General features: G+C 49.2%; 1 protein-coding gene across 1 annotated transcript; it reads right to left on the bottom strand.

The window, feature by feature from the left end:
- Positions 1–51,498: 51,498 nt before the first annotated feature.
- LOC149461816 (EMILIN-1-like) lies at positions 51,499–140,388 on the bottom strand. The gene is made up of 8 exons (XM_089677621.1): positions 139,484–140,388; positions 121,351–121,476; positions 101,619–101,833; positions 70,113–72,281; positions 66,774–66,899; positions 62,353–62,370; positions 57,363–57,497; positions 51,499–52,279 (listed from the first exon to the last, which is right to left on the bottom strand). The coding sequence occupies exons 1-8, from the start codon at positions 139,672–139,674 to the stop codon at positions 51,948–51,950; spliced, it is 3,312 nt and encodes a 1,103-aa protein (XP_089533747.1). The 5' UTR covers positions 139,675–140,388; the 3' UTR covers positions 51,499–51,947.
- Positions 140,389–144,179: the final 3,791 nt, after the last annotated feature.

The raw sequence follows: 144,179 nt of genomic DNA, 5'->3' as shown, positions 1-144,179 counted from the left end.
CCGGAGGTCCCGTATATCCATCTGGCTGAGCAGGGATGTCTCCGTGAAAAAGATGGGGTCCCGGTTGGTGGTTTGGACTTTCTCCGCAATGAGGAAAGATCCCACTGCTGCCACCAATTGTGGCGGAACCGTTCCGCCTGGGCTTCCTCGTGCGGAGCAGTGCGTCTCACCCAATGGTCCTCATTTCCGGCAAGTCTTCCAGCATTCTCCCAAGGCAGGTATTATAGCCAAAAACACAAGTCAGAACTTCGTGTAGGGTGAAACTGACAATCTTTATTAAACACAGCTCAGTATATACAACTTCACCCCACCCCCACCAGACAGACTGGCACCAGGTTTTCCCCACCCACAACAAACCATACAATACAACAATACCTAGGAACTCTATAGAAGTGAAAGACTACAAGGTCAAATTTTCCTAAACAAACAGTGTAGAATGTCTGTGAAACATGTCCAGCTTTACAAAGGGGAGAAAAACCAGAACAGAAAGGGCAAAATGGTATCACAAAGGGACAATTCGTCACAATGACTATTTCATCACCCCCCTTGCCACAGACTTTGTACATAAGGAAGTCAGATGCTATCCCTACAAAATTGTGAGATTATTATTGGCGGGGAGGGACCGTAACGGGGTGTAAGGTTTTCCTTCATCTATCATATGGAGATCCTCTTGCTCCTGGTTCAGGAAGGTAGGTGTTCTGTTGTCTACAGCTTTGCTCATCAATTTCCTCACACATGGTATAACACAGCATACAACCAGGACCAGGAGAATCAGAATTATTAGTACAATTACCCCTATTTGGGCAAGTATCTTTTGCCACCCACTCATCCAACTGAAATATTGATCCCACAAGTCTGTGATCCCTGAATTCTTTTTCAACTCAACTGACAGGTCTTCTAATTTCTTTATAGTCAGAGTAACCTTACCATTCAGGCCAGTATTGTCAGGAATATATGTACAACATGTTCCGGTTCCTTCTATCATTTTACAGACACCTCCTTTTTCCCCTAAAATCATGTCCAGAGCCATCCTATTCTGGAATGTCATGTAGGATGTAGGGGCTAACTGGTCAACGATTCCTTGAAGGGCATCCCTGGTGTAATTCACAAACCTCTGTTGGTTGTAGTATATGTAATTTATCCAATCTACATTTTTATTAACAGTTATCATGGGAATCAGGGATTCAAAACCTGCTTTACTTGGTCTCTGGCTTTAAATTTATTAGGCACCCCCCTTGGGACTCCAATGGCATCTATATACACATGTGGGTCAAAACTGCCAGAAGGAGCTTTTCGTTTCCTCCTACGGCCAGGCGTTGGGTCAGGGGTATTTTCTGCTAGGATGTGGAGAGGCATAATGGCCTTTGCAAGAGCACACTCACCAGTCCAAATCCCTTCCAATCTGATTCTAATCTTTTGGTCCCCAGTAATCATCCATGACACATATGTATACCTGGTCACTACTATCGGAACATGCTCGTTGTGTCAAGATCATATAGATTACGGTCATAGCACCACATGGGATCTGTACTACAGAAATCAAAGGTGTAAATAGCTACATGAGTGTTGGATGAGTTGTACCAAAATATAGTGGTGTCACCTATTTCGGTGATATCCACCTGTTGAGCCTCTGTCAGACTCATTAGAAAAAGGATATACAACATAGTTGTCATGGTGTAGATGACTCCTTTCCCTCAGGGTTCGGGACTTTCTTGCAGTGGGAGGCGTGTATCCAAGTGTTCTTCCCGGTCACCTTGTCAGAAGTGGCTGTGGTCAGCATAACCTGGAATGGACCATCATATCTTGGCTCAAAGGAATGTTTCCTCATAAATGTCTTTACTAATACCCAATCTCCGGGTAATAGGCTGTGAGTTCCTGTATCTGACTCAGAATCTGGAATGGAGAAAACACTTGGACATGGATACGGGTTAATTCACGTAATAATACAGTCACATAATCAGTTAACACATCAGATTGTAATTGCAACTGTTGTGGAAAATAACAACCAAGTCTGGGGCTGAGCTAAACAAAATCTCATAAGGGGACAGGGCATGTTCTCCTCTTGGTGTGTATCTGACACTAAATAGGGCAATAGGCAGACTGTCTGGCCAACTCATGCCAGTCTCTTGGGCTACTTTTAGCATTCTTTCTACTTTCCCACTACTTTGGGGGTGATAGGGGGTATGGAACGCCAGAGTGACTCCTAATGTCGCCCATATTTCTTTGGTTACTGAAGCTGTGAAGGCGGGGCCCTGGTCACTCTCTATCACCTCTGGAAGCCCATATCTGCATACAACCTCAGTGGGGAGTTTCTTCACAGTGGTTTTAGCAGTCCTGTTAGTTACAGCAAAGTCCTCTGGCCAACTGGAAAACATGTCCAACACCACTAGGGCGTACTCAACCGCCCACTCTTTGGCATCTGGATATGATCAATTTGTATCCTTTGAAAAGGGTATAGGGGTTTGGCCAAGTGTTTCTGTGGTGTCTTCTCTGTGCGTCCCGGATTGCATTTTGCACAGATGGCACATGTTCTGCAAAAATTGTTCGTCAATGTGGTGATTCCAGGCGCTATATAGTACTTGTTGATAAAAGAGTTCATGAGGCTCTTTGACAGATGGGCTGCTCCGTGTGCCCACTGGACTACAGCTGGAAACATATTCTTGGGTAAACAAAGCCTCTTGTTGCACTCAAACAGACCGTCTTTGAGAATAGCTCCTCTCCATCTCCAGCTCTCTTTCTCTTCTGGACTTGCTGCTTCTTGGAGTTCCTTGAGGTAGCTTCTGTCCACAGGTAAGGTCTGTAAGGTGAATATTGGTTCCCACTCTCCGGTCACCTCTCCTTCCATTTCTGGTGGTCCTATGGCCGCTCGTTTTGCCGCCAAATCTGCCAGATTATTGTCTTTGGCTTCTCGGGAGTTTAATTTCCCATGAGCTTTTACCTTCAGAATAGCCACTTGAATGGGTAGAAGGAGTGCTTCCAGCAGTCGTCCAATGGCTGCTCCATGTCTTATGGACGTACCTGCCGCAGTCATAAATCCTCTTGCCTTCCATATGGGTCCAAAGTCATGGGCCATCCCAAAGGCATATCTGGAGTCTGTGTAGATATTGGCCCTTTTTCCTTCCATCATCTGGCATGCTGTTGTGAGTGCTTGAAGTTCAGCTCCCTGTGCAGATATTGCTGGCGATAGGGCTCTTGCCTGTAGGACTGTGTCTTCAGTAGTGACCGCAAATCCTGTATAATATTTGCCTCCTTCATCTGCATATCTGGAACCATCAACAAAGAAAGTAAAGTCTGGATCCTGCAGAGGTGTTTCACTCACTGTGGGGAGATGGAAGATTTCCATTTTCATCACTTCAAGACAATTATGAGGCTCAGTGGCTCCATCATCCTCTCCACTTTCTGCATTACCTTCATTACCCCCCTCAGCAATTAGGAGAGTGGCCGGATTCAGGGTTTGGCAACGTAGGAGAGTGACGTTATCAGGAAGTTGGAGGGAACACTGTAGTCCAAGATGCCTCACTGTGGACAAATGTTTAGGTTGGACTTGGTTTAAAATGGCAGCAATGGCATACGGTGCCAGAAGAACAAGTTCATGTCCCAGTACAATATCAGAGGTCTTATCCAGCAGAGCTGGAGCAGCAAAAACTGCACGCAGACACGAGGGTGCTCCTCTAGCCATTGGGTCCAAACGGCATTAGTAGTAGCCTACGGATCGTAGGCAGTCTCCGTGGGACTGGGCCAATACTCCTGTGCCATGGCCTTGGCGTTCAGACACGAACAGTTTGAAACAATTTCTCGTAGTCTGGTAGACCTAGGGCTGGGGCTGAAGAAAGTAAACATGTTAGAGCCAAAAAAAAAGTTGGAGTTGGCCTCTTCGGACAGATGGAAGGGCTCAGACTTGAGAGCATCGTAGAGTGGTTGCATAAACCAAGAAACATCAGGAATCCATGACCTGCATTAGGATATGAGGCCAAGAAATGCGTGGAGTGGCTTCTGGCCTAATGGCAGTGGCAAGTCCTGCATGGGCTTAACTCTTTCCTCCGTAAGATGCCTTGTTCCATGTGAGAGGCAGTGGCCGAAGAACACGACTGTTGTAGAGCACCATTACAACTTCGGTTTAGAAGCCTTACAGCCTTGGTGTGCCAAGTAACATAGTAAACTCTCTGAGGCTTCTTCAGCCGTGGGCAGGTCATCAGCACAGAGGAGAAAGTCATCCACATATTGAAGAAGGACCACTGCCGAATGTTCCTTTTGCCATGTGCCCAGTGTGGTGGTCATGGCTTTGGCAAACTGGCTCAGGGAATTTTGCGCCCCCTTGTGGCATAACTGCCCAGGTGTATTGCTGCCCCTCATGAATAAAAATGAAGAAGTATCTGCAGGGAGGATACAAGGGAGCGCTGAAGAATGCATTTGCCAGGTCCACCACGGTGAAATACTTTGCTGTTGGAGGTACCCCTGTGAGTAAAGTGTGGGGATTTGGAACGATGGGTGTCTCTAAGACAGTGGCTTCATTCACTGCTCGGAGGTCCTGTACCATCCTGTACTTCTCTGGTTCTCCTTGGGTGTCTTCTTTTTTTATCGGGAACAAAAGTGTATTACATGGAGAGGTAGAAGGTATGAGTGCACCATTTGCCACAAGGGACTTGACCTGCTTCGAAATGGCCTTGGATTGCGCTGGTTTCAGTGGGTACTGTGGTTTCCTGGGTAGGGGAGCTCCAGGCTTCAGTTCCACCATAATTGGGGGTACCTTTTAAACGTCCAATATCTTCGGGTCCTGTGGACCATAGACAACTTGGGATTCTGCTCAGCACATCCGGTGCCACGTAGAATGTACCATTGACTTGTAAGACCAGACACACTGGGTAGAGGCGGCTCACTCGAGGCGTTGGCCTTCCAGTTGTCTAATTTGGTGTACCAATATGGCCGCCTCCAGGAAGTGTACTGGGCTGGGCAGGAAGGGACAAAGCAGGTGCAGCAAGATGGCTGCCAACAGGAAGTGTACTGGGCTGGGCAGGAAGGGACAAAGCAGGTGCAGCAAGATGGCTGCCATCAGGAAGTGCACTGGGCTGGGCAGGACTGTTCCTGGGCTCCTTTGTTCTGGATTCTATCATTGTAGGGCGGTGGTTTTAGCACACTTCCATTTACAATTTTATGATACACATACATTATACAATCGCCATTTTATTGAATTTCTTCCAACCATCCTTCTTTATGCAACGCTTCTGCAGTTTTTTGTTTTTTTTTACCGAGCTTCTGTCACGTTCAGCAAACCTTTATCACATAAAATTCCTCTCTGTTCCTACAATGATTTATGCCAGTCCTGACCTTCAGCTTACAAACTTTTGCTACTTTAGATAACTTTTTAACTGCTTCACTTCCTTCTCTCCTCTTCACAATATGACATGCCAGTAATCCTTTTCAATATGTTTAACACATAAACAGTTTTTTGTTTCCTGTAGCAATACCTGTTCTGTCCACTGCTCTTTGTGGATAACTTTGGCTACATTATACCAAACTTCTTGCTGTCTTTAGCAAATATTTGTCAACTAAGACATCTTTCTTCTCTTGTTTTTTTTTCCTCTTCTCTCTGTGCAACCAGGTCACGTGCTAACATTCCTTTCTAGGGGTCTTATCAGAGTCTGACCCATCTCCTCCCCCCTCCTCTGTCCTTCCTAACAGAAATCCAAGACACTTCACAGGCTGCTGTCCAGACTTTCCTTAACCCTTAACAAACCCCAACCTTCTGTTATGAATGGCAAACATTAACTCACAGACACACATTTAGGACATAACATAGCAGTCTATCTCGGTGGGCTATGAGTACAGATCACTGAGTAACTCTTCCTAGCCCCAAACATGACTAAGGCACCCCGCTGCCACACTACCATGACGCGTACCCGACACCTCCTCTTGTGGTAAACACACAAGGTTACCACACCCAAGATAAATTATGTGTCAAAACCCTCAGTATATCCACTCCTCTTCCACCGCAAGACTGATACATAAAAACATACAACAGAGACCCAGGTAACAGATAAGCACATGCAGGTAAAAATGAAATAAACTCCGGGCAAGCAATGTTACCTGCCTTTAGTGACCTTTAGCAGCCGTACTAGGCACAGGAATGAATCAACAACAAAGACAGGATAAGCAATGGTAAGATAACAAAATATATCTTACCATGCTCCGAGAGGTGATCAATCTCCGTCCCGTCCAGTTTGACTGACACCTAACGCCCTTTCAGGTCGGCTGGCTGCAGGTTAATGACCCGGAGTCCCGGATTTCGGCATCAGCTGATTTAGTCAAGGACTAAATATGTCCGGTGCTTATCTGTTCCTGTCCTAATTTATGACACTAGCTTTGGAATGTGCGCACATTGGAAGAGACTCACGCTGACACACAAGTTCAGTCTATGAACACTTCTAGTTTATTATAATGAGAAGTGAACTTATATATGCAGAATGATGCGAGAGTCATGTGACAACAGCATAAGCATTATATTAGTCTTTGATTGGTCATTTCCACACGAAAACAATCTCCCTCATGGTATAGGTGTGATCTGCTTCCAGGCCTTATCTTTTAGGAAAACATTCTTTTGTCTTCCAAATCACACGGTGGGAGGGGGGCAGTATGTGTGAGCAGACATTTCTTAAGCAAGGATTTCTTATAGTACCACAAAGCCCAGCAGGCAGAAAATATTCACACAACATATGTATTAAAGTATAAAAGTAAATATTTATAAAACTTATAGAAATAGCGTATATATATATATATATTCAATAGGAAACGAAATAGGCATTTTACCAAATCCATCACAAGGTCATGCTGCCTTATGCTGCAGAGGAAATGCCCTTGAAATGGGTGTTCCAACAAGACAACCACCCCAAACACACCAGTAAACGGGCAACATCTTGGTTCCAGACCAACAAGATGGACGTTATTGAGTGGCCAGCCCAATCCCCGGATCTTCATCCAATAGAAAACTTGTGGGGTGACATCAAAAATGCCGTTTCTGAGGCCAAACCAAGAAATCGAGAAGAACTGTGGAAAGTGGTCCAATCATCCTGGGCTGGAATACCTGATCACAGGGGCCAGAAGTTGGGGGACTCCATGCAACACAGATGTACAGCAGTTCTCAGAAACAGTGCGACTACAACCAAATATTCATGAAGTCATTCAAAGGAAAGCAAAATCTTCAAACATTTCTCAGTTTATATAGTGAATGTTGGAGTTTGGAAAGAAGAATACAAACACGGCCATTTTTTTGAACCGTCTAATATTCACTTTTCTTCCATTTTTTTTAGAGGAACAACACAAATTTGATGTATTTTTCTTCATGTTGTGATTTGGAATAGAATGTGTCGTGTTCCCAATGCATTTGTGTGGATGGAAATAAAAGGATTAGAAGGATTTGCAGCTTTACTCACTTTTCTCATCACACGGATATTATTGTGAACACAAATGTATATATTTTGTTTAGCCAAATTAGTTCCCAAACATGGATGGAAAATCACATCTGCTGGAATGTTTCAGATGAATAAATCTATTTACATTGTTATTATTAATAAAATGATTATTTTTCTCCTTCCTAAGTAACAGAAAAGTTGTCCAAATATGAATGATTAACCTATTAAACTGGGGAGAAAAAAAACTAATATAAAAAGTTGTTATTCTAAAAATCTTCATCTACTTGTATATTAAAGTTATACCAGAAGAATTAGTCTATGGAGAAAACTAGGATTGACATCAAATCCACCGATTCCAACTCACCCATTGTGCTGGGCACACTTCTGACATTGGGGAACAAACACTTCCATTCACTGACACCTCCTTCATTCACCGACGCCTCATCCGTTCACCGACACCTTGTCCATTCACTGACACCTTGTTCATTCACCGACGCCTCATCCGTTCACCGACACCTTGTCCATTCACTGACACCTTGTTCATTCACCGACGCCTCATCCGTTCACCGACGCCTTGTTCATTCACTGACACCTTGTTCACACAAATTTTGTGTATTTTTTATTTTCATACAAATGGTACCAATTCCACTGGTTGTTTGTAACATGGGAACCTTCTTATCATCTGCCATAGCCCTCCCCCATCTTTCCCCATTCCACCCCCCAATAAGTACTGACCCCGGTCTGATCTGTCTACCCCGTTATAATTGAATTCTCCCTCCCCCTCCATCCTAGTTTATATAGTCCTCCAGCCTTCCCATAAACCCCTCCCCCAGCACAGCAGACCCCCTTCCATGTAGGTGCAAACCATCTCTAGTATATAGGCTGCACCCCAATGAGAAGTCAGCCCAGTGCTCTAGGTCAGGACTCCATTTTTATTCTTACCCTGCTATCAATGACCAACCCGGTCCCACACTTCATCCATGTCTTTGGAGGCCTCTGATCTCCTTATGAACTGTTCCTTCCATGATGAAGATCAGCCATGGAGTATATCTGAGGTGTATATCAGGGTGTGCTTCTTCCCCACATGAGAGCTGGGATGTCCAGCAACATTCATCTAGAAGACATTTCCTGCACTCAAGGCACTAATACACCTCCAGGGTTGTGTGGGACCCCTGATGTACAGGAAGACAGGACTTCAGTGAGGAACATTTCCCTCACTCAGGATAGGAATACGGCTTCTTCCCCGTATGAGATCTCTGATGTCTGGAAAGATCGGACTTCTGTGAAAAACATTTCCCACACACAGGACAGGAATATGGCTTCTCCCCCGTGTGAGATCTCTGATGTCTGTAAAGATGGGACTTATCTGAAAAACATTTCCCACACTCAGGACAGGAATACGGCTTCTCCCCCGTGTGAGATCTCTGATGTGTGTGCAGACTGGACTTATCTGAAAAACATTTCCCACACTCAGGGCAGGAATACGGCTTTTCCCCCGTGTGAGATCTCTGATGTCTGTAAAGATAGGACTTCTCTGAAAAACATTTCCCACACTCAGGACAGGAATACGGCTTTTCCCCCGTGTGAGATCTCTGATGTGTGTGCAGACTGGACTTATCTGAAAAACATTTCCCACACTCAGGACAGGAATACGGCTTTTCACCCGTGTGAGATCTCTGATGTTTGTAGAGACTGGATTTCACTGAAAAACATTTCCCACACTCAGGACAGTAATACGGCTTCTCCCCAGTGTGAGATCTCTGATGTTTGCGCAGACTGGACTTCTCTGAAAAACATTTCCCACACTCAGGACAGGAACATGGCTTCTCCCCCGTGTGAGATATCTGATGTCTGTAAAGATCGGACTTCTGTGAAAAACATTTCCCGCACTCAGGACAGGAATATGGCTTCTCCCCCGTGTGAGATCTCTGATGTCTGGAAACATGGGACTTGTCTGAAAAACATTTCCCACACTCAGGACAGGAATACGGCTTTTCCCCCGTGTGAGATCTCTGATGTGTGTACAGACAGGATTTATCTGAAAAACATTTCCCACACTCAGGGCAGGAATATGGCTTTTCCCCCGTGTGAGATCTCTGATGTGTATGCAGACTGGACTTTTCTGAAAAACATTTCCCACACTCAGGACAGGAATACGGCTTTTCCCCCGTGTGAGATCTCTGATGTTTGTAAAGACTGGATTTCAATGAAAAACATTTCCCACACTCAGGACAGGAATACGGCTTTTCCCCCGTGTGAGTTCTCTGATGTTTGGAAAGACTGGACTTATGTAAAAAACATTTCCCGCACTCAGGACAGGAATACGGCTTCTCCCCCGTGTGAGATCTCTGATGACTATGAAGATTGGACTTCAATGAAAAACATTTCCCGCACTCAGGACAGGAATACGGCTTCTCCCCTGTGTGAGATCTCTGATGTGTGTATAGTTTGGACTTCTTTGAAAAACCCTTCCCGCACTCAGTACAGGAGAACCTCTTCCCTGTTGGAAGGCCGGCCCGCTCCCGCACAGTCTGAGGTTCCTCAGGATACGAGGAATCCGATGGTCCATCTACACTGGGTGGTGCCGGATGGATATTGGAGGGAGCCGGGTTTTCTCCTGGACTATACTGTGTGATGTCCTCATCTTCTACTTTCCAGTCTGGAGACAAAGTGAGACAATCCTCGGAGGTTTTCCTCATCTCCCGGCCATGGACTAAAATACAAAGACAAAGAGGATTACTAGACAGGAGCGGATTGGTTCCCCCAAACCAGGACTCCGCCCACATCAGGCAAGATGGAGAACACAGCTCAGGAAAGTGACCAGGGGATTACAGGCTGATATCACCCAGTCCCCGCCCTACTCTGGACCAATCAGTGAGCAGTATGGGTGGAGGAATGGATTTAGTGTTCATGACCCACCTGTGCTGATCTCTGTAGGAGTGTCCTCCTCTATAAATGTCCCCGTTATTCCATCCTCCTCCATAGACTGCTGATCATCCCTCACATACGCCTCTTCTTCTTCTGCTTTCACCTCAAATTCTATATCGATTGGATCTCCACTCTAAATCAAGGAAATGAGAGAAAATATCATCTGTAAAATATAAGGTCACAGAAAAGAACTCCACACATTGTCTCCACAAGTCCATGTTCTAGATGCTCCATCCCACTGACCTTGCAATACTGAGGGATGGTGTGACCTTCCTGTGTGGAATCCCGGGAATACAGAGGACGGGGACATCTCTCTGGTGGGTTCCTGGTATTAGGTGGCTCCATCATATCCTTGTGTCCTTCTGAAAACTCCTCCATCACTCCATACTCCTCATCCTCCTCTTTATACTCTTCTTTAACATCAATATTCTCATCCCCGAGGATTCCACTCTGAAAGATATAATAAAACATTCATTGTAACAAACATGCTGTGTATAAATCACAACTACCAATAATTGTCATCATCTACCTGATGATGGTGAGGGATGGTGTGACCTTCCTGTGTGGAATCCCGGGAATACAGAGGACGGGGACATCTCTCTGGTGGGTTCCCATGACTGGATCCATCTGTAGGAAACACACACACTGACTGAATCCATTGTTTCTATGTGTTTATCAGATGATGGGGGATCTAGGTGGATCCTCCGTACTGCTCTCTCCTTTACAATAAAGTCTCCTCTTACCCGGTGATGTGAGGGGCGGCTGATTGTCCATCATGACGTCCTTGTAGAGATCCTGGTGTCCTTCTAAATATTGATGTGTATCATCATCTGCTGGAGATAAAAGACATCACAGTGACTATGGAGGGAGAGGATGGACATGACTATGGAGGAAGAGGACAGATATGACTATGGAGGAAGAGGATGGACAAGATTATGGAGGAAGAGGACGGACATGACGGGGGGTTACTGGGTGTAAATAGAACATCTTATTACCGTTTTATGACTGTAGTCTGTGTCTGGTCTGTTTGAGAATCATCCCCCCCATTCATGTAATCCTTATCAGTTCCTAATTGGGGTGGAGATGAGTGCTCATTTGGCCATCTCCCTATAAATTTAAATCAGCTGGTGGGAGGAGATCACTGATGGGGGGGCACAGTCACTGATGGGGGGAGATCACTGATGGGGGGGGCACAGGCACTGATGGGGGGCACAGTCACTGATGGGGGGAGATCACTGATGGGGGGAGATCACTGATGGGGAGGCACAGTCACTGATGGGAGGAGATCACTGATGGGGGAGCACAGTCACTGATGGGAGGAGATCACTGATGGGGGGGGCACAGTCACTGATGGGAGGAGATCACTGATGGGGGGGCACAGTCACTGATGGGAGGAGATCACTGATGGGGGGGCACAGTCACTGATGGGAGGAGATCACTGATGGGGGGGCACAGGCACTGATGGGGGTCACAGTCACTGATGGGGGGAGATCACTGATGGGGGGGCACAGTCACTGATGGGGTGCAGCTTTTCAGTGAGTGCTGCATTGAACTAAAGCAGGAGAACTCAAGCAGCAGGAAGATACAACAAGAAACTCTCCTGCATGCTGGACAGACTGCAAGCAAACACCCCGGGAAACATCTCCTACAAGTCTGAGTCCCACTCCGTGTACCTTTCATATGTCCCCTCTACTCCTCCTTCTCAGATTACTTTCCAAAAATCTCACTTCTTTACCCCTCTGCTCCACCCCAAAACTTGTACATCTCCCCCTCACTGCTACCATCTCCCTACTACTGCTCTCATCACCTCCTGCTGACCCAAACACCAGGACTGGAAGTCATGTGCGCTCGTGTACATCCCGCCCCATCTTACTATCCTCACCCTCCTTCTCCTAACCTCTGGGGGTATCTCCCCAAACCCTGGTCCTCCACTATCTCACCCCCTCACCAGGCACCCTCCTTCTTCTCCTTACCTCTGGAGATATCTCCCCAAACCCTGGTCCTCCACTATCTCACCCCCACACCAGGCACCCTCCTTCTCCTAACCTCTGGAGATATCTCCCCAAACCCTGGTCCACCACTATCTCACCCCCACACCAGGCACCCTCCTTCTCCTAACCTCTGGGGGTATCTCTCCAAACCCTGGTCCTCCACTGTCTCACCCCCACACCAGGCACCCTCCTTCTTCTCCTAACCTCTGGGGGTATCTCCCCAAACCCTGGTCCTCCACTATCTCACCCCCACACCAGGCATCCTCCTTCTTCTCCTAACCTCTGGGAATATCTCCCCAAACCCTGGTCCTCCACTATCTCACCCCCACACCAGGCATCCTCCTCCTAACCTCTGGGGATGTCTCCCCAAACCCTGGTCCTCCACTATCTCTCCCGCACACCAGGCACCCTCCTTCTCCTAACCTCTGGGGGTATCTCTCCAAACCCTGGTCCTCCACTATCTCACCCCCACACCAGGCACCCTCCTTCTTCTCCTAACCTCTGGGGATATCTCCCCAAACCCTGGTCCTCCACTATCTCACCCCCACACCAGGCACCCTCCTTCTTCTCCTAACCTCTGGGAATATCTCCCCAAACCCTGGTCCTCCACTATCTCACCCCCACACCAGGCACCCTCCTTCTCCTAACCTCTGGGGATATCTCCCCAAACCCTGGTCCTCCACTATCTCACCCCCTCACCAGATATCCTCTTTCTTCCATGGAATAGTCGCAATCCCCTCAATTTAATATCAGTCCCCCGTGCTCCCAAAAACCACCCTCCCTCTTTCATGTGCGTTCTGGAATGCCCGCTCTGTCTGTAATAATCTCACCTCTGTCCATGACCTTTTTGTCTCCGGCTCCCTTAACCTACTAGGAATTACTCTTCTTCCCAGACTCACTGCATCCGGCTGTTCTCTCCGATCTCTCTGAGGATTGCAGTGATCTATCGGCCTCCTGGACCCGTGTCCCGCTTTCTTGATGATTTCTCCTCCTGGACACCCTACTTTCTCTCCTCTGAACTACCCGCTATCATTCTCTGAGATTTTACCATCCCCATTAATGTCAACAACCCGGCTACATCCCAACTCTTCAACATAACCTCATCTTTTACATTAACACAATGGACGCCGTCCTCCGCTCACTCTGACGGACGCCGTCCTCCGCTCACTCTGACGGACGCCGTCCTCCGCTCACTCTGACGGACGCCGTCCTCCGCTCACTCTGACGGACGCCGTCCTCCGCTCACTCTGACGGACGCCGTCCTCCGCTCACTCTGACGGACGCCGTCCTCCGCTCACTCTGACGGACGCCGTCCTCCGCTCACTCTGACCGGCGCCGTCCTCCGCTCACTCTGACCGACGCCGTCCTCCGCTCAATCTGACCGACGCCGTCCTCCGCTCACTCTGACCGACGCCGTCCTCCGCTCACTCTGACCGACGCCGTCCTCCGCTCACTCTGACCGACGCCGTCCTCCGCTCACTCTGACCGACGCCGTCCTCCGCTCACTCTGACCGACGCCGTCCTCGGCTCACTCTGATGGATGTCCTCCACTCACTCTGACGGACGCCGTCCTCCACTCACTCTGACGGACGCCGTCCTCCACTCACTCTGACGGACGCCGTCCTCCACTCACTCTGACGGACGCCGTCCTCCACTCACTCTGACGGACGCCGTCCTCCACTCACTCTGACGGACGCCGTCCTCCACTCACTCTGACGGACGCCGTCCTCCACTCACTCTGACGGACGCCGTCCTCCACTCACTCTGACGGACGCCGTCCTCCACTCACTCTGACGGACGCCGTCCTCCACTCACTCTGACGGACGCCGTCCTCCGCTCACTCTGATGGGAATACATTAGACCTTGTTTTCTCCCATCTATGCTCCCTCACTCACATTTTCAATCTCTCCCTCTCTAACGGTGCCTTCCCCTCCCCTCTAAAGCATGCGCACATCACTCCCATACTTAACAAGCCCTCCCTGGACCCCACCAACCTGAACTACTTAAGACCCATCTCCCTGCTGCCATTTACCTATAAACTCCTAGAACGCTTAGTCTACAATCGCCTGAGCTCCTCCCACCTCACCGACAACAACCTTCTTCACCCTTCACAGTCTGGCTTTCACTCACTACACTCCACTGACACCGCCCTACTAAACCTCACTAATGATCTACTAACTGCTAAAACCAATGGCCACTACTCTGTACTCATCCCGACCGATGGCCACTACTCCGTACTCATCCCAACCAATGACCACTACTCCGTACTCATCCCAACCAATGGCCACTACTCCGTACTCATCCCAACCAATGGCCACCACTCCGTACTCATCCCGACCGATGGCCAATACTCCGTACTCATCCCAACCAATGACCACTACTCCGTACTCATCCCAACCAATGGCCACACTCCATACTCATCCCAACCAATGGCCACTACTCTGTACTGATCCCAACCAATGGCCACTACTCTGTACTCATCCCAAAGAATGGCCACTACTCCGTACTCATCCCAACCAATGGCCACTACTCCGTACTCCTCCCAACCAATGGCCACTACTCCGTACTCATCCCAACCAATGGCCACTACTCCGTACTCATCCCAACCAATGGCCACTACTCCGTACTCATCCCAACCAATGGCCGCTACTCCGTACTCATCTCAACCAATGGCCACTACTCAGTACTCATCCCAACCAATGGCCACTACTCCGTACTCATCCCAACCAATGGCCACTACTCCGTACTCATCCCAACCAATGGCCGCTACTCCGTACTCATCTCAACCAATGGCCACTACTCAGTACTCATCCCAACCAATGGCCACTACTCCATACTCATCCCAACCAATGGCCACTACTCCGTACTCATCCCAACCAATGGTCACTACTCCGTACTCATCCCAACCAATGGCCACTACTCCGTACTCATCCCAACCAATGGCCGCTACTCCGTACTCATCTCAACCAATGGCCACTACTCAGTACTCATCCCAACCAATGGCCACTACTCCATACTCATCCCAACCAATGGCCACTACTCCGTAGTCATCCCAACCAATGGCCACTACTCCGTACTCCTCCCAACCAATGGCCACTACTCCGTACTCCTCCCAACCAATGGCCACTACTCAGTACTCATCCCAACCAATGGTCACTACTCCGTACTCATCCCAACCAATGGCCACTACTCCGTACTCCTCCCAACCAATGGCCACTACTCCGTACTCCTCCCAACCAATGGCCACTACTCCGTACTCCTCCCAACCAATCGCCACTACTCCGTACTCATCCCAACCAATGGCCACTACTCCGTACTCATCCCAACCAATGACCACTACTCCGTACTCCTCCCAACCAATGACCACTACTCCGTACTCATTCCAACCAATGGCCACTACTCCGTACTCCTCCCAACCAATGGCCACTACTCCGTACTCATCCCAACCAATGGCCACTACTCCGTACTCATCCCAACCAATGGCCACTACTCCGTACTCCTCCCAACCAATGGCCACTACTCCGTACTCCTCCCAACCAATGGCCACTACTCCGTACTCCTCCCAACCAATGGCCACTACTCCGTACTCCTCCCAACCAATGGCCACTACTCCGTACTCATCCCAACCAATGGCCACTACTCCGTACTCCTCCCAACCAATGGCCACTACTCCGTACTCATCCCAACCAATGGCCACTACTCCGTACTCATCCCAACCAATGGCCACTACTCTATACTCATCCCAACCAATGGCCACTACTCCGTACTCATCCCAACCAATGGCCACTACTCCGTACTCATCCCAACCAATGGCCACTACTCCGTACTCATCCCAACCAATGGTCACTACTCCATACTCATCCCAACCAATGGCCACTACTCCGTACTCATCCCAACCAATGGTCACTACTCCGTACTCATCCCAACCAATGGTCACTACACCGTACTCATCCCAACCAATGGTCACTACTCCGTACTCATCCCAACCAATGGTCACTACTCCGTACTCATCCCAACCAATGGTCACTACACCGTACTCATCCCAACCAATGGTCACTACTCCGTACTCATCCCAACCAATGGTCACTACTCCGTACTCATCCCAACCAATGGCCACTACTCCGTACTCATCCCAACCAATGACCACTACTCCGTACTCCTCCCAACCAATGACCACTACTCCGTACTCATTCCAACCAATGGCCACTACTCCATACTCATCCCAACCAATGGTCACTACTCCATACTCATACCAACCAATGGCCACTACTCCATACTCATCCCAACCAATGGTCACTACTCCGTACTAATCCCAACCAATGGTCACTACTCCATACTCATACCAACCAATGGCCACTACTCCATACTCATCCCAACCAATGGTCACTACTCCGTACTAATCCCAACCAATGGCCACTACTCCGTACTAATCCCAACCAATGGTCACTACTCCGTACTCATCCCAACCAATGGCCACTACTCCGTACTAATCCCAACCAATGACCACTACTCCGTACTAATCCCAACCAATGGTCACTACTCCGTACTCATCCCAACCAATGGTCACTACTCCGTACTCATCCCAACCAATGGCCACTACTCCGTACTCATCCCAACCAATGGCCACTACTCCATACTCTTACTACTTGACCTCTCTGTGGCTTTTGATACTATTGACCATCCCCTCCTCCTCAAAAAACACCACTCTCTTGGCCTCAGAGACTCTGCTCTCTCCTGGTTCTCCTCCTACCTATTGCAGCGCTCCTTCAGTGTTACCTATAACCCCGCCTCCTCCTCTTCACTCCCTCTCTCTGTAGGGGTTTCTCAAGGCTCTGTCCTTGGACCCCTTCTCTTCTCCATCTACACCTCCTACCTTGGTCACTTGATAACCTCCCATGGCTTTAAGTACCATCTCTATGCTGATGACACACAAATCTATCTGTCTACCTCTCACCTCATCCCTTCGGTCTCCTCCTCACCTCGCCCCTTCAGTCTCCTCCTCACCTCGCCCCTTCAGTCTCCTCCTCACCTCGCCCCTTCAGTCTCCTCCTCACCTCGCCCCTTCAGTCTCCTCCTCACCTCGCCCCTTCAGTCTCCTCCTCACCTCTTCAGTCTCCTCCTCACCTCGCCCCTTCAGTCTCCTCCTCACCTCACCCCTTCAGTCTCCTCCTCACCTCACCCCTTCAGTCTCCTCCTCACCTCACCCCTTCAGTCTCCTCCCCTTCAGTCTCCTCCTCACCCCACCCCTTCAGTCTCCTCCTCACCTCACCCCTTCAGTCTCCTCCTCACCTCACCCCTTCAGTCTCCTCCTCACCTCGCCCCTTCAGTCTGCTCCTCACCTCACCCCTTCAGTCTTCTCCTCACCTCTTCAGTCTCCTCCTCACCTCGCCCCTTCAGTCTCCTCCTCACCTCACCCCTTCAGTCTCCTCCTCACCTCACCCCTTCAGTCTCCTCCTCACCTCACCCCTTCAGTCTCCTCCCCTTCAGTCTCCTCCTCACCCCACCCCTTCAGTCTCCTCCTCACCTCACCCCTTCAGTCTCCTCCTCACCTCACCCCTTCAGTCTCCTCCTCACCTCACCCCTTCAGTCTCCTCCTCACCTCACCCCTTCAGTCTCCTCCTCACCTCGCCCCTTCAGTCTGCTCCTCACCTCGCCCCTTCAGTCTGCTCCTCACCTCGCCCCTTCAGTCTGCTCCTCACCTCGCCCCTTCAGTCTCCTCCTCACCTCGCCCCTTCAGTCTCCTCCTCACCTCACCCCTTCAGTCTCCTCCTCACCTCACCCCTTTAGTCTCCTCCTCACCTCACCCCTTCAGTCTCCTCCTCAACTCACCCCTTCAGTCTCCTCCTCACCTCACCCCTTCAGTCTCCTCCTCACCTCTCCCCTTCAGTCTCCTCCTCACCTCACCCCTTCAGTCTCCTCCTCTCCCCTTCAGTCTCCTCCTCACCTCACCCCTTCAGTCTCCTCCTCACCCCTTCAGTCTCCTCTCGCATTACTAACTTACTAAGTGACATATCGGCATGGATGTCACTCCACTTCCTCAAACTCAATCTTTCCAAAACTGAGCTCTTAGTATTCCCTCCAGCCCGTGCCCCTCCCCTGACTTCTCCATCAAGATCAATAACACAACCATCAGTCCCTCCCCTCATGCCAGGGTACTAGGTGTCATGATATAAGGTCAGGTTCAGAGACCAGTTGCTATAGCAGTAAAAGGTTTACCTGAAACCAGCAGGATAGGTACACCAGCGGATCCCCCTGGGAATGACGCAGGCTCACCTGAGGTGCGGGGTCTAAGTATTAACCGGTCTTCCCCAGAGCTCCTAATGGTGGAGATGGATTGGGCTGCGTGTTAATACCGGGTCGCAGATCTCAGGATCCCCCCACCAGGGAATGAGCAGACTGGGAACCAATAGCGGATCAACTGGTTAGGGATCAGATGAAAGCAGAGTCAGTACAAGCCAAGGGTCGGTCACAAATGGTAGCAGATCAATCGTAGTACGTTAGGATGAGACGAAATCGTGGTCAGGAACAAGCCAAAGGTCAGTAGCGGAGGTGTAGACAGCAGCAGGAACAGTAAGCGGGATATTGGCAGGGAAGGCACAATAATCTGGCAAGGAGGAAGTCCAAGGACATGGCTTTTATAAGGAAGTTCATGGGAGGAGCAAGGAGTTCAAGGTTCAAGAGTAATCAAGGCACAAGGCAGGATTATCCAAGAATTGTCAAGGGAGCTGTCCAGCGTTCCAGATAGCTCAGTGAGAAGAGACATTGCCTCCCACTGCAGAAGGACCAGTTTCAATCCCCGACTCTGACACTAGGTGTAATCTTAGACTCCCATCTGTCCTTTCACCCCCAAATCCAATCACTGTCCTAATCTTGTAGACTTCACCTCCACAACATCTCCAAGATACGCCCGTTCCTAACCTCGGAAACCACTAAGCAACTTATTCACTCCCTTGTTATATCTCACCTTGACTATTGTAACTCCCTCCTCATTGGCCGACCTCATCACAGGCTATCCCCTCTTCAGTCTATCATGAATGCTGCTGCCAGACTCATCCACCTTACTAACCATTCTGTATCTGCCACCCCTCTCTGCCAATCCCTCCACTGGCCTCCAATCAGTGTCCTCCACCCCTCTCTGCCAATCCCTCCACTGGCCTCCATTCAGTGTCCTCCACCCCTCTCTGCCAATCCCTCCACTGGCCTCCATTCAGTGTCCTCCACCCCTCTCTGCCAATCCCTCCACTGGCCTCCACTCAGTGTCCTCCACCCCTCTCTGCCAATCCCTCCACTGGCCTCCACTCAGTGTCCTCCACCCCTCTCTGCCAATCCCTCCACTGGCCTCCATTCAGTGTCCTCCACCCCTCTCTGCCAATCCCTCCACTGGCCTCCATTCAGTGTCCTCCACCCCTCTCTGCCAATCCCTCCATTGGCTTCCACTCAGTGTCCTCCACCCCCCTCTGCCAATCCCTCCACTGGCCTTCACTCAGTGTCCTCCACCCCCCTCTGCCAATCCCTCCACTGGCCTCCATTCAGTGTCCTCCACCCCTCTCTGCCAATCCCTCCACTGGCCTCCACTCAGCGTCCTCCAACCCCCTCTGCCAATCCCTCCACTGGCCTCCATTCAGTGTCCTCCACCCCTCTCTGCCAATCCCTCCACTGGCCTCCATTCAGTGTCCTCCACCCCTCTCTGCCAATCCCTCCACTGGCCTCCATTCAGTGTCCTCCACCCATCTCTGCCAATCCCTCCACTGGCCTCCACTCAGCATCCTCCACCCCCCTCTGCCAATCCCTCCACTGGCCTCCAATCAGTGTCCTCTACCCCTCTCTGCCAATGCCTCCATTCAGTGTCCTCCACCCCTCTCTGCCAATCCCTCCACTGGCCTCCACTCAGCGTCCTCCACCCCCCTCTGCCAATCCCTCCACTGGCCTCCATTCAGTGTCCTCAATCCCTCCACTGGCCTCCATTCAGTGTCCTCCACCCCTCTCTGCCAATCCCTCCACTGGCCTCCATTCAGTGTCCTCCACCCCTCTCTGCCAATCCCTCCACTGGCCTCCACTCAGTGTCCTCCACCCCTCTCTGCCAATCCCTCCACTGGTCTCCACTCAGTGTCCTCCACCCCTCTCTGCCAATCCCTCCACTGGCCTCCATTCAGTGTCCTCCACCCCTCTCTGCCAATCCCTCCACTGGCCTCCATTCAGTGTCCTCCACCCCTCTCTGCCAATCCCTCCACTGGCCTCCACTCAGCGTCCTCCACCCCTCTCTGCCAATCCCTCCACTGGCCTCCAATCAGTGTCCTCCACCCCTCTCTGCCAATCCCTCCACTGGCCTCCACTCAGCGTCCTCCACCCCCCTCTGCCAATCCCTCCACTGGCCTCCATTCAGTGTCCTCAATCCCTCCACTGGCCTCCATTCAGTGTCCTCCACCCCTCTCTGCCAATCCCTCCACTGGCCTCCATTCAGTGTCCTCCACCCCTCTCTGCCAATCCCTCCACTGGCCTCCACTCAGTGTCCTCCACCCCTCTCTGCCAATCCCTCCACTGGCTTCCCGTTGCCCAACGGATACAATTTAAAACATTAACAATAACATATAAAGTCATTTATAACTCCGCCCCAAATTACATCACCGATCTTGTCTCCAAATATCACCCAAACCGTCCTCTCTGCTCCTCGCAAGACCTCCTACTCTCTAGCTCCCTTGTCTCCTCCTCCCATGCTCATCTTCAGGACTTCTCCAGAGCTTCCCCCATCCTCTGAAACTCTCTACCCCAATTTATCAGACTATCGCCTACTCTGCTCACTTTTAGGTGATCTCTGAAAACCGATCTCTTCAGGGAAGCCTATCCTGCCCTCAGCTAATACTGGAATCCTCTACTCTTCCAACCAGTCCATCCCCCACAGTTACTACCTTTTATACCACTAGCTCCTCCCTCCTAGATTGTCAGCTCCCAGGATCAGGCCCTCCCTCCTAGATTGTAAGCTCCCAGGATCAGCCCCTCCCTCCTAGATTGTAAGCTCCCAGGATCAGCCCCTCCCTCCTAGATTGTAAGCTCCCAGGATCAGCCCCTCCCTCTTAGATTGTAAGCTCCCAGGATCAGCCCCTCCCTCTTAGATTGTAAGCTCCCAGGATCAGCCCCTCCCTCTTAGATTGTAAGCTCCCAGGATCAGCCCCTCCCTCTTAGATTGTAAGCTCCCAGGATCAGCCCCTCCCTCTTAGATTGTAAGCTCCCAGGATCAGCCCCTCCCTCTTAGAGTGTAAGCTCCCAGGATCAGCCCTCCCTCTTAGATTGTAAGCTCCCAGGATCAGCCCCTCCCTCTTAGATTGTCAGCTCCCAGGATCAGGGCCCTCCCTCTTAGATTGTAAGCTCCCAGGATCAGCCCCTCCCTCTTAGATTGTAAGCTCCCAGGATCAGCCCCTCCCTCCTAGATTGTAAGCTCCCAGGATCAGCCCCTCCCTCTTAGATTGTAAGCTCCCAGGATCAGCCCCTCCCTCTTAGATTGTAAGCTCCCAGGATCAGGGCCCTCCCTCTTAGATTGTAAGCTCCCAGGATCAGCCCCTCCCTCCTAGATTGTAAACTCCCAGGATCAGCCCCTCCCTCTTAGATTGTAAGCTCCCAGGATCAGGCCCTCCCTCTTAGATTGTAAGCTCCCAGGATCAGCCCCTCCCTCTTAGATTGTAAGCTCCCAGGATCTGGGCCCTCCCTCTTAGATTGTAAGCTCCCAGGATCAGCCCCTCCCTCCTAGATTGTAAGCTCCCAGGATCAGCCCCTCCCTCCTAGATTGTAAGCTCCCAGGATCAGGGCCCTCCCTCTTAGATTGTAAGCTCCCAGGATCAGCCCCTCCCTCCTAGATTGTAAGCTCCCAGGATCAGCCCCTCCCTCTTAGATTGTAAGCTCCCAGGATCAGCCCCTCCCTCTTAGATTGTAAGCTCCCAGGATCAGGGCCCTCCCTCTTAGATTGTAAGCTCCCAGGATCAGCCCCTCCCTCCTAGATTGTAAGCTCCCAGGATCAGCCCCTCCCTCTTAGATTGTAAGCTCCCAGGATCAGCCCCTCCCTCCTAGATTGTAAGCTCCCAGGATCTGGGCCCTCCCTCTTAGATTGTAAGCTCCCAGGATCAGCCCCTCCCTCTTAGATTGTAAGCTCCCAGGATCTGGGCCCTCCCTCTTAGATTGTAAGCTCCCAGGATCAGCCCCTCCCTCCTAGATTGTAAGCTCCCAGGATCAGGGCCCTCCTACCCCTCTTGTATTGTTGCTGTATTGTCTCCTGTTATATTGTACAGCGCTGAGGACACTGTTGGCGCCATAAATCCTGTATAATAATAATTACCTCCTCTACTGTCACGTCCACCAACGTCTCCGATCTCCTTCAGACCAAAGGGAACGTCTTATCTTTATTCCAGATCACTTCCTGTCTGTTCCTGACATCACTTCCTGTCTGTTCCTGACATCACTTCCTGTCTGTTCCTGACATCCCTTCCTGTCTGTTCCTGACATCACTTCCTGTCTGTACATGACATCACTTCCTGTCTGTCCTGTCCTTATTCCATAGAGAAGTCCTGTCTGGTTAGTAGAAATGAGATCACCATCTTGTGGAGTTCAGAGGAACTGCAGCCCCGAGAAATGTCCCCTAATACCCATTCCTGTATTGTATTACATTACAGAGATATCAGGGAAGTTCCAAAATAACTACAAAAAAAGTAAGAAACAATAAACCTAACTCTTATGCAACCAACTGTTTAAAAAAGATATTTTACTGCAGCTGGAAAAGTCTTAAAGACACAGAACACAAGATAAAAACAAAGGTATACATAATAAAACAGAAACCTCCAAAATCAGAAACACTACCCAGAATGTCCCGTCCTTCATATCAGAGAGAGACAGACTACCCAGAGTGTCCCATCCTTCATATCAGAGAGAGAGAGACTACCCAGAATGTCCCGTCCTTCATATCAGAGAGAGACAGACTACCCAGAATGTCCCGTCCTTCATATCAGAGAGAGACAGACTACCCAGAATGTCCCGTCCTTCATATCAGAGAGAGAGAGACTACCCAGAATGTCCCGTCCTTCATATCAGAGAGAGAGAGACTACCCAGAATGTCCCGTCCTTCATATCAGAGAGAGAGACAGACTACCCAGAGTGTCCCATCCTTCATATCAGAGAGAGAGAGACTACCCAGAATGTCCCGTCCTTCATATCAGAGAGAGAGACAGACTACCCAGAATGTCCCGTCCTTCATATCAGAGAGAGAGACTACCCAGAATGTCCCATCCTTCATATCAGAGAGAGACAGACTACCCAGATAGTCCCATCCTTCATATCAGAGAGAGAGACAGACTACCCAGAATGTCCCGTCCTTCATATCACAGAGAGAGACAGACTACCCAGAATGTCCCGTCCTTCATATCAGAGAGAGACAGACTACCCAGAATGTCCCGTCCTTCATATCAGAGAGAGACAGACTACCCAGAATGTCCCGTCCTTCATATCAGAGAGACAGACTACCCAGAATGTTCCGTCCTTCATATCAGAGAGAGACAGACTACACAGAATGTCCCGTCCTTCATATCAGAGAGAGAGACAGACTACCCAGAATGTCCCGTCCTTCCTATCAGAGAGAGACAGACTACCCAGAATGTCCCATCCTTCATATCAGAGACCGAGACAGACTACCCAGAATGTCCCGTCCTTCATATCAGAGAGAGACAGACTACCCAGAATGTCCCGTCCTTCATATCAGAGAGAGACAGACAACCCAGAATGTCCCGTCCTTCATATCAGAGAGAGACAGACTACCCGGAATGTCCCGTCCTTCAAATCAGAGAGAGAGACAGACTACCCGGAATGTCCCGTTCTTCATATCAGAGAGAGAGACAGACTACCCAGAATGTCCCGTCCTTCATATCAGAGAGAGACAGACTACCCAGAATGTCCCGTCCTTCATATCAGAGAGAGACAGACTACCCAGAATGTCCCGTCCTTCATATCAGAGAGAGACAGACTACCCAGAATGTCCCGTCCTTCATATCAGAGAGAGACAGACGACCCAGAATGTCCCGTCCTTCATATCAGAGAGAGACAGACGACCCAGAATGTCCCGTCCTTCATATCAGAGAGAGACAGACTACCCAGAATGTCCCGTCCTTCATATCAGAGAGAGACAGACTACCCAGAATGTCCCGTCCTTCATATCAGAGAGACAGACTACCCAGAATGTTCCGTCCTTCCTATCAGAGAGAGACAGACTACCCAGAATGTCCCGTCCTTCCTATCAGAGAGAGACAGACTACACAGAATGTCCCATCCTTCATATCAGAGAGAGACAGACAACCCAGAATGTCCGGTCCTTCAAATCAGAGAGAGAGACAGACTACCCAGAATGTCCCGTTCTTCATATCAGAGAGAGAGACAGACTACCCAGAATGTCCCGTCCTTCATATCAGAGAGAGACAGACTACCCAGAATGTCCCGTCCTTCATATCAGAGAGAGAGAGACAACCCAGAATGTCCGGTCCTTCAAATCAGAGAGAGAGACAGACTACCCAGAATGTCCCGTTCTTCATATCAGAGAGAGAGACAGACTACCCAGAATGTTCCGTCCTTCATATCAGAGAGAGACAGACTACCCAGAATGTCCCGTCCTTCCTATCAGAGAGAGACAGACTACCCAGAATGTCCCATCCTTCATATCAGAGAGAGACAGACAACCCAGAATGTCCGGTCCTTCAAATCAGAGAGAGAGACAGACTACCCAGAATGTCCCGTTCTTCATATCAGAGAGAGAGACAGACTACCCAGAATGTCCCGTCCTTCATATCAGAGAGAGACAGACTACCCAGAATGTCCCGTCCTTCATATCAGAGAGAGAGACAGACTACCCAGAATGTCCCATCCTTCCTATCAGAGAGAGACAGACAACCCAGAATGTCCCGTCCTTCATATCAGAGAGAGACAGACTACCCAGAATGTCCCGTCCTTCATGTCAGAGAGAGACAGACTACCCAGAATGTCCCGTCCTTCATGTCAGAGAGAGACAGACTACCCAGAATGTCCCGTCCTTCATATCAGAGAGAGACAGACTACCCAGAATGTCCCGTCCTTCATATTAGAGAGAGAGACAGACTACCCAGAATGTCCCGTCCTTCATATCAGAGAGAGACAGACTACCCAGAATGTCCCGTCCTTCATATCAGAGAGAGACAGACTACCCAGAATGTCCCGTCCTTCATATCAGAGAGAGACAGACTACCCAGAATGTCCCGTCCTTCATATCACAGAGAGAGACAGACTACCCAGAATGTCCCGTCCTTCATATCAGAGAGAGAGACAGACTACCCAGAATGTCCCGTCCTTCATATCAGAGAGAGACAGACTACCCAGAATGTCCCGTCCTTCATATCACAGAGAGAGACAGACTACCCAGAATGTCCCGTCCTTCATATCAGAGAGAGACAGACTACCCAGAATGTCCCATCCTTCATATCAGAGAGAGACAGACAACCCAGAATGTCCGGTCCTTCAAATCAGAGAGAGAGACAGACTACCTAGAATGTCCCGTTCTTCATATCAGAGAGAGAGACAGACTACCCAGAATGTCCCGTCCTTCATATCAGAGAGAGACAGACTACCCAGAATGTCCCGTCCTTCATATCAGAGAGAGACAGACTACCCAGAATGTCCCGTCCTTCATATCAGAGAGAGACAGACTACCCAGAATGTCCCGTCCTTCATATCAGAGAGAGAGACAGACTACCCAGAATGTCCCATCCTTCCTATCAGAGAGAGACAGACAACCCAGAATGTCCCGTCCTTCATATCAGAGAGAGAGACAGACTACCCAGAATGTCCCGTCCTTCATATCAGAGAGAGACAGACTACCCAGAATGTCCCGTCCTTCATATCAGAGAGAGACAGACGACCCAGAATGTCCCGTCCTTCATATCAGAGAGAGACAGACGACCCAGAATGTCCCATCCTTCATATCAGAGAGAGACAGACTACCCAGAATGTCCCGTCCTTCATATCAGAGAGAGACAGACTACCCAGAATGTCCCGTCCTTCATATCAGAGAGACAGACTACCCAGAATGTTCCGTCCTTCCTATCAGAGAGAGACAGACTACCCAGAATGTCCCGTCCTTCCTATCAGAGAGAGACAGACTACCCAGAATGTCCCATCCTTCATATCAGAGAGAGATAGACAACCCAGAATGTCCGGTCCTTCAAATCAGAGAGAGAGACAGACTACCCAGAATGTCCCGTTCTTCATATCAGAGAGAGAGACAGACTACCCAGAATGTCCCGTCCTTCATATCAGAGAGAGACAGACTACCCAGAATGTCCCGTCCTTCATATCAGAGAGAGAGACAGACTACCCAGAATGTCCCATCCTTCCTATCAGAGAGAGACAGACAACCCAGAATGTCCCGTCCTTCATATCAGAGAGAGACAGACTACCCAGAATGTCCCGTCCTTCATATCAGAGAGAGACAGACTACCCAGAATGTCCCGTCCTTCATGTCAGAGAGAGACAGACTACCCAGAATGTCCCGTCCTTCATGTCAGAGAGAGACAGACTACCCAGAATGTCCCGTCCTTCATATCAGAGAGAGACAGACTACCCAGAATGTCCCGTCCTTCATATTAGAGAGAGAGACAGACTACCCAGAATGTCCCGTCCTTCATATCAGAGAGAGACAGACTACCCAGAATGTCCCGTCCTTCATATCAGAGAGAGACAGACTACCCAGAATGTCCCGTCCTTCATATCAGAGAGAGACAGACTACCCAGAATGTCCCGTCCTTCATATCAGAGAGAGACAGACTACCCAGAATGTCCCGTCCTTCATATCAGAGAGAGACAGACTACCCAGAATGTCCCGTCCTTCATATCAGAGAGACAGACTACCCAGAATGTCCCGTCCTTCATATCAGAGAGAGACAGACTACCCAGAATGTCCCGTCCTTCATATCAGAGAGAGACAGACTACCCAGAATGTCCCGTCCTTCATATCAGAGAGAGACAGACGACCCAGAATGTCCCGTCCTTCATATCAGAGAGAGACAGACGACCCAGAATGTCCCGTCCTTCATATCAGAGGGAGACAGACGACCCAGAATGTCCCGTCCTTCATATCAGAGAGAGAGACTACCCAGAATGTCCCATCCTTCATATCAGAGAGAGACAGACTACCCAGAATGTCCCATCCTTCCTATCAGAGAGAGACAGACTACCCAGAATGTCCCGTCCTTCATATCAGAGAGAGAGACAGACTACCCAGAATGTGCCGTCCTTCATATCAGAGAGAGAGACAGACTACCCAGAATGTCCCGTCCTTCATATCAGAGAGAGACAGACTACCCAGAATGTCCCGTCCTTCATATCAGAGAGAGAGACTACCCAGAATGTCCCGTCCTTCATATCAGAGAGAGACAGACTACCCAGAATGTCCCGTCCTTCATATCAGAGAGAGACAGACTACCCAGAATGTCCCGTCCTCCATATCAGAGAGAGACAGACTACCCAGAATGTCCCGTCCTTCATATCAGAGAGAGACAGACTACCCAGAATGTCCCGTCCTTCATATCAGAGAGAGACAGACTACCCAGAATGTCCCGTCCTTCATATCAGAGAGAGAGACAGACTACCCAGAATGTCCCGTCCTTCATATCAGAGAGAGACAGACTACCCAGAATGTCCCGTCCTTCATATCAGAGAGAGAGACAGACTACCCAGAATGTCCCATCCTTCATATCAGAGACAGACAGACTACCCAGAATGTCCCGTCCTTCATATCAGAGAGAGACAGACTACCCAGAATGTCCCGTCCTTCATATCAGAGAGAGAGAGACTACCCAGAATGTCCCGTCCTTCATATCAGAGAGAGAGACAGACTACCCAGAATGTCCCGTCCTTCCTATCAGAGAGAGAGACAGACTACCCAGAATGTCCCGTCCTTCCTATCAGAGAGAGAGACAGACTACCCAGAATGTCCCGTCCTTCATATCAGAGAGAGACAGACTACCCAGAATGTCCCGTCCTTCATATCAGAGAGAGAGAGACTACCCAGAATGTCCCGTCCTTCATATCAGAGAGAGAGACAGACTACCCAGAATGTCCCATCCTTCATATCAGAGACAGACAGACTACCCAGAATGTCCCGTCCTTCATATCAGAGAGAGAGAGACTACCCAGAATGTCCCGTCCTTCATATCAGAGAGAGAGACAGACTACCCAGAATGTCCCGTCCTTCATATCAGAGAGAGAGACAGACTACCCAGAATGTCCCGTCCTTCCTATCAGAGAGAGAGACAGACTACCCAGAATGTCCCGTCCTTCATATCAGAGAGAGACAGACGACCCAGAATGTCACATCCTTCATATCAGAGAGAGAGACAGACTACCCAGAATGTCCCGTCCTTCATATCAGAGAGAGACAGACTACCCAGAATGTCCCGTCCTTCATATCAGAGAGAGACAGACTACCCAGAATGTCCCGTCCTTCATATCAGAGAGAGACAGACTACCCAGAATGTCCCGTCCTTCATATCAGAGAGAGAGACAGACTACCCAGAATGTCCCGTCCTTCATATCAGGGAGAGAGACAGACTACCCAGAATGTCCCGTCCTTCATATCAGAGAGAGACAGACTACCCAGAATGTCCCGTCCTTCATATCAGAGAGAGAGACAGACTACCCAGAATGTCCCATCCTTCATATCAGAGACAGACAGACTACCCAGAATGTCCCGTCCTTCATATCAGAGACCCAGACAGACTACCCAGAATGTCCCGTCCTTCATATCAGAGAGAGACAGACTACCCAGAATGTCCCGTCCTTCATATCAGAGAGACAGACGACCCAGAATGTCCCATCCTTCATATCAGAGAGAGAGACAGACTACCCAGAATGTCCCGTCCTTCATATCAGAGAGAGACAGACTACCCAGAATGTCCCGTCCTTCATATCAGAGAGGGACAGACTACCCAGAATGTACCGTCCTTCATATCAGAGAGAGAGACAGACTACCCAGAATGTCCCGTCCTTCATATCAGAGAGAGACAGACTACCCAGAATGTCCCGTCCTTCATATCAGAGAGACAGACGACCCAGAATGTCCCGTCCTTCATACCAGAGAGAGAGACAGACTACCCAGAATGTCCCGTCCTTCATATCAGAGAGAGAGACAGACAGACTACCCAGAATGCCCCGTCCTTCATATCAGAGAGAGACAGACTACCCAGAATGTCCCGTCCTTCATATCAGAGAGAGAGACAGACTACCCAGAATGTCCCGTCCTTCATATCAGAGAGAGACAGACTACCCAGAATGTCCCGTCGTTCATATCAGAGAGAGACAGACTACCCAGAATGTCCCGTCCTCCATATCAGAGAGAGACAGACTACCCAGAATGTCCCGTCCTTCATATCAGAGAGAGACAGACTACCCAGAATGTCCCGTCCTTCATATCAGAGAGAGACAGACTACCCAGAATGTCCCGTCCTTCATATCAGAGAGAGAGACAGACTACCCAGAATGTCCCGTCCTTCATATCAGGGAGAGAGACAGACTACCCAGAATGTCCCGTCCTTCATATCAGAGAGAGACAGACTACCCAGAATGTCCCGTCCTTCATATCAGAGAGAGAGACAGACTACCCAGAATGTCCCATCCTTCATATCAGAGACAGACAGACTACCCAGAATGTCCCGTCCTTCATATCAGAGAGAGACAGACTACCCAGAATGTCCCGTCCTTCATATCAGAGAGAGAGAGACTACCCAGAATGTCCCGTCCTTCATATCAGAGAGAGAGACAGACTACCCAGAATGTCCCGTCCTTCCTATCAGAGAGAGACAGACAACCCAGAATGTCCCGTCCTTCATATCAGAGAGAGAGACAGACTACCCAGAATGTCCCATCCTTCATATCAGAGAGAGACAGACGACCCAGAATGTCACATCCTTCATATCAGAGAGAGAGACAGACTACCCAGAATGTCCCGTCCTTCATATCAGAGAGAGACAGACTACCCAGAATGTCCCGTCCTTCATATCAGAGAGAGACAGACTACCCAGAATGTCCCGTCCTTCATATCAGAAAGAGACAGACTACCCAGAATGTCCCGTCCTTCATATCAGAGAGAGAGACAGACTACCCAGAATGTCCCGTCCTTCATATCAGGGAGAGAGACAGACTACCCAGAATGTCCCGTCCTTCATATCAGAGAGAGACAGACTACCCAGAATGTCCCGTCCTTCATATCAGAGAGAGAGACAGACTACCCAGAATGTCCCATCCTTCATATCAGAGACAGACAGACTACCCAGAATGTCCCGTCCTTCATATCAGAGACCCAGACAGACTACCCAGAATGTCCCGTCCTTCATATCAGAGAGAGACAGACTACCCAGAATGTCCCGTCCTTCATATCAGAGAGACAGACGACCCAGAATGTCCCATCCTTCATATCAGAGAGAGAGACAGACTACCCAGAATGTCCCGTCCTTCATATCAGAGAGGGACAGACTACCCAGAATGTCCCGTCCTTCATATCAGAGAGAGAGACAGACTACCCAGAATGTCCCGTCCTTCATATCAGAGAGAGACAGACTACCCAGAATGTCCCGTCCTTCATATCAGAGAGACAGACGACCCAGAATGTCCCATCCTTCATATCAGAGAGAGAGACAGACTACCCAGAATGTCCCGTCCTTCATATCAGAGAGGGACAGACTACCCAGAATGTCCCGTCCTTCATATCAGAGAGAGAGACAGACTACCCAGAATGTCCCGTCCTTCATATCAGAGAGAGACAGACTACCCAGAATGTTCCGTCCTTCATATCAGAGAGAGACAGATTACCCAGAATGTCCCGTCCTTCATATCAGAGAGAGACAGACTACCCAGAATGTCCCGTCCTTCATATCAGAGAGAGACAGACTACCCAGAATGTCCCGTCCTTCATATCAGAGAGAGAGACAGACTACCCAGAATGTCCCATCCTTCATATCAGAGAGACAGACTACCCAGAATGTCCCGTCCTTCATATCAGAGAGAGACAGACTACCCAGAAAGTCCCGTCCTTCATATCAGAGACAGACAGACTACCCAGAATGTTCCGTCCTTCATATCAGAGACAGACAGACTACCTATAATGTCCCGTCCTTCATATCAGAGAGAGAGACAGACTATCCAGAATGTCCCGTCCTTCATATCAGAGAGAGAGACAGACTACCCAGAATGTCCCGTCCTTCATATCAGAGAGAGAGACAGACTACCCAGATAGTCCCGTCCTTCATATCAGAGAGAGACAGACTATCCAGAATGTCCCGTCCTTCATATCAGAGAGAGAGACAGACTACCCAGAATGTCCCATCCTTCATATCAGAGAGAGACAGACTACCTAGAATGTCACATCCTTCATATCAGAGAGAGAGAGACAGACTACCCAGAATGTCCCATCCTTCATATCAGAGAGAGAGACAGACTACCCAGAATGTCCCGTCCTTCATATCAGAGAGAGAGACAGACTACCCAGAAAGTCCCGTCCTTCATATCAGAGAGAGACAGACTACCCAGAATGTCCCGTCCTTCATATCAGAGAGAGACAGACTACCCAGAGTGTCCAGTCCTTCATATCAGAGAGAGAGACTACCCAGAATGTCCCGTCCTTCATATCAGAGAGAGAGACTACCCAGAATGTCCCGTCCTTCATATCAGAGAGAGAGAGACTACCCAGAATGTCCCGTCCTTCCTATCAGAGAGAGACAGACAACCCAGAATGTCCCGTCCTTCATATCAGAGAGAGAGACAGACTACCCAGAATGTCCCATCCTTCATATCAGAGAGAGACAGACTACCTAGAATGTCACATCCTTCATATCAGAGAGAGAGACAGACTACCCAGAATGTCCCGTCCTTCATATCAGAGAGAGACAGACTACCCAGAATGTCCCGTCCTTCATATCAGAGAGAGAGACAGACTACCCAGAATGTCCCGTCCTTCATATCAGAGAGAGAGACAGACTACCCAGAATGTCTCGTCCTTCATATCAGAGAGAGAGACAGACTACCCAGAATGTCCCGTCCTTCATATCAGAGAGAGACACAGACTACCCAGAATGTCCCGTCCTTCATATCAGAGAGAGACAGACTACCCAGAATGTACCATCCTTCATATCAGAGAGACAGACTTCCCAGAATGTCCCGTCCTTCATATCAGAGAGAGACAGACTACCCAGAATGTACCATCCTTCATGTCAGAGAGAGACAGACTACCCAGAATGTCCCATCCTTCTTATCAGAGAGAGAGACAGACTACCCAGAATGTCCCGTCCTTCATATCAGAGAGAGACAGACTACCCAGAATGTCCCGTCCTTCATATCAGAGACCCAGACAGACTACCCAGAATGTCCCGTCCTTCATATCAGAGAGAGACAGACTACCCAGAATGTTCCGTCCTTCATATCAGAGAGAGACAGACTACCCAGAATGTCCCGTCCTTCATATCACAGAGAGACAGACTACCCAGAATGTCCCGTCCTTCATATCAGAGAGACAGACTACCCAGAATGTCCCATCCGTCATATCAGAGAGAGAGAGACTACCCAGAATGTCCCGTCCTTCATATCAGAGAGAGACAGATGACCCAGAATGTCCCGTCCTTCATATCAGAGAGAGAGACACACTACCCAGAATGTCCCTTCCTTCATATCAGAGAGAGAGACAGACTACCCAGAATGTCCCGTCCTTCATATCAGAGAGAGACAGACTACCCAGAATGTCCCGTCCTCCATATCAGAGAGAGACAGACTACCCAGAATGTCCCGTCCTTCATATCAGAGAGAGAGAGACAGACTACTCAGAATGTCCCGTCCTTCATATCAGAGAGACAGACTACTCAGAATGTCCCGTCCTTCATATCAGAGAGAGAGACAGACTACTCAGAATGTCCCGTCCTTCATATCAGAGAGAGAGACTACCCAGAATGTCCCGTCCTTCATATCAGAGAGAGAGACAGACTACCCAGAATGTTCCGTCCTTCATATCAGAGAGAGACAGACTACCCAGAATGTCCCATCCTTCATATCAGAGAGAGACAGACAGACTACCCAGAATGTCCCGTCCTTCATATCAGAGAGAGACAGACTACCCAGAACGTCCCGTCCTTCATATCGGAGAGAGAGACAGACTACCCAGAATGTCCCGTCCTTCATATCAGAGAGAGAGACAGACTACCCAGAATGTCCCGTCCTTCATATCAGAGAGAGACAGACTACCCAGAACGTCCCGTCCTTCATATCGGAGAGAGAGACAGACTACCCAGAATGTCCCGTCCTTCATTTCGGAGAGAGTGACAGACTACCCAGAATGTCCCGTCCTTCATATCAGAGAGACAGACTACCCAGAATGTCCCATCCTTCATATCAGAGAGAGACAGACAGACTACCCAGAATGTCCCGTCCTTCATATCAGAGAGAGAGACAGACTATCCAGAATGTCCCGTCCTTCATATCAGAGAGAGACAGACTACCCAGAATGTCCCATCCTTCATATCAGAGAGAGAGACAGACTACCCAGAATGTCCCATCCTTCATATCAGAGAGAGACAGACTACCCAGAATGTCCCGTCCTTCATATCAGAGAGAGAGACAGACTACCCAGAATGTCCCGTCCTTCATATCAGAGAGAGACAGACTACCCAGAATGTCCCGTCCTTCATATCAGAGACCGAGATAGACTACCCAGAATGTCCCGTCCTTCATATCAGAGAGAGAGACAGACTACCCAGAATGTCCCGTCCTTCATATCAGAGAGAGAGACAGACTACCCAGAATGTCCCGTCCTTCATATCAGAGAGAGAGACAGACTACCCAGAATGTCCCGTCCTTCATATCAGAGAGAGAGACAGACTACCCAGAATGTCCCGTCCTTCATATCAGAGAGAGACAGACTACCCAGAATATCCCGTCCTTCATATCAGAGAGAGACAGACTACCCAGAATGTCCCGTCCTTCATGTCAGAGAGAGAGACAGACTTCCCAGAATGTCCCGTCCTTCATATCAGAGAGAGACAGACTACCCAGAATGTACCATCCTTCATGTCAGAGAGAGACAGACTACCCAGAATGTCCCGTCCTTCATATCAGAGAGACAGACTACCCAGAATGTTCCGTCCTTCATATCAGCGACAGACAGACCACCCAGAATGTCCCGTCCTTCATATCAGAGAGAGACAGACTACCCAGAATGTCCCGTCCTTCATATCAGAGAGAGACAGACTACCCAGAATGTTCCGTCCTTCATATCAGAGGGAGACAGACTACCCAGAATGTCCCGTCCTTCATATCAGAGAGAGAGACAGACTACCCAGAATGTCCCGTCCTTCATATCAGAGAGAGAGAGACTACCCAGAATGTCCCATCCTTCCTATCAGAGAGAGACAGACTACCCAGAATGTCCCGTCCTTCATATCAGAGAGAGAGACTACCCAGAATGTCCCATCCTTCATATCAGCGAGAGAGACAGACTACCCAGAATGTTCCGTCCTTCATATCAGAGAGAGACAGACTACCCAGAATGTCCCATCCTTCATATCAGAGAGAGACAGACAGACTACCCAGAATGTCCCGTCCTTCATATCAGAGAGAGAGACAGACTATCCAGAATGTCCCATCCTTCATATCAGAGAGAGACAGACTACCCAGAATGTCCCGTCCTTCATATCAGAGAGAGAGACAGACTACCCAGAATGTCCCGTCCTTCATATCAGAGAGAGACAGACTACCCAGAATGTCCCGTCCTTCATATCAGAGAGAGACAGACTACCCAGAATGTCCCGTCCTTCATATCAGAGAGAGAGACAGACTACCCAGAATGTCCCGTCCTTCATATCAGAGAGAGAGACAGACTACCCAGAATGTCCCGTCCTTCATATCAGAGAGAGAGACAGACTACCCAGAATGTCCCGTCCTTCATATCAGAGAGAGACAGACTACCCAGAATGTCCCGTCCTTCATATCAGAGAGAGACAGACTACCCAGAATGTCCCGTCCTCCATATCAGAGAGAGACAGACTACCCAGAATGTCCCGTCCTTCATATCAGAGAGAGACAGACTACCCAGAATGTCCCGTCTTTCATATCAGAGAGAGAGACAGACTACCCAGAATGTCCCGTCCTTCATATCAGAGAGAGAGACAGACTACCCAGAATGTCCCGTCCTTCATATCAGAGAGAGAGACAGACTACCCAGAATGTCCCGTCCTTCATATCAGAGAGAGACAGACTACCCAGAATGTCCCGTCCTTCATATCAGAGAGAGAGACAGACGACCCAGAATGTCCCGTCCTTCATATCAGAGAGAGACAGACTACCCAGAAGGTCCCGTCCTTCATATCAGAGAGAGAGACAGACTTCCCAGAATGTCCCGTCCTTCATATCAGAGAGAGACAGACTACCCAGAATGTACCATCCTTCATGTCAGAGAGAGACAGACTACCCAGAATGTCCCGTCCTTCATATCAGAGAGACAGACTACCCAGAATGTTCCGTCCTTCATATCAGCGACAGACAGACCACCCAGAATGTCCCGTCCTTCATATCAGAGAGAGACAGACTACCCAGAATGTCCCGTCCTTCATATCAGAGAGAGACAGACTACCCAGAATGTTCCGTCCTTCATATCAGAGGGAGACAGACTACCCAGAATGTCCCGTCCTTCATATCAGAGAGAGAGACAGACTACCCAGAATGTCCCGTCCTTCATATCAGAGAGAGAGAGACTACCCAGAATGTCCCGTCCTTCATATCAGAGAGAGACAGACTACCCAGAATGTCCCGTCCTTCATATCAGAGAGAGAGACAGACTACCCAGAATGTCCCGTCCTTCATATCAGAGAGAGAGACAGACTACCCAGAATGTCCCGTCCTTCATATCAGAGAGAGAGACAGACTACCCAGAATGTCCCGTCCTTCATATCAGAGAGAGAGACTACCCAGAATGTCCCATCCTTCATATCAGAGAGAGAGACAGACTACCCAGAATGTCCCGTCCTTCATATCAGAGAGAGAGACAGACTACCCAGAATGTCCCGTCCTTCCTATCAGAGAGAGACAGACTACCCAGAATGTCCCGTCCTTCCTATCAGAGAGAGACAGACAACCCAGAATGTCCCGTCCTTCATATCAGAGAGAGAGACAGACTACCCAGAATGTCCCATCCTTCATATCAGAGAGAGACAGACTACCTAGAATGTCACATCCTTCATATCAGAGAGAGAGAGACAGACTACCCAGAATGTCCCATCCTTCATATCAGAGAGAGAGACAGACTACCCAGAATGTCCCGTCCTTCATATCAGAGAGAGAGACAGACTACCCACAATGTCCCGTCCTTCATATCAGAGAGAGACAGATTACCCAGAATGTCCCGTCCTTCATATCAGAGAGAGACAGACTACCCAGAATGTCCCGTCCTCCATATCAGAGAGAGACAGACTACCCAGAATGTCCCGTCCTTCATATCAGAGAGAGACAGACTACCCAGAATGTCCCGTCTTTCATATCAGAGAGAGAGACAGACTACCCAGAATGTCCCGTCCTTCATATCAGAGAGAGAGACAGACTACCCAGAATGTCCCGTCCTTCATATCAGAGAGAGAGACAGACTACCCAGAATGTCCCGTCCTTCATATCAGAGAGAGACAGACTACCCAGAATGTCCCGTCCTTCATATCAGAGAGAGACAGACTACCCAGAATGTCCCGTCCTTCATATCAGAGAGAGAGACAGACTTCCCAGAATGTCCCGTCCTTCATATCAGAGAGAGACAGACTACCCAGAATGTACCATCCTTCATGTCAGAGAGAGACAGACTACCCAGAATGTCCCGTCCTTCATATCAGAGAGACAGACTACCCAGAATGTTCCGTCCTTCATATCAGCGACAGACAGACCACCCAGAATGTCCCGTCCTTCATATCAGAGAGAGACAGACTACCCAGAATGTCCCATCCTTCATATCAGAGAGAGACAGACTACCCAGAATGTTCCGTCCTTCATATCAGAGGGAGACAGACTACCCAGAATGTCCCGTCCTTCATATCAGAGAGAGAGACAGACTACCCAGAATGTCCCGTCCTTCATATCAGAGAGAGAGAGACTACCCAGAATGTCCCGTCCTTCATATCAGAGAGAGACAGACTACCCAGAATGTCCCGTCCTTCATATCAGAGAGAGAGACAGACTACCCAGAATGTCCCGTCCTTCATATCAGAGAGAGAGACAGACTACCCAGAATGTCCCGTCCTTCATATCAGAGAGAGAGACAGACTACCCAGAATGTCCCGTCCTTCATATCAGAGAGAGAGACTACCCAGAATGTCCCATCCTTCATATCAGAGAGAGAGACAGACTACCCAGAATGTCCCGTCCTTCATATCAGAGAGAGAGACAGACTACCCAGAATGTCCCGTCCTTCCTATCAGAGAGAGACAGACTACCCAAAATGTCCCGTCCTTCCTATCAGAGAGAGACAGACAACCCAGAATGTCCCGTCCTTCATATCAGAGAGAGAGACAGACTACCCAGAATGTCCCATCCTTCATATCAGAGAGAGACAGACTACCTAGAATGTCACATCCTTCATATCAGAGAGAGAGAGACAGACTACCCAGAATGTCCCATCCTTCATATCAGAGAGAGAGACAGACTACCCAGAATGTCCCGTCCTTCATATCAGAGAGAGAGACAGACTACCCACAATGTCCCGTCCTTCATATCAGAGAGAGACAGATTACCCAGAATGTCCCGTCCTTCATATCAGAGAGAGACAGACTACCCAGAATGTCCCGTCCTTCATATCAGAGAGAGACAGACTACCCAGAGTGTCCCGTCCTTCATATCAGAGAGAGAGACTACCCAGAATGTCCCATCCTTCATATCAGAGAGAGAGAGACTACCCAGAAGGTCCCGTCCTTCATATCAGAGAGAGAGACTACCCAGAATGTCCCATCCTTCATATCAGAGAGAGAGAGACTACCCAGAATGTCCCGTCCTTCCTATCAGAGAGAGACAGACAACCCAGAATGTCCCGTCCTTCATATCAGAGAGAGAGACAGACTACCCAGAATGTCCCATCCTTCATATCAGAGAGAGACAGACTACCTAGAATGTCACATCCTTCATATCAGAGAGAGAGAGACAGACTACCCAGAATGTCCCGTCCTTCATATCAGAGAGAGAGACAGACTACCCAGAATGTCCCGTCCTTCATATCAGAGAGAGAGACAGACTACCCAGAATGTCCCGTCCTTCATATCAGAGAGAGAGACAGACTACCCAGAATGTCCCGTCCTTCATATCAGAGAGAGAGACAGACTACCCAGAATGTCCCGTCCTTCATATCAGAGAGAGAGACAGACTACCCAGAATGTCCCGTCCTTCATATCAGAGAGAGACAGACTACCCAGAATGTCCCGTCCTTCATATCAGTGAGAGAGACAGACTACCCAGAATGTCCCGTCCTTCATATCAGAGAGAGAGACAGACTACCCAGAATGTCCCGTCCTTCATATCAGAGAGAGACAGACTACCCAGAATGTCCCGTCCTTCATATCAGAGAGAGACAGACAACCCAGAATGTCCCGTCCTTCATATCAGAGAGAGAGACAGACTACCCAGAATGTCCCATCCTTCATATCAGAGAGAGACAGACTACCTAGAATGTCACATCCTTCATATCAGAGAGAGAGAGACAGACTACCCAGAATGTCCCATCCTTCATATCAGAGAGAGAGACAGACTACCCAGAATGTCCCGTCCTTCATATCAGAGAGAGAGACTACCCACAATGTCCCATCCTTCATATCAGAGAGAGACAGACTACCCAGAATGTCCCGTCCTTCGTATCAGAGAGAGACAGACTACCCAGAATGTCCCGTCCTTCGTATCAGAGAGAGACAGACTACCCAGAGTGTCCCGTCCTTCATATCAGAGAGAGAGACTACCCAGAATGTCCCGTCCTTCATATCAGAGAGAGAGAGACTACCCAGAAGGTCCCGTCCTTCATATCAGAGAGAGAGACTACCCAGAATGTCCCATCCTTCATATCAGAGAGAGAGAGACTACCCAGAATGTCCCGTCCTTCCTATCAGAGAGAGACAGACTACCCAGAATGTCCCGTCCTTCATATCAGAGAGAGAGACAGACTACCCAGAATGTCCCGTCCTTCATATCAGAGAGAGAGACAGACTACCCAGAATGTCCCGTCCTTCATATCAGAGAAAGAGACAGACTACCCAGAATGTCCCGTCCTTCATATCAGAGAGAGACAGACTACCCAGAATATCCCGTCCTTCATATCAGAGAGAGACAGACTACCCAGAATGTCCCGTCCTTCATGTCAGAGAGAGAGACAGACTTCCCAGAATGTCCCGTCCTTCATATCAGAGAGAGACAGACTACCCAGAATGTACCATCCTTCATGTCAGAGAGAGACAGACTACCCAGAATGTCCCGTCCTTCATATCAGAGAGACAGACTACCCAGAATGTTCCGTCCTTCATATCAGCGACAGACAGACCACCCAGAATGTCCCGTCCTTTATATCAGAGAGAGACAGACTACCCAGAATGTCCCATCCTTCATATCAGAGAGAGACAGACTACCCAGAATGTTCCGTCCTTCATATCAGAGGGAGACAGACTACCCAGAATGTCCCGTCCTTCATATCAGAGAGAGAGACAGACTACCCAGAATGTCCCGTCCTTCATATCAGAGAGAGAGAGACTACCCAGAATGTCCCATCCTTCCTATCAGAGAGAGACAGACTACCCAGAATGTCCCGTCCTTCATATCAGAGAGAGAGAAAGACTACCCAGAATGTCCCGTCCTTCATATCAGAGAGAGAGACTACCCAGAATGTCCCATCCTTCATATCAGCGAGAGAGACAGACTACCCAGAATGTTCCGTCCTTCATATCAGAGAGAGACAGACTACCCAGAATGTCCCATCCTTCATATCAGAGAGAGACAGACAGACTACCCAGAATGTCCCGTCCTTCATATCAGAGAGAGAGACAGACTATCCAGAATGTCCCATCCTTCATATCAGAGAGAGACAGACTACCCAGAATGTCCCGTCCTTCATATCAGAGAGAGAGACAGACTACCCAGAATGTCCCGTCCTTCATATCAGAGAGAGACAGACTACCCAGAATGTCCCGTCCTTCATATCAGAGAGAGAGACAGACTACCCAGAATGTCCCGTCCTTCATATCAGAGAGAGAGACAGACTACCCAGAATGTCCCGTCCTTCATATCAGAGAGAGAGACAGACTACCCAGAATGTCCCGTCCTTCATATCAGAGAGAGAGACAGACTACCCAGAATGTCCCGTCCTTCATATCAGAGAGAGACAGACTACCCAGAATGTCCCGTCCTTCATATCAGAGAGAGACAGACTACCCAGAATGTCCCGTCCTCCATTTCAGAGAGAGACAGACTACCCAGAATGTCCCGTCCTTCATATCAGAGAGAGACAGACTACCCAGAATGTCCCGTCTTTCATATCAGAGAGAGAGACAGACTACCCAGAATGTCCCGTCCTTCATATCAGAGAGAGAGACAGACTACCCAGAATGTCCCGTCCTTCATATCAGAGAGAGAGACAGACTACCCAGAATGTCCCGTCCTTCATATCAGAGAGAGACAGACTACCCAGAATGTCCCGTCCTTCATATCAGAGAGAGACAGACTACCCAGAATGTCCCGTCCTTCATATCAGAGAGAGAGACAGACTTCCCAGAATGTCCCGTCCTTCATATCAGAGAGAGACAGACTACCCAGAATGTACCATCCTTCATGTCAGAGAGAGACAGACTACCCAGAATGTCCCGTCCTTCATATCAGAGAGACAGACTACCCAGAATGTTCCGTCCTTCATATCAGCGACAGACAGACCACCCAGAATGTCCCGTCCTTCATATCAGAGAGAGACAGACTACCCAGAATGTCCCATCCTTCATATCAGAGAGAGACAGACTACCCAGAATGTCCCGTCCTTCATATCAGAGGGAGACAGACTACCCAGAATGTCCCGTCCTTCATATCAGAGAGAGAGACAGACTACCCAGAATGTCCCGTCCTTCATATCAGAGAGAGAGAGACTACCCAGAATGTCCCGTCCTTCATATCAGAGAGAGACAGACTACCCAGAATGTCCCGTCCTTCATATCAGAGAGAGAGACAGACTACCCAGAATGTCCCGTCCTTCATATCAGAGAGAGAGACAGACTACCCAGAATGTCCCGTCCTTCATATCAGAGAGAGAGACAGACTACCCAGAATGTCCCGTCCTTCATATCAGAGAGAGAGACTACCCAGAATGTCCCATCCTTCATATCAGAGAGAGAGACAGACTACCCAGAATGTCCCGTCCTTCATATCAGAGAGAGAGACAGACTACCCAGAATGTCCCGTCCTTCCTATCAGAGAGAGACAGACTACCCAGAATGTCCCGTCCTTCCTATCAGAGAGAGAGAGACTACCCAGAATGTCCCGTCCTTCATATCAGAGAGAGAGACAGACTACCCAGAATGTCCCGTCCTTCATATCAGAGAGAGACAGACTACCCAGAATGTCCCGTCCTTCATATCAGTGAGAGAGACAGACTACCCAGAATGTCCCGTCCTTCATATCAGAGAGAGAGACAGACTACCCAGAATGTCCCGTCCTTCATATCAGAGAGAGACAGACTACCCAGAATGTCCCGTCCTTCATATCAGAGAGAGACAGACAACCCAGAATGTCCCGTCCTTCATATCAGAGAGAGAGACAGACTACCCAGAATGTCCCGTCCTTCATATCAGAGAGAGACAGACTACCCAGAATGTCCCGTCCTTCGTATCAGAGAGAGACAGACTACCCAGAATGTCCCGTCCTTCGTATCAGAGAGAGACAGACTACCCAGAGTGTCCCGTCCTTCATATCAGAGAGAGAGACTACCCAGAATGTCCCATCCTTCATATCAGAGAGAGAGAGACTACCCAGAAGGTCCCGTCCTTCATATCAGAGAGAGAGACTACCCAGAATGTCCCATCCTTCATATCAGAGAGAGAGAGACTACCCAGAATGTCCCGTCCTTCCTATCAGAGAGAGACAGACAACCCAGAATGTCCCGTCCTTCATATCAGAGAGAGAGACAGACTACCCAGAATGTCCCATCCTTCATATCAGAGAGAGACAGACTACCTAGAATGTCACATCCTTCATATCAGAGAGAGAGAGACAGACTACCCAGAATGTCCCGTCCTTCATATCAGAGAGAGAGACAGACTACCCAGAATGTCCCGTCCTTCATATCAGAGAGAGAGACAGACTACCCAGAATGTCCCGTCCTTCATATCAGAGAGAGAGACAGACTACCCAGAATGTCCCGTCCTTCATATCAGAGAGAGACAGACTACCCAGAATGTCCCGTCCTTCATATCAGTGAGAGAGACAGACTACCCAGAATGTCCCGTCCTTCATATCAGAGAGAGAGACAGACTACCCAGAATGTCCCGTCCTTCATATCAGAGAGAGAGACAGACTACCCAGAATGTCCCGTCCTTCATATCAGAGAGAGACAGACTACCCAGAATGTACCGTCCTTCATATCAGAGAGAGACAGACTACCCAGAATGTCCCGTCCTTCATATCAGAGAGAGAGAGACTACCCAGAATGTCCCGTCCTTCATATCACAGAGAGACAGACTACCCAGAATGTACCATCCTTCATGTCAGAGAGAGACAGACTACCCAGAATGTCCCGTCCTTCATATCACAGAGAGACAGACTACCCAGAATGTCCCGTCCTTCATATCAGAGAGACAGACTACCCAGAATGTCCCATCCGTCATATCAGAGAGAGACACACTACCCAGAATGTCCCTTCCTTCATATCAGAGAGAGAGACAGACTACCCAGAATGTCCCGTCCTCCATATCAGAGAGAGACAGACTACCCAGAATGTCCCGTCCTTCATATCAGAGAGAGAGACAGACTACCCAGAATGTCCCGTCCTTCATATCAGAGAGAGACAGACTACCCAGAATGTCCCGTCCTTCATATCAGAGAGAGACAGACTACCCAGAACGTCCCGTCCTTCATATCGGAGAGAGAGACAGACTACCCAGAATGTCCCGTCCTTCATATCGGAGAGAGTGACAGACTACCCAGAATGTCACGTCCTTCATATCAGAGAGACAGACTACCCAGAATGTCCCATCCTTCATATCAGAGAGAGAGACAGACTACCCAGAATGTCCCGTCCTTCATATCAGAGAGAGAGACAGACTATCCAGAATGTCCCGTCCTTCATATCAGAGAGAGACAGACTACCCAGAATGTCCCGTCCTTCATATCAGAGAGAGAGACAGACTACCCAGAATGTCCCGTCCTTCATATCAGAGAGAGAGAGACTACCCAGAATGTCCCGTCCTTCATATCAGAGAGAGAGACAGACTACCCAGAATGTCCCGTCCTTCATATCAGAGAGAGAGACAGACTACCCAGAATGTCACATCCTTCATATCAGAGAGAGAGAGACTACCCAGAATGTCATGTCCTTCATATCAGAGAGACAGACTACCCAGAACGTCCCGTCCTTCATATCAGAGAGACAGACTACCCAGAACGTCCCGTCCTTCATATCGGAGAGAGAGACAGACTACCCAGAATGTCCCGTCCATCATATCGGAGAGAGTGACAGACTACCCAGAATGTCACGTCCTTCATATCAGAGAGACAGACTACCCAGAATGTCCCATCCTTCATATCAGAGAGAGAGACAGACTACCCAGAATGTTCCGTCCTTCATATCAGAGAGAGACAGATTACCCAGAATGTCCCGTCCTTCATATCAGAGAGAGACAGACTACCCAGAATGTCCCGTCCTTCATATCAGAGAGAGACAGACTACCCAGAATGTCCCGTCCTTCATATCAGAGAGAGACAGACTACCCAGAATGTCACGTCCTTCATATCAGAGAGAGAGACAGACTACCCAGAATGTCCCATCCTTCATATCAGAGAGAGAGAGACTACCCAGAATGTCATGTCCTTCATATCAGAGAGACAGACTACCCAGAATGTCCCGTCCTTCATATCAGAGAGACAGACTACCCAGAACGTCCCGTCCTTCATATCAGAGAGAGAGACAGACTACCCAGAATGTTCCGTCCTTCATATCAGAGACAGACAGACTACCCAGAATGTCCCGTCCTTCATATCAGAGAGAGACAGACTACCCAGAATGTCCCGTCCTTCATATCAGAGAGACAGACTACCCAGAATGTCCCGTCCTTCATATCAGAGAGAGACAGACTACCCAGAATGTCCCGTCCTTCATATCAGAGACCGACTACCCAGAATGTCCCGTCCTTCATATCAGAGAGACAGACTACCCAGAACGTCCCGTCCTTCATATCAGAGAGAGAGACAGACTACCCAGAATGTCCCATCCTTCATATCAGAGAGAGAGACAGACTACCCAGAATGTCCCGTCCTTCATATCAGAGAGAGAGACAGACTACCCAGAATGTCCCGTCCTTCATATCAGAGAGAGACAGACTACCCAGAATGTCCCGTCCTTCATATCAGAGACAGACTACCCAGAATGTCCCGACCTTCATATCAGAGAGAGAGACAGACTATCCAGAATGTCCCGTCCTTCATATCAGAGAGAGAGACAGACTACCCAGAATGTCCCGTTCTTCATATCAGAGAGAGAGACAGACTATCCAGAACGTCCCGTCCTTCATATCAGAGAGAGAGACAGACTATCCAGAATGTCCCGTCCTTCATATCAGAGAGAGAGACAGACTACCCAGAATGTCCCGTCCTTCATATCAGAGAGAGAGACAGACGACCCAGAATGTCCCGTCCTTCATATCAGAGAGAGAGACAGACGACCCAGAATGTCCCTTCCTTCCTATCAGAGAGAGACAGACTACCCAGAATGTCCCGTCCTTCCTATCAGAGAGAGACAGACTACCCAGAATGTCCCGTCCTTCATATCAGAAAGAGACAGACTACCCAGAATGTCCCGTTCTTCATATCAGAGAGAGAGACAGACTACCCAGAATGTCCCGTCCTTCATATCAGAGAGAGACAGACTACCCAGAATGTCCCGTCCTTCCTATCAGAGAGAGACAGACTACCCAGAATGTCCCGTCCTTCATATCAGAAAGAGACAGACTATCCAGAATGTCCCGTCCTTCATATCAGAGAGAGAGACAGACTACCCAGAATGTCCCGTCCTTCATATCAGAGAGAGACAGACTACCCGGAATGTCCCGTCCTTCATATCAGAGAGAGACAGACTACCCAGAATGTCCCGTCCTTCATATCAGAGAGAGACAGACTACCCAGAATGTCCCGTCCTTCATATCAGAGAGAGAGACAGACTACCCAGAATGTCCCGTCCTTCATATCAGAGAGAGAGAGACAGACTACCCAGATAGTCCCGTCCTTCATATCAGAGAGAGACAGACTATCCAGAATGTCCCGTCCTTCATATCAGAGAGAGACAGACTACCCAGAATGTCCCGTCCTTCATATCAGAGAGAGAGAGACAGACGGCCCAGAATGTCCCGTCCTTCATATCAGAGAGAGACAGACTACCCAGAATGTCCCGTCCTTCATATCAGAGAGAGAGAGACAGACGGCCCAGAATGTCCCGTCCTTCATATCAGAGAGAGACAGACTACCCAGAATGTCCCGTCCTTCATATCAGAGAGAGACAGACTACCCAGAATGTCCCGTCCTTCATATCAGAGAGAGTCAGACTACCCAGAATGTCCCATCCTTCATATCAGAGAGAGACAGACTACCCAGAATGTCCCATACTTCCTATCAGAGAGAGACAGACTACCCAGAATGTCCCGTCCTTCATATCAGAGAGAGAGACAGACTACCCAGAATGTCCCGTCCTTCATATCAGAGAGACAGACAGACTACCCAGAATTTCCCATCCTTCATATCAGAGAGAGACAGACTACCCAGAATGTCCCATCCTTCATATCAGAGAGAGACAGACTACCCAGAATGTCCCGTCCTTCATATCAGAGAGAGACAGACTACCCAGAATGTCCCATCCTTCATATCAGAGAGAGAGACAGACTACCCAGAATGTCCCGTCCTTCATATCAGAGACTGAAACAGACTACCCAGAATGTCCCATCCTTCATATCAGAGAGAGAGACAGACTACCCAGAATGTCCCATCCTTCATATCAGAGAGAGACAGACTACCCAGAATGTCTCATCCTTCATATCAGAGAGAGACAGACTACTCAGAATGTCTCATCCTTCATATCAGAGAGAGACAGACTACTCAGAATGTCTCATCCTTCATATCAGAGAGAGACAGACTACTCAGAATGTCCCATCTTTCATATCAGACAGCCAGCCAGCTCTTGAAGGCTGGTAGGAAAGAACTCTAAGAGTACCTAAGGGCTTGACTAGAAGTAGAAAAAGTGCCAAGACACCTCCACAGGGGTAAGCAGAGAGAAGAAATATGGCGCAACCCATATGGTGCACAAAACACCAGCAGGTCATAAGGATGCACAGGGACCCATGTGCCTAAACACCCACCACTGCCTCCAAACTGCCTACATCTAATCACGGAGCATGGTCCAACAAAGCATCCACAGCTGAGGAGAGGGGAAGGGATCCTAGATTGTCTACCTGATTAGGAACAGGAGCAAGGGAAGGAGTCTGGAGGAACTGCACATCGGTCATCAAATGATAAGTTGCCCTCCAGTGACCAGGTCCCACAAAGGTCTCCAGGCAGACTCCCTACCTGCTGGGGGAGCTAGCAGAAGGACCCAAGCATGATCTTCTTGCTGACAATGTGGAGAGCACAGGGCCATCCAGCAATTAAATCTTCCTGCCAGGTGGGAAATCAACAGCTTTCAGGTACTGAATCAGAAGAGAACCAGACGGCAAATTCTTATCTCCAAGGAGGACAGTATAGTGAAACGTAACACTCTCAGTGTAGTACAGCATAGGGACTAGGCCACTAGACCTGCCACAGGGAAAACTCCCAGACCATTCCATAAGGGAAGACTCTTCAACACGTGAGGGATTTCCAGTTGAGCTCAGGTCAGAGTACCAAGTCATGGAGGGGATGCTTGATGAGACAGGAACTGTTCTCAGAAAACAGATTGGAGCCCCAAGGCTTTCATGGTGAAGGGAAGAAAAAACTCCTTTCAGACAAAAAGGCAGACAGGTATTATCTGGAAGTACTTGGTCTAGAGAGACCATTTGGATGTTTCACCCCACGTTCAGGCTCCCAGGCATGAGGGGTTGATGACAAGGACTGAGTTACAATTGAAAAAAGGAGTCTAAATTATGAGTGTAATCCCTTGGCACCCTACACACCCTGAAAGATGAGGAAGGGAGATTGATCCTGACTTATAAGGAGAGGAAGTAAAACCCTAAAGCACAGGTGTCAAACTGATGACCCTCCAACTGTTGCCAAACATCAAGTCCCATGAGGCATTGCAAGATTGACAGCTACAAGCATGACTCCCAAAGGCAGAGGCATGATGGGACTTGTAGTTTTGCAACAGCTGGAGGGCCGCCGGTGTGACACCCCTACCCTAAAGGAAATTAGCAACCTTGACCAACAGTGACCTTTAAAAACCCCAAGGCCTGGAACAAGAGGCTGATTCTCCAGATGACGGGTAGTACATCTATAAGGTTTGAAACAACCCCGGTAAATCTGTGTCCACTTCAGGAGACTGAAATGACCCCAACCAGAGGTAGACTGTTGGAATTCTCAGAGACAGTGACAAGGTCAACATGGCCAGCATGAATAGAAGTTTTAGGCCAATCACAGACATAATCTGCAGGGGACCATGTGGAGCCTTTGAGGGTAGAGTGCCCCAATATCTGAGCAAAAACAGCCAGAAAGTCCAAAGTGGAGACTGAAGTCCCTGTAGACATGGGGGATACCTTGGCCACACACGGGAGAGCTTTGGTAGACTTCAATAAAGATGATCCAGTGACAATAGAGGTCCAAGGTTCTGAATTACAGGTGTCAATTCCTTCTGGGAAAACTAAGGTAAATGTGCACAGAAGCACTCTAGGACTATAAGCCGTGTTCATCCTTGGCAGTGGGACAGTCCTGGCTGTCTTAGTGAAGACATGGTGTGTTTTTACAGTGGTAATTCAACTAGGCCCAATGTGAGGCAAGGTTTTAAGTCTCATAAACCCAGGCAGCTCGGGCTGAGGGTTTCAGGTGGCCAGGGGTGACCAAGTCAGTGTAGGAAGGGAGATCCATATGATGCTTCAAGAGCAATGGCAGACCGATGCTTCCTCCAAGCTGAATAGAGAGAAAGAGAAGTCAGAGCTCCACCCAGTGAATCCCATCAGCACTCAATTCCTTGGCCTTAACTCTCACCCTGTTAAAAAGTGGTGGGAAATTTAAAATGGTGGACACCAATGAGGTATCTCACAGTGCTATATCACAACTGGCACTGCTCACTAAGTTATTCTTCAAAGACAGGATCAGACCTGTGACCGCAGCACAACTCTGGACCTGAAAGCACTCCTCAGCTAACTAACACAGTACACCCTGGCCTGGAGAGCACCACAATGAAAAGCCCAGTGCCCAAAGGTTACATTCCAGGCTAGTCTCACATGTACAGTCCAGGAGGGTCCGGCCTCAAAAGCTAGTGCTGAGAAAACACTGATCAGGATACCTGATCAAGATCATCTGAGTTCACCAAAGAACCTTGATAGATTGATTGATGTAACCAAGGAACCTTGATTGAGGACACAAAGAAAACCTTGATTGATGTCACCAAGAAACCTTGATTGATTGAAGTCACTAAGGAACCTTGATTAAGGTCAGCAAGAAATCTCAACTAAGGTCACCAAGGAACCTTGATTGATGTCACCAAGGAACCTTGATTGAGGTCGCAAAGAAAACCTTGATTGATGTCTCCAAGAAACCTTGATTGATGTTACCAAGGAACCTTGATTGATGTTACCAAGGAACCTAGAGTGAGGTCACCACGGAACCTTGATTGGTGTCACCAAGAAAACTTGATTGATTGAAGTCACCAAGGAGTGCTGATTAAGGTCAGCAAGAATTCTTAATTGAGGTAACCAAGAAACCTTGATTGATTGACTGATGTCATCAAGGAACCTTGATTGAAGTCACCATAGAACCTTGATTGGTGTCACAAATAAAACTTGATTGAGGTCACCAAGAAACCTTGATTGATGTTACCAAAGAACCTTGATTGATTGATGGCACCAAGGAACCTTGATTGGTTGAAGTCACCAAGGAACCTTGAGTGACTGATGTCACCAAGGAACCTTGATTGATGCAACCAAGAAACCTTGATTGATTGATGTCACCAAGGAAACGATTGAGGTCACCAAGGAACCTTGTTTGATGTCACCAAGAAACCTTGATTGATGTCACCAAGGAACCTTGATTGGTGTCACCAAGAAAACTTGATTGATTGATGTCACAAAGGAACCTTGATTGATGTCACCAAGAAACCTTGATTGCTGTCATCAAGGAACCTTGATTGGTGTCACCAAGAAAACTTGATTGATTGATGTCACCAAGGAACCTTGATTGAGCTCACCAAGGAACCTTGATTGCTGTCATCAAGAAAGAAAACTCCATTAGTGTAGCATCACTGATGTCACCAAGAAGAAAATTCCACAAAGTTAGAAAGCTAGCAAAAAAATAAGTAGACTTTTTTCTTCAGAGCTGAAGCATCCAACCACTTAAGTTAATAGCAAAAAACTGAAGCTTTCTGGGAGCAGAAGGGGTTACACAGGGACTGGCTTATAGGTGTTCTGTTTGCTCGTGTCCAATCCTATTGTAACTCATTTCCCGGGTATTTGGTACAAGCCCTGCAGCACATTGAAGACACTGGGACTTTTGGAGACATCAAGCCATGAACGCCATGGACTCTTGCCTCACAGAGGTATGCCTGGGCAGCCACACTACTATAGTTATAGCTAGGGGAAAGATGTTGTTCATATTGAACTGTACACTGCAACCCATTCAGTGAAGGATCCTGGTCTGAAGGGGTGAATAGTGTTGGTTCTGGTGCATCTAAAGAACTCGGGTGTGTATCGCACTGTGGGGTATAAAGTGACATTGTTATAAAAGGGTTAACTCGGCAAGACCAGGAGAGGAGTATAGTTGTTATGGGTAACCAAGTGAAGGAACAAGCTACAAGCAACCAATTGTTAGGTGTGGTACCTGGTAAGGTGACATGTCCTCTGGCAGCGAGGGGCTCATTGTCTGGCTCCCTCTTTAGCGGTCGGCATCCAGCAAAAACGAGATCCAAACCCACATTACAGAGATCTATGTCCTGGTCATGAGGTAAGGGAAGGAAGGAGCATGCATGAGGTCCATGCTAGGTGCATGGTGGGACTCCATTCTGTTACTGGGAGTGAGGTAACAGAGGTACACTGGACTGGTGGAGTGGGCACAGGCTCAGCACGTCCCTCCTAATGCAACATACAAGATACAGCATGTAGTGTCATGAGACAAGTCGCTTTTCAGAGGAACTTTGTGCTTTAATTACTGCACTCAGTGAAGGTTCATCTCCAAGTCGGGGAACTGCCTTAGCGTTTGACTTTTCACACGACTGCGATCTCCACCTGGTCTCCGGACATCGATGAGCATGCTCCACCTGAAAGCGAGCAGGGCAAAGATGACCCTGCCCATAGGCGGCAGTATAACCTGCCTCCTGTGTCCCTCAATGGACAAGAAAGGAAAATACCTTAGTAGCTTAGAAGAAAGCTAGAGCCCCTGTCAGATTGTTATCCCTGTCTGCTCCTTCTTGTAGGGTTCCCCTGACTTCCTGATTGGTAAATAGTTGTCAGCAGGACAGGAAGTGAAGGGAAATCTCTCAAAGGAGCCCCGGATAGTAAAAACCTAACAGGAGTTCTAATCCTTCACCACTCCATCCAAAATTAATGTTTTGGGCTCGACTTGTAACTTAAATCTGCTTGGCCCAGCCTACCCCTATGGTTACACCCTGAGTAGTAAGCTGGCCACAACCCCCCCCACCCCCCACACATACACCCATTCACCAGGATACAAATCATTGTCATGTATTGTGTGTTAGAAGGAACAGACAACTCTGATTGTGGACGGAGGTCTGATCTGACCCCATTTAATAAACACAACACAACTGACTCCATGTAACTCGTCTGTCCAGTCACATCATCGATATATCTTGTCGTATACAATAAAGATTGTTTAATTTGTGCCGGTGACTTTGTGCTGGGATAGCCTTGGTACTGTTGAAAAGCTAAGTGGTTTTATAATGGGGATAGCTGGATCTGTGAGGTGCATTCATAGGCTTGCTGAGCAGATGTTTATACAAGATGGCTGCCGGGCCCCTCATCCAGGAAGATGTCCCTTGGTGGGTAAATATTTTCTTATCTTCCAGGATTGTCCTCAGACACTCACTCATTACTCTTCTGGCCCCAGATAATATTAACAACAGAAAAATGACTCAAAATTCACCATAAAGAGGTTTCACCCTTCTTATTGTACAAAAAAATCAACAGGTTGAGTAGTTTGAGTCCCCCTAGAAGTCCACTTCCCCCTCGTACAGGAAGATGCCACTGAACACTGTCAGAGGCTCATCAGAATGGGCCAACTTTCCGGTCACCAGGTCAATGCAGACGGTGTCACCCGCACTCAGCTGTAGAATAATATTGAAGACCCCAAGTGAGCTGGTGGTGGTCTTGTTTTCTACGAGGGGCTTCTTCTCCAGGCCTTCTGGTTGGTAGCCCTCAGAGTCCACCCTGGCAATGCCCAAGTTGGATTTGGAAAGCACAGCTTCAATCTTTTCATCTTTGTAGCCAGTCAAGATGGCACTAAAGAAGTACCTGCCTTCTATTGGGGCAGTGAAGATACCTGGGAATAAAACAAACATGGCTAGTTAGAGATGGAAGACCTGAGACCTAAAACCTTTGTTAGAGACGTGAGACCTGAGAACTAAAACGTTTGTTAGAGACATGAGACCTAAAACCTTTGTTAGAGACGAGAGACCTGAGACCTAAAAGCTTTGTTAGAGACGGGAGACCTGAGGCCTAAAACCTTTGTTAGAGACGGGAGACCTGAGACATAAAACCTTTATTAGAGACGGGAGCCTGAGGCCTAAAACCTTTGTTAGAGGTGGGAGACCTGAGACCTAAAACCTTTGTTAGAGACGGGAGATGTAAGATCTAAACATTTGTTAGAGACATGAGACCTAAGACCTAAAACCTTTGTTAGAGATGGGAGACCTGAGACCTAAAACCTTTGTTAGAGACAGGAGACCTAAGACCTAAAACCTTTGTTAGAGACAGGAGACCTGAGACCTAAAACCTTTGTTAGAGACAGGAGACCTAAGACCTAAAACCTTTGTTAGAGACAGGAGACCTGAGACCTAAAACCTTTGTTAGAGACAGGAGACCTAAAACCTTTGTTGGAGACATGAGACCTAAAACCTTTGTTAGAGACAGGAGACCTAAAACCTTTGTTAGAGACAGGAGACCTGAGACCTAAAACCTTTGTTAGAGACGGGAGACCTAAGACCTAAAACCTTTGTTAGAGACAGGAGACCTGAGACCTAAAACCTTTGTTAGAGACGGGAGACCTAAGACCTAAAACCTTTGTTAGAGACGGGAGACCTAAGACCTAAAACCTTTGTTAGAGACGGGAGAACTGAGACCCTAAACCTTTCTTAGGGACGTGAGACCTAAAACCTTTATTAGAGACAGGAGACCTAAAACCTTTGTTAGAGACATGAGACCTAAAACCTTTGTTAGAGACGAGAGACCTAAGACCTAAAACCTTTGTTATCTATGGAGACCTAAGAACTAAAACCTTTGTTATCTATGGAGACCTGAGACCTAAAACCTATGTTAGAGACAGGAGACCTGAGACCTAAAACCTTTGTTATCGATGGAGACATAAGACCTAAAACCTTTGTTAGAGACTTGAGACCTAAAACCTATGTTAGAGACAGGAGACCTAAAACCTTTGTTAGAGACAGGAAACCTAAAATCTTTGTTAGAGACAGGAGACCTAAGACGTAAAACCTTTGTTATCTATGGAGACCTAAGAACTAAAACCTTTGTTAGAGACAGGAGACCTGAGACCTAAAACCTTTATTAGAGAAAGGAGACCTGAGACCTAAAACCTATAGAGACAGGAGACCTAAAACCTTTGTTATCGATGGAGACATAAGACCTAAAACCTTTGTTAGAGACAGGAGACCTAAGACCTAAAACCTTTGTTATCGATGGAGACCTGAGACCTAAAACCTTGTTTGAGATGGGAGATGTAAGATCTAAAACCTTTGTTAGAGACAGGAGACCTGAGACCTAAAACCTTTGTTAGAGGCAGGAGACCTAAGACCTAAGACCTAAAACCTTTGTTATCGATGGAGACCTAAGAACTAAAACCTTTGTTAGAGACGGGAGACCTGAGACCTAAAACCTTTGTTATCGATGGAGACATAAGACCTAAAACCTCTGTTAAGTCTCTAACAAAGGTTTTAGGTCTTAGGTCTCAAGTCTCTGAGACCTGAGACCTAAAACCTTTGTTAGAGATGTGAGAGCTGAGACCTAAAACCTTTGTTAGAGACCGTGAGACCTGAGACCTAAAACCTTTGTTACAGACAGGAGACCTGAGACCTAAAACCTATGTTAGAGATGGGAGACCTAAGACCTAAAACCTTTGTTAGAGACGTGAGACCTGAGACCTAAAACCTTTGTTATCGATGGAGACCTAAGAACTAAAACCTTTGTTAGAGACCGTGAGACCTGAGACCTAAAACCTTTGTTACAGACAGGAGACCTGAGACCTAAAACCTATGTTAGAGATGGGAGACCTAAGACCTAAAACCTTTGTTAGAGACGTGAGACCTAAAACCTTTTTTATCGATGGAGACATAAGACCTAAAACCTTTGTTAAGTCTCTAACAAAGGTTTTAGGTCTTAGGTCTCAAGTCTCTGAGACCTAAGACCTAAAACCTTTGTTAGAGACGTGAGACCTGAGACCTAAAACCTTTGTTAGAGACAGGAGACCTGAGACCTAAAACCTTTGTTAGAGACAGGAGACCTGAGACCTAAAACCTTTGTTAGAGACAGGAGACCTAAGACCTAAAACCTTTGTTATCGATGGAGACCTGAGACCTAAAACCTATGTTAGAGACAGGAGACCTGAGACCTAAAACCTTTGTTAGAGACAGGAGACCTAAGACCTAAAACCTTTGTTATCGATGGAGACCTAAGACCTAAAACCTTTGTTAGAGGCAGGAGACCTGAGACCTAAAACCTTTGTAAGAGACGGGAGACCTAAGACCTAAAACCTTTGTTAGAGACAGGAGACCTAAGATCCTAAACCTTTCTTAGACACGTGAGACCTAAAACCTTTATTAGAGACAGGGGACCTAAAACCTTTGTTAGAGACATGAGACCTAAAACCTTTGTTAGAGACGGAAGACCTACAACCTTTGTTAGAGACAGGAGACCTAAGACCTAAAACCTTTGTTATCTATGGAGACCTAAGAACTAAAACCTTTGTTATCGATGGAGACATAAGACCTAAAACCTCTGTTAGAGACTTGAGACCTAAAACCTATGTTAGAGACAGGAGACCTAAAACCTTTGTTAGAGACAGGAAACCTAAAATCTTTGTTAGAGACAGGAGACCTAAGACCTAAAACCTTTGTTATCGATGGAGACCTAAGAACTAAAACCTTTGTTAGAGACAGGAGACCTGAGACCTAAAACCTTTGTTAGAGACAGGAGACCTAAAACCTTTGTTAGAGACAGGAAACCTAAAATCTTCGTTAGAGACAGGAGACCTAAGACCTAAAACCTTTGTTATCGATGGAGACCTAAGAACTAAAACATTTGTTAGAGACAGAAAACCTGAGACCTAAAACCTTTGTTAGAGAAAGGAGACCTGAGACCTAAAACCTATAGAGACAGGAGACCTAAAACCTTTGTTATCGATGGAGACCTAAGACCTAAAACCTTTGTTAGAGACAAGAGACCTGAGACCTAAAACCTTTGTTAGAGACAGGAGACCTGAGACCTAAAACCTTTGTTAGAGACAGGAGACCTGAGACCTAAAACCTTTGATAGAGACAGGAGACCTAAGACCTAAAACCTTTGTTATCGATGGAGACCTAAGAACTAAAACCTTTGTTAGAGACGGGAGACCTAAGATCTAAAACCTTTCTTAGAGAAAGAAGACCTGAGACCTAAAACCTTTGTTATCGATGGAGACATAAGACCTAAAACCTCTGTTAAGTCTCTAACAAAGGTTTTAGGTCTTACGTCTCAAGTCTCTGAGACCTAAGACCTAAAACCTTTGTTAGAGATGTGAGAGCTGAGACCTAAAACCTTTGTTAGAGACCGTGAGACCTGAGACCTAAAACCTTTGTTACAGACAGGAGACCGGAGACCTAAAACCTATGTTAGAGATGGGAGACCTAAGACCTAAAACCTTTGTTAGAGACATGAGACCTTTTGACCTAAAACCTTTGTTAGAGATGTGAGAGCTGAGACCTAAAACCTTTGTTTAGAGAAAGGAGACCTGACACCTAAAACCTATAGAGACAGGAGACCTAAAACCTTTTTTATTGATGGAGACATAAGACCTAAAACCTTTGTTAAGTCTCTAACAAAGGTTTTAGGTCTTAGGTCTCAAGTCTCTGAGACCTAAGACCTAAAACCTTTGTTAGAGACATGAGACCTGAGACCTAAAACCTTTGTTATCGATGGAGACCTAAGACCTAAAACCTTTGTTAGAGACGTGAGACCTAAGACCTAAAACCTTTGTTATCGATGGAGACCTAAGACCTAAAACCTATGTTAGAGACAGGAGACCTAAGACCTAAAACCTTTGTTATCGAAGGAGACCTAAGACCTAAAACCTTTGTTAGAGACAGGAGACCTAAAACCTTTGTTAGAGACAGGAGACCTAAGACCTAAAACCTTTGTTAGAGAAAGGAGACCTAAGACCTAAAACCTTTGTTAGAGAAAGGAGACCTAAGACCTATAACCTTTGTTAGAGACGGGAGACCTGAGACCTAAAACCTTTGTTAGAGACGGGAGACCTAAGACCTAAAACCTTTGTTTAGAGAAAGGAGACCTGACACCTAAAACCTATAGAGACAGGAGACCTAAAACCTTTTTTGCTGATGGAGACATAAGACCTAAAACCTTTGTTAAGTCTCTAACAAAGGTTTTAGGTCTTAAGTCTCAAGTCTCTGAGACCTAAGACCTAAGACCTTTGTTAGAGACATGAGACCTGAGACCTAAAACCTTTGTTAGAGACGGGAGATATAAGATCTAAACATTTGTTAGAGACGTGAGACCTAAGACCTAACCTTTGTTACAGACAGGAGACCTAAGATCTAAACCTTTGTTAGAGGATGGCTAACTATCCTCAGAGGTCTGGAGGATGATGGCTAACTATCCTCAGAGGTCTGGAGGATGATGGCTAACTATCCTCAGAGGTCTGGAGGATGATGGCTAACTACCCATTGAGGTCTGAAGGATGATGGCAAACTATCCTCAGAGGTCTGGAGGATGATGGTTAACTATCCTCAGAGGTCTGGAGGATGATGGCTAACTATCCTCAGAGGTCTGGATGATGATGGATAACTATCCTCAGAGGTCTGGAGGATGATGGCTAACTATCCTCAGAGGTCTGGAGGATGATGGCTAACTATCCTCAGAGGTCTGGAGGATGATGGCTAACTATCCTCAGAGGTCTGCAGGATGATGGCTAATGATCCTTCAAGGTCTAGAGAATGATAGGTAACTATCTTCAAAGGTGAAGGATGATGGCTATCTTCAGATATGGAGATTGATGCATAACTATCCTCAAAGTTCAAGGATGATGGCTAACGATCCTCAGGGGTCTTTAGAATGATGGCTAACTATCCTCAATTGTGGAGGATGATGAATAACTATACTCAGAGATCTGCACTCACCTGTTTCTGGATCATAGCCATGTCCATCATTCACCAAAATCTTATCAAAAGGAATGGTTCCAGCCTCCAATATCGGTATGGTGAGAGCAGCAGAGAAGGAGATGTGGGGAACCTCAGGCGTGAGTCCAATAGGACCTGAAGATGCAAGCAATGTTGTTATATGCAGGAGGCATTACATTGTGTCATCGACTCATACGTGGTATGGTACTATATACTGTGCATTCATCTAATAATCATGAGGGCTGCATACCGATAGTTCCTATATGAAAGAAGCCATCCCATCCGAAGCGGGATTACTGGCAGGAGCCCTAAACCCTCAAAGCTTCCTTAACCCTTTCCTAACTTTACTCTAACCTAACCCGATCACTACCCTAATCACAATATTACCTTAACTCCAAACCCTACCCTGCTTCAACTGCTAACCCCCATCCTAACCCCTACCCCCAAACCTTCCTCTAACCCTCAAATATCCATATTCTACTTCTAGACTACCCCTACCTTACAGCTAAACCTACCCTTGTTTTATTTCTACCTTAGCTCTGAAAACTATCTCGATCTTAACTCTAGGCTAACCCTACTCTAACTTTATCCCAACTCCCATCCCTTCGTAAACTCTACTCCAACCCTATACAACCCTGTCTTGAAACTAGATCCTAACTACAAAACCTAGTCCTACTCTAACTCTGAATGGCAACCCTGCTGGTACCTTCTCCATCTCTACACTAACCCTACACACCCCCTTATTAGACTTGAGTCTAATTACTAACCTAGTCCTACTCTAAATTCACTCTCCATGGTAACCCTACTGATTCCTTAACCCAACCCTACCCTAGCTCCTAGCCTTACTCTATTGTAACTCCAACCCTGCTCTAACTTTTTCCCAACTCCCATCCCTTCGTAAACCCTAATTTAACCATATACAACCCCATGTTGAAACTAGATCCTAACTACGAAACTTAGTCCTACTCCAATTCTGATTGGTAACCCTACTGATACCTTCTCCATCTCTACACTAACCATACACAACCCCTTATTAGACTCGAGTCCAATTACTAACCTAGTCCTACTCTGAATTCACTCTGAATGGTAACCGTACTGATACCTTCACCCAACCCTACCCTAGTCTCGAGCTATTCTAACCCCAAACCTACTATAACAAATCCTATCCCTTCATAAACTCTACTCTAACCCTATACAACCCCATTTTGAACTAGATCCTAACTATGAAACCTAGTCTTTCTCTTACTCTGAATGGTAACCCTACTGATACCTTCTCCATCTCTACACTAACCCTACACACCCCCTTATTAGACTCGAGTCTAATTACTAACCTAGTCCTACTCTGAATTCACTTTGCATGGTAACCCTACTGATACCTTCACCCAACCCTACCCTAGCTCCTAGCTTTACTCTATTCTGACCCCAACCATACTCTAACTTTTTCCCAACTCCCATCCCTTCGTAAACTCTACTCTAACCCTATACAACCCCATGTTGAACTAGATCCTAACTACGAAACCTAGTCCTACTCTTACTCTGAATGGCAACCCTACTGATACCTTCTCCATCTCTACACTAACCCTACACGACCCCTTATTAGACTCGAGTCCAATTACTAACTTAGTCCTACTTTGAATTCACTCTGAATGGTAACCCTACTGATACCTTCACCCAACCCTACCCTAGTCTTGCCCTATTCTAACCCCAACCCTACTCTAACTTTATCCCAACTCCCATCCCTTCGTAAACTCTACTCTAACCCTATACAACCCCATTTTAAAACTAGATCCTAACTACGAAACCTAGTCTTTCTCTTACTCTGAATGATAACCCTACTGATACCTTCTCCATCTCTACACTAACCCTTCACACCCCCTTATTAGACTCGAGTCTAATTACTAACCTAGTCCTACTCTGAATTCACTTTGCATGGTAACCGTACTGATACCTTCACCCAACCCTACCCTAGCTCCTAGCCTTACTCTATTCTGACCCCAACCATACTCTAACTTTTTCCCAACTCCCATCCCTTCGTAAACCCTAATTTAACCCTATACAACCCCATTTTAAAACTAGATCCTAACTACGAAACCTAGTCCTACTCTTACTCTGAATGGCAACCCTACTGATACCTTCTCCATCTCTACACTAACCATACACAACCCCTTATTAGACTCGAGTCCAATTACTAACCTAGTCCTACTCTGAATTCACTCTGAATGGTAACCGTACTGATATCTTCACCCAACCCTACCCTAGTCTCGAGCTATTCTAACCCCAAACCTACTATAACAAATCCTATCCCTTCGTAAACTCTACTCTAACCCTATACAACCCCATTTTGAACTAGATCCTAACTATGAAACCTAGTCTTTCTCTTACTCTGAATGGTAACCCTACTGATACCTTCTCCATCTCTACACTAACCCTTCACAACCCCTTATTAGACTCGAGTCTAATTACTAACCTAGTCCTACTCTGAATTCACTTTGCATGGTAACCCTACTGATACCTTCACCCAACCCTACCCTAGCTCCTAGCTTTACTCTATTCTGACCCCAACCATACTCTAACTTTTTCCCAACTCCCATCCCTTCGTAAACTCTACTCTAACCCTATACAACCCCATGTTGAACTAGATCCTAACTACGAAACCTAGTCCTACTCTTACTCTGAATGGCAACCCTACTGATACCTTCCCCATCTCTACACTAACCCTACACAACCCCTTATTAGACTCGAGTCCAATTACTAACCTAGTCCTACTTTGAATTCACTCTGAATGGTAACCCTACTGATACCTTCTCCCAACCCTACCCTAGTCTTGCCCTATTCTAACCCCAACCCTGCTTTATCCCTACACTAAACTTACTTGAACCCTTCCCTAACCCTTAACCCTATCCCTGCCCCTCCCTAACCGTTAACCCTATCCCTGCCCCTCCCTAACCCCCAACCCTATCCCTGCCCCTCCCTAACCACAACCTTATCTCAAGCTCTATACTAACCCCACAGTACCTCCAGCGTATCCATCGTCTTACCGAATCCCTAAGACTTCTCTTCTCCCGATAATCCTCTATGGACTCCAGTCTAGCCCTAATCTTACACTGGTAGCAGGAACCCCACCCCTTGCCCTGATGGTGTCACGGAGGAGGAGTTTGGAGACGGTGGGTGATAAGAAGCAGCTTTTCTCTATATAATGACACCCGTCTGCACTGCTATGCCTGGGAGACCCCTGAATGTGGCGCCCCATAAATATCTCCTATAACATAAATTACTAAACGTGTTCCTTTCCTTCTGAATTGAAATTCGGACAAAATTTTCGTTATTCGTAGATTTGGATGTATTCTGAATTCCTGAATTACAATAGTAACAAAGTGTCAGTGGGGGGACCGGTGTATGTCAGTGGGGGCCCTGTGTGTCAGTGGGGGCCCTGTGTGTGTCAGTGGGGGGCCCTGTGTTTCAGTGGGAAGCCCTGTGTATGTCAGTGGGGGGCCATGTGTATATCAGTGGGAAGCCCTGTGTTTCAGTGGGGGGCCCTGTGTGTTTCAGTGGTGCGTCCTGTATGTCAGTGGTAGGCCCTGTGTATTTCAGTGGTGGGCTCTGTATGTCAGTGGGGGGGGGGGGCTGTGTATGTCAAAGGGGGCCCTGTGTATGTCAGTGAGGGGCCCTGTGTGTCAGTGGGGGCTTTGTGTATGTCAGTGGAGGCCATGTGTATGTCAGTGGGGGGCCCTGTGTATATCAGTGGTGGGCCCTGTGTATGTCAATGGGGGCCCTGTGTATGTCAGTGAGGGGCCCTGTGTATGTCAGTGGAGGCCATGTGTGTCAGTGGGGGGCCCTGTGTGTGTCAGTGGGGGGCTCTGTGTATATCAGTGGTGGGCCCTATGTATGTCAGTGGGGGGCCCTGTGTATGTCAGTGGGGGGCCCTGTGTATATCAGTGGTGGGCCCTATGTATGTCAGTGGGGGGCCCTGTGTATGTCAGTGGGGGGCCCTGTGTTTGTCAGTGGTGGGCCCTGTGTATGTCAGTGGGGGGCCCTGTGTGTGTCAGTGGTGGGTGCTGTATGTCAGTGGTGGGCCCTGTGTATGTCAGTGGGGGGCCCTGTGTGTCAGTGGGAGCCCTGTGTGTCAGTGGGGGGCCCTGTGTATGTCAGTGGGGGGCCCTGTGTATGTCAGTGGGAAGCCCTGTGTTTCAGTGGGGGGCCCTGTGTGTTTCAGTGGTGGGCTCTGTATGTCAGTGGGGGGGGGGGGCTGTATGTCAGTGGGGGACTCTGTGCATGTCAGTGGTGAGCCCTGTGTGTGTCAATGTGGAACATAAAGGAATAGAATAGAAAAGAATAGAATAGAATAGAAATGAATAGAATATAAAAACAAAGAATAGAATAGAGCAGTCTTCTGAAATTCAAATTTTGAAAAGAATAGAAAAAACAGAGTAAAATAGATCAGAATTGAAGCTAAGAATGGACTGAAATAAAATAGAAAATGAAAAAAATGAATAAAACAGAATAGAAAATAATGAACTAGAATAAAAAAGAATAGCAAATAAAAGAATATTAAAGAATAGAATAAAATAGAATAGAAAATAATAGAATAAAATAGAATTAAAAAGAATAGAATAAAAAAAGAGTAGCAAATAAAGGAATAGAAAAGAATAGAATATAAAGGAATAGAACAGAATAGAATACAAAGAATATGACTGTCTTCTGAAATTCAAATTTTGAATAGAATAGCACCAGCTCAGTAAAATGACAATTATTGGAAATGACAGGTCCTCACCACACCTATCATTGGGGACCACCATGCTGACTGTCCAGCCCCCCCCATCATAAGGACTCAAGATGGAGGATCAGTGGTACAAGAGTTGTCGGATCCCCGGTGGTCTATTGCACCCATACCACCAGTGGAGGGAGCGGCCCGTACAAAGGCCAGAAAGCCGATCTTCGTGGTTCATCTCTCTGGCTGATCAGAGAATAAAATGTGCGGGAAATGTCTCACCTTGTTCCCCACGCAGTCCTAGAACAGAAAACAGGATAACGAATTACTCCTCTGACAGGCAATGTCATCATTACATCTCATCCACACTCAGCAATGTGTGACCGTAATACAGAATGCATCGCACATGGATGTGGGGTGGAACTGTCAGGGTTCAAGGGGGCGGTATTACCTCCCGGCCACTGCAGATCACTTCTCTGAGGGGTGGTAAGAAAGGACGACGAGTAAATGAGCCCCAAGAGATATATTGCCCCAAGTATGGGGCCGCCGGCCTTTCCACGCACATGGACTTTAATGGCCTCCCAGTCTCAGTCCGTAGGGTTCAATATTGGGTTGGCCCCGCCCTTTGTGTCAGTGGGGGGCCCTGTGTGTGTCAGTGGAGGGCCTTGTGTGTGTCAATGGGGGGCCCTGTGTATGTCAGTGGGGGGCCCTGTGTATGTCAGTGGGGGGCCCTGTGTATGTCAGTGGGGGGCCCTGTGTAAGTCAGTGGGGGGCCCTGTGTAAGTCAGTTGGGGGCTTTGTGTATGTCAGTGGGGGTCCCTGTGTATATCAGTGGGGGGGCTCGGTGTATGTCAGTGGGGAGCCCTCTGTATATCATTGGGGGGCCCTGTGTATATCATTGGGGAGCCCTGTGTATGTCAGTGGGGGGCCCTGTGTATGTCAGTGGGGAGCCCTGTGTATATCATTGGGAAGCCCTGTGTAAGTCAGTGGGGGGCCCTGTGTATGTCAGTGGGGAGCCCTATGTATATCATTGGGGGGCCCTGTGTAAGTCAGTGGGGAGCACTGTGTATGTCAGTGGGGAGCCCTGTGTATGTCAGTGGGGAGCCCTGTGTATATCAGTGGGAGGCTTTGTGTATATCAGTGGGGGGCTCTGTGTATGTCAGTGGGGGGCCCTGTGTATGTCAGTGGGGGGCTCTGTGTATATCAGTGGGGGGCTCTGTGTAAGACAGTGGGGGGCTCTGTGTATATCAGTGGGGGGCCCTGTGTATGTCAGTGGGGGGCTCTGTGTATATCAGTGGGGGGCCCTGTGTAAGTCAGTGGGGGGCTCTGTGTATATCAGTGGGGGGCCCTGTGTAAGTCAGTGGGGGGCCCTGTGTATGTCAGTGGGGAGCCCTGTGTAAGTCAGTGGGGGGCTCTGTGTATGTCAGTGGGGGGGCCCTGTGTATGTCAGTGGGGGGCTCTGTGTATATCAGTGGGGGTCCCTGTCTATGTTAGTGGGGGCCCTGTGTATGTCAGTGGGGGTCCCTGTGTAAGTCAGTGGGGGTCCCTGTGTAAGTCAGTGGGGGTCCCTGTGTAAGTCAGTGGGGGTCCCTGTGTTTATCAGTGGAGGGCCCTGTGTATATCAGTGGGGGGCCCTGTGCATGTCAGTGGGGGGCTTTGTGTATGTCAGTGGGGGTCCCTGTGTAAGTCAGTGGGGGGCTCTGTGTATATCAGTGGGGGGCCCTGTGTAAGTCAGTGGGGGGCCCTGTGTATGTCAGTGGGGAGCCCTGTGTAAGTCAGTGGGGGGCTCTGTGTATGTCAGTGGGGGGCCCTGTGTATGTCAGTGGGGGGCTCTGTGTATATAAGTGGGGGGCCCTGTGTAAGTCACTGGGGGGCCCTGTGTATGTCAGTGGGGAGCCCTGTGTAAGTCAGTGGGGGGCCCTGTGTATGTCAGTGGGGGGGCCCTGTGTATGTCAGTGGGGGGCCCTGTGTAAGTCAGTGGGGGGCTCTGTGTATATCAGTGGGGGGCCCTGTGTATATCAGTGGGGGGCCCTGTGTATGTCAGTGGGGGGCTCTGTGTATGTCAGTGGGGGGCCCTGTGTAAGTCAGTGGGGGGCTCTGTGTATATCAGTGGGGGGCCCTGTGTAAGTCAGTGGGGGGCCCTGTGTATGTCAGTGGGGGGGCCCTGTGTATGTCAGTGGGGAGCCCTGTGTAAGTCAGTGGGGGGCTCTGTGTATGTCAGTGGGGGGGCCCTGTGTATGTCAGTGGGGGGCTCTGTGTATATAAGTGGGGGGCCCTGTGTAAGTCACTGGGGGGCTCTGTGTATATCAGTGGGGGTCCCTGTGTATGTTAGTGGGGGCCCTGTGTATGTCAGTGGGGGTCCCTGTGTAAGTCAGTGGGGGTCCCTGTGTTTATCAGTGGAGGGCCCTGTGTGTGTCAGAGGGGAGCCCTGTGTATATCAGTGGGGGGCCCTGTGAATGTCAGTGGGGGGCTTTGTGTATGTCAGTGGGGGGCCCTGTGTAAGTCAGTGGGGGGCTCTGTGTATATCAGTGGGGGGCCCTGTGTATATCAGTGGGGGGCCCTGTGTATGTCAGTGGGGGGCTCTGTGTATGTCAGTGGGGGGCCCTGTGTAAGTCAGTGGGGGGCTCTGTGTATATCAGTGGGGGGCCCTGTGTAAGTCAGTGGGGGGCCCTGTGTATGTCAGTGGGGGGCCCTGTGTATGTCAGTGGGGAGCCCTGTGTAAGTCAGTGGGGGGCTCTGTGTATGTCAGTGGGGGGGCCCTGTGTATGTCAGTGGGGGGCTCTGTGTATATAAGTGGGGGGCCCTGTGTAAGTCACTGGGGGGCTCTGTGTATATCAGTGGGGGTCCCTGTCTATGTTAGTGGGGGCCCTGTGTATGTCAGTGGGGGTCCCTGTGTAAGTCAGTGGGGGTCCCTGTGTTTATCAGTGGAGGGCCCTGTGTATATCAGTGGGGGGCCCTGTGCATGTCAGTGGGGGGCTTTGTGTATGTCAGTGGGGGGCCCTGTGTAAGTCAGTGGGGGGCTCTGTGTATATCAGTGGGGGGCCCTGTGTAAGTCAGTGGGGGGCCCTGTGTATGTCAGTGGGGAGCCCTGTGTAAGTCAGTGGGGGGCTCTGTGTATGTCAGTGGGGGGGCCCTGTGTATGTCAGTGGGGGGCTCTGTGTATATAAGTGGGGGGCCCTGTGTAAGTCACTGGGGGGCTCTGTGTATATCAGTGGGGGTCCCTGTCTATGTTAGTGGGGGCCCTGTGTATGTCAGTGGGGGTCCCTGTGTAAGTCAGTGGGGGTCCCTGTGTAAGTCAGTGGGGGTCCCTGTGTTTATCAGTGGAGGGCCCTGTGCATGTCAGTGGGGGGCTTTGTGTATGTCAGTGGGGGGCCCTGTGTAAGTCAGTGGGGGGCTCTGTGTATATCAGTGGGGGGCCCTGTGTATATCAGTGGGGGGCCCTGTGTATGTCAGTGGGGGGCTCTGTGTATGTCAGTGGGGGGCCCTGTGTAAGTCAGTGGGGGGCTCTGTGTATATCAGTGGGGGGCCCTGTGTAAGTCAGTGGGGGGCCCTGTGTATGTCAGTGGGGGGGCCCTGTGTATGTCAGTGGGGAGCCCTGTGTAAGTCAGTGGGGGGCTCTGTGTATGTCAGTGGGGGGGCCCTGTGTATGTCAGTGGGGGGCTCTGTGTATATAAGTGGGGGGCCCTGTGTAAGTCACTGGGGGGCTCTGTGTATATCAGTGGGGGTCCCTGTGTATGTTAGTGGGGGCCCTGTGTATGTCAGTGGGGGTCCCTGTGTAAGTCAGTGGGGGTCCCTGTGTTTATCAGTGGAGGGCCCTGTGTGTGTCAGAGGGGAGCCCTGTGTATATCAGTGGGGGGCCCTGTGAATGTCAGTGGGGGGCTTTGTGTATGTCAGTGGGGGGCCCTGTGTAAGTCAGTGGGGGGCTCTGTGTATATCAGTGGGGGGCTCTGTGTATATCAGTGGGGGGCCCTGTGTATATCAGTGGGGGGCCCTGTGTATATCAGTGGGGAGCCCTGTGTATATCAGTGGGGGGCCCTGTGTATATCGGTGGGGGGCTCTTTGTATATCAGTGGGGGGCTCTGTGTATATCAGTGGGGGGCTCTGTGTATATCAGTGGGGGGCTCTGTGTATGTCAGTGGGGGGGCCCTGTGTATATCAGTGGGGGGCTCTGTGTATATCAGTGGGGGGCCCTGTGTATATCAGTGGGGGGCTCTTTGTATATCAGTGGGGGGCCCTGTGTATATCAGTGGGGGTCTCTTTGTATATCAGTGGGGGGCCCTGTGTGCATCAGTGGGGGGCCCTGGCCCTATGCCTACAATCATTCAGCGGCTGCTCATCTCAGTGGGGATCTTCTACTCTGCACATCATCACAGTAGGGACAGGAAACATTGTCTTGGTGGGTTCAGGCCGTTCTCTGCACTTCCTGTCATGGCTCCTCCAAGGTTGGCCGAGCTCTGCTGCCCCTCCCCCGCACAGAGCGCCATGTGATATCTCCATAGTCTGTGTTCTACAGCCAGCCGGGTGGGTCTCTCAGGTCAGAAGGAGCAGGATGGAGCCCAGGGGATTCAGTCTAGGGATACGGAAGAGAAGATGGCCGAGCCCTAAAATCCAAACCCCTCCCTTGGCCAGTGACAACAGGACAGAACCAATCATAGCTCACCGAGGATATTATTTATGTATGGATCCAGAAGAACTGATCTCACCTGGTGGTCCTATAGGCCCTTGATTTCCAGCTGGCCCATCTTTTCCAGGAGGCCCAGTGGGTCCTTTTGGTCCAGGGGGTCCAGTCTTCCCAATTGGGCCAGGTGGACCTGGCAGGCCTGGAGGTCCTGTGAGAAGTTAGAAAGGATGTACGATATATATTAAATATCACGATTCAGAAAGCTCCTGACTACAGAAATAATACAAGATGTGATAAAGGGTCACCATGAGATAGTCTCTCGGTTTGGATGGGTCGGGCCAACTGTTGGCTTCTGATATCTCTCAGTCACAGTAGGTGTGATATGGCCTCCACCATAGTCCCTGCCCAACCTCAGACATTTGGTTTTCCAACCAACCTTTGGATTTTCCCTATAATAAAAAATACCGTACAGAGGTGGTGGGAGCCCCTTGTAACGGCTGACTTGCAGACCTCTGAACCCGAAAGCAGAGATCTCACCACTGCTAAACCCAACAGAGGTTTCAGCTTTAGATGGATGGGCCCTTTAGAGGTGCAGTTGGGCACAGTAGATGTCTAACCCCATAGATATTTCCTGATCCTATAACGTTCTATCCAAGTCTTTGTTGTGGATTATCACTATCTGGGTCCAATCTTCACTCGGGGATGTACCAAAGTTTGTCCTCAATCTCAATGCACCTCCCCCCTTACCAATACAGTTCCCCTCCTTGGGTCCCATTCCAGGGTCACGTACCTCCAGGAAAATCCCTTGCTTTCCCAAAGGAAAAAACCTGCATACAGCAATCCAGGCTAGGACACCCTCCCCGGGCCTGTTCTGTAGAACACCCAAGACCTGGGCTCCTCTATAGAACACCCTCCCCAGGCTTGGGTCCCTCCATAGAACACACTCCCCTTACCTCGGCCCCTCTATAGGACAGCACACCTACTCCAAGCTTGGGTCCCCTCTGTAGAACACACTTCCTAGGCCTGGGCCCCTCTGCAAAACACCCACCCCAGGCTTGGGCCCCTCTGTAGAACACCCTCCCCAGGCTTGGGTCCCTCCATAGAATGCCCACCCCTTACCTTGGCCCCTCTATAGGACAGCACACCTACTCCAAGCTTGGCCCCCCTCTGTAGAACACACTTCCTAGGCCTGGGCCCCTCTGTAAAACACCTGCCCCAGGCCTGGGCCCCTCTGTAGAACACCCTCCCCAGGCTTGGGTCCCTCCATAGAACATCCTCCCCAGACCTCAACCCCTCTATAGAACACCTTCCCCAGGCTTGGGTCCCTCCATAGAACACACTCCCCTTACCTCGGCCCCTCTATAGGACAACACACCTACTCCAAGCTTTGGCCCCCTCTGTAGAACATACTTCCTAGGCCTGGGCCCCTCTGTAAAACACCTACCCCAGGCTTGGGCCCCTCTATAGAACATCCTCCCCAGACCTCAACCCCTCTATAGAACACCCTCCCCAGGCTTGGGTCCCTCCATAGAACACATTCTCCTTACCTCGGCCCCTCTATAGGACAACGCACCTACTCCAAGCTTAGGCCCCCTCTGTAGAACACACTTCCTAGGCCTGGGCCCCTCTGTAAAACACCTGCCCCAGGCCTGGGCCCCTCTGTAGAACACCCTCCCCAGGCTTGGGTCCCTCCATAGAACACATTCTCCTTACCTCGGCCCCTCTATAGGACAACGCACCTACTCCAAGCTTGGGCCCCCTCTGTAGAACACACTTCCTAGGCCTGGGCCCCTCTGTAAAACACCTGCCCCAGGCCTGGGCCCCTCTGTAGAACACCCTCCCCAGGCTTGGGTCCCTCCATAGAACATCCTCCCCAGACCTCAACCCCTCTATAGAACACCTTCCCCAGGCTTGGGTCCCTCCATAGAACACACTCCCCTTACCTTGGCCCCTCTATAGGACAGCACACCTACTCCAAGCTTGGGCCCCCTCTGTAGAACACACTTCCTAGGCCTGGGCCCCTCTGTAAAACACCCACCCCAGGCTTGGGCCCCTCTATAGAACATCCTCCCCAGACCTCAACCCCTCTATAGAACACCTTCCCCAGGCTCGGGTCCCTCTGTAGAACACCCTCCCTTGACCTTGGCCCCTCCGTAGAGCACCCTCCCTAGACTTGCTCCCCTCTGTAGAACACATTCCCTAGCCTTGAGTCATTCTGTAGAACACCCTCTGTAGACCTTGGCCCCTCTATAAAACACCCTCTCCAGGCTTGGGGTTCCCTGTAGAACACACTCCCTAGGCTTCAGCCCCTCTGTACAACAGCCTACGCAGACCTCAGCCACTCTATAGAATAACCTCTCCAGAGTTGGGCCCCTCTGTAGAACACATGCCTTAGGCCTGGGTCCCCTCTGTAGACCACCTTCTGTAGGCCTGGGCATCTCTGTAGAACATTCTACCCAGACCTTAGCTCTTCTATTGAACACCCCTCTCCAGGCTTGGGCCACTCTGTAGAAGACACTCCCTAGGCCTGGTTCCCTTTGTAGAACACCCTCCCCAGGCTTGGGCCCCTCTGTAGGAAAGCACACTTACTCCCTAGGCTTGGATTCCTCCATAGAACACCCTCCCCAGGCTTGGGTCCCTCTGTAAAACACCTTCCCCAGACCTCTGCCCCTTTATATAACATCCTTCCCAAGCTTGGGCCCTCCTGTAGTACACACTCCCTAGGCTTGGTCCCCTCCATAGAACACCCTCCCCTGACCTCGGCCCCTCTGTAGAACACCCTTCAAAAGGCTTGAGCCTCTCTATAGAACATCCTCTCCAGGCTTGGGCCCCTCTGTAGAACACCCTCCCCAAACCTCTGCCCTTCAATATAACATCCTACCCAGGCTTTGGCCCCCCCTGTAAAACACACTCCCTAGGCTTAAGCCCCTCTGTAGAACACCCTACCCAAACCTCAGACCCTCTATAGAACACACTCTCCAGGCTTGGGCCCCTCTGTAGAACACATTCCCTAGGCCTTGGCCCCTCTGTAGAACACATAGTCCTAGGCCTGGGGCCCTCCATAGAACACCCTTCTCAGGCCTTTGCCCCTTTATATAGCATCCTACCCGGGCTCGGGCTCCTCTGTAGAACAGCCCACCGCTCCAGGCTTGGACGCCTCTGTATAACACCCTCCCCAGGCTTGGGCCCCTATGTAGAACACCCTCCCCAGACCTTGGCCCTCTATATCACACCCTACCCAGGCTTCGGCTTGCCTGTAGAACACACTCCCTAGGCTTAGGCCGCACTGTAGAACACTCTACTCAGACCTCAGCCCCTCTATAGAACACCCTCTCCAGGCCTGAACCCCTCTGTAGAACACATAGCCTTAGGCCTAGGCCCATCTGTAGATCACCTTCCCCTGGGTTAGTGCTGGGCTTACCCATGAAGTCCTGAAGAGTGAAGTTCTGCCACTCAGAAGACAGAAGAATCATGGAGGTGTTCAGGCTGTTAATTCTACGGTTGATTCCATTGAGTTGGCTGTTATGAAGTTTATCGAACCAGGCGCTGTGAGTTTGGATGGTACTGTTCACCTCATGCACACAGTTCCACAGGCTCGACACGTGTTTGTTCAGGTTCTCCTTTATCTTGTGTAGGCTCCCAGAGACGGAATCCAGCTTAACACAGATGCTCTCCAGCTTGGAAACTCTTTCTTCCAAGCCACTGGAAGACCTTCTGCACTCCCGTGTTTCCTCCACCACTGTACTTCCATATCTGCTGATCTCTTTTTGGAACACATCAAACTTTTCCACATTATCCTTAATATGTTCCGTCAACTCCTCCTGGATTTTATTGATCTCAGAAATGAGCTTGTGTTTGGTGGTTGCCAGATCGTGGATGTCAGTCTGCTGTTGTCCGATGCTCTCCTGGAGATCTTTGACGCTGTCATTCAGGGAAGTGAAGGTCACAATAATGTTGGACACTTCTCCTTGTAGGTCCTTCAGGTCTGTATTACTTCCACCAAAGACCTCAAAACCATCAAGACGTTTGTTGGAGCCAGTTTCATCCTCAGGTTTCTTCAAAAACTGGCAAGTATCTGTACACTCACCTACCTGCTCCTTTAATTTGCCCACCTCCTCCTGCAGGTTGGAGCACACTTGACCACAGCTCTTGTAGTCAAACTCAATCATCTTCCTTAAGGATTTAATATCATTTTCCATATCCAATATTTTTCCATTGGTGTCATTCTGGTACTGAGCAATGTTCAGATCGAACCTATCCAGGTCAGATAAGATGGTGGATGTAAATCTATCCTGCGCATCTTTGATATCAGACAATGACTTGCGGAAGGTCTCTTCATTGGAATCCACAACCGTTTTTACATTTGTCATCTCACCATCCAGGTCCATCAATGTATCCTGCATTGAGTTTCCAGATATTCTGAGGTTGTTTACATCAGAGTGGACATTGTGGATCTCATCTTCATTATCTTTCATCCTCTTGTCTAAATCTTCATATAATTTTGTCATGTCTGAACCATGACCGTTGCATTGATTGGTACAACTGTCCATGGTGTCCGTCACCTGGTTTCTCAGACCGTCCAAATCTATAACGACTTTATTAAGCTGGTCTTCGTTCTTTTCCACCTGATCCCTGAGAGAGTCAAGGTCATCAGATAGGCCCATTATCTTTTGGTCCATCAGGTCTCGGAATCCAGAGCTGTTCCCAAGCTCCGTTAGGAGAAGGGTAATTTTGAGGTCATTGCCATTGATGCGATTTTTGAGTTCATCTCTCAGTTTCTTGATCTCGTCTTGGAAGAAGTTCTGCATCTCATCACGATAGTGGTAGTAATGTTCCTCCAGAGTGTGTTTTGTAGTATTCATTCTGCCTTCAATATCTGACAGACGGTTGTCCACTTTGTTGATGGCACCATTGCTATTTTCACCTAATTCACTGTCCAGGCGCACTGTCAGAGCAACAACGGAGCCAGATAAGGTGTCGGATTTCTTCTCGGCCTCGATTATTCTTCTGCGCAGATCAGTGACTTCTGAGCAGCAATCCTTGGGCACACGTGCAGTGAGCTCCACCATACGTGACTGAATGTTCTGCACAATGTCCCTGTTACGCTGGTCCACTGAATTGATGAATTTCTCTAATCCCCGAATGCGATCTCTGTCCTCATTCTGCTGGTTTCGGAAGCCGTCCACTCCTGCAAGACAAGCCGAACAAGATTGCTGCATCCTCTTCTCTACCTCCTGTAGGATGTCTCCCTTCAGGTCTGTCAATTTTTGGCCCACTACAATTTCTGGGCCACCATGGGGCTTGTTGTTTGCATTGTTGAGGTTGCCCAGCTCTTGGTCATGGTCTTTAACCTTTTTGTCCAGGTTTGTTAGAAGAGTCTGAATGTCGTTCAGTTTCTCGGACATGTCCGACTGACCTGGTTCTGAGTCTGCTGGCTGTTTGCCATTTAAAACGTTCTCAACGGTCAGCCGAATTTCGGACTGGAATTTCTCATTCATTCCTTGTAGTGTAGATTGCAGTGTCTGGAGCTCCTTGGTTAGGCGCTGCACCTTGTCCTCTAGTTGCTTCACTTTCTCTGAGTCCGCTTGGCCTGAAGAAGGTGTGGAAAAGTCAGATGTTAGAGGCTTATTGAGAAAGATTGGTGGGATTGGTTACCATAAACACAATAGACATGTCCAATAATATGAGACCTCTGCAATACCTGAGAGAAGGTTCAGGGACCCTGAAGAGGAGAAGATAGACCCAAAGAGATGCTGCAAAGGGTGAGACAGAAACAGACAGTAATTTGTACAGAGAACCAGAAAACAGAAAGAAAATGAAAAAACAGAGAAACACACAGAAGAGGAGAAACTTCAATATGAGAGCAAACAGGACTGAGGTGAGGAACTACCCAACAACCATATGGGAATCGAGGTGAGGACCCACCCAACCATAATACAGAGTTGTGGTGAGGCTCTACCCCACCACAATACAGTATCGGGGTGAGGACCCACCCAACTACAAAAGAGGATCAAAGTGAGAATTCACCCCACCACAATAAAAGGCCAAGGTCAGGATCCACCCAACAACAATATGGGGCAAAGGTGAGGCCTGCTCAACCACATTACAGGATTGAGGTGAGGATCTACCCAACCGCAATACTGGACTGGGGTGAAGACCCACCCAACATCAACACAGGACCAAGGTGAGGACACACACTTAACCACAATACTGGACTGAGGTGAGGACTCACCCACAATATGAGACCAAGGTGAGGCTCCAACCCACTACAATATGGGACCAAGGTGAGGATCCACCCCACCACAATACAGGGCCATGGTGAAGTTCCACCCAACCACAATACAGGACCATGATGAGGATCCATCCAGCCACAATACAGGGTCAAGGTGAGGCCCTACCCAACCACAATATAAGACTGGGGTGAGAACTTACCCAACCAATACAGAATCAAGGTAAGAGACCACCCAACCACAATACTGGACTGAGATGGAGACCCACCTGACCACAACATGGGACAAAGGTGAAAACCCATCCAACAATACTGGACTGAGGTGAGGACCCACCTAACCACAATACAGGACCAAGGTGAGGACCCACCCAACCAGAATACCAGACCAAGGTGAGGATTCATCCAACCACAATACAGAATCAAGGTGAGGATCCACCCAACCACAATACAGAATCAAGGTGAGGATCCACCCAACCATAATACAGGATCAAGATGAGGATCCATCCAGCCACAATACAGGGTCGAGGTGAGGCCCTGACCAACCACAATATGAGACTAGGGTGAGTACTTACCCAACCAATACAGAATCGAGGTGAGGGGCCACCCAACCACAATACTGGACTGAGATGGAGACCCACCCGACCACAACACGGGACCAAGGTGAGGATCCACCCAACCACAATACAGGATCAAGGTGAGGACCCACCCAACCAGAATACCAGACCAAGGTGAGGATTCATCCAACCACAATACAGGATCAAGGTGAGGATCCACCCAACCACAATACAGGACCTAGGTGAGGACCCACCCAACCAGAATACCAGACCAAGGTGAGGATTCATCCAACCACAATACAGAATCAAGGTGAGGATTCATCCAACCACAATACAGAATCAAGGTGAGGATCCACCCAACCACAATACAGGACCAAGGTGAGGACCCACCCAACCAGAATACCAGACCAAGGTGAGGATTCATCCAACCACAATACAGAATCAAGGTGAGGATCCACCCAACCACAATACAGGACCAAGGTGAGGACCCACCCAACCAGAATACCAGACCAAGGTGAGGATTCATCCAACCACAATACAGAATCAAGGTGAGGATCCACCCAACCACAATACAGGATCAAGATGAGGAACCACTCAACCGCAATACTTAACTGATTTTGTAGGCACAGAACCCCTGCCAGGTTTTTATTGAACTGTCTGTGTCATTGTAGACCCAATAGGTTGGTACAGGAAATGACGGTAGGTTTCTCCCCCCGAGGACACGGACTGTAACACATTATGGGGAGGGATAGAATGCCTGACTTCTTGTCCCAGTGACAACCGCTCTCCTCGCCTCTTGTCCTGCTGTCACAGGGAAATCCCCCCCCCCCCCCCCCCCCAGGATTTCATTTTTCCGAGTCTATACAAGACCTAGTTTTTGAAGGAGTCGTGCTATATTTCTGATCTGACTGGCTCTAGGGGATGAGGGGGAAATTTGGGGGGATTTAGGTCTGTGAGGGGTTTGTGAAGTAAGAACATCAACCATTCCTCATCATTTCCATATGGAGACGGATTGGCGAATCACCATCACCCTTATTGGGAGTGTCACTCATGAAGAACATCAGGAGACAACCAAGAACAAAGTCCCTTCTTATCAGATTGTTCCCATGATCTGCGGCCTCAGCCGGCTCACCAGCTCTGACATCATTACCCTCTATGACAATCCCGCCAAACCAAACACATCCAGTGCTGGAAGATAAACCATTCCATGTAATAAATATTCCCTAGAATGTCCCCTCACAGTCCTACTGGAAACACCAGACGATGTCAGGGGCCCAACTTACCAAGATACCTAGAATGTCTCCTCACAGTCCTACTGGAAACTCCAGACGATGTCAGGGGCCCAACTTACCAAGATACCTAGAATGTCTCCTCACAGTCCTACTGGAAACACCAGACGATGTCAGGGGCCCAACTTACCAAGATACCTAGAATGTCTCCTCACAGTCCTACTGGAAACACCAGACGATGTCAGGGGCCCAACTTACCAAGATACCTAGAATGTCTCCTCACAGTCCTACTGGAAACACCAGACGATGTCAGGGGCCCAACTTACCAAGATACCTAGAATGTCTCCTCACAGTCCTACTGGAAACACTAGACGATGTCAGGGGCCCAACTTACCAAGATACCTAGAATGTCTCCTCACAGTCCTACTGGAAACACCAGACGATGTCAGGGGCCCAACTTACCAAGATACCTAGAATGTCTCCTCACAGTCCTACTGGAAACACCAGACGATGTCAGGGGCCCAACTTACCAAGATACCTAGAATGTCTCCTCACAGTCCTACTGGAAACACCAGACGATGTCAGGGGCCCAACTTACCAAGATGCCTAGAATGTCTCCTCACAGTCCTAGTGGAAACACCAGACGATGTCAGGGGCCCAACTTACCAAGATACCTAGAATGTCTCCTCACAGTCCTACTGGAAACACCAGACGATGTCAGGGGCCCAACTTACCAAGATACCTAGAATGTCTCCTCACAGTCCTACTGGAAATACCAGACGATGTCAGGGGCCCAACTTACCAAGATACCTAGAATGTCCCCTCACAGTCCTACTGGAAACACCAGACGATGTCAGGGGCCCAACTTACCAAGATACCTAGAATGTCTCCTCACAGTCCTACTGGAAACACCAGACGATGTCAGGGGCCCAACTTACCAAGATACCTAGAATGTCTCCTCACAGTCCTACTGGAAACACCAGACGATGTCAGGGGCCCAACTTACCAAGATACCTAGAATGTCTCCTCACAGTCCTAGTGGAAACACCAGACGATGTCAGGGGCCCAACTTACCAAGATACCTAGAATGTCTCCTCACAGTCCTACTGGAAACACCAGACGATGTCAGGGGCCCAACTTACCAAGATACCTAGAATGTCTCCTCACAGTCCTACTGGAAACACCAGACGATGTCAGGGGCCCAACTTACCAAGATACCTAGAATGTCTCCTCACAGTCCTACTGGAAACACTAGATGATGTCAGGGGCCCAACTTACCAAGATACCTAGAATGTCTCCTCACAGTCCTACTGGAAACACTAGATGATGTCAGGGGCCCAACTTACCAAGATACCTAGAATATCCCCTCACAGTCTATCTGAAAACACCAAAATGATGCCAGGGGCCCAACTTACCAAGATACCTAGAATGTCTCCTCACAGTCCTACTGGAAACACCAGACGATGTCAGGGGCCCAACTTACCAATATACCTAGAATGTCTCCTCACAGTCCTACTGGAAACACCAGACAATGTCAGGGGCCCAACTTACCAAGATACCTAGAATGTCTCCTCACAGTCCTACTGGAAACACTAGATGATGTCAGGGGCCCAACTTACCAAGATACCTAGAATGTCCCCTCACAGTCCTACTGGAAACACCAGACGATGTCAGGGGCCCAACTTACCAAGATACCTAGAATGTCTCCTCACAGTCCTACTGGAAACACCAGACGATGTCAGGGGCCCAACTTACCAAGATACCTAGAATGTCTCCTCACAGTCCTACTGGAAACACCAGACGATGTCAGGGGCCCAACTTACCAAGATACCTAGAATGTCCCCTCACAGTCCTACTGGAAATACCAGACGATGTCAGGGGCCCAACTTACCAAGATACCTAGAATGTCCCCTCACAGTCCTACTGGAAACACTAGACGATGTCAGGGGCCCAACTTACCAAGATACCTAGAATGTCCCCTCACAGTCCTACTGGAAACACTAGACGATGTCAGGGGCCCAACTTACCAAGATACCTAGAATGTCTCCTCACAGTCCTACTGGAAACACCAGACGATGTCAGGGGCCCAACTTACCAAGATACCTAGAATGTCTCATCACAGTCCTACTGGAAACACCAGACGATGTCAGGGGCCCAACTTACCAAGATACCTAGAATGTCTCCTCACAGTCCTACTGGAAACACCAGACGATGTCAGGGGCCCAACTTACCAAGATACCTAGAATGTCTCCTCACAGTCCTACTGGAAACACCAGACGATGTCAGGGGCCCAACTTACCAAGATACCTAGAATGTCTCCTCACAGTCCTACTGGAAACACCAGACGATGTCAGGGGCCCAACTTACCAAGATACCTAGAATGTCTCCTCACAGTCCTACTGGAAACACCAGACGATGTCAGGGGCCCAACTTACCAAGATACCTAGAATGTCTCCTCACAGTCCTACTGGAAACACCAGACGATGTCAGGGGCCCAACTTACCAATATACCTAGAATGTCCCCTCACAGTCCTACTGGAAACACCAGACGATGTCAGGGGCCCAACTTACCAAGATACCTAGAATTTCTCCTCACAGTCCTACTGGAAACACCAGACGATGTCAGGGGCCCAACTTACCAAGATACCTAGAATGTCTCCTCACAGTCCTACTGGAAACACCAGACGATGTCAGGGGCCCAACTTACCAAGATACCTAGAATGTCTCCTCACAGTCCTACTGGAAACACCAGACGATGTCAGGGGCCCAACTTACCAATATACCTAGAATGTCCCCTCACAGTCCTACTGGAAACACCAGACGATGTCAGGGGCCCAACTTACCAAGATACCTAGAATTTCTCCTCACAGTCCTACTGGAAACACCAGACGATGTCAGGGGCCCAACTTACCAAGATACCTAGAATGTCTCCTCACAGTCCTACTGGAAACACCAGACGATGTCAGGGGCCCAACTTACCAAGATACCTAGAATGTCTCCTCACAGTCCTACTGGAAACACCAGACGATGTCAGGGGCCCAACTTACCAAGATACCTAGAATGTCTCCTCACAGTCCTACTGGAAACACCAGACGATGTCAGGGGCCCAACTTACCAAGATACCTAGAATGTCTCCTCACAGTCCTACTGGAAACACCAGACGATGTCAGGGGCCCAACTTACCAAGATACCTAGAATGTCTCCTCACAGTCCTACTGGAAACACCAGACGATGTCAGGGGCCCAACTTACCAAGATACCTAGAATGTCTCCTCACAGTCCTACTGGAAACACCAGACGATGTCAGGGGCCCAACTTACCAAGATACCTAGAATGTCCCCTCACAGTCCTACTGGAAACACCAGACGATGTCAGGGGCCCAACTTACCAAGATACCTAGAATGTCTCCTCACAGTCCTACTGGAAACACCAGACGATGTCAGGGGCCCAACTTACCAAGATACCTAGAATGTCTCCTCACAGTCCTACTGGAAACACTAGACGATGTCAGGGGCCCAACTTACCAATATACCTAGAATGTCTCCTCACAGTCCTACTGGAAACACCAGACGATGTCAGGGGCCCAACTTACCAAGATACCTAGAATGTCCCCTCACAGTCCTACTGGAAATACCAGACGATGTCAGGGGCCCAACTTACCAAGATACCTAGAATGTCCCCTCACAGTCCTACTGGAAACACCAGACGATGTCAGGGGCCCAACTTACCAAGATACCTAGAATGTCTCCTCACAGTCCTACTGGAAACACCAGACGATGTCAGGGGCCCAACTTACCAAGATACCTAGAATGTCTCCTCACAGTCCTACTGGAAACACCAGACGATGTCAGGGGCCCAACTTACCAAGATACCTAGAATGTCTCCTCACAGTCCTACTGGAAATACCAGACGATGTCAGGGGCCCAACTTACCAAGATACCTAGAATGTCCCCTCACAGTCCTACTGGAAACACCAGACGATGTCAGGGGCCCAACTTACCAAGATACCTAGAATGTCTCCTCACAGTCCTACTGGAAACACCAGACGTTGTCAGGGGCCCAACTTACCAAGATACTTAGAATGTCTCCTCACAGTCCTACTGGAAACACCAGACGATGTCAGGGGCCCAACTTACCAAGATACCTAGAATGTCTCCTCACAGTCCTACTGGAAACACCAGACGATGTCAGGGGCCCAACTTACCAAGATACCTAGAATGTCTCCTCACAGTCCTACTGGAAACACCAGACGATGTCAGGGGCCCAACTTACCAAGATACTTAGAATGTCTCCTCACAGTCCTACTGGAAACACCAGACGATGTCAGGGGCCCAACTTACCAAGATACCTAGAATGTCTCCTCACAGTCCTACTGGAAACACCAGACGATGTCAGGGGCCCAACTTACCAAGATACCTAGAATGTCTCCTCACAGTCCTACTGGAAACACCAGACGATGTCAGGGGCCCAACTTACCAAGATACCTAGAATGTCTCCTCACAGTCCTACTGGAAACACTAGATGATGTCAGGGGCCCAACTTACCAAGATACCTAGAATGTCTCCTCACAGTCCTACTGGAAACACCAGACGATGTCAGGGGCCCAACTTACCAAGATACCTAGAATGTCCCCTCACAGTCCTACTGGAAACACCAGACGATGTCAGGGGCCCAACTTACCAAGATACCTAGAATGTCTCCTCACAGTCCTACTGGAAACACCAGACGATGTCAGGGGCCCAACTTACCAAGATACCTAGAATGTCTCCTCACAGTCCTACTGGAAACACCAGACGATGTCAGGGGCCCAACTTACCAAGATACCTAGAATGTCTCCTCACAGTCCTACTGGAAACACTAGATGATGTCAGGGGCCCAACTTACCAAGATACCTAGAATGTCTCCTCACAGTCCTACTGGAAACACTAGATGATGTCAGGGGCCCAACTTACCAAGATACCTAGAATATCCCCTCACAGTCTATCTGAAAACACCAAAATGATGCCAGGGGCCCAACTTACCAAGATACCTAGAATGTCTCCTCACAGTCCTACTGGAAACACCAGACGATGTCAGGGGCCCAACTTACCAATATACCTAGAATGTCTCCTCACAGTCCTACTGGAAACACCAGACAATGTCAGGGGCCCAACTTACCAAGATACCTAGAATGTCTCCTCACAGTCCTACTGGAAACACTAGATGATGTCAGGGGCCCAACTTACCAAGATACCTAGAATGTCCCCTCACAGTCCTACTGGAAACACCAGACGATGTCAGGGGCCCAACTTACCAAGATACCTAGAATGTCTCCTCACAGTCCTACTGGAAACACCAGACGATGTCAGGGGCCCAACTTACCAAGATACCTAGAATGTCTCCTCACAGTCCTACTGGAAACACCAGACGATGTCAGGGGCCCAACTTACCAAGATACCTAGAATGTCCCCTCACAGTCCTACTGGAAATACCAGACGATGTCAGGGGCCCAACTTACCAAGATACCTAGAATGTCCCCTCACAGTCCTACTGGAAACACCAGACGATGTCAGGGGCCCAACTTACCAAGATACCTAGAATGTCCCCTCACAGTCCTACTGGAAACACTAGACGATGTCAGGGGCCCAACTTACCAAGATACCTAGAATGTCTCCTCACAGTCCTACTGGAAACACCAGACGATGTCAGGGGCCCAACTTACCAAGATACCTAGAATGTCTCATCACAGTCCTACTGGAAACACCAGACGATGTCAGGGGCCCAACTTACCAAGATACCTAGAATGTCTCCTCACAGTCCTACTGGAAACACCAGACGATGTCAGGGGCCCAACTTACCAAGATACCTAGAATGTCTCCTCACAGTCCTACTGGAAACACCAGACGATGTCAGGGGCCCAACTTACCAAGATACCTAGAATGTCTCCTCACAGTCCTACTGGAAACACCAGACGATGTCAGGGGCCCAACTTACCAAGATACCTAGAATGTCTCCTCACAGTCCTACTGGAAACACCAGACGATGTCAGGGGCCCAACTTACCAAGATACCTAGAATGTCTCCTCACAGTCCTACTGGAAACACCAGACGATGTCAGGGGCCCAACTTACCAATATACCTAGAATGTCCCCTCACAGTCCTACTGGAAACACCAGACGATGTCAGGGGCCCAACTTACCAAGATACCTAGAATTTCTCCTCACAGTCCTACTGGAAACACCAGACGATGTCAGGGGCCCAACTTACCAAGATACCTAGAATGTCTCCTCACAGTCCTACTGGAAACACCAGACGATGTCAGGGGCCCAACTTACCAAGATACCTAGAATGTCTCCTCACAGTCCTACTGGAAACACCAGACGATGTCAGGGGCCCAACTTACCAATATACCTAGAATGTCCCCTCACAGTCCTACTGGAAACACCAGACGATGTCAGGGGCCCAACTTACCAAGATACCTAGAATTTCTCCTCACAGTCCTACTGGAAACACCAGACGATGTCAGGGGCCCAACTTACCAAGATACCTAGAATGTCTCCTCACAGTCCTACTGGAAACACCAGACGATGTCAGGGGCCCAACTTACCAAGATACCTAGAATGTCTCCTCACAGTCCTACTGGAAACACCAGACGATGTCAGGGGCCCAACTTACCAAGATACCTAGAATGTCTCCTCACAGTCCTACTGGAAACACCAGACGATGTCAGGGGCCCAACTTACCAAGATACCTAGAATGTCTCCTCACAGTCCTACTGGAAACACCAGACGATGTCAGGGGCCCAACTTACCAAGATACCTAGAATGTCTCCTCACAGTCCTACTGGAAACACCAGACGATGTCAGGGGCCCAACTTACCAAGATACCTAGAATGTCTCCTCACAGTCCTACTGGAAACACTAGACGATGTCAGGGGCCCAACTTACCAAGATACCTAGAATGTCTCCTCACAGTCCTACTGGAAACACCAGACGATGTCAGGGGCCCAACTTACCAAGATACCTAGAATGTCCCCTCACAGTCCTACTGGAAACACCAGACGATGTCAGGGGCCCAACTTACCAAGATACCTAGAATGTCTCCTCACAGTCCTACTGGAAACACCAGACGATGTCAGGGGCCCAACTTACCAAGATACCTAGAATGTCTCCTCACAGTCCTACTGGAAACACTAGACGATGTCAGGGGCCCAACTTACCAATATACCTAGAATGTCTCCTCACAGTCCTACTGGAAACACCAGACGATGTCAGGGGCCCAACTTACCAAGATACCTAGAATGTCCCCTCACAGTCCTACTGGAAATACCAGACGATGTCAGGGGCCCAACTTACCAAGATACCTAGAATGTCCCCTCACAGTCCTACTGGAAACACCAGACGATGTCAGGGGCCCAACTTACCAAGATACCTAGAATGTCTCCTCACAGTCCTACTGGAAACACCAGACGATGTCAGGGGCCCAACTTACCAAGATACCTAGAATGTCTCCTCACAGTCCTACTGGAAACACCAGACGATGTCAGGGGCCCAACTTACCAAGATACCTAGAATGTCTCCTCACAGTCCTACTGGAAATACCAGACGATGTCAGGGGCCCAACTTACCAAGATACCTAGAATGTCCCCTCACAGTCCTACTGGAAACACCAGACGATGTCAGGGGCCCAACTTACCAAGATACCTAGAATGTCTCCTCACAGTCCTACTGGAAACACCAGACGTTGTCAGGGGCCCAACTTACCAAGATACTTAGAATGTCTCCTCACAGTCCTACTGGAAACACCAGACGATGTCAGGGGCCCAACTTACCAAGATACCTAGAATGTCTCCTCACAGTCCTACTGGAAACACCAGACGATGTCAGGGGCCCAACTTACCAAGATACCTAGAATGTCTCCTCACAGTCCTACTGGAAACACCAGACGATGTCAGGGGCCCAACTTACCAAGATACTTAGAATGTCTCCTCACAGTCCTACTGGAAACACCAGACGATGTCAGGGGCCCAACTTACCAAGATACCTAGAATGTCTCCTCACAGTCCTACTGGAAACACCAGACGATGTCAGGGGCCCAACTTACCAAGATACCTAGAATGTCTCCTCACAGTCCTACTGGAAACACCAGACGATGTCAGGGGCCCAACTTACCAAGATACCTAGAATGTCTCCTCACAGTCCTACTGGAAACACTAGATGATGTCAGGGGCCCAACTTACCAAGATACCTAGAATGTCTCCTCACAGTCCTACTGGAAACACCAGACGATGTCAGGGGCCCAACTTACCAAGATACCTAGAATGTCCCCTCACAGTCCTACTGGAAACACCAGACGATGTCAGGGGCCCAACTTACCAAGATACCTAGAATGTCTCCTCACAGTCCTACTGGAAACACCAGACGATGTCAGGGGCCCAACTTACCAAGATACCTAGAATGTCTCCTCACAGTCCTACTGGAAACACCAGACGATGTCAGGGGCCCAACTTACCAAGATACCTAGAATGTCCCCTCACAGTCCTACTGGAAACACCAGACGATGTCAGGGGCCCAACTTACCAAGATACCTAGAATGTCTCCTCACAGTCCTACTGGAAACACCAGACGATGTCAGGGGCCCAACTTACCAAGATACCTAGAATGTCTCCTCACAGTCCTACTGGAAACACCAGACGATGTCAGGGGCCCAACTTACCAAGATACCTAGAATGTCCCCTCACAGTCCTACTGGAAACACCAGACGATGTCAGGGGCCCAACTTACCAAGATACCTAGAATGTCTCCTCACAGTCCTAGTGGAAACACTAGATGATGTCAGGGGCCCAACTTACCAAGATACCTAGAATGTCTCCTCACAGTCCTACTGGAAACACCAGACGATGTCAGGGGCCCAACTTACCAAGATACCTAGAATGTCTCCTCACAGTCCTACTGGAAACACCAGACGATGCCAGGGGCCCAACTTACCAAGATACCTAGAATGTCTCCTCACAGTCCTACTGGAAACACTAGATGATGTCAGGGGCCCAACTTACCAAGATACCTAGAATATCCCCTCACAGTCTAACTGAAAACACCAAAATGATGGCAGGGGCCCAACTTACCAAGATACCTAGAATGTCAACTCACAGCCCTACTGGAAACATTGGATGATGACAGGGTCCCAGCTAACCAAGATACCTAGAATGTCCCCTCACAGTCCTACTGGAAGTATAAGATGATGTCAGGGGCCCACCTAATCAAGATACCTAGAATGTTCCCTCACAGTCCTACTGGAAGTGTCAGATGATGTCAGGGGCCCAGCTAACCAAGATACCTCGAATGTCCCCACATAGTTCTACTGGAAGCATCAAATTATGCCAGGGGCCTAGCTAAGCAAGATACCTAGAATGTCCCTACATAGTCCTACTGTAAGTGCCAGATGACATCGGGGCCCCAGCTAACCAAGATACCTATGATGTCCCTACATAGTCATACTGGAAGTATCAGATGACATTGGGGGCCCAGCTAACCAAGATACCTCGAATGTCCCCTCACAGTCCTACTGGAAGTATCAGATGATGTCAGGGGCCCAGCTAATCAAGACACCTAGAATGTTCCCTCACAGTCCTACTGGAAGTGTCAGATGACATCGGGGGCCCAGCTAACCAAGATACCTAGGATGTCCCTTCACTGTCCTACTGGAAATATCAGATGACATTGGGGGCCCAGCTAACCAAGATACCTAGAATGTCCCTACATAGTCATACTGGAAGTATCAGATGACATTGGGGGCCCAGCTAACCAAGATACCTAGAATGTCCCTTCACTGTCCTACTGGAAATATCAGATGATGTCAGGGGACCAGCTAACTGAGATCCCTGTTTGTCCCCACATAGTCCTATTGGAAGTGTCAGATGCTGTCAGGGACCTGGATATGGGAGGTTCCCAGAATGTCTCCATACAGTTCCACTGTACAAATCAGATGATGTCAGGGACCTGGATATGGGAGGTTCCCAGAATGTCCCCATAGAGTCCCACTGTACAAATCAGATGATGTCAGGGGCCAAGCTAACCGAGATCCCCATTTGTCCCCATATAGTCCTACCAGAAGTGTCAGATAACGTCAGGGACCCAGCTATACGAGGTTCCCAGAATGTCCCTATTCTGTACCATCCTACTGGAAAAAATCGGATGATATCAGGGTCCCAGCTAACTCAGATCCCCTGACTTTCCCCACATAGTCCTAATAGAAGTGTCAGATGATGTCAGGGACCTGGATATGGGAGGTTCCCAGAATGTCCCCATAGAGTCCCACTGGAAAAATCAGATGATGTCAGGGACCTGGATATGGGAGGTTCCCAGAATGTCCCCATAGAGTCCCACTGTACAAATCAGATGATGTCAGGTACCTGGATATGGGAGGTTCCCAGAATGTCCCCATAGAGTCCCACTGGAAAAATCGGATGATATCAGGGTCCCAGCTAACTCAGATCCCCTGACTTTCCCCACATAGTCCTAAAAGAAGTGTCAGATGAAGTCAGGGACCTGGATATGGGAGGTTCCCAGAATGTCCCCATAGAGTCCCACTGGAAAAATCAGATGATGTCAGGGACCTGGATATGGGAGGTTCCCAGAATGTCCCCATAGAGTCCCACTGTACAAATCAGATGATGTCAGGGACCTGGATATGGGAGGTTCCCAGAATGTCCCCATAGAGTCCCACTGGAAAAATCGGATGATATCAGGGTCCCAGCTAACTCAGATCCCCTGACTTTCCCCACATAGTCCTAAAAGAAGTGTCAGATGAAGTCAGGGACCTGGATATGGGAGGTTCCCAGAACGTCCCCATAGAGTCCCACTGTACAAATCAGATGATGTCAGGGACCTGGATATGGGAGGTTCCCAGAACGTCCCCATAGAGTCCCACTGTACAAATCAGATGATGTCAGGGACCTGAATATGGGAGGTTCCCAGAACGTCCCCATAGAGTCCCACTGTACAAATCAGATGATGTCAGGGACCTGGATATGGGAGGTTCCCAGAATGTCCCCATAGAGTCCCACTGGAAAAATCAGATGATGTCAGGGACCTGGATATGGGAGGTTCCCAGAATGTCCCCATAGAGTCCCACTGTACAAATCAGATGATGTCAGGGACCTGGATATGGGAGGTTCCCAGAATGTCCCCATAGAGTCCCACTGGAAAAATCGGATGATATCAGGGTCCCAGCTAACTCAGATCCCCTGACTTTCCCCACATAGTCCTAAAAGAAGTGTCAGATGAAGTCAGGGACCTGGATATGGGAGGTTCCCAGAATGTCCCCATAGAGTCCCACTGTACAAATCAGATGATGTCAGGGACCTGGATATGGGAGGTTCCCAGAATGTCCCCATAGAGTCCCACTGTACAAATCAGATGATGTCAGGGACCTGGATATGGGAGGTTCCCAGAACGTCCCCATAGAGTCCCACTGTACAAATCAGATGAAGTCAGGGACCTGGATATGGGAGGTTCCCAGAACGTCCCCATAGAGTCCCACTGTACAAATCAGATGATGTCAGGGACCTGGATATGGGAGGTTCCCAGAACGTCCCCATAGAGTCCCACTGTACAAATCAGATGATGTCAGGGGCCAAGCTAACCGAGATCCCCATTTGTCCCCATATAGTCCTACCAGAAGTGTCAGATAACGTCAGGGACCCAGCTATACGAGGTTCCCAGAATGTCCCTATTCTGTACCATCCTACTGGAAAGAATCAGATGATATCAGGGTCCCAGCTAACTCAGATCCCCTGACGTTCCCCACATAGTCCTAATAGAAGTGTCAGATGATGTCAGGGACCTGGATATGGGAGGTTCCCAGAATGTCCCCATAGAGTTCCACTGTACAAATCAGATGATGTCAGGGACCTGGATATGGGAGGTTCCCAAAACGTCCCCAAAGAGTCCCACTGTACAAATCAGATGATGTCAGGGACCTGGATATGGGAGGTTCCCAGAACGTCCCCATAGAGTCCCACTGTACAAATCAGATGATGTCAGGGACCTGGATATGGGAGGTTCCCAGAACGTCCCCATAGAGTCCCACTGTACAAATCAGATGATGTCAGGGACCTGGATATGGGAGGTTCCCAGAACGTCCCCATAGAGTCCCACTGGAAAAATCAGATGATGTCAGGGACCTGGATATGGGAGGTTCCCAGAATGTCCCCATAGAGTCCCACTGTACAAATCAGATGATGTCAGGGACCTGGATATGGGAGGTTCCCAGAATGTCCCCGAAGAGTCCCACTGGAAAAATTGGATGATATCAGGGTCCCAGCTAACTCAGATCCCCTGACTTTCCCCACATAGTCCTAAAAGAAGTGTCAGATGATGTCAGGGACCTGGATATGGGAGGTTCCCAGAACGTCCCCATAGAGTCCCACTGTACAAATCAGATGATGTCAGGGACCTGGATATGGGAGGTTCCCAGAACGTCCCCATAGAGTCCCACTGTACAAATCAGATGATGTCAGGGACCTGGATATGGGAGGTTCCCAGAACGTCCCCATAGAGTCCCACTGTACAAATCAGATGATGTCAGGGACCTGGATATGGGAGGTTCCCAGAACGTCCCCATAGAGTCCCACTGTACAAATCAGATGATGTCAGGGACCTGGATATGGGAGGTTCCCAGAACGTCCCCATAGAGTCCCACTGTACAAATCAGATGATGTCAGGGACCTGGATATGGGAGGTTCCCAGAACGTCCCCATAGAGTCCCACTGTACAAATCAGATGATGTCAGGGACCTGGATATGGGAGGTTCCCAGAACGTCCCCATAGAGTCCCACTGTACAAATCAGATGATGTCAGGGACCTGGATATGGGAGGTTCCCAGAACGTCCCCATAGAGTCCCACTGTACAAATCAGATGATGTCAGGGACCTGGATATGGGAGGTTCCCAGAACGTCCCCATAGAGTCCCACTGTACAAATCAGATGATGTCAGGGACCTGGATATGGGAGGTTCCCAGAACGTCCCCATAGAGTCCCACTGTACAAATCAGATGATGTCAGGGACCTGGATATGGGAGGTTCCCAGAACGTCCCCATAGAGTCCCACTGTACAAATCAGATGATGTCAGGGACCTGGATATGGGAGGTTCCCAGAACGTCCCCATAGAGTCCCACTGTACAAATCAGATGATGTCAGGGACCTGGATATGAGAGGTTCCCAGAACGTCCCCATAGAGTCCCACTGTACAAATCAGATGATGTCAGGGACCTGGATATGGGAGGTTCCCAGAACGTCCCCATAGAGTCCCACTGTACAAATCAGATGATGTCAGGGACCTGGATATGGGAGGTTCCCAGAACGTCCCCATAGAGTCCCACTGTACAAATCAGATGATGTCAGGGACCTGGATATGGGAGGTTCCCAGAATGTCCCCATAGAGTCCCACTGTACAAATCAGATGATGTCAGGGACCTGGATATGGGAGGTTCCCAGAATGTCCCCATAGAGTCCCACTGTACAAATCAGATGATGTCAGGGACCTGGATATGGGAGGTTCCCAGAACGTCCCCATAGAGTCCCACTGTACAAATCAGATGATGTCAGGGACCTGGATATGGGAGGTTCCCAGAATGTCCCCATAGAGTCCCACTGTACAAATCGGATGATATCAGGGACCTGGATATGGGAGGTTCCCAGAACAACCCCATAGAGTCCCACTGTACAAATCAGATGATGTCAGGGACCTGGATATGGGAGGTTCCCAGAACGTCCCCGAAGAGTCCCACTGTACAAATCAGATGATGTCAGGGACCTGGATATGGGAGGTTCCCAGAATGTCCCCATAGAGTCCCACTGGAAAAATCAGATGATGTCAGGGACCTGGATATGGGAGGTTCCCAGAATGTCCCCATAGAGTCCCACTGTACAAATCAGATGATGTCAGGGACCTGGATATGGGAGGTTCCCAGAACGTCCCCATAGAGTCCCACTGGAAAAATCAGATGATGTCAGGGACCTGGATATGGGAGGTTCCCAGAACGTCCCCATAGAGTCCCACTGTACAAATCAGATGATGTCAGGGACCTGGATATGGGAGGTTCCCAGAACGTCCCCGAAGAGTCCCACTGTACAAATCAGATGATGTCAGGGACCTGGATATGGGAGGTTCCCAGAATGTCCCCATAGAGTCCCACTGTACAAATCAGATGATGTCAGGAACCTGGATATGGGAGGTTCCCAGAACGTCCCCATAGAGTCCCACTGGAAAAATCAGATGATGTCAGGGACCTGGATATGGGAGGTTCCCAGAACGTCCCCATAGAGTCCCACTGTACAAATCAGATGATGTCAGGGACCTGGATATGGGAGGTTCCCAGAACGTCCCCATAGAGTCCCACTGTACAAATCAGATGATGTCAGGGACCTGGATATGGGAGGTTCCCAGAATGTCCCCATAGAGTCCCACTGTACAAATCAGATGATGTCAGGGACCTGGATATGGGAGGTTCCCAGAATGTCCCCATAGAGTCCCACTGGAAAAATCAGATGATGTCAGGGACCTGGATATGGGAGGTTCCCAGAACGTCCCCATAGAGTCCCACTGTACAAATCAGATGATGTCAGGGACCTGGATATGGGAGGTTCCCAGAATGTCCCCATAGAGTCCCACTGTACAAATCAGATGATGTCAGGGACCTGGATATGGGAGGTTCTCAGAATGTCCCCATAGAGTCCCACTGGAAAAATCAGATGATGTCAGGGACCTGGATATGGGAGGTTCCCAGAATGTCCCCATAGAGTCCCACTGTACAAATCAGATGATGTCAGGGACCTGGATATGGGAGGTTCCCAGAACGTCCCCATAGAGTCCCACTGGAAAAATCAGATGATGTCAGGGACCTGGATATGGGAGGTTCCCAGAACGTCCCCATAGAGTCCCACTGTACAAATCAGATGATGTCAGGGACCTGGATATGGGAAGTTCCCAGAACGTCCCCATAGAGTCCCACTGTACAAATCAGATGATGTCAGGGACCTGGATATGGGAGGTTCCCAGAACGTCCCCATAGAGTCCCACTGTACAAATCAGATGATGTCAGGGACCTGGATATGGGAGGTTCCCAGAACGTCCCCATAGAGTCCCACTGTACAAATCAGATGATGTCAGGGACCTGGATATGGGAGGTTCCCAGAACGTCCCCATAGAGTCCCACTGTACAAATCAGATGATGTCAGGGACCTGGATATGGGAGGTTCCCAGAATGTCCCCATAGAGTCCCACTGTACAAATCAGATGATGTCAGGGACCTGGATATGGGAGGTTCCCAGAATGTCCCCATAGAGTCCCACTTGAAAAATCGGATGATATCAGGGTCCCAGCTAACTCAGATCCCCTGACTTTCCCCACATAGTCCTAAAAGAAGTGTCAGATGATGTCAGGGACCTGGATATGGGAGGTTCCCAGAATGTCCCCATAGAGTCCCACTGTACAAATCAGATGATGTCAGGGACCTGGATATGGGAGGTTCCCAGAATGTCCCCATAGAGTCCCACTGTACAAATCAGATGATGTCAGGGACCTGGATATGGGAGGTTCCCAGAATGTCCCCATAGAGTCCCACTGTACAAATCAGATGATGTCAGGGACCTGGATATGGGAGGTTCCCAGAACGTCCCCATAGAGTCCCACTGTACAAATCAGATGATGTCAGGGACCTGGATATGGGAGGTTCCCAGAATGTCCCCATAGAGTCCCACTGTACAAATCAGATGATGTCAGGGACCTGGATATGGGAGGTTCCCAGAATGTCCCCATAGAGTCCCACTGTACAAATCAGATGATGTCAGGGACCTGGATATGGGAGGTTCCCAGAACGTCCCCATAGAGTCCCACTGTACAAATCAGATGATGTCAGGGACCTGGATATGGGAGGTTCCCAGAATGTCCCCATAGAGTCCCACTTGAAAAATCGGATGATATCAGGGTCCCAGCTAACTCAGATCCCCTGACTTTCCCCACATAGTCCTAAAAGAAGTGTCAGATGAAGTCAGGGACCTGGATATGGGAGGTTCCCAGAATGTCCCCATAGAGTCCCACTGTACAAATCAGATGATGTCAGGGACCTGGATATGGGAAGTTCCCAGAACGTCCCCATAGAGTCCCACTGTACAAATCAGATGATGTCAGGGACCTGGATATGGGAGGTTCCCAGAATGTCCCCATAGAGTCCCACTGTACAAATCAGATGATGTCAGGGACCTGGATATGGGAGGTTCCCAGAACGTCCCCATAGAGTCCCACTGTACAAATCAGATGATGTCAGGGACCTGGATATGGGAGGTTCCCAGAACGTCCCCATAGAGTCCCACTGTACAAATCAGATGATGTCAGGGACCTGGATATGGGAGGTTCCCAGAACGTCCCCATAGAGTCCCACTGTACAAATCAGATGATGTCAGGGACCTGGATATGGGAGGTTCCCAGAACGTCCCCATAGAGTCCCACTGTACAAATCAGATGATGTCAGGGACCTGGATATGGGAGGTTCCCAGAATGTCCCCATAGAGTCCCACTGTACAAATCAGATGATGTCAGGGACCTGGATATGGGAGGTTCCCAGAACGTCCCCATAGAGTCCCACTGTACAAATCAGATGATGTCAGGGACCTGGATATGGGAGGTTCCCAGAACGTCCCCATAGAGTCCCACTGTACAAATCAGATGATGTCAGGGACCTGGATATGGGAGGTTCCCAGAACGTCCCCGAAGAGTCCCACTGTACAAATCAGATGATGTCAGGGACCTGGATATGGGAGGTTCCCAGAATGTCCCCATAGAGTCCCACTGGAAAAATCAGATGATGTCAGGGACCTGGATATGGGAGGTTCCCAGAATGTCCCCATAGAGTCCCACTGTACAAATCAGATGATGTCAGGGACCTGGATATGGGAGGTTCCCAGAACGTCCCCATAGAGTCCCACTGGAAAAATCAGATGATGTCAGGGACCTGGATATGGGAGGTTCCCAGAACGTCCCCATAGAGTCCCACTGTACAAATCAGATGATGTCAGGGACCTGGATATGGGAGGTTCCAAGAATGTCCCCATAGAGTCCCACTGTACAAATCAGATGATGTCAGGGACCTGGATATGGGAGGTTCCCAGAATGTCCCCATAGAGTCCCACTGTACAAATCAGATGATGTCAGGGACCTGGATATGGGAGGTTCCCAGAATGTCCCCATAGAGTCCCACTGGAAAAATCAGATGATGTCAGGGACCTGGATATGGGAGGTTCCCAGAACGTCCCCATAGAGTCCCACTGTACAAATCAGATGATGTCAGGGACCTGGATATGGGAGGTTCCCAGAATGTCCCCATAGAGTCCCACTGTACAAATCAGATGATGTCAGGGACCTGGATATGGGAGGTTCTCAGAATGTCCCCATAGAGTCCCACTGGAAAAATCAGATGATGTCAGGGACCTGGATATGGGAGGTTCCCAGAATGTCCCCATAGAGTCCCACTGTACAAATCAGATGATGTCAGGGACCTGGATATGGGAGGTTCTCAGAACGTCCCCATAGAGTCCCACTGGAAAAATCAGATGATGTCAGGGACCTGGATATGGGAGGTTCCCAGAACGTCCCCATAGAGTCCCACTGTACAAATCAGATGATGTCAGGGACCTGGATATGGGAGGTTCCCAGAATGTCCCCATAGAGTCCCACTGTACAAATCAGATGATGTCAGGGACCTGGATATGGGAGGTTCCCAGAATGTCCCCATAGAGTCCCACTGTACAAATCAGATGATGTCAGGGACCTGGATATGGGAGGTTCCCAGAACGTCCCCATAGAGTCCCACTGTACAAATCAGATGATGTCAGGGACCTGGATATGGGAGGTTCCCAGAACGTCCCCATAGAGTCCCACTGTACAAATCAGATGATGTCAGGGACCTGGATATGGGAGGTTCCCAGAACGTCCCCATAGAGTCCCACTGTACAAATCAGATGATGTCAGGCACCTGGATATGGGAGGTTCCCAGAATGTCCCCGAAGAGTCCCACTGGAAAAATCGGATGATATCAGGGTCCCAGCTAACCCAGATCCCCTGACTTTCCCCACATAGTCCTAAAAGAAGTGTCAGATGATGTCAGGGACCTGGATATGGGAGGTTCCCAGAATGTCCCCATAGAGTCCCACTGGAAAAATCAGATGATGTCAGGGACCTGGATATGGGAGGTTCCCAGAACGTCCCCATAGAGTCCCACTGTACAAATCAGATGATGTCAGGGACCTGGATATGGGAGGTTCCCAGAATGTCCCCATAGAGTCCCACTGTACAAATCAGATGATGTCAGGGACCTGGATATGGGAGGTTCCCAGAATGTCCCCATAGAGTCCCACTGTACAAATCAGATGATGTCAGGGACCTGGATATGGGAGGTTCCCAGAATGTCCCCATAGAGTCCCACTGTACAAATCAGATGATGTCAGGGACCTGGATATGGGAGGTTCCCAGAACGTCCCCATAGAGTCCCACTGTACAAATCGGATGATGTCAGGGACCTGGATATGGGAGGTTCCCAGAATGTCCCCATAGAGTCCCACTGTACAAATCGGATGATATCAGGGACCTGGATATGGGAGGTTCCCAGAACGTCCCCATAGAGTCCCACTGTACAAATCAGATGATGTCAGGGACCTGGATATGGGAGGTTCCCAGAACGTCCCCATAGAGTCCCACTGTACAAATCGGATGATGTCAGGGACCTGGATATGGGAGGTTCCCAGAATGTCCCCATAGAGTCCCACTGTACAAATCGGATGATGTCAGGGACCTGGATATGGGAGGTTCCCAGAACGTCCCCATAGAGTCCCACTGTACAAATCGGATGATGTCAGGGACCTGGATATGGGAGGTTCCCAGAATGTCCCCATAGAGTCCCACTGTACAAATCGGATGATGTCAGGGACCTGGATATGGGAGGTTCCCAGAACGTCCCCATAGAGTCCCACTGTACAAATCAGATGATGTCAGGGACCTGGATATGGGAGGTTCCCAGAATGTCCCCATAGAGTCCCACTTGAAAAATCGGATGATATCAGGGTCCCAGCTAACTCAGATCCCCTGACTTTCCCCACATAGTCCTAAAAGAAGTGTCAGATGAAGTCAGGGACCTGGATATGGGAGGTTCCCAGAACGTCCCCATAGAGTCCCACTGTACAAATCGGATGATGTCAGGGACCTGGATATGGGAGGTTCCCAGAATGTCCCCATAGAGTCCCACTGTACAAATCAGATGATGTCAGGGACCTGGATATGGGAGGTTCCCAGAACGTCCCCATAGAGTCCCACTGTACAAATCGGATGATGTCAGGGACCTGGATATGGGAGGTTCCCAGAATGTCCCCATAGAGTCCCACTGTACAAATCAGATGATGTCAGGGACCTGGATATGGGAGGTTCCCAGAACGTCCCCATAGAGTCCCACTGTACAAATCAGATGATGTCAGGGACCTGGATATGGGAGGTTCCCAGAACGTCCCCATAGAGTCCCACTGTACAAATCAGATGATGTCAGGGACCTGGATATGGGAGGTTCCCAGAACGTCCCCATAGAGTCCCACTGTACAAATCAGATGATGTCAGGGACCTGGATATGGGAGGTTCCCAGAACGTCCCCATAGAGTCCCACTGTACAAATCAGATGATGTCAGGGACCTGGATATGGGAGGTTCCCAGAACGTCCCCATAGAGTCCCACTGTACAAATCAGATGATGTCAGGGACCTGGATATGGGAGGTTCCCAGAACGTCCCCATAGAGTCCCACTGTACAAATCGGATGATGTCAGGGACCTGGATATGGGAGGTTCCCAGAATGTCCCCATAGAGTCCCACTGTACAAATCGGATGATGTCAGGGACCTGGATATGGGAGGTTCCCAGAACGTCCCCATAGAGTCCCACTGTACAAATCAGATGATGTCAGGGACCTGGATATGGGAGGTTCCCAGAATGTCCCCATAGAGTCCCACTTGAAAAATCGGATGATATCAGGGTCCCAGCTAACTCAGATCCCCTGACTTTCCCCACATAGTCCTAAAAGAAGTGTCAGATGAAGTCAGGGACCTGGATATGGGAGGTTCCCAGAATGTCCCCATAGAGTCCCACTGTACAAATCAGATGATGTCAGGGACCTGGATATGGGAAGTTCCCAGAACGTCCCCATAGAGTCCCACTGTACAAATCAGATGATGTCAGGGACCTGGATATGGGAAGTTCCCAGAACGTCCCCATAGAGTCCCACTGTACAAATCAGATGATGTCAGGGACCTGGATATGGGAGGTTCCCAGAACGTCCCCATAGAGTCCCACTGTACAAATCAGATGATGTCAGGGACCTGGATATGGGAGGTTCCCAGAACGTCCCCATAGAGTCCCACTGTACAAATCAGATGATGTCAGGGACCTGGATATGGGAGGTTCCCAGAACGTCCCCATAGAGTCCCACTGTACAAATCAGATGATGTCAGGGACCTGGATATGGGAGGTTCCCAGAATGTCCCCATAGAGTCCCACTGGAAAAATCAGATGATGTCAGGGACCTGGATATGGGAGGTTCCCAGAATGTCCCCATAGAGTCCCACTGTACAAATCAGATGATGTCAGGGACCTGGATATGGGAGGTTCCCAGAACGTCCCCATAGAGTCCCACTGGAAAAATCAGATGATGTCAGGGACCTGGATATGGGAGGTTCCCAGAACGTCCCCATAGAGTCCCACTGTACAAATCAGATGATGTCAGGGACCTGGATATGGGAGGTTCCCAGAATGTCCCCATAGAGTCCCACTGTACAAATCAGATGATGTCAGGGACCTGGATATGGGAGGTTCCCAGAATGTCCCCATAGAGTCCCACTGTACAAATCAGATGATGTCAGGGACCTGGATATGGGAGGTTCCCAGAACGTCCCCATAGAGTCCCACTGTACAAATCAGATGATGTCAGGGACCTGGATATGGGAGGTTCCCAGAACGTCCCCATAGAGTCCCACTGTACAAATCAGATGATGTCAGGGACCTGGATATGGGAGGTTCCCAGAACGTCCCCATAGAGTCCCACTGTACAAATCGGATGATGTCAGGGACCTGGATATGGGAGGTTCCCAGAATGTCCCCATAGAGTCCCACTGTACAAATCGGATGATGTCAGGGACCTGGATATGGGAGGTTCCCAGAACGTCCCCATAGAGTCCCACTGTACAAATCAGATGATGTCAGGGACCTGGATATGGGAGGTTCCCAGAATGTCCCCATAGAGTCCCACTTGAAAAATCGGATGATATCAGGGTCCCAGCTAACTCAGATCCCCTGACTTTCCCCACATAGTCCTAAAAGAAGTGTCAGATGAAGTCAGGGACCTGGATATGGGAGGTTCCCAGAATGTCCCCATAGAGTCCCACTGTACAAATCAGATGATGTCAGGGACCTGGATATGGGAAGTTCCCAGAACGTCCCCATAGAGTCCCACTGTACAAATCAGATGATGTCAGGGACCTGGATATGGGAAGTTCCCAGAACGTCCCCATAGAGTCCCACTGTACAAATCAGATGATGTCAGGGACCTGGATATGGGAGGTTCCCAGAACGTCCCCATAGAGTCCCACTGTACAAATCAGATGATGTCAGGGACCTGGATATGGGAGGTTCCCAGAACGTCCCCATAGAGTCCCACTGTACAAATCAGATGATGTCAGGGACCTGGATATGGGAGGTTCCCAGAACGTCCCCATAGAGTCCCACTGGAAAAATCAGATGATGTCAGGGACCTGGATATGGGAGGTTCCCAGAACGTCCCCATAGAGTCCCACTGTACAAATCAGATGATGTCAGGGACCTGGATATGGGAGGTTCCCAGAATGTCCCCATAGAGTCCCACTGTACAAATCAGATGATGTCAGGGACCTGGATATGGGAGGTTCCCAGAATGTCCCCATAGAGTCCCACTGTACAAATCAGATGATGTCAGGGACCTGGATATGGGAGGTTCCCAGAATGTCCCCATAGAGTCCCACTGGAAAAATCAGATGATGTCAGGGACCTGGATATGGGAGGTTCCCAGAACGTCCCCATAGAGTCCCACTGTACAAATCAGATGATGTCAGGGACCTGGATATGGGAGGTTCCCAGAATGTCCCCATAGAGTCCCACTGTACAAATCAGATGATGTCAGGGACCTGGATATGGGAGGTTCTCAGAATGTCCCCATAGAGTCCCACTGGAAAAATCAGATGATGTCAGGGACCTGGATATGGGAGGTTCCCAGAATGTCCCCATAGAGTCCCACTGTACAAATCAGATGATGTCAGGGACCTGGATATGGGAGGTTCCCAGAACGTCCCCATAGAGTCCCACTGGAAAAATCAGATGATGTCAGGGACCTGGATATGGGAGGTTCCCAGAACGTCCCCATAGAGTCCCACTGTACAAATCAGATGATGTCAGGGACCTGGATATGGGAGGTTCCCAGAATGTCCCCATAGAGTCCCACTGTACAAATCAGATGATGTCAGGGACCTGGATATGGGAGGTTCCCAGAATGTCCCCATAGAGTCCCACTGTACAAATCAGATGATGTCAGGGACCTGGATATGGGAGGTTCCCAGAATGTCCCCATAGAGTCCCACTGTACAAATCAGATGATGTCAGGGACCTGGATATGGGAGGTTCCCAGAATGTCCCCATAGAGTCCCACTGTACAAATCAGATGATGTCAGGGACCTGGATATGGGAGGTTCCCAGAATGTCCCCATAGAGTCCCACTGTACAAATCAGATGATGTCAGGGACCTGGATATGGGAGGTTCCCAGAATGTCCCCGAAGAGTCCCACTGGAAAAATCGGATGATATCAGGGACCTGGATATGGGAGGTTCCCAGAATGTCCCCGAAGAGTCCCACTGTACAAATCAGATGATGTCAGGGACCTGGATATGGGAGGTTCCCAGAATGTCCCCGAAGAGTCCCACTGGAAAAATCGGATGATATCAGGGTCCCAGCTAACCCAGATCCCCTGACTTTCCCCACATAGTCCTAAAAGAAGTGTCAGATGATGTCAGGGACCTGGATATGGGAGGTTCCCAGAATGTCCCCATAGAGTCCCACTGTACAAATCAGATGATGTCAGGGACCTGGATATGGGAGGTTCCCAGAATGTCCCCATAGAGTCCCACTGTACAAATCAGATGATGTCAGGGACCTGGATATGGGAGGTTCTCAGAATGTCCCCATAGAGTCCCACTGGAAAAATCAGATGATGTCAGGGACCTGGATATGGGAGGTTCCCAGAATGTCCCCATAGAGTCCCACTGTACAAATCAGATGATGTCAGGGACCTGGATATGGGAGGTTCCCAGAACGTCCCCATAGAGTCCCACTGGAAAAATCAGATGATGTCAGGGACCTGGATATGGGAGGTTCCCAGAACGTCCCCATAGAGTCCCACTGTACAAATCAGATGATGTCAGGGACCTGGATATGGGAGGTTCCCAGAATGTCCCCATAGAGTCCCACTGTACAAATCAGATGATGTCAGGGACCTGGATATGGGAGGTTCCCAGAATGTCCCCATAGAGTCCCACTGTACAAATCAGATGATGTCAGGGACCTGGATATGGGAGGTTCCCAGAATGTCCCCATAGAGTCCCACTGTACAAATCAGATGATGTCAGGGACCTTGATATGGGAGGTTCCCAGAACGTCCCCATAGAGTCCCACTGTACAAATCAGATGATGTCAGGGACCTGGATATGGGAGGTTCCCAGAACGTCCCCATAGAGTCCCACTGTACAAATCAGATGATGTCAGGCACCTGGATATGGGAGGTTCCCAGAATGTCCCCGAAGAGTCCCACTGGAAAAATCGGATGATATCAGGGACCTGGATATGGGAGGTTCCCAGAATGTCCCCGAAGAGTCCCACTGTACAAATCAGATGATGTCAGGGACCTGGATATGGGAGGTTCCCAGAATGTCCCCGAAGAGTCCCACTGGAAAAATCGGATGATATCAGGGTCCCAGCTAACCCAGATCCCCTGACTTTCCCCACATAGTCCTAAAAGAAGTGTCAGATGATGTCAGGGACCTGGATATGGGAGGTTCCCAGAATGTCCCCATAGAGTCCCACTGGAAAAATCAGATGATGTCAGGGACCTGGATATGGGAGGTTCCCAGAACGTCCCCATAGAGTCCCACTGTACAAATCAGATGATGTCAGGGACCTGGATATGGGAGGTTCCCAGAATGTCCCCATAGAGTCCCACTGTACAAATCAGATGATGTCAGGGACCTGGATATGGGAGGTTCCCAGAATGTCCCCATAGAGTCCCACTGTACAAATCAGATGATGTCAGGGACCTGGATATGGGAGGTTCCCAGAACGTCCCCATAGAGTCCCACTGTACAAATCGGATGATGTCAGGGACCTGGATATGGGAGGTTCCCAGAACGTCCCCATAGAGTCCCACTGTACAAATCGGATGATGTCAGGGACCTGGATATGGGAGGTTCCCAGAACGTCCCCATAGAGTCCCACTGTACAAATCAGATGATGTCAGGGACCTGGATATGGGAGGTTCCCAGAACGTCCCCATAGAGTCCCACTGTACAAATCAGATGATGTCAGGGACCTGGATATGGGAGGTTCCCAGAACGTCCCCATAGAGTCCCACTGTACAAATCAGATGATGTCAGGGACCTGGATATGGGAGGTTCCCAGAATGTCCCCGAAGAGTCCCACTGGAAAAATTGGATGATATCAGGGTCCCAGCTAACTCAGATCCCCTGACTTTCCCCACATAGTCCTAAAAGAAGTGTCAGATGATGTCAGGGACCTGGATATGGGAGGTTCCCAGAACGTCCCCATAGAGTCCCACTGTACAAATCGGATGATGTCAGGGACCTGGATATGGGAGGTTCCCAGAATGTCCCCATAGAGTCCCACTGTACAAATCGGATGATGTCAGGGACCTGGATATGGGAGGTTCCCAGAATGTCCCCATAGAGTCCCACTGTACAAATCAGATGATGTCAGGGACCTGGATATGGGAGGTTCCCAGAACGTCCCCATAGAGTCCCACTGTACAAATCAGATGATGTCAGGGACCTGGATATGGGAGGTTCCCAGAACGTCCCCATAGAGTCCCACTGTACAAATCAGATGATGTCAGGGACCTGGATATGGGAGGTTCCCAGAATGTCCCCATAGAGTCCCACTGTACAAATCAGATGATGTCAGGGACCTGGATATGGGAGGTTCCCAGAACGTCCCCATAGAGTCCCACTGTACAAATCAGATGATGTCAGGGACCTGGATATGGGAGGTTCCCAGAATGTCCCCATAGAGTCCCACTGTACAAATCAGATGATGTCAGGGACCTGGATATGGGAGGTTCCCAGAATGTCCCCATAGAGTCCCACTGTACAAATCAGATGATGTCAGGGACCTGGATATGGGAGGTTCCCAGAACGTCCCCATAGAGTCCCACTGTACAAATCAGATGATGTCAGGGACCTGGATATGGGAGGTTCCCAGAACGTCCCCATAGAGTCCCACTGTACAAATCAGATGATGTCAGGGACCTGGATATGGGAGGTTCCCAGAACGTCCCCATAGAGTCCCACTGGAAAAATCAGATGATGTCAGGGACCTGGATATGGGAGGTTCCCAGAACGTCCCCATAGAGTCCCACTGTACAAATCAGATGATGTCAGGGACCTGGATATGGGAGGTTCCCAGAACGTCCCCATAGAGTCCCACTGTACAAATCAGATGATGTCAGGGACCTGGATATGGGAGGTTCCCAGAACGTCCCCATAGAGTCCCACTGTACAAATCAGATGATGTCAGGGACCTGGATATGGGAGGTTCCCAGAATGTCCCCATAGAGTCCCACTGTACAAATCAGATGATGTCAGGGACCTGGATATGGGAGGTTCCCAGAACGTCCCCATAGAGTCCCACTGTACAAATCAGATGATGTCAGGGACCTGGATATGGGAGGTTCCCAGAACGTCCCCATAGAGTCCCACTGTACAAATCAGATGATGTCAGGGACCTGGATATGGGAGGTTCCCAGAACGTCCCCATAGAGTCCCACTGTACAAATCAGATGATGTCAGGGACCTGGATATGGGAGGTTCCCAGAACGTCCCCATAGAGTCCCACTGTACAAATCAGATGATGTCAGGGACCTGGATATGGGAGGTTCCCAGAACGTCCCCATAGAGTCCCACTGTACAAATCAGATGATGTCAGGGACCTGGATATGGGAGGTTCCCAGAACGTCCCCATAGAGTCCCACTGTACAAATCAGATGATGTCAGGGACCTGGATATGGGAGGTTCCCAGAACGTCCCCATAGAGTCCCACTGTACAAATCAGATGATGTCAGGGACCTGGATATGGGAGGTTCCCAGAACGTCCCCATAGAGTCCCACTGTACAAATCAGATGATGTCAGGGACCTGGATATGGGAGGTTCCCAGAACGTCCCCATAGAGTCCCACTGTACAAATCAGATGATGTCAGGGACCTGGATATGGGAGGTTCCCAGAATGTCCCCATAGAGTCCCACTGTACAAATCGGATGATATCAGGGTCCCAGCTAACTAAGGTACCTAGAGATTCCTACACAGTCCTACAGGAAGTGTCAGATGGTCAGGGACCCAGATATGAAATGTGTTGTGAGAAGTCCCACTTCAGAGCTCTGTGCAATCTTGGTCTTCAGGTTGGTGACAGGAAATTGCTGAGTGTATGGACTTGTCTGACATCAGATATTATTGGACAAGAACTGTCCAATATAAAGGTCCTTCTGGCACATTCTCTTCAGTTAATACATCTCACTCTGAGAAATGAAAGGACTGAACTTACCTTCCCCTCCAGATCCAGTCAGATGATTCCCCCCACTGGATCCAGAAATATGGGGCCTTACGGGTCGGGGCCGAGGTCTGCTGGTGGGGATCTGAAGACCACCCCCTGGTCCTTCCATGCAGTCATCTCCGGAATATCCCTGGCAGCACTTCCACTCCATGTCTGACACTGTCTTGTAGGCCACTTTGTATCTGGGCCTCACAAAGCTACGATACCTGAGACAGAAAAGAGAAGCAGGATGAAGATGACAGACACTTCCTGTCCATATTGTCCAACATGAAGAACATGTCACTGAGCTTTCATATGGCTGCAATATCTGAGGAGGCTTCACCTGAGACCTTCCCTGCCTCATGACAGACAAAATTCTGATGACAGGAACTTCAGCCTTCAAACAGGAATGAGATCTACAAATACCCTCCTCTACTAACCAGGGACATGGACCATAACTAACGAGATCTACAAATACCCATCCTCTTCTAACCACGGACATGGACCATAACTAACGAGATCTACAAATACCCATCCTCTTCTAACCACGGACATGGACCATAACTAACGAGATCTACAAATACCCTCCTCTACTAACCAGGGACATGGACCATAACTAACGAGATCTACAAATACCCATCCTCTTCTAACCACGGACATGGACCATAACTAACGAGATCTACAAATACCCTCCTCTACTAACCAGGGACATGGACCATAACTAACGAGATCTACAAATACCCATCCTCTTCTAACCACGGACATGGACCATAACTAACGAGATCTACAAATACCCTCCTCTACTAACCAGGGACATGGACCATAACTAACGAGATCTACAAATACCCTCCTCTACTAACCAGGGACATGGACCATAACTAACGAGATCTACAAATACCCTCCTCTACTAACCAGGGACATGGACCATAACTAACGAGATCTACAAATACCCATCCTCTTCTAACCACGGACATGGACCATAACTAAGGAGATCTACAAATACCCGTCCTCCACTAACCAGGGACATGGACCATAACTAACGAGATCTACAAATACCCATCCTCTTCTAACCACGGACATGGACCATAACTAACGAGATCTACAAATACCCATCCTCTTCTAACCACGGACATGGACCATAACTAAGGAGATCTACAAATACCCGTCCTCCACTAACCGAGAACATGCACCATAACTAATAAGATCTACAAATACCCGTCCTCTCCTAACCGAGAACATGGACCATAACTAAGGAGATCTACAAATACCCGTCCTCTATTAACCGAGAACATGGACCATAACTAATGAGATCTACAAATACCCGTCCTCTATTAACCGAGAACATGGACCATAACTAATGAGATCTACAAATACCCGTCCTCTCCTAACCAGGGACATGGACCATAACTAATGAGATCTACAAATACCCGTCCTCTTCTAACCACGGACATGGACCATAACTAATGAGATCTACAAATACCCGTCCTCCACTAACCAGGGACATGGACCATAACTAACGAGATCTACAAATACCCGTCCTCTCCTAACCGAGAACATGGACCATAACTAATGAGATCTACAAATACCCGTCCTCTCCTAACCGAGAACATGGACCATAACTAATGAGATCTACAAATACCCGTCCTCTACTAACCAGGGACATGGACCATAACTAATGAGATCTACAAATAACCGTCCTCCACTAACCAGGGATCATCATAATGGGCACAGCATGTGTTCAGACCCAGGAACTCAGCACAGGGATGGTGGGAACCCCTCATAATGGGCACAGCAGGAGTACAGACCTTGCAACTCAGCACAGGGATGGTGGGAACCCCTCATAATGGGCAAAGCACAGGGATGGTGGGAACCCCTCGTAATGGGCAAAGCACAGGGATGGTGGGAACCCCTCATAATGGGCACAATGGGTGTACAGACCCGGGAACTCAGCACAGGGATGGTGGGAATCCCTCGTAATGAGTGCAGCAAATTCTGTGCATTGTTTTGTGTGTATGACATTTTCTTGCTGACTGCACAGAACACTCCCGGCAATGTTCCGGCCGAAACTACAAATGGAGAAACTCATCAAATATTCATCTGTTCTGACCAAAGCAACTAAATAACAATAATACCCATCCCCCGAACAACCAACCGCCACTGCACCGAACAACCAACCGCCACTGCACCGAACAACCAACCGCCACTGCACCGAACAACCAACAGCCACTGCACCGACCAACCAACCGCCACTGCACCGAACAACCAACCGCCACTGCACCGAACAACCAACCGCCACTGCACCGAACAACCAACAGCCACTGCACCGAACAACCAACCGCCACTGCACCGAACAACCAACCACCACACTCGCCAAAGATTACACGCTAGAATTGGCTTCACATGATCCAACACTCAACTTTATGTGTTCTGCAGGTGAGGTCTTCTATATGTCCACTATGAAGCCCCTTCAGGAGGGTGGAGGGATGGGGGGAGCAGAGGCTTTATCTGGTTGAGTGATCCCAGGATGGAGGTTTTATCTGGCTGGGGGGTTGGAATGGAGGTTTTATCTTGATGGGGGGTTGGAATGGAGGTTTTATCTGGCTGGGGGGTTGGGATGGAGGTTTTATCTGGCTGGGGGGTTGGAATGGAGGTTTTATCTGGCTGGGGGGTTGGAATGGAGGTTTTATCTGGATGGGGGGTTGGAATGGAGGTTTTATCTGGCTGGGGGGTTGGAATGGAGGTTTTATCTGGACGGGGAAGTGTATCTGAGGAAGGGCAGATCTTATCTTCCAGGAGGTGAAGATGAAAGGAACTTCAAAGAGAAGAAGGTCAGGAGGACACAAAGACCTCCAGAACACAACAGCTTCTTGTTCCAGTCTGAGAGGTGGGAGGCTCCACTGGAGAGCTGAGACCCTCTCGAGCCTTTGATGTTCCTGGGAAAATAATGGGCTGCTGGAGGGATAATGGCTGGGGGGTGGGGGTGGTCAAGGTGGAAGATTAGAGGTAGAGACTCCTGGAGAAACATTCACAGAAGGAATAATGAAGGATTTGTGGAATCATCTATGGAATGGAATGACGTCATTGGTCTCCTCCAGGTGTCCCTCTGAATGAGGCTGAACACTTCTAAGGAAAGCTCAGCAGTCTACAGAAATGTCTTCTTCAAATGTCCTCTGTTGCTGGATTGATCTCCGAGAAGATCAAATTTTATATTTCTTCTGAAGCTTTAGAATTTCTACAATGTGTGATCTGTGGGGGGTCCATAGTGGGATTGGATGTTCCTAGGGTGATCCCATCTACAGTGTGTGATCTGTGGGGGGTCCATAGTGGGATGGGATGTTCCTAGGGTGATCCCATCTACAGTGTGTGATCTGTGGGGGGTCCATAGTGGGATGGGATGTTCTTAGGGTGATCCCATCTACAGTGTGTGATCTGTGGGGTGTCCATAGTGGGACGAGATGTTCTTAGGGTGATCCCATCTACAGTGTGTGATCTGTGGGGGGTCCATAGTGGGACGGGATGTTCTTAGGGTGATCCCATCTACAGTGTGTGATCTGTGGGGTGTCCATAGTGGGACGAGATGTTCTTAGGGTGATCCCATCTACAGTGTGTGATCTGTGGGGGGTCCATAGTGGGACGAGATGTTCTTAGGGTGATCCCATCTACAGTGTGTGATCTGTGGGGGTCCATAGTGGGACGAGATGTTCTTAGGGTGATCCCATCTACAGTGTGTGATCTGTGGGGGGTCCATAGTGGGACAAGATGTTCTTAGGGTGATCCCATCTACAATGTGTGATCTGTGGGGGGTCCATAGTGGGACAAGATGTTGTTAGGGTGATCCCATCTACAGTGTGTGATCTGTGGGGGGTCCATAGTGGGATGGGATGTTCTTAGGGTGATCCCATCTACAATGTGTGATCTGTGGGGGGTCCATAGTGGGACAAGATGTTGTTAGGGTGATCCCATCTACAGTGTGTGATCTGTGGGGGTCCATAGTGGGACGAGATGTTCTTAGGGTGATCCCATCTACAATGTGTGATCTGTGGGGGGTCCATAGTGGGATGTGATGTTCTTAGGGTGATCCCATCTACAGTGTGTGATCTGTGGGGGTCCATAGTGGGACGGATGTTCTTAGGGTGATCCCATCTACAATGTGTGATCTGTGGGGGGTCCATAGTGGGACAAGATGTTCTTAGGGTGATCCCATCTACAATGTGTGATCTGTGGGGGGTCCATAGTGGGTATAGATGTTCTTAGGATGATCCCATCTACAATGTGTGATCTGTGGGGGGTCCATAGTGGGTAGAGATGTTCTTAGGGTTATCCCATCTACAATGTTTGATCTGTGGGGTGTCCATAGTGGGATGGGATGTTCTCAGGGTGATCCCATCTACAGTGTGTGATCTGTGGGGGTCCATAGTGGGACGAGATGTTCTTAGGGTGATCCCATCTACAGTGTGTGATCTGTGGGGGGTCCATAGTGGGACGAGATGTTCTTAGGGTGATCCCATCTACAATGTGTGATCTGTGGGGGGTCCATAGTGGGACAAGATGTTGTTAGGGTGATCCCATCTACAGTGTGTGATCTGTGGGGGGTCCATAGTGGGATGGGATGTTCTTAGGGTGATCCCATCTACAATGTGTGATCTGTGGGGGGTCCATAGTGGGACAAGATGTTGTTAGGGTGATCCCATCTACAGTGTGTGATCTGTGGGGGTCCATAGTGGGACGAGATGTTCTTAGGGTGATCCCATCTACAATGTGTGATCTGTGGGGGGTCCATAGTGGGATGTGATGTTCTTAGGGTGATCCCATCTACAGTGTGTGATCTGTGGGGGTCCATAGTGGGACGGATGTTCTTAGGGTGATCCCATCTACAATGTGTGATCTGTGGGGGGTCCATAGTGGGACAAGATGTTCTTAGGGTGATCCCATCTACAATGTGTGATCTGTGGGGGGTCCATAGTGGGTATAGATGTTCTTAGGATGATCCCATCTACAATGTGTGATCTGTGGGGGGTCCATAGTGGGACAAGATGTTCTTAGGGTGATCCCATCTACAGTGTGTGATCTGTGGGGGGTCCATAGTGGGTAGAGATGTTCTTAGGGTTATCCCATCTACAATGTTTGATCTGTGGGGTGTCCATAGTGGGACGAGATGTTCTTAGGGTGAGCCCATCTACAGTGTGTGATCTGTGGGGGTCCATAGTGGGATGGGATGTTCTTAGGGTGATCCCATCTACAATGTGTGATCTGTGGGGGGTCCATAGTGGGACAAGATGTTGTTAGGGTGATCCCATCTACAGTGTGTGATCTGTGGGGGGTCCATAGTGGGATGGGATGTTCTTAGGGTGATCCCATCTACAATGTGTGATCTGTGGGGGGTCCATAGTGGGACAAGATGTTGTTAGGGTGATCCCATCTACAGTGTGTGATCTGTGGGGGTCCATAGTGGGACGAGATGTTCTTAGGGTGATCCCATCTACAATGTGTGATCTGTGGGGGGTCCATAGTGGGACAAGATGTTCTTAGGGTGATCCCATCTACAATGTGTGATCTGTGGGGGGTCCATAGTGGGACAAGATGTTGTTAGGGTGATCCCATCTACAGTGTGTGATCTGTGGGGGTCCATAGTGGGATGGGATGTTCTTAGGGTGATCCCATCTACAATGTGTGATCTGTGGGGTGTCCATAGTGGGACGAGATGTTCTTAGGGTGATCCCATCTACAATGTGTGATCTGTGGGGGGTCCATAGTGGGACAAGATGTTGTTAGGGTGATCCCATCTACAGTGTGTGATCTGTGGGGGTCCATAGTGGGATGGGATGTTCTTAGGGTGATCTCATCTACAGTGTGTGATCTGTGGGGGATCCATAGTGGGACAAGATGTTGTTAGGGTGATCCCATCTACAGTGTGTGATCTGTGGGGGGTCCATAGTGGGAAGGGATGTTCTTAGGGTGATACCATCTACAGTGTGTGATCTGTGGGGGTCCATAGTGGGACGGATGTTCTTAGGGTGATCCCATCTACAATGTGTGATCTGTGGGGGATCCATAGTGGGACAAGATGTTCTTAGGGTGATCCCATCTACAATGTGTGATCTGTGGGGTGTCCATATTGGGATGGGATGTTCTTAGGGTTATCCCATCTACAGTGTGTGATCTGTGGGGTGTCCATAGTGGGATGGGATGTTCTTATGGTGATCCCATCTACAATGTGTGATCTGTGGGGGGTCCATAGTGGGATGGGATATTCTCAGTGTGATCCCATCTACAATGTGTGATCTGTGGGGGGTCCATAGTGGGACAAGATGTTCTTAGGGTGATCCCATCTACAATGTGTGATCTGTGGGGGGTCCATAGTGGGTAGAGATGTTCTTAGGATGATCCCATCTACAATGTGTGATCTGTGGGGGGTCCATAGTGGGACGAGATGTTCTTAGGGTGATCCCATCTACAATGTGTGTTCTGTGGGGGGTCCATAGTGGGTAGAGATGTTCTTAGGATGATCCCATCTACAATGTGTGATCTGTGGGGGGTCCAGAGTAGAGATGTTCTTAGGGTGATCCCATCTACAGTGTGTGATCTGTGGGGGGTTCATAGTGGGACGAGATGTTCTTATGGTGATCCCATCTACAGTGTGTGATGTGTGGGGGGTTCATAGTGGGACGAGATGTTCTTAGGGTGATCCCATCTACAGTGTGTGATCTGTGGGGTGTCCATAGTGGGACGGGATGTTCTTAGGGTGATCTCATCTACAGTGTGTGATCTGTGGGGGGTTCATAGTGGGATGGGATGTTCTTAGGGTGATCCCATCTACAGTGTGTGATCTGTGGGGGGTCCATAGTGGGACGGGATGTTCTTAGGGTGATCCCATCTACAATGTATGATCTGTGGGGGTCCATAGTGGGACGAGATGTTCTTAGGGCGATCCCATCTACAATGTGTGATCTGTGGGGGGTCCATAGTGGGACGAGATGTTCTTAGGGTGATCCCATCTACAATGTGTGATCTGTGGGGGGTCCATAGTGGGACGGAATGTTCTTAGGGTGATCCCATCTACAATGTGTGATCTGTGGGGGGTCCATAGTGGGTAGAGATGTTCTTAGGGTGATCCCATCTACAATGTGTGATCTGTGGGGGGTCCATAGTGGGACGAGATGTTCTTAGGGTGATCCCATCTACAGTGTGTGATCTGTGGGGGGTCCATAGTGGGACAAGATGTTCTTAGGGTGATCCCATCTACAGTGTGTGATCTGTGGGGGGTCCATAAATGGGATGGGATGTTCTTATGGTGATCCCATCTACAGTGTGTGATCTGTGGGGGGTCCATAGTGGGTAGAGATGTTCTTAGGGTTATCCCATCTACAGTGTGTGATCTGTGGGGGTCCATAGTGGGACGAGATGTTCTTAGGGTGATCCCATGTACAATGTGTGATCTGTGGGGTGTCCATAGTGGGACGAGATGTTCTTAGGGTGATCCCATCTACAGTGTGTGATCTGTGGGGGGTCCATAGTGGGATGGGATGTTCTTAGGGTGATCCCATCTACAATGTGTGATCTGTGGGGGGTCCATAGTGGGACAAGATGTTGTTAGGGTGATCCCATCTACAGTGTGTGATCTGTGGGGGTCCATAGTGGGACGAGATGTTCTTAGGGTGATCCCATCTACAATGTGTGATCTGTGGGGGGTCCATAGTGGGATGGGATGTTCTTAGGGTGATCCCATCTACAGTGTGTGATCTGTGGGGGTCCATAGTGGGACGGATGTTCTTAGGGTGATCCCATCTACAATGTGTGATCTGTGGGGGGTCCATAGTGGGACAAGATGTTCTTAGGGTGATCCCATCTACAATGTGTGATCTGTGGGGGGTCCATAGTGGGTAGAGATGTTCTTAGGATGATCCCATCTACAATGTGTGATCTGTGGGGGGTCCATAGTGGGACAAGATGTTCTTAGGGTGATCCCATCTACAATGTGTGATCTGTGGGGTGTCCATAGTGGGACCAGATGTTCTTAGGGTGATCCCATCTACAGTGTGTGATCTGTGGGGGGTCCATAGTGGGTAGAGATGTTCTTAGGGTTATCCCATCTACAATGTGTGATCTGTGGGGTGTCCATAGTGGGATGGGATGTTCTTAGGGTGAGCCCATCTACAGTGTGTGATCTGTGGGGGTCCATAGTGGGATGGGATGTTCTTATGAAGATCCCATCTACAGTGTGTGATCTGTGGGGGGTCCATAGTGGGACGGGATGTTCTTAGGGTGATCCCATCTACAGTGTGTTATCTGTGGGGGGTCCATAGTGGGACGGGATGTTCCTAGGGTGATCCCATCTACAGTGTGTGATCTGTGGGGGGTTCATAGTGGGATGGGATGTTCTTAGGGTGATCCCATCTACAGTGTGTGATCTGTGGGGGGTCCATAGTGGGACGGGATGTTCTTAGGGTGATCCCATCTACAATGTGTGATCTGTGGGGGGTCCATAGTGGGTAGAGATGTTCTTAGGGTTATCCCATCTACAATGTGTGATCTCTGGGGTGTCCATAGTGGGATGGGATGTTCTTAGGGTGAGCCCATCTACAGTGTGTGATCTGTGGGGGTCCATAGTGGGATGGGATGTTCTTAGGGTGATCCCATCTACAATGTGTGATCTGTGGGGGGTCCATAGTGGGACGAGATGTTCTTAGGGTGATCCCATCTACAGTGTGTGATCTGTGGGGTGTCCATAGTGGGATGGGATGTTCTTAGGGTGATCCCATCTACAATGTGTGATCTGTGGGGGGTCCATAGTGGGACGGGATGTTCTTAGGGTGATCCCATCTACAATGTGTGATCTGTGGGGGGTCCATAGTGGGACGGGATGTTCTTAGGGTGATCCCATCTACAATGTGTGATCTGTGGGGTGTCCATAGTGGGACGAGATGTTCTTAGGGTGATCCCATCTACAATGTGTGATCTGTGGGGGGTCCATAGTGGGACGAGATTTTCTTAGGGTGATCCCATCTACAATGTGTGATCTGTGGGGTGTCCATAGTGGGATGAGATGTTCTTAGGGTGATCCCATCTACAGTGTGTGATCTGTGGGGGGTCCATAGTGGGTAGAGATGTTCTTAGGGTGATCCCATCTACAATGTGTGATCTGTGGGGGGTCCATAGTGGGACAAGATGTTGTTAGGGTGATCCCATCTACAGTGTGTGATCTGTGGGGGGTCCATAGTGGGATGGGATGTTCTTAGGGTGATCCCATCTACAGTGTGTGATCTGTGGGGGGTCCATAGTGGGATGGGATGTTCTTAGGGTGATCCCATCTACAATGTGTGATCTGTGGGGGGTCCATAGTGGGACAAGATGTTGTTAGGGTGATCCCATCTACAGTGTGTGATCTGTGGGGGTCCATAGTGGGACGAGATGTTCTTAGGGTGATCCCATCTACAATGTGTGATCTGTGGGGGGTCCATAGTGGGATGGGATGTTCTTAGGGTGATCCCATCTACAGTGTGTGATCTGTGGGGGTCCATAGTGGGACGGATGTTCTTAGGGTGATCCCATCTACAATGTGTGATCTGTGGGGGGTCCATAGTGGGACAAGATGTTCTTAGGTTGATCCCATCTACAATGTGTGATCTGTGGGGGGTCCATAGTGGGTAGAGATGTTCTTAGGATGATCCCATCTACAATGTGTGATCTGTGGGGGGTCCATAGTGGGACAAGATGTTCTTAGGGTGATCCCATCTACAATGTGTGATCTGTGGGGTGTCCATAGTGGGACGAGATGTTCTTAGGGTGATCCCATCTACAATGTGTGATCTGTGGGGGGTCCATAGTGGGACAAGATGTTCTTAGGTTGATCCCATCTACAATGTGTGATCTGTGGGGGGTCCATAGTGGGTAGAGATGTTCTTAGGATGATCCCATCTACAATGTGTGATCTGTGGGGGGTCCATAGTGGGACAAGATGTTCTTAGGGTGATCCCATCTACAATGTGTGATCTGTGGGGTGTCCATAGTGGGACGAGATGTTCTTAGGGTGATCCCATCTACAATGTGTGATCTGTGGGGGGTCCATAGTGGGTAGAGATGTTCTTAGGATGATCCCATCTACAGTGTGTGATCTGTGGGGGGTCCATAGTGGGATGGGATGTTCTTAGGATGAGCCCATCTACAGTGTGTGATCTGTGGGGTGTCCATAGTGGGACGAGATGTTCTTAGGGTGATCCCATCTACAGTGTGTGATCTGTGGGGGGTCCATAGTGGGACAAGATGTTCTTAGGGTGATCCCATCTACAATGTGTGATCTGTGGGGGGTCCATAGTGGGACAAGATGTTCTTAGGGTGATCCCATCTGCAATGTGTGATCTGTGGGGTGTCCATAGTGGGTAGAGATGTTCTTAGGGTGATCCCATCTACAATGTGTGATCTGTGGGGGGTCCATAGTGGGACGGGATGTTCTTAGGGTGATCCCATCTACAATGTGTGATCTGTGGGGTGTCCATAGTGGGACGAGATGTTCTTAGGGTGATCCCATCTACAATGTGTGATCTGTGGGGGGTCCATAGTGGGTAGAGATGTTCTTAGGGTGATCCCATCTACAATGTGTGATCGGTGGGGGTCCATAGTGGGACAAGATGTTGTTAGGGTGATCCCATCTACAGTGTGTGATCTGTGGGGGGTCCATAGTGGGATGGGATGTTCTTAGGGTGATCCCATCTACAATGTGTGATCTGTGGGGGGTCCATAGTGGGACAAGATGTTGTTAGGGTGTTCCCATCTACAGTGTGTGATCTGTGGGGGTCCATAGTGGGACGAGATGTTCTTAGGGTGATCCCATCTACAATGTGTGATCTGTGGGGGGTCCATAGTGGGAAGGGATGTTCTTAGGGTGATCCCATCTACAGTGTGTGATCTGTGGGGGGTCCATAGTGGGACGAGATGTTCTTAGGGTGATCCCATCTACAGTGTGTGATCTGTGGGGGTCCATAGTGGGACGAGATGTTCTTAGGGTGATCCCATCTACAGTGTGTGATCTGTGGGGGGTCCATAGTGGGATGGGATGTTCTTAGGGTGATCCCATCTACAGTGTGTGATCTGTGGGGTGTCCATAGTGGGACGGGATGTTCTTAGGGTGATCCCATCTACAATGTGTGATCTGTGGGGTGTCCATAGTGGGACGGGATGTTCTTAGGGTGATCCCATCTACAATGTGTGATCTGTGGGGGGTCCATAGTGGGACGAGATGTTCTTAGGGTGATCCCATCTACAGTGTGTGATCTGTGGGGGGTCCATAGTGGGTAGAGATGTTCTTAGGGTGATCCCATCTACAATGTGTGATCTGTGGGGGGTCCATAGTGGGACAAGATGTTGTTAGGGTGATCCCATCTACAGTGTGTGATCTGTGGGGGGTCCATAGTGGGACGAGATGTTCTTAGGGTGATCCCATCTACAATGTGTGATCTGTGGGGGGTCCATAGTGGGACAAGATGTTGTTAGGGTGATCCCATCTACAGTGTGTGATCTGTGGGGGTCCATAGTGGGACGAGATGTTCTTAGGGTGATCCCATCTACAATGTGTGATCTGTGGGGGGTCCATAGTGGGATGGGATGTTCTTAGGGTGATCCCATCTACAGTGTGTGATCTGTGGGGGTCCATAGTGGGACGGATGTTCTTAGGGTGATCCCATCTACAATGTGTGATCTGTGGGGGGTCCATAGTGGGACAAGATGTTCTTAGGGTGATCCCATCTACAATGTGTGATCTGTGGGGGGTCCATAGTGGGACAAGATGTTGTTAGGGTGATCCCATCTACAGTATGTGATCTGTGGGGGGTCCATAGTGGGATGGGATGTTCTTAGGGTGATCCCATCTACAGTGTGTGATCTGTGGGGGGTCCATAGTGGGATGGGATGTTGTTAGGGTGATCCCATCTACAATGTGTGATCTGTGGGGTGTCCATAGTGGGACGAGATGTTCTTAGGGTGATCCCATCTACAATGTGTGATCTGTGGGGGTCCATAGTGGGATGGGATGTTCTTAGGGTGATCCCATCTACAGTGTGTGATCTGTGGGGGGTCCATAGTGGGTAGAGATGTTCTTAGGATGATCCCATCTACAATGTGTGATCTGTGGGGGGTCCATAGTGGGACGAGATGTTCTTAGGGTGATCCCATCTACAGTGTGTGATCTGTGGGGGGTCCATAGTGGGACAAGATGTTCTTAGGGTGATCCCATCTACAATGTGTGATCTGTGGGGGGTCCATAGTGGGACAAGATGTTCTTAGGGTGATCCCATCTGCAATGTGTGATCTGTGGGGTGTCCATAGTGGGTAGAGATGTTCTTAGGGTGATCCCATCTACAATGTGTGATCTGTGGGGGGTCCATAGTGGGACGGGATGTTCTTAGGGTGATCCCATCTACAATGTGTGATCTGTGGGGTGTCCATAGTGGGACGAGATGTTCTTAGGGTGATCCCATCTACAATGTGTGATCTGTGGGGGGTCCATAGTGGGTAGAGATGTTCTTAGGGTGATCCCATCTACAATGTGTGATCTGTGGGGGGTCCATAGTGGGACAAGATGTTCTTAGGGTGATCCCATCTACAATGTGTGATCTGTGGGGGGTCCATAGTGGGACAAGATGTTGTTAGGGTGATCCCATCTACAGTATGTGATCTGTGGGGGGTCCATAGTGGGATGGGATGTTCTTAGGGTGATCCCATCTACAGTGTGTGATCTGTGGGGGGTCCATAGTGGGACGAGATGTTCTTAGGGTGATCCCATCTACAGTGTGTGATCTGTGGGGGGTCCATAGTGGGACAAGATGTTCTTAGGGTGATCCCATCTACAATGTGTGATCTGTGGGGTGTCCATAGTGGGACGAGATGTTCTTAGGGTGATCCCATCTACAGTGTGTGATCTGTGGGGTGTCCATAGTGGGACGAGATGTTCTTAGGGTGATCCCATCTACAGTGTGTGATCTGTGGGGGGTCCATAGTGGGACAAGATGTTCTTAGGGTGATCCCATCTACAATGTGTGATCTGTGGGGGGTCCATAGTGGGACAAGATGTTCTTAGGGTGATCCCATCTGCAATGTGTGATCTGTGGGGTGTCCATAGTGGGTAGAGATGTTCTTAGGGTTATCCCATCTACAATGTGTGATCTGTGGGGTGTCCATAGTGGGATGGGATGTTCTTAGGGTGAGCCCATCTACAGTGTGTGATCTGTGGGGGTCCATAGTGGGATGGTATGTTCTTAGGGTGAGCCCATCTACCGTGTGTGATCTGTGGGGTGTCCATAGTGGGACAAGATGTTCTTAGGGTGATCCCATCTACAGTGTGTGATCTGTGGGGTGTCCATAGTGGGACGAGATGTTCTTATGGTGATCCCATCTACAGTGTGTGATCTGTGGGGGGTTCATAGTGGGACGAGATGTTCTTAAGGTGAGCCCATCTACAGTGTGTGATCTGTGGGGTGTCCATAGTGGGACGGGATGTTCTTAGGGTGATCTCATCTACAGTGTGTGATCTGTGGGGGGTTCATAGTGGGATGGGATGTTCTTAGGGTGATCCCATCTACAATGTATGATCTGTGGGGGTCCATAGTGGGACGAGATGTTCTTAGGGTGATCCCATCTAAAATGTATGATCTGTGGGGGTCCATAGTGGGACGAGATGTTCTTATGGTGATCCCATCTACAATGTGTGATCTGTGGGGGGTCCATAGTGAGAAAAGATGTTCTTAGGGTGATCCCATCTATAGTGTGTGATCTGTGGGGGGTCCATAATGGGATGGGATGTTCTCAGGGTGATCCCATCTACAGTGTTTTATCTGTGGGGGTCCATAGTGGGACAAGATGTTCTTAGGGTGATCCCATCTACAATGTGTGATCTGTGGGGGTCCATAGTGGGATGGGATGTTCTTAGGGTGATCCCATCTACAATGTGTGATCTGTGGGGTGTCCATAGTGGGATGGGATGTTCTTAGGGTGATCCCATCTACAGTGTTTTATCTGCGGGGTTCCATAGTGGGATGGGATGTTCTTAGGGTGATCCCATCTACAATGTGTGATCTGTGGGGGTCCATAGTGGGATGGGATGTTCTTAGGGTGATCCCATCTACAGTGTGTGATCTGTGGGGTGTCCATAGTGAGAAAAGATGTTCTCAGGGTGATCCCATCTACAATGTGTGATCTGTGGGGGGTCCATAGTGGGATGGGATGTTCTTAGGGTGATCCCATCTACAATGTGTGATCTGTGGGGTGTCCATAGTAGGATGGGATGTCCTTAGGGTGATCCCTTCTAAAGTGTGTGATCTGTGGGGGGTCCATAGTGGGACAAGATGTTCTTAGGGTGATCCCATCTACAGTGTGTGATCTGTGGGGTGTCCATAGTGGGACGGGATGTGCTTAGGGTGATCCCATCTACAATGTGTGATCTGTGGGGTGTCCATAGTGGGACGAGATGTTCTTAGGGTGATCCCATCTACAGTGTGTGATCTGTGGGGGTCCATAGTGGGACGAGATGTTCTTAGGGTGATCCCATCTACAGTGTGTGATCTGTGGGGGTCCATAGTGGGACGAGATGTTCTTAGGGTGATCCCATCTACAATGTGTGATCTGTGGGGGGTCCATAGTGGGACGGGATGTTCTTAGGGTGATCCCATCTACAGTGTGTGATCTGTGGGGGGTCCATAGTGGGACGGGATGTTCTTAGGGTGATCCCATCTACAGTGTGTGATCTGTGGGGTGTCCATAGTGGGATGGGATGTTCTTAGGGTAATCCCATCTACAATGTGTGATCTGTGGGGGGTCCATAGTGGGATGGGATGTTCTCAGGGTGATCCCATCTACAATGTGTGATCTGTGGGGGTCCATAGTGGGACAAGATGTTCTTAGGGTGATCCCATCTACAGTGTGTGATCTGTGGGGGGTCCATAGTGGGATGGGATGTTCTCAGGGTGATCCCATCTACAATGTGTGATCTGTGGGTTGTCCATAGTGGGATGGGATGTTCTTAGGGTAATCCCATCTACAATGTGTGATCTGTGGGGGGTCCATAGTGGGATGGGATGTTCTCAGGGTGATCCCATCTACAATGTGTGATCTGTGGGGGTCCATAGTGGGACAAGATGTTCTTAGGGTGATCCCATCTACAGTGTGTGATCTGTGGGGGGTCCATAGTGGGATGGGATGTTCTCAGGGTGATCCCATCTACAATGTGTGATCTGTGGGGGTCCATAGTGGGACGAGATGTTCTTAGGGTGATCCCATCTACAGTGTGTGATCTGTGGGGGGTCCATAGTGGGATGGGATGTTCTTAGGGTGATCCCATCTACAGTGTGTGATCTGTGGGGGTCCATAGTGGGATGGGATGTTCTTAGGGTGATCCCATCTACAGTGTGTGATCTGTGGGGTGTCCATAGTGGGACGAGATGTTCTTAGGGTGATCCCATCTACAGTGTGTGATCTGTGGGGTGTCCATAGTGGGATGGGATGTTCTTAGGGTGATCCCATCTACAATGTGTGATCTGTGGGGTGTCCATAGTGGGTAGAGATGTTCTTAGGGTGATCCCATCTACAATGTGTGATCTGTGGGGTGTCCATAGTGGGATGGGATGTTCTTAGGGTGATCCCATCTACAGTGTTTTATCTGCGGGGGTCCATAGTGGGATGGGATGTTCTTAGGGTGATCCCATCTACAATGTGTGATCTGTGGGGGTCCATAGTGGGATGGGATGTTCTTAGGGTGATCCCATCTACAGTGTGTGATCTGTGGGGTGTCCATAGTGAGAAAAGATGTTCTCAGGGTGATCCCATCTACAATGTGTGATCTGTGGGGGGTCCATAGTGGGACGAGATGTTCTTAGGGTGATCCCATCTACAATGTGTGATCTGTGGGGGGTCCATAGTGGGACGAGATGTTCTTAGGGTGATCCCATCTACAGTGTGTGATCTGTGGGGGTCCATAGTGGGACAAGATGTTCTTAGGGTGATCCCATCTACAATGTGTGATCTGTGGGGGGTCCATAGTAGGATGGGATGTCCTTAGGGTGATCCCTTCTAAAGTGTGTGATCTGTGGGGGGTCCATAGTGGGACAAGATGTTCTCAGGGTGATCCCATCTACAGTGTGTGATCTGTGGGGGGTCCATAGTGGGACGAGATGTTCTTAGGGTGATCCCATCTACAATGTGTGATCTGTGGGGTGTCCATAGTGGGACGAGATGTTCTTAGGGTGATCCCATCTACAATGTGTGATCTGTGGGGGGTCCATAGTGGGACGGGATGTTCTTAGGGTGATCCCATCTACAGTGTGTGATCTGTGGGGTGTCCATAGTGGGATGGGATGTTCTTAGGGTGATCCCATCTACAGTGTGTGATCTGTGGGGTGTCCATAGTGGGATGGGATGTTCTTAGGGTCATCCCATCTACAGTGTGTGATCTGTGGGGGGTCCATAGTGGGACGAGATGTTCTCAGGGTGATCCCATCTACAGTGTGTGATCTGTGGGGGGTCCATAGTGGGACGAGATGTTCTTAGGGTGATCCCATCTACAGTGTGTGATCTGTGGGGTGTCCATAGTGGGACGAGATGTTCTTAGGGTGATCCCATCTACAGTGTGTGATCTGTGGGGGTCCATAGTGGGACGAGATGTTCTTAGGGTGATCCCATCTACAATGTGTGATCTGTGGGGGGTCCATAGTGGGACGGGATGTTCTTAGGGTGATCCCATCTACAGTGTGTGATCTGTGGGGTGTCCATAGTGGGATGGGATGTTCTTAGGGTGATCCCATCTACAGTGTGTGATCTGTGGGGGGTCCATAGTGGGTAGAGATGTTCTTAGGGTGATCCCATCTACAGTGTGTGATCTGTGGGGGGTCCATAGTGGGATGGGATGTTGTTAGGGTGATCCCATCTACAGTGTGTGATCTGTGGGGGGTCCATAGTGGGATGGGATGTTGTTAGGGTGATCCCATCTACAGTGTGTGATCTGTGGGGGGTCCATAGTGGGATGAGATGTTCTTAGGGTGATCCCATCTACAGTGTGTGATCTGTGGGTTGTCCATAGTGGGATGGGATGTTCTTAGGGTGATCCCATCTACAGTGTTTTATCTGTGGGGGTCCATAGTGGGATGGGATGTTCTTAGGGTGATCCCATCTACAATGTGTGATCTGTGGGGTGTCCATAGTGGGACGGGATGTTCTTAGGGTGATCCCATCTACAGTGTGTGATCTGTGGGGTGTCCATAGTGGGATGGGATGTTCTTAGGGTGATCCCATCTACAGTGTGTGATCTGTGGGGTGTCCATAGTGGGATGGGATGTTCTTAGGGTGATCCCATCTACAGTGTGTGATCTGTGGGGGGTCCATAGTAGGACGAGATGTTGTTAGCGTGATCCCATCTACAGTGTGTGATCTGTGGGGGGTCCATAGTGGGTAGAGATGTTCTTAGGGTGATCCCATCTACACTGTGTGATCTGTGGGGTGTCCATAGTGAGAAAAGATGTTCTCAGGGTGATCCTATCTACAGTGTGTGATCTGTGGGGTGTCCATAGTGGGATGAGATGTTCTTAGGGTGATCCCATCTACAGTGTGTGATCTGTGGGGGTCCATAGTGGGATGAGATGTTCTTAGGGTGATCCCATCTACAGTGTGTGATCTGTGGGGGTCCATAGTGAGACGAGATGTTCTTAGGGTTATCCCATCTACAATGTGTGATCTGTGGGGGGTCCATAGTAGGATGGGATGTCCTTAGGGTGATCCCATCTACAATGTGTGATCTGTGGGGGGTCCATAATAGGATGGGATGTCCTTAGGGTGATCCCTTCTAGAGTGTGTGATCTGTGGGGTGTCCACCATATAAAGGGCCTGTCCCAATGGCATCACCAACCCAACAGTAAATCAGTCCTATCCCAGACTCATACAGGCCCCATCAAATAAAGGGTCCATCCCAATAACACCACCAACCCAACAGTAAGCCAGACCTACCCCAGTGTCATACAGACCCCACCATATAGAGGGCCCATCCCAAAGACACCACCAACCCAACTATAGACCTAGCCTGTCCCAATGACACCACCAACCCAACTATAAACCAGGACATCACAGTCATACAGACCCCACCATATAGAGGGCCCATCCCAAAGACACCACCAACCCAACTATAGACCTAGCCTGTCCCAATGACACCACATACCCAACAATAGACCTAGCCTGTCCCATTGACACCACCAACCCAACTATAGACCTAGCCTGTCCCAATGACACCACCAACCCAACTATAGACCTAGCCTGTCCCAATAACACCACCAACCCAACTATAGACCTAGCCTGTCCCATTGACACCACCAACCCAACTATAGACCTAGCCTTTCCCAATGACACCACCAACCCAACTATAGACCTAGCCTGTTCCAATAACACCACCAACCCAACTATAGACCTAGCCTGTCCCATTGACACCACCAACCCAACTTTAGACCTAGGCTTTCCCAATGACACCACCAACCCAACCATAGACTTAGCCTGTCCCAATGACACCACCAACCCAACTATAGACCTAGGCTTTCCCAATGACACCACCAACCCAACTATAGATCTAGCCTGTCCCAATTACACCACCAACCCAACTATAGACCTAGCCTGTCCCAATGACACCACCAACCCAACTATAGACCTAGCCTGTCCCAATGACACCACCAACCCAACTATAGACCTAGGCTTTCCCAATGACACCACCAACCCAACTATAGACCTAGTCTGTCCCAAGGACACCACCAACCCAACTATAGATCTAGCCTGTCCCAATGACACCACCAACCCAACTATAGACCTAGCCTGTCCCAATGACACCACCAACCCAACTATAGACCTAGCCTGTCCCAATGACACCACCAACCCAACTATAGACCTAGGCTTTCCCAATGACACCACCAACCCAACTATAGACCTAGTCTGTCCCAAGGACACCACCAACCCAACTATAGACCTAGGCTTTCCCAATGACACCATCAACCCAACTATAGACCTAGCCTGTCCCAATGACACCACCAACCCAACTATAGATCTAGCCTGTCCCAATTACACCACCAACCCAACTATAGACCTAGCCTGTCCCAATGACACCACCAACCCAACTATAGACCTAGCCTGTCCCAATGACACCACCAACCCAACTATAGACCTAGGCTTTCCCAATGACACCACCAATCCAACTATAGACCTAGGCTTTCCCAATGACACCACCAACCCAACTATAGACCTAGTCTGTCCCAAGGACACCACCAACCCAACTATAGACCTAGCCTGTCCCAATGACACCACCAACCCAACTATAGACCTAGCCTGTCCCAATGACACCACCAACCCAACTATAGACCTAGGCTTTCCCAATGACACCACCAACCCAACTATAGACCTAGTCTGTCCCGATGACACCACCAACCCAACTATAGACCTAGGCTTTCCCAATGACACCACCAACCCAACTATAGACTTAGCCTGTCCCAATGACACCACCAACCCAACTATAGACCTAGGCTTTCCCAATGACACCACCAACCCAACTATACACCTGGACCATCCCAGTGTCACACAGAGCCCACCAGTAAGAACAGTTCAGCTATGGGATACCACCTATAATAACAACATCAAATATAAATACAACAGAAAGGACTGGGAGCTTTTCTTACATTCCCAATAAAAATGCAGATTTCTGACCCTCAGAGCTCACAATCTAGAGTATGATACTCACATGACAGTGCGCGGACATTGTAGCTGCCCCCACACACACGGCTGGTACTCCGGCTTCACGTATGTCTCAACGCCATCTTCTACTATACAGGTGACGGTCCGGGTCATGATGTACGCACACCAGTTCCTGGAGGAGACACAAACAGGTGACACCATAACCAAAGCGTAATAATATAGAGGAGACGCTAGGAGATGACATCACTAGGTGATGACATCATGACTGAGGCGTAATAATATAGAGGAGACGCTAGGAGATGACATCACTAGGAGATGACATCATGACTGAGGCGTAATAATAGAGGAGACGCTAGGAGATGACATCATGACTGAGGTGTAATAATATAGAGGAGACACTAGAAGATGACATCACTAGGAGATGACATCATGACTGAGGTGTAATAATATAGAGGAGACGCTAGGAGATGACATCATGACTGAGGTGTAATAATATAGAGGAGACGCTAGGAGATGACATCATGACTGAGGTGTAATAATATAGAGGAGACGCTAGGAGATGACATCATGACTGAGGCGTAATAATACAGAGGAGACGCTAGGAGATGACATCATGACTGAGGTGTAATAATATAGAGGAGACGCTAGGAGATGACATCATGACTGAGGCGTAATAATACAGAGGAGATGCTAGGAGATGACATCATGACTGAGGTGTAATAATATAGAGGAGACGCTAGGAGATGACATCATGACTGAGGCGTAATAATATAGAGGAGACGCTAGGAGATGACATCATGACTGAGGCGTAATAATACAGAGGAGACGCTAGGAGATGACATCATGACTGAGGTGTAATAATATAGAGGAGACGCTAGGAGATGACATCATGACTGAGGCGTAATAATACAGAGGAGACGCTAGGAGATGACATCATGACTGAGGTGTAATAATATAGAGGAGACGCTAGGAGATGACATCATGACTGAGGCGTAATAATACAGAGGAGACGCTAGGCGATGACATCATGACTGAGGTGTAATAATATAGAGGAGACGCTAGGAGATGACATCTGACTGAGGCGTAATAATACAGAGGAGATGCTAGGAGATGACATCATGACTGAGGTGTAATAATATAGCGGAGACACTAGGAGATGACATCACTAGGAGATGACATCATGACTGAGGCGTAATAATATAGAGGAGACGCTAGAAGATGACATCATGACTGAGGCGTAATAATATAGAGGAGACGCTAGGAGATGACATCATGACTGAGGCGTAATAATATAGAGGAGACGCTAGGAGATGACATCATGACTGAGGCGTAATAATACAGAGGAGACGCTAGGAGATGACATCATGACTGAGGTGTAATAATATAGAGGAGACGCCAGGAGATGACATCATGACTGAGGCGTAATAATACAGAGGAGACGCTAGGAGATGACATCATGACTGAGGTGTAATAATACAGAGGAGACGCTAGGAGATGACATCATGACTGAGGCGTAATAATACAGAGGAGACGCTAGGAGATGACATCATGACTGAGGTGTAATAATACAGAGGAGACGCTAGGAGATGACATCATGACTGAGGCGTAATAATACAGAGGAGACGCTAGGAGATGACATCATGACTGAGGTGTAATAATACAGAGGAGACGCTAGGAGATGACATCATGACTGAGGCGTGATAATACAGAGGAGACGCTAGGAGATGACATCATGACTGAGGCGTGATAATATAGAGGAGACGCTAGGAGATGACATCATGACTGAGGCGTAATAATACAGAGGAGACGCTAGGAGATGACATCATGACTGAGGCGTAATAATATAGAGGAGACGCTAGGAGATGACATCACTAGGAGATGACATCATGACTGAGGCGTAATAATATTACATAGAGGACTCGGGGAGTAATGGTTGTCAGTGAGCCTCTCTGAGAGACATTGAGGGCCGGATAGGGACAGACAAGGGGCCGGATGTGGCCCCGGGGCTGCAATCTGCTCAAGTCTGATATAAACACTGCACACCTAGATATGGGGGGAGGGGAGGTCTCCAGAGGACACCAGGAGTAGACTAAGGAGGGGAATCCAGATACAGACTAGGGAGGGAATTGGGGACAGACCTAGGAGGTGGACTGGGGGAGGAGCCAGGAATTAGGGAAACACCTGGGAGGAGAAGGAGCCAGAAGGAGAAATTGGCCCCAGAGAACTGGGAGGGCAAAGGGTAGAACTAGATATAGGATACAGGCGGGGCAGAAAAACTAAGGAAAAGACTGGAAAAGTGAGCCAGGAATAGGGGACAGACCTGGGAGGGGGACCACGAATAGACTAGGATGGAGGCAGGGGAATCCCGGGATACTAGGAAGGTGAGCCAGGAATAGGGGACAGACCTGGGAGGGGGACCACGAATAGACTAGGATGGAGGCAGGGGAATCCCGGGAGACTAGGAAGGTGAGCCAGGAATAGGGGACAGACCTGGGAGGGGGACCACGAATAGACTAGGATGGAGGCAGGGGAATCCCGGAAGACTAGGAAGGTGAGCCAGGAATAGGGGACAGACCTGGGAGGGGGACCACGAATAGACTAGGATGGAGGCAGGGGAATCCCGGGAGACTAGGAAGGTGAGCCAGGAATAGGGGACAGGCCTGGGAGGGGGACCACGAATAGACTAGGATGGAGGCAGGGGAATCCCGGGATACTAGGAAGGTGAGCCAGGAATAGGGGACAGACCTGGGAGGGGGACCACGAATAGACTAGGATGGAGGCAGGGGAATCCCGGGATACTAGGAAGGTGAGCCAGGAATAGGGGACAGACCTGGGAGGGGGACCACGAATAGACTAGGATGGAGGCAGGGGAATCCCGGGATACTAGGAAGGTGAGCCAGGAATAGGGGACAGACCTGGGAGGGGGACCACAAATAGACTAGGATGGAGGCAGGGGAATCCCGGGAGACTAGGAAGGTGAGCCAGGAATAGGGGACAGACCTGGGAGGGGGGACCACGAATAGACTAGGATGGAGGCAGGGGAATCCCGGGAGACTAGGAAGGTGAGCCAGGAATAGGGGACAGACCTGGGAGGGGGACCACGAATAGACTAGGATGGAGGCAGGGGAATCCCGGGATACTAGGAAGGTGAGCCAGGAATAGGGGACAGACCTGGGAGGGGGACCACGAATAGACTAGGATGGAGGCAGGGGAATCCCGGGAGACTAGGAAGGTGAGCCAGGAATAGGGGACAGACCTGGGAGGGGGGACCACGAATAGACTAGGATAGAGGCAGGGGAATCCCGGGATACTAGGAAGGTGAGCCAGGAATAGGGGACAGACCTGGGAGGGGGACCACGAATAGACTAGGATGGAGGCAGGGGAATCCCGGGAGACTAGGAAGGTGAGCCAGGAATAGGGGACAGACCTGGGAGGGGGACCACGAATAGACTAGGATGGAGGCAGGGGAATCCCGGGATAATAGGAAGGTGAGCCAGGAATAGGGGACAGACCTGGGAGGGGGACCAGGAATAGACTAGGATGGAGGCAGGGGAATCCCGGGATACTAGGAAGGTGAGCCAGGAATAGGGGACAGGCCTGGGAGGGGGACCACGAATAGACTAGGATGGAGGCAGGGGAATCCCGGAAGACTAGGAAGGTGAGCCAGGAATAGGGGACAGACCTGGGAGGGGGACCACGAATAGACTAGGATGGAGGCAGGGGAATCCCGGAAGACTAGGAAGGTGAGCCAGGAATAGGGGACAGACCTGGGAGGGGGACCACGAATAGACTAGGATGGAGGCAGGGGAATCCCGGGAGACTAGGAAGGTGAGCCAGGAATAGGGGACAGACCTGGGAGGGGGACCACGAATAGACTAGGATGGAGGCAGGGGAATCCCGGGATACTAGGAAGGTGAGCCAGGAATAGGGGACAGACCTGGGAGGGGGACCACGAATAGACTAGGATGGAGGCAGGGGAATCCCGGGATACTAGGAAGGTGACCCTACATGACCCCCCAGGTCTAATGTACTATATGAACTGTGGGGGGACATGACCCTACATGACCCCCCCCCAGGTCTATGGTAGTATATGAACTGTGGGGGACATGACACTACATGACCCTACCTGACCCCCCCCAGGTCTATGGTAGTATATGAACTGTGGGGGGACATGACCCTACATGACCCCCCCAGGTCTATGGTAGTATATGAACTGTGGGGGGGACATAACACTAAATGACCCTACCCCCCCCCCCAGGTCTTTGGTAGTATATGAACTGTGGGGGGGGCATTACCCTACATGACCCCCCCAGGTCTATAGTAGTATATGAACTGTGGGGGGGACATGACCCTACATGACCCCCCCAGGTCTATGGTAGTATATGAACTGTGGGGGGGACATGACCCTACATGACCCCCCCAGGTCTATGGTAGTATATGAACTGTGGGGGGGACATGACCCTACATGACCCCCCCAGGTCTATGGTAGTATATGAACTGTGGGGGGGACATAACACTAAATGACCCTACCCCCCCCCCCCCAGGTCTATGGCAGTATATTAACTGTGGGGGGGCATGACCCTACATGACCCCCCCAGGTCTATGGTAGTATATGACCTGTGGGGGGGACATGACCCTACATGACCCCCCCAGGTCTATGGTAGTATATGAACTGTGGGGGGACATGACCCTACATGACCCCCCCAGGTCTATGGTAGTATATGAACTGTGGGGGGGACATGACCCTACATGACCCCCCCAGGTCTATGGTAGTATATGAACTGTGGGGGAACATGACCCTACATGACCCCCCCCCAGGTCTATGGTAGTATCTGAACTGTGGGGGGGACATGACACTAAATGACCCTACCCCCCCCAGGTCTTTTGTAGTATATGAACTGTGGGGGGACATGACAACTACATGACCCCCCCAGGTCTATGGTAGTATATGAACTGTGGGGGGACATGACCCTACATGACCCCCCAGGTCTATGGTAGTATATGAACTGTGGGGGGACATGACAACTACATGACCCCCCCCCCCCAGGTCTATGGTAGTATATGAACTGTGGGGGGGACATGACCCTACATGACCCCCCAGGTCTATGGTAGTATATGAACTGTGGGGGACATGACCCTACATGACCCCCCCAGGTCTATGGTAGTATATGAACTTTGGGGGGACATGACCCTACATGACCCCCCCAGGTCTATGGTAGTATATGAACTGTGGGGGGGACATGACACTACATGCCCCCCCAGGTCTATGGTAGTATATGAACTGTGGGGGAACATGACCCTACATGACCCCACCCCCCCCAGGTCTATGGTAGTATATGAACTGTGGGGGACATGACCCTACATGACCCCCCCAGGTCTATGGCAGTATATGAACTGTGGGGGACATGACCCTACATGACCCCCCAGGTCTATGGTAGTATATGAACTGTGGGGGGGACATGACACTAAATGACCCTACCCCCCCCCCCCCCCAGGTCTTTTGCAGTATATGAACTATGGGGGGACATGACACTACATGACCCCCCCAGGTCTATGGTAGTATATGAACTGTGGGGGGACATGACAACTACATGACCCCCCCAGGTCTATGGTAGTATATGAACTGTGGGGGGGACATGACCCTACATGACCCCCCAGGTCTATGGTAGTATATGAACTGTGGGGGACATGACCCTACATGACCCCCCCAGGTCTATGGTAGTATATGAACTTTGGGGGGACATGACCCTACATGACCCCCCCAGGTCTATGGTAGTATATGAACTTTGGGGGGACATGACCCTACATGACCCCCCAGGTCTATGGTAGTATATGAACTGTGGGGGACATGACCCTACATGACCCTACATGACCCTACATGACCCCCCAGGTCTATGGTAGTATATGAACTGTGGGGGGACATGACCCTACATGACCCCCCAGGTCTATGGTAGTATATGAACTGTGGGGGACATGACCCTACATGACCCCCCCAGGTCTATGGTAGTATATGAACTTTGGGGGGACATGACCCTACATGACCCCCCAAGGTCTATGGTAGTATATGAACTGTGGGGGACATGACCCTACATGACCCTACATGACCCTACATGACCCCCCAGGTCTATGGTAGTATATGAACTGTGGGGGACATGACCCTACATGACCCTACATGACCCTACATGACCCCCCAAGGTCTATGGTAGTATATGAACTGTGGGGGGGACATGACCCTACATGACCCCCCCAGGTCTATGGTAGTATATGAACTTTGGGGGGACATGACCCTACATGACCCCCCAGGTCTATGGTAGTATATGAACTTTGGGGGGACATGACCCTACATGACCCCCCCAGGTCTATGGTAGTATATGAACTTTGGGGGGAGATGACCCTACATGACCCCCCCAGGTCTAATGTACTATATGAACTGTGGGGGGGACATGACCCTACATGACCCCCCCAGGTCTATGGTAGTATATGAACTGTGGGGGGGACATGACCCTACATGACCCCCCCAGGTCTATGGTAGTATATGAACTGTAGGGGGACATGACCCTACATGACCCCCCCCCAGGTCTATGGTAGTATATGAACTGTGGGGGGACAGGACCCTACATGACCCCCCCAGGTCTATGGTAGTATATGAACTGTGGGGGGGACATATCCCTACATGACCCCCCAGGTCTATGGTAGTATATGAACTGTGGGGGGGACATGACACTAAATGACCCTACCCCCCCCCCCCCAGGTCTTTGGTAGTATATGAACTGTGGGGGAACATGACCCTACATGACCCCCCCCCAGGTCTATGGTAGTATATGAACTGTGGGGGACATGACCCTACATGACCCCCCCAGGTCTATGGTAGTATATGAACTGTGGGGGGGACATGACCCTACATGACCCCCCCAGGTCTATAGTAGTATATGAACTGTGGGGGGGACATGACACTACATGACCCCCCCAGGTCTATGGTAGTATATGAACTGTGGGGGGGACATAACCCTACATGACCCCCCCTGGTCTATGGTAGTGTATGAACTGTGGGGGGGGGGGACATAACCCTACATGACCCCCCAGGTCTTTGGTAGTATATGAACTGTGGGGGAACATGACCCTACATGACCCTACATGACCCCCCCAGGTCTATAGTAGTATATGAACTGTGGGGGACATGACCCTACATGACCCCCCCAGGTCTATGGTAGTATATGAGCTGTGGGGGGACATGACCCTACATGACCCCCCCAGGTCTATGGTAGTATATGAACTGTGGGGGGACATAACCCTACATGACCCCCCCCTAGATCTATGGTAGTATATGAACTGTGGGGGGGACATGACCCTACATGACCCCCCCAGGTCTATGGTAGTATATGAACTGGGGGGGACATGACCCTACATGACCCCCCCAGGTCTATGGCAGTATATGAACTGTGGGGGGACATGACCCTACATGACCCCCCCAGGTCTATGGCAGTATATGAACTGTGGGGGGACATGACCCTACATGACCCCCCGGGTCTATGGTAGTATATGAACTGTGGGGGGACATGACCCTACATGACCCCCCCTAGATCTATGGTAGTATATGAACTGTGGGGGGGACATGACCCTACATGACCCCCCGGGTCTATGGTAGTATATGAACTGTGGGGGGGACATGACCCTACATGACCCCCCCAGGTCTATGGTAGTATATGAACTGTGGGGGGGACATGACCCTACATGACCCCCCCAGGTCTATGGTAGTATATGAACTGGGGGGGACATGACCCTACATGACCCCCCCAGGTCTATGGCAGTATATGAACTGTGGGGGGACATGACCCTACATGACCCCCCGGGTCTATGGTAGTATATGAACTGTGGGGGGACATGACCCTACATGACCCCCCTCCCCCAGGTCTATGGTAGTATATGAACTGTGGGGGGACATGACCCTACATGACCCCCCTCCCCCAGGTCTATGGTAGTATATGAACTGTGGGGGGACATGACCCTACATGACCCCCCCAGGTCTATGGTATTATATGAACTGTGGGGGGACATGACCCTACATGACCCCCCGGGTCTATGGTAGTATATGAACTGTGGGGGGGACATGACCCTACATGACCCCCCCAGGTCTATGGTAGTATATGAACTGTGGGGGGACATGACCCTACATGACCCCCCCAGGTCTATGGTAGTATATGAACTGGGGGGGACATGACCCTACATGACCCCCCCAGGTCTATGGCAGTATATGAACTGTGGGGGGACATGACCCTACATGACCCCCCGGGTCTATGGTAGTATATGAACTGTGGGGGGACATGACCCTACATGACCCCCCTCCCCCAGGTCTATGGTAGTATATGAACTGTGGGGGGACATGACCCTACATGACCCCCCTCCCCCAGGTCTATGGTAGTATATGAACTGTGGGGGGACATGACCCTACATGACCCCCCCAGGTCTATGGTATTATATGAACTGTGGGGGGACATGACCCTACATGACCCCCCAGGTCTATGGTAGTATATGAACTGTGGGGGGGACCTGACCCTACATGACCCCCCTCCCCCATGGTAGTTTCCCAGTCCCAGGTGTGGATGGATCTGCAGTATGATTTTCAGCCACAAGATGGCACCAGAGAACTGCAGCACCCAGTACTGAGGAGGGATTACAAGGCCGGCCCCCACAGAGCCAGAGGTCACCTGACCTTCCACTGACACCTATGAGGGGCATGATGGAGATAAATGGATTACAGGCAGAAGAAAGGGTGGATTTGTGGTCCTGGGGTGTGTCCGGGACTATGGAGGCCAACACAACCCATCATAGAGAATACCCAGCGATGACATCAGAGGAAGAATCCGATCACTGCAGGATTGTGATTGGCTGCTGCCACAGACAGTTCTTATTTCAGATACTCCGATAGGGGAGGCGTGGCCTGGATCCTGCCATAGGCGGTGCCACGCCCTGAAGTCACAATACACTTCTAAATTCAATGAGACCGCAGGAACCAATCAGGAAGAGGGATATTAGGGGCCCTTAGGGTAGTGATCGCTGCAATGCCTCATCTGCACCCGAGCAACATGTTCTGTTATGCATTGTGACAGTCAACTTGATGTACATAGAGGGTCACTCCTACCTGGCCCTTTATGAGGGGTTCCCACCATCCCTGTCCTGTGCCCTTTATGAAGGGTTCTCACCATCCCTGTGCTGTGCTCATTACGAGGGGTTCCCACCATCCCTGTGCTGTGCTCATTATGAGGGGTTCCCACCATCCCTGTGCTGTGCTCATTATGAGGGGTTCCCACCATCCCTGTGCTGTGCTCATTATGAGGGGTTCCCACCATCCCTGTGCTGTGCTCATTATGAGGGGTTCCCACCATCCCTGTGCTGTGCCTATTATGAGGGGTTCCCACCATCCCTGTGCTGTGCCTATTATGAGGGGTTCCCACCATCCCTGTCCTGTGCCCATTATTAGCGGTTACCACCATCCCTGTGCTGTGCCTTTTATGAGGGGTTCCCACCATCCCTGTGCTGTGCTCATTATGAGGGGTTCCCACCATCCCTGTGCTGTGCCTATTATGAGGGGTTCCCACCATCCCTGTGCCTATTATGAGGGGTTCCCACCATCCCTGTGCTGTGCCTATTATGAGGGGTTCCCACCATCCCTGTCCTGTGCCCATTATTAGCGGTTACCACCATCCCTGTGCTGTGCCTTTTATGAGGGGTTCCCACCATCCCTGTGCTGTGCTCATTATGAGGGGTTCCCACCATCCCTGTGCTGTGCCTATTATGAGGGGTTCCCACCATCCCTGTGCCTATTATGAGGGGTTCCCACCATCCCTGTGCTGTGCCTATTATGAGGGGTTCCCACCATCCCTGTCCTGTGCCCATTATTAGCGGTTACCACCATCCCTATGCTGTGCCCATTATGAGGAGTTCCCACCATCCCTGTGCCTATTATGAGGGGTTCCCACCATCCCTGTGCTGTGCCTAATATGAGGTGTTCCCACTATCCCTGTGCTGTGCCCATTTTGAGGGGTTACCACCATCCCTGTGCCCATTATGAGGGGTTCCCACCATCGCTGTGCTGTGCCCATTATGAGGAGTTTCCACCATCCCTGTGCTGTGCCCATTATTAGCAGTTCCCACCATCCCTGTGCTGTGCCTAATATGAGGAGTTTCCACCATCCCTGTGCTGTGCCTATTATGAGGGGTTCCCACCATCCCTGTGCCTATTATGAGGGGTTCCCACCATCCCTGTGCTGTGCCTATTATGAGGGGTTCCCACCATCCCTGTGCTGTGCTCATTATGAGGGGTTCCCACCATCCCTGTGCTGTGCCTATTATGAGGGGTTCCCACCATCCCTGTGCCCATTATGAGGGGTTCCCACCATCCCTGTGCTGTGCCTAATATGAGGTGTTCCCACTATCCCTGTGCTGTGCCCATTTTGAGGGGTTCCCACCATCCCTGTCCTGTGCCCATTTTGAGGGGTTCCCACCATCCCTGTGCCCATTATGAGGGGTTCCCACCATCGCTGTGCTGTGCCCATTATGAGGGGTTCCCACCATCCCTGTGCTGTGCCTATTATGAGGGGTTCCCACCATCCCTGTGCCTATTATGAGGGGTTCCCACCATCCCTGTGCCTATTATGAGAGGTTCCCCCCATCCCTGTGCTGTTCCCATTATGAGGGGTTCCCACCATCCCTGTGCTGAGTTCCTGGGTCTGTACACCCGCTGTGCCCATTATGAGGGGTTCCCACCATCCCTGTGCTGAGTTCCTGGGTCTGTACACCCGCTGTGCCCATTATGAGGGGTTCCCACCATCCCTGTGCTGAGTTCCTGGGTCTGTACACCCGCTGTGCCCATTATGAGGGGTTCCCACCATCCCTGTGCTGTGCCTAATATGAGGGGTTCCCACCATCCCTGTGCTTTGCCCATTATGAGGGGTTCCATCATCCCTGTGCTGTGCCTATTATGTGGGGTTCCCACCATCCCTGTGCTGTGCCTAATATGAGGGGTTCCCACTATCCCTGTGCTGTGCCCAATATGAGGGGTTCCCACCATCCCTGTGCCTATTATGAGGGGTTCCCACCATCCCTGTGTCTATTATGAGGGGTTCCCACCATCCCTGTGCTGTGCCTAATATGAGGGTTTCCCACCATCCCTGTGCTGTGCCCATTATGAGGGGTTCCCACCATCCCTGTACTGAGTTCCTGAGTCTGTACACCCGCTGTGCCCATTATGAGGGGTTCCCACCATCCCTGTGCTGTGCCCATTATTAGGGGTTCCCACCATCCCTGTACTGAGTTCCTGAGTCTGTACACCAGCTGTGCCCATTATGAGGGGTTCCCACCATCCCTGTGCTGTGCCCATTATTAGGGGTTCCCACCATCCCTGTGCTTTGCCCATTATGAGGGGTTCCACCATCCCTGCTGACTTCTCGGGTCTGCACAGCCGCTGTGCCCATTATGAGGGGTTCCCACCATCCCTGTGCTTTGCCCATTATGAGGGGTTCCTACCATCCCTCTTCTGTGCCCATTATGAGGGGTTCCCACCATCCCTGTACTGAGTTCCTGTGTCTGTACACCCGCTGTGCCCATTATGAGGGGTTCCCACCATCCCTGTACTGAGTTCCTGAGTCTGTACACCCGCTGTGCCCATTATGAAGGGTTTCCATAATCCCTGGACTCTAGACTGTGGTTGGCAATGACCTTCTGGACTCTTGGCTGTGGTTGGCACTGACCTTCTGGACTCTAGGCTGTGGTTGGCACTGACCTTCTGGACTCTAGACTGGGGTTGGCACTGACCTTCTGGACTCTCGGCTGTGGTTGGCACTGACCTTGTGGACTCTAGACTGGGGTTGGCACTGACCTTGTGGACTCTAGACTGTGGTTGGCACTGACCTTGTGGACTCTAGACTGGGGTTGGCACTGACCTTGTGGACTCTAGACTGTGGTTGGCACTGACCTTGTGGACTCTAGACTGTGGTTGGCACTGACCTTCTGGACTCTCGGCTGGGGTTGGCACTGACCTTCTGGACTCTAGACTGTGGTTGGCACTGACCTTCTGGACTCTCAGCTGTGGTTGGCACTGACCTTCTGGACTCTCAGCTGTGGTTGGCACTGACCTTCTGGACTCTCAGCTGTGGTTGGCACTGGTTTCCTGGACTCTAGGCTGGGGTTGGCACTGACCTTGTGGACTAGACATTATAGTAGATATAGGACCTCAGACATGGAGGACATTATAGTAGATATAGGACCTCAGACATGGAGGACATTATAGTAGATATAGGACCTCAGATATGGAGGACATTATAGTAGATATAGGACCTCAGATATGGAGGACATTATAGTAGATATAGGACCTCAGATATGGAGGACAGTATAGTAGATATAGGACCTCAGATATGGAGGACATTATAGTAGATATAGGACCTCAGATATGGAGGACATTATAGTAGATATAGGACCTCAGACATGGAGGACAGTATAGTAGATATAGGACCTCAGATATAGAGGACATTATAGTTGATATAGGACCTCAGATATGGAGGACATTATAGTAGATATAGGACCTCAGATATGGAGGACATTATAGTAGATATAGGACCTCAGATATGGAGGACAGTATAGTAGATATAGGACCTCAGACATGGAGGACATTATAGTAGATATAGGACCTCAGACATGGAGGACAGTATAGTAGATATAGGACCTCAGATATAGAGGACATTATAGTAGATATAGGACCTCAGATATGGAGGACAGTATAGTAGATATAGGACCTCAGACATGGAGGACATTATAGTAGATATAGGACCTCAGACATGGAGGACAGTATAGTAGATATAGGACCTCAGACATGGAGGACATTATAGTAGATATAGGACCTCAGACATGGAGGACATTATAGTAGATATAGGACCTCAGACATGGAGGACATTATAGTAGATATAGGACCTCAGACATGGAGGACATTATAGTAGATATAGGACCTCAGTTATGGAGGACAGTATAGTAGATATAGGACCTCAGACATGGAGGACATTATAGTAGATATAGGACCTCAGATACAGAGGACATTATAGTAGATATAGGACCTCAGATATGGAGGACATTATAGTAGATATAGGACCTCAGACATGGAGGACATTATAGTAGATATAGGACCTCAGATATGGAGGACATTATAGTAGATATAGGACCTCAGATATGGAGGACAGTATAGTAGATATAGGACCTCAGATACAGAGGACATTATAGTAGATATAGGACCTCAGATATGGAGGACAGTATAGTAGATATAGGACCTCAGATATGGAGGACATTATAGTAGATATAGGACCTCAGATATGGAGGACATTATAGTAGATATAGGACCTCAGACATGGAGGACATTATAGTAGATATAGGACCTCAGATATGGAGGACATTATAGTAGATATAGGACCTCAGATATGGAGGACATTATAGTAGATATAGGACCTCAGACATGGAGGACATTATAGTAGATATAGGACCTCAGATATGGAGGACATTATAGTAGATATAGGACCTCAGATATGGAGGACAGTATAGTAGATATAGGACCTCAGATACAGAGGACATTATAGTAGATATAGGACCTCAGATATGGAGGACAGTATAGTAGATATAGGACCTCAGACATGGAGGACATTATAGTAGATATAGGACCTCAGATACAGAGGACATTATAGTAGATATAGGACCTCAGATATGGAGGACATTATAGTAGATATAGGACCTCAGATATGGAGGACATTATAGTAGATATAGGACCTCAGACATGGAGGACATTATAGTAGATATAGGACCTCAGACATGGAGGACATTATAGTAGATATAGGACCTCAGATATGGAGGACATTATAGTAGATATAGGACCTCAGACATGGAGGACATTATAGTAGATATAGGACCTCAGACATGGAGGACATTATAGTAGATATAGGACCTCAGATATGGAGGACATTATAGTAGATATAGGACCTCAGATACGGAGGACATTATAGTAGATATAGGACCTCAGACATGGAGGACATTATAGTAGATATAGGACCTCAGATATGGAGGACATTATAGTAGATATAGGACCTCAGACATGGAGGACATTATAGGAGATATAGGACCTCAGATATGGAGGACATTATAGTAGATATAGGACCTCAGATATGGAGGACATTATAGGAGATATAGGACCTCAGATATGGAGGACGATATAGGACCTCAGATATGGAGGACATTATAGTAGATATAGGACCTCAGATATGGAGGACATTATAGTAGATATAGGACCTCAGATATGGAGGACATTATAGGAGATATAGGACCTCAGATATGGAGGACGATATAGGACCTCAGATATGGAGGACATTATAGTAGATATAGGACCTCAGACATGGAGGACGTTATAGTAGATATAGGACCTCAGATATGGAGGACATTATAGTAGATATAGGACCTCAGACATGGAGGACATTATAGTAGATATAGGACCTCAGATATGGAGGACATTATAGTAGATATAGGACCTCAGACATGGAGGACATTATAGTAGATATAGGACCTCAGATATGGAGGACATTATAGTAGATATAGGACCTCAGATATAGAGGACATTATAGTAGATATAGGACCTCAGATATGGAGGACATTATAGTTGATATAGGACCTCTGACATGGAGGACATTATAGTAGATATAGGACCTCAGACATGGAGGACATTATAGTAGATATAGGACCTCTGACATGGAGGACATTATAGTAGATATAGGACCTCAGATATAGAGGACATTATAGTAGATATAGGACCTCAGATATGGAGGACATTATAGTTGATATAGGACCTCTGACATGGAGGACATTATAGTAGATATAGGACCTCAGATATGGAGGACATTATAGTTGATATAGGACCTCTGATACGGAGGACAGTATAGTAGATATAGGACCTCAGATATGGAGGACATTATAGTAGATATAGGATCTCAGATATGGAGGACATTATAGTAGATATAGGACCTCAGATATGGAGGACATTATAGTAGATATAGGACCTCAGATATAGAGGACATTATAGTAGATATAGGACCTCAGATATGGAGGACATTATAGTAGATATAGGACCTCAGACATGGAGGACATTATAGTAGATATAGGACCTCAGATATGGAGTACATTATAGTAGATATAGGACCTCAGACATGGAGGACATTATAGTAGATATAGGACCTCAGATATGGAGGACATTATAGTAGATATAGGACCTCAGACATGGAGGACATTATATTAGATATAGGACCTCAGACATGGAGGACATTATAGTAGATATAGGACCTCAGATATGGAGGACATTATAGTAGATATAGGACCTCAGACATGGAGGACATTATAGTAGATATAGGACCTCAGATATAGGGGACATTATAGTAGATATAGGACCTCAGATATGGAGGACATTATAGTAGATATAGGACCTCAGATATGGAGGACATTATAGTAGATATAGGACCTCAGACATGGAGGACAGTATAGTAGATATAGGACCTCAGATATGGAGGACATTATAGTAGATATAGGACCTCAGATATGGAGGACATTATAGTAGATATAGGACCTCAGATATGGAGGACATTATAGTTGATATAGGACCTCAGATATGGAGGACATTATAGTAGATATAGGACCTCAGATATAGAGGACATTATAGTAGATATAGGACCTCAGATATGGAGGACATTATAGTAGATATAGGACCTCAGATATAGAGGACATTATAGTAGATATAGGACCTCAGATATGGAGGACATTATAGTAGATATAGGACCTCAGACATGGAGGACATTATAGTAGATATAGGACCTCAGATATGGAGGACATTATAGTAGATATAGGACCTCAGATATGGAGGACATTATAGTAGATATAGGACCTCAGATATGGAGGACATTATAGTAGATATAGGACCTCAGATATAGAGGACATTATAGTAGATATAGGACCTCAGATATGGAGGACATTATAGTAGATATAGGACCTCAGATATGGAGGACATTATAGTAGATATAGGACCTCAGATATAGAGGACATTATAGTAGATATAGGACCTCAGACATGGAGGACATTATAGTAGATATAGGACCTCAGATATGGAGGACATTATAGTAGATATAGGACCTCAGATATGGAGGACATTATAGTAGATATAGGACCTCAGACATGGAGGACATTATAGTAGATATAGGACCTCAGATATGGAGGACATTATAGTAGATATAGGACCTCAGATATGGAGGACATTATAGTAGATATAGGACCTCAGATATGGAGGACATTATAGTAGATATAGGACCTCAGATATGGAGGACATTATAGTAGATATAGGACCTCAGATATAGAGGACATTATAGTAGATATAGGACCTCAGACATGGAGGACATTATAGTAGATATAGGACCTCAGACATGGAGGACATTATAGTAGATATAGGACCTCAGATATGGAGGACATTATAGTAGATATAGGACCTCAGATATAGAGGACATTATAGTAGATATAGGACCTCAGACATGGAGGACATTATAGTAGATATAGGACCTCAGACATGGAGGACATTATAGTAGATATAGGACCTCAGATATAGAGGACATTATAGTAGATATAGGACCTCAGATATAGAGGACATTATAGTAGATATAGGACCTCAGATATGGAGGACATTATAGTAGGGATAACACCTTAGAGTTGGTCGTTATGGCAGCTATAATGCCTGGACTGTAGGGAATATAAAGGCTGGGTGCAAAGCTGGGGACATTCATCCAGAAATGAAGGAAAGTCCCCACGGACAGTATAGAATGTTCTAGCTGCACCTCACGGACAGTATAGATTGTTTAATTGCACCTCACGGACAGTATAGAATGTTCTAGGTGCACCTCACGGACAGTATAGATTGTTCTAGGTGCACCTCACGGACAGTATAGAATGTTCTAGGTGCACCTCACGGACAGTATAGAATGTTTAATTGCACCTCACGGACAGTATAGAATGTTCTAGGTGCACCTCACGGACAGTATAGAATGTTCTAGGTGCACCTCACGGACAGTATAGAATGTTCTTGGTGCACCTCATGGACAGTATAGAATGTTCTAGGTGCACCTCATGGACAGTATAGAATGTTCTAGGTGCACCTCACGGACAGTATAGAATGTTCTAGGTGCACCTCGCGGATGGTATAGTTTGTTCTAGGTGCACCTCACGGACAAGCAAGAATGTTCTAGGTGCACCTCACGGACACTATATAATGTTCTAGGTGCACCCCATGGACATTATAGAATGTTCTAGGTGCACCTCACGGACAGTATAGAATGTTTAATTGCACCTCATGGACAGTATATAATCTTCTAGGTGCACCTCACGGACAGTATAGAATGTTCTAGGTTCACCTCATGGACAGTATAGAATGTTCTAGGTGCACCTCACGGACAGTATAGAATGTTCTAGGTGCACCTTACGGACAGTATAGAATGTTCTAGGTGCACCGCACGGACAGTATATAATGTTCTAGGTGCACCTCACGGACGGTATAGTTTGTTCTAGGTGCACCTCACGGACAGTAAAGAATGTTCTAGGTGCACCTCACGGACACTATATAATGTTCTAGGTGCACCTCACGGACAGTATAGAATGTTTAGGTGCACCTCACGGACAGTAAAGAATGTTCTAGGTGCACCTCACGGACACTATATAATGTTCTAGGTGCACCCCATGGACATTATAGAATGTTTAAGGTGCACCTCACGGACAGTATAGAATGTTTAGGTGCACCTCACGGATTGTAAAGAATGTTCTAGGTGCACCTCATGGACAGTATAGAATGTTCTAGGTGCACCTCATGGACAGTAAAGAATGTTTTACTTGCACCTCACGTCATACATAGGTCACTATGACTAATACTCATGTCAATCCCCCTCCCCGCCCCCCACGTTCCCTCACAAATTCATGAGATTATGGGTCACCTTCCACAGAAGTGTTTTTCTAGTTTAGGCATTAGAGGACTCTTTGGGGTTCCTTCCCCAACCATAAAGCACCTCCAGAGAGTGATCTACAAGCCATAGGCAGGGTAAAGGTTGGTACTTTCTCCTCCACGGGCCACCTACCTGTGCCTGCTGGCAGCCCGAAGGCCGTTCTGTGCTTGTGTTACCCCTTGTGCTGTCATGAACTGACTTTGTGGGGCCGTCCCTCCTGTGTAGAGGTTGTATCGAGGCGGGTAGTTGGTGGCGTAGCTTCCACCAAGACTTAGACATAGTACATAGCTGCACAAACACCACAATGACTTTGCCATGGTCATCCAAGTGGTCAATCAAGTAAAAGGAAAATCTGGAATAGACGTAAATTCCACAGGACGGATTGCGAACTGACTAGGACATCCCAACCAACGAAGCCACAGAGTTTGTCTCTCCCTTAAGGGCCCAGAACCCGTCTCCAGCCGGGGTCCCACAACTCCTAGACACTAGTTGAGATGTGGTGGCCTCATGTATGGATAACTCCTGGCCTCACGTAGGGACAACTCCTGAAGTCTTCAATCCTCTAGAGAATTCTGGTGCTCGGTGACCCCCAGGATTCACAATAATCCAAGAAATGGAAGGATACAGCACAGGTCTACGGCTTGGCTGGCTCCTGGCCACACCGATTACATCATACAGTCGCTGTGGTGATCCCCTAAAGTTTCTGTAGTGCTTGTAGTGGGATAGCGGATCCCGTAAATGGTAATCCAATTGTGGTGCAGACAATTCCGCAATACAAGGATAAACGTTCCCACATGTGTCATCTCATGAAATCCCCAAATCCATGAAACTGACTAATCAACGCTAGAATTCCACGTCAGTGCCAGGAAAATCTCAATGCAAATCCTGGAATGTCCCACCGGCCCAGTGTCCAGGTTCACTCGGGATGTCCAGCATCCAGCCCCTGGTCTGTGGTACCCAGGCCAACCTTGGTCTCCCTCTGCCAGCTCTGTAGATCCCACACACACAGACTTCTCGCCTCCTTAAACCATCCCTGGACAGCCCACTCCAGCCAGCATCCTCAGAGGGGGGAGGAGGAGAGAGATGAGAGGTGAAAGTCTTCCATCCCCCTCCCAAAACTTCCTGCCTCTCTCTGGATCCTTAACCCTTCAAGGGATGTGGAGTGCCAGCACTGGGGCTCTGTGTTCTCCCTGTAACACCATCACCATACCTTTTATAATACGATGATCTTCTCCAACCACCCAACTCTGTCCATTATGTGTGCTCTCCCCGGGACTCCATGACCGTACTTTACCCTTTATTGTATGACGATGTTCCCCAACCACCCAACTCCATCCATTATCTGTGCTCTCCCCAGGACACCATGACCATACTTTACCCTTTATTGTATGACGATGTTCCCCAACCACCCAACTCCGTCCATTATCTGTGCTCTCCCCGGGACACCATGACCATACTTTACCCTTTATTGTATGACGATGTTCCCCAACCACCCAACTCCATCCATTATCTGTGCTCTCCCCGGGACACCATGACCATACTTTACCCTTTATTGTATGACGATGTTCCCCAACCACCCAACTCCATCCATAATCTGTGCTCTCCCCGGGACACCATGACCATACTTTACCCTTTATTGTATGACGATGTTCTCCAACCACCCAACTCCATCCATAATCTGTGCTCTCCCCGGGACACCATGACCATACTTTACCCTTTATTGTATGACGATGTTCTCCAACCACCCAACTCCATCCATTATCTGTGCTCTCCCCGGGACACCATGACCATACTTTACCCTTTATTGTATGACGATGTTCCCCAACCACCAAACTCCGTCCATTATCTGTGCTCTCCCCGGGACACCATGACCATACTTTACCCTTTATTGTATGACGATGTTCCCCAACCACCCAACTCCATCCATTATGTGTGCTCTCCCCGGGACACCATGACCATACTTTACCCTTTATTGTATGACGATGTTCTCCAACCACCCAACTCCATCCATTATCTGTGCTCTCCCCGGGACACCATGACCATACTTTACCCTTTATTGTATGACGATGTTCTCCAACCACCCAACTCCATCCATTATCTGTGCTCTCCCCGGGACACCATGACCATACTTTACCCTTTATTGTATGACGATGTTCCCCAACCACACAACTCCGTCCATTATGTGTGCTCTCCCCGGGACACCATGACCATACTTTACCCTTTATTGTATGACGATGTTCCCCAACCACCCAACTCCATCCATTATCTGTGCTCTCCCCGGGACACCATGACCATACTTTACCCTTTATTGTATGACGATGTTCTCCAACCACCCAACTCCATCCATTATCTGTGCTCTCCCCGGGACACCATGACCATACTTTACCCTTTATTGTATGACGATGTTCCCCAACCACACAACTCCGTCCATTATGTGTGCTCTCCCCGGGACACCATGACCATACTTTACCCTTTATTGTATGACGATGTTCCCCAACCACCCAACTCCATCCATTATGTGTGCTCTCCCCGGGACACCATGACCATACTTTACCCTTTATTGTATGACGATGTTCTCCAACCACCCAACTCCATCCATAATCTGTGCTCTCCCCGGGACACCATGACCATACTTTACCCTTTATTGTATGACGATGTTCTCCAACCACCCAACTCCATCCATTATCTGTGCTCTCCCCGGGACACCATGACCATACTTTACCCTTTATTGTATGACGATGTTCCCCAACCACCCAACTCCATCCATTATCTGTGCTCTCCCCGGGACACCATGACCATACTTTACCCTTTATTGTATGACGATGTTCCCCAACCACCCAACTCCATCCATTATCTGTGCTCTCCCCGGGACACCATGACCATACTTTACCCTTTATTGTATGACGATGTTCTCCAACCACCCAACTCCATCCATTATCTGTGCTCTCCCCGGGACACCATGACCATACTTTACCCTTTATTGTATGACGATGTTCCCCAACCACACAACTCCGTCCATTATGTGTGCTCTCCCCGGGACACCATGACCATACTTTACCCTTTATTGTATGACGATGTTCCCCAACCACCCAACTCCATCCATTATCTGTGCTCTCCCCGGGACACCATGACCATACTTTACCCTTTATTGTATGACGATGTTCTCCAACCACCCAACTCCATCCATAATCTGTGCTCTCCCCGGGACACCATGACCATACTTTACCCTTTATTGTATGACGATGTTCCCCAACCACCCAACTCCATCCATTATCTGTGCTCTCCCCGGGACACCATGACCATACTTTACCCTTTATTGTATGACGATGTTCTCCAACCACCCAACTCCATCCATAATCTGTGCTCTCCCTGGGATACCATGACCATACTTTACCCTTTATTGTATGACGATGTTCTCCAACCACCCAACTCCATCCATTATCTGTGCTCTCCCCGGGACACCATGACCATACTTTACCCTTTATTGTATGACGATGTTCCCCAACCACCCAACTCCATCCATAATCTGTGCTCTCCCCGGGACACCATGACCATACTTTACCCTTTATTGTATGACGATGTTCCCCAACCACCCAACTCCATCCATTATCTGTGCTCTCCCCGGGATACCATGACCATACTTTACCCTTTATTGTATGACGATGTTCTCCAACCACCCAACTCCATCCATTATCTGTGCTCTCCCCGGGACACCATGACCATACTTTACCCTTTATTGTATGACGATGTTCCCCAACCACCCAACTCCATCCATAATCTGTGCTCTCCCCGGGACACCATGACCATACTTTACCCTTTATTGTATGACGATGTTCCCCAACCACCCAACTCCATCCATTATCTGTGCTCTCCCCGGGACACCATGACCATACTTTACCCTTTATTGTATGACGATGTTCTCCAACCACCCAACTCCATCCATTATCTGTGCTCTCCCCGGGACACCATGACCATACTTTACCCTTTATTGTATGACGATGTTCCCCAACCACCCAACTCCGTCCATTATGTGTGCTCTCCCCGGGACACCATGACCATACTTTACCCTTTATTGTATGACGATGTTCCCCAACCACCCAACTCCGTCCATTATCTGTGCTCTCCCCGGGACACCATGACCATACTTTACCCTTTATTGTATGACGATGTTCTCCAACCACCCAACTCCATCCATTATCTGTGCTCTCCCCGGGACACCATGACCATACTTTACCCTTTATTGTATGACGATCTTCTCCAACCACCCAACTCCATCCATTATCTGTGCTCTCCCCGGGACACCATGACCATACTTTACCCTTTATTGTATGACGATGTTCCCCAACCACCCAACTCCATCCATTATGTGTGCTCTCCCCGGGACACCATGACCATACTTTACCCTTTATTGTATGACGATGTTCCCCAACCACCCAACTCCATCCATTATGTGTGCTCTCCCCGGGACACCATGACCATACTTTACCCTTTATTGTATGACGATGTTCCCCAACCACCCAACTCCATCCATTATGTGTGCTCTCCCCGGGACACCATGACCATACTTTACCCTTTATTGTATGACGATGTTCTCCAACCACCCAACTCCATCCATTATCTGTGCTCTCCCCGGGACACCATGACCATACTTTACCCTTTATTGTATGACGATGTTCTCCAACCACCCAACTCCATCCATTATCTGTGCTCTCCCCGGGACACCATGACCATACTTTACCCTTTATTGTATGACGATGTTCCCCAACCACACAACTCCGTCCATTATGTGTGCTCTCCCCGGGACACCATGACCATACTTTACCCTTTA

The sequence above is a fragment of the Staurois parvus genome, unplaced genomic scaffold, assembly GCF_062004578.1.
Source record: "Staurois parvus isolate SC_StPar_1 unplaced genomic scaffold, SC_StPar_1.0 ptg000191l, whole genome shotgun sequence".
Taxonomy (NCBI): domain Eukaryota; kingdom Metazoa; phylum Chordata; class Amphibia; order Anura; family Ranidae; genus Staurois; species Staurois parvus.
This window is presented reverse-complemented; position numbering and strand designations above follow the sequence as displayed.

Coding starts and splice junctions, on each gene's coding strand:
- LOC149461816 (XM_089677621.1), bottom strand. CDS start 139,674: ATGACCATGGCAAAGTCATTGTGGTGTTTGTGCAGCTATGTACTATGT. Junction 72,282..101,618: donor GACTGGATCTGGAGGGGAAG/GTAAGTTCAGTC, acceptor CACCTTCTTCAG/GCCAAGCGGACTCAGAGAAA. Junction 52,280..57,362: donor TGGCTATGATCCAGAAACAG/GTGAGTGCAGAT, acceptor TTTTATTCCCAG/GTATCTTCACTGCCCCAATA.